Consider the following 119,269-nt stretch of genomic DNA (forward strand, 5'->3'; position numbering starts at 1 on the left):
TTAATTACTCTTTTGGGTACATGAGCATTTGATTATACAATATAGGTTTGATCGTAAAAAACTCTTAACAACCGGGCAGGCTCTCTGGGAACACGTCACAGGCAGCACAGTATCTCAGTATTCTGTGTAAAGTTTCAGTCAATTTCAACACATGCTAATTGTGAAGAAATACTCCTCCGTGTCAATTTTGAATTTCATTTTATTAACATAGATGACGGAACCCTGAGGCATAGGAAACACAGGTACAGTGGTACCTCTACGTACGAAGTTAATTCCTTCCAGGACCTTGTTTGTAAGTCGAAATAGTCGTATGTCGAGCAGGATTTTCCCATAAGAATACATTACAATTCCATTCATTCATTTCACTGCCCGAAAACCTTCCCTAATTTCTCAATAAATATTGATGTCACTATATAAAACATCAAAAACAACAACAAAACAAAACAAATACATTATGACTAAAAATCAGAATACTAATACAATAATAATACCTGTAATAATGTAAGAAACCAGGTTCTAATTTGGGCGAATGTTTTTGCGTGATGTACCTGAACGCATTGCGTGGCTGCCCGGATAGTGTGAGCCTTTTTAGTTTCACTTTCACTTGGTTAACTTGCTGCAGGCGGGGGACACTAGGCACAAGTTGATGGAATAAATGATTAGAAACCTGACTAAGCTGGCGATTTCTTTGGCAATGTTACCACAATAATAATTGCCACCTTAAAGGGCAGCTGAAGAGCTTTTCGGATATCGTTCTTGACTGTTTTACTCGGTTGAATTGTATAAAATGCATCATTTGCGGTCTCAGAACTCATATTAAAAAATAATAATAATAATAATTGATCGCGTAGTTTTGAGTTACGGCCATAGCAACACCTTAGCAACGAGGGACGCGCCTCGCTGCCGACCGCTACCTGATGACGTAACTTCCAGAAGGCCTTGCCAGCGCTCATAACATGGAAGTACAGCACCACGCTATCCTCGCCATGTATTGCAAACATTTTCTGGGTTTTAATCGCAAGATTCGTCATGCCATCTCGATGTGTAGCGATGAATTGCTCACAGGAATGCCCGAGACTCTATGAGTGGCCCAATAAAACTTCCCTGCAAAAATTTGGACCGTCTTTGTGAGCATGCATACAGCTCCCCGATCGGCTCTTTGTTTTCATCATTTCAGCGATGACAGCTTTGAAAACCTTGGTAAGACATTATACCCTTACTGGCTTTTTGTAATTCTAAAATGTGATGCACTTCTGTTGATAAACGAGGGGAATCCTACTGCCTGTTCGTTGAAGTGCGACATGCTTTTTTTTTTTTTTTTTTTTTTTTTTTTTTGCGGCTTTTTTTTTCTTTTTCTTTTGTTGTTGTTGCTGGCCTGTCATAAGTAGATAGGTTTGGTGACAGGTCGTCTATTAATGTGAATTTATTACTAGAACAATAAGTATTATGTAAATTTTAAATGTCCCCAGCACCAAATAGGTCCTTGGCTGGTCCTTGGCTAGTTATTTTTTTGGCCTGTCACAGGGTTAATATAAAGTCTACTAGCGTATGATGCCCTATATTCCTTTGTTATTAATTTCTACCTGGAGGCTAATTCAGTGCCAACAAGCCACCTACCAGGCCCTGATGTAACAAACACATCTCAATAAAACGATGGTGATTGTACTACAGCTTCAACACCAAGGTCTGCCTATTTGAAGATGGAACGATCGTGTCAAATAGATGCTGCTTTGTCCGGGGCATTATTATTTGATCACCAAGAAATTATTATTATCAAATCAAAATTAGGATTTCATCCTTTATTGTCATGCTACAGTGACATTTTTTTCCCAGGTTGTCAAACATTAAAAATAAAGCAGCGGAAACACTCCGGAAACACTCAACACGACGAAAACAGCTTTACAAGTCAGTCGCCACCCAGTTTCCCGAAATCAGGAGAATGGGTGGAGTCAGATGATGACAAGTGATGCGGAGTCCAGCGATGACAACGGAAGAGATCCTGAGGCCTCAGATGATGCATTTCTTCCGTCTCAGACATCAGCTTACGATGACTTGGAAGAAATAAATACAGCAAATTCGGATTAAATGAAATCATAAATTAGTCATATATACACATTTTTTAAAAAGAAAAATCTAGTTTCCTTCATACTTTAATAATTATGATTTATCTTTGTATAGAGAAGACAATTAGTGCAACAGAAAAAAAAATACATTTTTTCCACTCTAAACTGCTTCTCAGTCTTTTGCCATTATCATTTTTCAATGTTACGCTAGTCCGTTGCTATCCTAACTTTGTGTTGCTTACTAAATTTATGTTCTTTGTTTACTTGGTATAACTTAGCTTTCTATGTTGTGTCACAATCTGACATTGAAAACTGATGCTGATTCAACATTAATCTGTTATTATTGTGGCCTATTGAATACTGTTTCAGAATGTAATATTATTATAATATTTTACATACCAATAGAATTAACCACTTATCAAAATATGACAATGATGTTTACAATTTATGGTTTTATTTTTCTAATGTATTTCATGCCCCTGTCAGTACTTCAGCCTCCTCACGTCCGGGATCTCCTGACCACACAGGCATTCTCTTGGAAGGGTAATTACTTGACAGTTTACAGCTACACCTTGAAAAAAAAAAGTTTTTTGTCATTCATTTTGAAAATAAAATCAATACCATAAATCATTTAGTTAGACAGATTTGGGCTAGCTTTACCATATTTAGATAGGTAGGAGCTGTCCCAGAACCTATTATCCAGTTTCAGCAATGTGGAGAGCATGGAAAATATATACAACCATGTAATCGCATTCTCTCTAATTATAGTGAATGTATATTGAGTTTGATCAGTTGGCCATTTCTTACTTTGGTTGGTTATGATTTTAGGCTTTGGGTTGGCATAACTACAGTACTTGACTGTTTTTGCAGTTACAGCTAATTATATCACAGAATGACTGGTTATGGAGAGGTTCATAGAAAAATCAGATGCTGGACATAGACTGACCACTCTCCCGTTCGTGAAGTGTCGAGCTGTCAATCAGCGTCATCACAACGTCTGCTGTGTCAAGTAAATCGTCGTCATCTGACGCCTCAGGTTCAAACATTTATGGATTAATTGTAGATCACTTTTCCTGGAAGCCTTTGCCATTGTTAGCGTCATGAAAGAGCGATCCTGAATGGTTACTTTCGGTGGAAATATCACTGATATTGCTTCTGCTACTACACTCGCTGTGGATAGTCTTCTGTTGCCTACGTCACACTTCCGGGTTGGGGAAAGGACCATTAACGGAGTGCAAAAAAACTAAAAAAAAAACGCGAACTATCCTCGCTGTTACACGCTAATAAAGACATGGTTGTTTTGACGAACTCGTCCAAAGTTTATGTTTGTAAAATTTCACCAAAATCGGAGAAGCTCTTCAGCTGCCCTTTAACTTATAAAGACGAGAGAGCGGAGAAGGACCGTCATAGAGCGTCTACGACTGTATTGTTGAGCGAGCCATATCACGGATGCGCACCCCACGCTCATATTTTTCTATCATATCGATCTTCATGTCAATGGTAACGGTAAGCATCACCTTTTTTCACCACCTGCACTAACATTGTTGGAACCCATGTTGATTTCTCTCGCAAGAAAATCTACCATGCGTCCGTCTTGCGGGAAAACCAAGAAACTGTGGTGCTGTCATAGTTCGTCGTATTTCGAACATGTCGTCGGATGTAGTTACAAATGGCGAGTCAAATTTTACTTCAGATGTCGAAAAGATTGTGTGTCGAAGTGATCGTATGTCGAGGTACCACAGTACTTACAATATAATACTAACATTCAACCAAATACACAAACGCAGAAAAATTACAAAAAGACTAATACAATATACTGCATCTTTGTGTACACATATAACCCAATATACAACAGAAGACACATGGTCGACATTAATAGGAGATCAACTTACAGATCCAGTTCTTCCTTCGAGTGGATGGTGAAGTGTATAAAACATGGACACATTGGATGACTTTTCAGTGGAGACTTTTTATTAACAAAACAGAAACAGCGTGGGACACTGCCACTCAACTCGGCGCTCCCGCGCAACTTCAACACCTGCCTCTCTCTCTCTTTCGCTCAGCCCAATTTCTTCTGCTTTCTTTTTTCTTCTTCTTCCACGCTATATTTGTAATGCCAGTCATATTGAAAAAGGATAATGGCCCCTTGGGGATGGCGGTAGCATAAACGTCTCGTAGAACTATTCCTTCTCCCCCTGCTAGTAGGAGCCATGACAACGCAGGCAGGCTGCGGCCCTGTGAAAAGTCTTGAAAACCGGACATTTTCATGAATTTATAAAACTTGGCCGGACGATACGGACAGCGCGTAAAAAATGGACACGTCCGGGCAAAAGAGGACGTTTGGTCACCCTTCTAGGTTGTTCGTCTCCGAAGCAAGGTGAACCCCGCCTACTGCCAATAGTTAGCTGGGACAGGCTCCAGCACCCTTGTGAGGATAAGATGCTTGTCAAATTAATGGATTTATGTATTATCAGGTTGTGAAATAATCTTGGAGGACATGTAGTTTTTGTTGCATCTTTTTGTGTTATCTGTTGTAGAAATCCAACCTAACAAAGTCCATCACTCCTTTAGGACTTTTTGGCTTTGAAGTCAAACGTGGAAGAGTGTGTGTGTGCGTGTGCCGTTGTCAGTCAAGCATTGCGGCATGGCGCCGCCGCCTCTCCGCTTCCACAACATGAGGTGTCGCATTTCTGTTTGTTGTGGCCTCAGACAACACTAATAATGTGTCTGCGCGACAATGTGGATGCAAAAGCTGGTCAACATCACCCAAGATTTCACTCAACACTTCCCACCCCACTTCCTTCCTTGTGCCATTTTAACTCATTGCATTGACAGTGATGGACATCCAGTTCAATTTGACTGAGAGCAATACCCCAGTCAAAAGGATGAGACTTCTGTCGCCATAAATGGAATTAAAATGTTGTACTCCCCTGACCTGTCAGACCCTAGTCTTTCCTGTCCTCCCTTTTTATATCCTATAGCAAGTGGCAGATCCACCAGGGTGGCACGGGGTGAGGGGGCAACTGCCACCCTGGATAGGCTTGCCATTTCAGTTGCCATGAAAACTTAAAGTTGACATTTACTGCCATAAATTAAGTAGGAGTGTCAGTGAGGATCCTTTTAATAATAATAATAACTATTATTATTATAATATAAAAAAAAAGATTGTATGAAGTTTCTCTATATTAGTTTGCAAATGTCTGATTCAATATGTATACACATCTGCCATATGTTGACACTAGTGGTGTAACAATCAATCCATGTGGATACCTCCGTGAAGTTAGCCCCCCATCAGACGCAAATTTATATGAAAATTGTGTAAATCGTTTGTGCTATGTTTGTGCTGTAAAAAGTTTAGTTTGTGCTACTATCGTTTTTAAGAAATTGAGATATTAATTTTGACGGAGCGTTCGCAATAACAGAAGGGTGCTCCAGCAACTAGCGCAAACGTAGCACAAATAAATGGAACCCCTTCGGGTCCATTTTGCAGAAAATAGGGGGCTTCAGATATTAATTTCAAGTGATAACATGACACGCAGCCCCCCATTTACTGCAAAATGGACCTGAACTTTGTGCTACGTTTGCACTGATTGTTGGGACACCGCTCCGTTATTGAGAGAGATGGTACGCTCTTTCAGCCACAATGGAGGGGCTGCGATTGAGGTCATCTCTTTTTTTTAAAGCCTGTCCTGTTCAGCTGCTTGATGGGGAATGGGAATCTAAGTGTCCTATTGGTCTGAAAAGTTTTAATATATCACATGGGAGTATGATATACTCCCATTGTGATTATTCATTGTGTTTCGTTAATTTTATGAGGAGAAAGCCGCGAGCAGGAAGGCCTTGTGTGAGGACAGAAATGAAAATAGTAAAGGAGAGAAAGACAGAAAAGAAGAACAAACAACAATCACAAACGCATTCAACACCTACAATAACTATGAATATAGTGCTATCGTTAGCTAATTGTATTTCCGGTTGACACCGTGGGGGGGCCTGATAAAAAGAGGAGGACGTCAGAAAGGGGCAGTTTACATGGCGACTCTGCGACACAAAGATGCAATGACTGAGTTGCGGACTCGCCTCGCGTACATATGGTGCCGGCGAAGACAGAAGGCGAAAACGAAAAATTCTGAATCCTGCCTCCAAAGTGAAAGAATCCGATTGCGGGGGGAGAGGGGGGCTTCCTCGGCATGCATATCAAAGGCTCCTGCCACGCGAGACCGCGCTGTTAACGTCAGCACTCGTACACGTCACAATGGGCGTGCGCAGCGCTGCTACTAGACATTAAAAACAGCAAATATGGCAGAATGTCAGCTTTAATTTACTGTTTTAATAATATTTTTACATTAAATATGTTGAACGTTTCAATTTTTGTGCCTTTTTGAACAAAAGAAAAATGACATCGCTTTGAATGGGCGGGCATATTTTTTTCCGGGCTGAGGAAGCTTGGTGGTGGGGTCAAAGTGCATCATTCTCTGTCGCCCAGTAAATCTGCACTGCCCCCTAGGGCTTGGCATGAATACTACATCGTTTTCATGCGGAATTGCGACATTGTTCATATGGAAACGCAAATGCAAATTTGAAATTGTTCGTATTCTCAGAGAGTCACCATGTAAACGGCCCCAAAGAGATGCGATTAGGTGGGGTGGAGCATACACAAATCAGCAATGTAGGGTGTAGAACCCTGTCTTATGTGAATCACTTATAAGCGTGGATATGTTGATGTCCTATTCTATGCTGCCTGATCGCTAATCCTGGTAACGATAGTTTCTCTACTTGAGTGTGTCTAATTGCACCTAGTCATGCATGAATCCCATCAGACATGTGATAGTCCTGGAGACGAGTGTAAATGCCGGTGGGAGCCGTGCCTTCCCCAGACCATCAGGGGGTTGGGGGGTGGGCAAGCTAGCGCAGCCCATCCATTCCCCCGCAGCCCAACAAGGGGGCCGCCGTCCATCCAGGGTGGTCCCCCAGGCCACCCGCGTCCCCATCAACTGGCCGGGGACGGGATGAAGAGACGTGCCACCACCACCATCCAGCCCACGAGCCACCGCCACAGCCCCCCAACTGGCACGACACACCACTCGACCCCCAGCAGCCCACCAAGCCCAGGGAAGGATCCCCACTCGGAGGAGGCAATGCCCAGCCGACCCACCAACCCTCAGCCAGCGACCCGCGCCAGAGCGCAGGGAGGACACCAAGGTAGAGAAGAAGCCAGAAGATTTGTATAACAATTTTGTTGATGAAGCAATTTATAACCATAAAATGGAATACCGAAAATCAAATAATTTTGCATTTTGACTGAATTACCTTCAATTGTGTTTTACAAACTGATATAGAGGTCCACATGAGCTTCGTGAAATTGGGCCCCCATCAGACACAAATTTATATAAAAATGATGTCTATCGTTTGTGCTTTGTTTGTGCTGCCATCGTTTTTAAGTTATTTACAGTTCTTTTATAGGTCGTGTGGTAAAACTTGGTGTCAAGATTAGCGATCAGATAGCATAGAATAGGTTACCAGCATACCAGCATACTCACACTCACAAGGGATTCACACAAATACTGGGTTCTTCACCCCACACGGCTGACTTGTGTACACTCCATCCCTCCCAATAACTTATCTTGTGGGAGTCATTTTGTATTGAATCAATCAAAGGCCTTTGAATCGAATCGTCACAGAATATTGTATTAATGTCAAAATAATTGATAATACCGCAATTTCCCGAATATACCGCGCGCTTTTTTTCCCCAAAATCAATCTGTAAAATCACGGTGCGCATTATAAACAGGTACATGGATGGAGACAGAAATATATATATATATACATATATATATATATATATATATATATATATATATATATATATATATATATATATATATATATATATATATTACATATATATATATATATATTACATATATATATATATATTACATATATATATATATCTATATATATATATTTATATATATATATATATATATATATATATATATATATATATATATATATATATATATATATATATATATATATATATATATTTATATATATATATGTAAACCGATTTTTTTTTTTACTGACACGGCCACGTTGTGTTGAAGAAACGTATGCGGCGACCCGTTGCCGACCATTACCGTACGTGACGTCACCATTTTGTTTCGGTAATACTTCACTCTAATCGGCCGAATGATTTCGTCTGTGTTAAATTTTGCTTTTTTCACTCTTCATAAAGCACAGAATTTAGTTTCTTGAACTCATTTGAGTCAACGTTTATTGCAGCTCCGCAACTCGGACCATAACAAACGTAAGCACACAGACTTCCTGTGTCCGTCAACTATATCTGTCCCTCGGTAAACTCAAACCCAAATAACAATAGTTTCTATTGTTACTGTCGTGTTGACAGCGATGAGCTCTCACGGATTTCCAACTTACGTTCTCACTTTCATTTTACCGTATCAATCCATGGAAGAAACATTTATTCATCATGATGAAACAAGCAAGTTATACAGGGTCTGTTTTGTTTTCTCCTAGATTCTGGTAAGTTGGAGAAGTTGTCAAATCATATTATTACCGTAAATATTGTCAGTTTATGGTAATGTTTTGAACTACCAATGTGCCATGCTTGTGCTGTGTTTCACCAGTCAGTAAAATGACATTCCTGTATCTGTACACGAGCTCTGTTTTCTTGTATTCTTCTATTTATTGGTGCTAAAATCAGGGTGCGCATTATAAACGGGTACAATAATTTCCCCTAGATTTTACAAGTAAATTTGGGGTGTGCATTATACACAGGTGCGCCTTATATTTGGGAAATTACGGTATATTAAATATTTGCCACCCTCAAAAAGTTGCTGCCACCCTCTTGCCACGAGATAAATATTTTTCCATATCCGCCCTGGCCTTTTGTTTAGCTGATGTATTCCTGCCACCCAGAGTCTCCTCTCAGTAACTACTTTGTAATGCTACTTCTAGTCTTATAGCATATTCATATACATATTTCTGTATCCCTAGTCCCCCGCCTATCACAACCAACGGCAGCCAATGAGTTGATGGACACAACAACCGTACAAAAACTTTATTGTACATTATGTGTACTTTATAAAAGCAGCCACTCACATTTCCACCTACAAAAAACAGTCACAAGTTTGACTTGCTGATGTACAAATATTCCATAATAAAGATTTACCCAAGAGTGGGCATGTAGTGTCAATCTGTATAGCAGGCTCTGAAAGCCTCCAACGGAAAAATGAATGCTGTGTTCTTGTCAGCAGACACATTGTGGTTACTCCAACCACACACTCCGCTGTTCCCATATCCAATTACAGTGTTATAATTGCCAAAAGTTGTATTGTAAGCAGGCGAGAGGAAAGAAGTCGCTCCGCACAATCTCCCGTCGCGGACCAGTACGGGCACAGGCACCCTCTTGGGTAAAAGTTCTAGATTCCTGTCTTGACTTTGTCGCTTGCACTTATACCTGCGGTTCTGGAACCAGATTTTCACTTGGGTGGACGTCAGCTTGATGACGAAGGCCAGCTGCTCGCGCTCTGCCGCCGACAGGTAGCGCTGCTGGCGGAAGCGACGTTCCAGCTCGCTCACCTGAGCTCGGGAGAAGAGCACTCGTGGCCTCCTGCGAGAGCCTTTGGGGATTCCCTCGCTCTCAGTGCAAGTGTCTGGTGAAAAAAAGAAGTGCCATTACATTTCAGGCCAGGCAACACAACTTTTTCGTGCCATTGAAAATTATTTCACTTTAAAAAAAAAACAAAAAACACTCGGTGACAGTGTGACTATAGACCCTACTCACCTACGTCACAAAATGACGTGTCGCTGTATCCGGCCGCCATATTGTCTGTCATTTTTTAGCCCTATTCTCAATGGTTTCAATTAGTCGTGCAATTTATAGAGCAATTCATGGAAGCCCCGGTGTTATCTGACGCCGTAAACTCATTGGATGTGTTGCATAAAAGGCGTTATGTGGAAAAACTTCAGTTTATCCATTTGCCAGATCCATATTTGATGCCTAAATCGATGTTTTTCGACCCGCTGTCTTCGCCGTCTCTGCCTGACATCTGCTACCCTGATATTTACAACTATCTTGTCCACACAAAATCAGCCTATTCTCACGAAAGTTTGAAAAACTTTAAGAGCTTGGAGGCTTATAAATACTTCGTTGCTGGTTGGGTGAAACAGGTCCTCGTCCACGAAAATTCGGCAGGAATCTATCTTGTGCTCGGGAAGGTGAGTTACGAAATTTTCAATTCAAAATCTTTTGTTCTTGCTAACATCCACTGTCAAGTCTAATGTATTTCATGTTATTTGTCAATGGAGCTAGGGCTTTTAATGTTTATATGGTTTAGCGATAGCACTCTCACTACATACATATGTTATATGTAATAAATATGAAGTGCGATAGCACTACTCCAGATTGTCCCTAGTTGAATTTATTTTTTGGCTTTTGACCTCAAAAGTGAAATTGTAAATTAATTGTATGACAACTGTCTTATTATCCCCTTATAATTATATATTTTCAGGTAGTTCATTCACAACATCTGAGTGTATGTTGTCGGCGATTAGCCTAGCAATGATCTTAATTGTGGTTGTCAGCCCAAAACCCTCTAAATACATATTAAATGCATCTTACCAGATATAAAATGACTACTACATAATCTATGGTAATCGTTTGGAGCCCAGTTTTCTCATCGAATTGCAGCAGGCCATCTCGCCCTCCTCTCCGGGTCTCTCGGAATCCGGTAGAACTTCAAGTCTCTCCGTCTATCTTCTCTGTTATTGCAACCGACCGCCACACACGCCTTCACCATTTTGATTATTAATGTTAACGAGCAGAAAAACACGCCATAATAGGAGGAATTTACGTAGCGGTAATGCATCAATAGTGACGAGTTGACGGACAATATGGCGCGGGGGCGTGGTTGTGACGTATATAGGATGTATATAGGACATCTAATCAAAAGTTATCATTAGCTTAACTCATTCACTGACACCTCTGTCCACGGATTATGTGTTGCAGTAGTTAGTAAAAGGTATTGAAAACACATATTGACAGCAATAGATATCCAATCATGGATTGGATGTCTATTCAATGTCAGTGGCAGCCTGAGAAGTACAGTAAGCTATGTATGTATATATTTTTATTCTTTTTTATTTATTCTATAGTATTTAAATAATTGATTTTTTTTCATCCACAAAATGGATCCCTAAATTAATTCATATGATTAAAAATTCATTTAGGGGCTGAAAAAGCAGTTTCTGCTCTTGCACCCCTCTTTAAAATAAACTGCTGTATTTTAAGTAGGGCTGTCAAAATTATCGCGTTAACGGGCGTTAATTAATTTTTTGTAATTAATCACGTTAAAATATTTGACGCAATTAACCCACATGCCCCTCTCAAACAGATTAAAATGACAGCAGTGTAATGTCCGCTTGTTACTTGCTTTTTGGTGTTTGGTGCCCTCTGCTGGCGCTTGGGTCCAAATGATTTTATGGGTTTAAGCACAATGAGTGAGCATGGTGTAATTACTGTATTGACATCAACAATGGCGGGCTACTAGTTTATTTTTTGATTGAAAATTTTACAAATTTTAATAAAACGAAAACATTAAGAGGGGTTTTAATATAACATTTCTATAACTTGTACTAACATTTATCTTTTAAGAACTGCAAGTCTTTCTATCCATGGATCACTTTAAGAGAATGTTAATAATGTTAATGCCATCTTGTTGATTTATTGTTATGATAAACAAATACAGTACTTATGTAACGTATGTTGAATGTACATATCCGTCTTGTGTCTTATCTTTCCATTCCAACAATAATTTACAGAAAAATATGGCATATGTTATAGATGGTTTGAATTGCGATTAATTAATTCTTAAGCTGTAATTAACTCGATTAAAAATTTTAATCGTTTGACAGCCCTAATTTTAAGCCAAAAGAACTGTTGTGTTTGATGAAACAATATGTCTATATGCTTCCATAGCAGTTTCATGGCGCATTAAGCCCCCAAACTATTTTTGATTTGTCCATTTTACCCTGGAGACCCCCGTTTACAGACACCACACAACCGCTTTTACCGGTATTTAAACCCAGCCATAAATAGAAGGTAACTATATTTATTATTCGAAATATCTATCATTTTTAGCTTTGAATCATTAATTGATGTCTAAGTTTAGTTTAGAAAAAAAAAAGAATTTATAAAGTGATTCAAAGTGCATATTTTAAACTTTTAAACAAATTACATCGCAATGAAAAAAATACTGTCTGTAAACAGGTCACGGATATCTACCTCATAACTATCGCTTAATTGTATTTTTGTTGTTGTTACTATCGCATTTCCCTCGATACTTAAGCTGATAAATAATCGATCCAAACAGACTTTTTTGCATTTTTTTTCTTTTTTATTTATTTTTACCTTATTTAAATAATTGACTTTTCCCCCCACAAAATGGATCCCTCAACTAATTTTATTGAATATATATATATATATATATATATATATATATATATATATATATATATATATATATATATATATATATATATATATATATATATGTGTGTATTAGGGCTGTCAAAATTATCGTGTTAACGCGCGGTAATTAATTTTTTTAATTAAAAAACTTTAAAATATTTGACGCAATTAACGCACATGTCCCGCTCAGACAGTATTCTGCCTTTTGGTAAGTTTTACAGCAAGGCTTTTTGTGCTGTCTAACAGCGAACTCTTGTGGTCGCTTTGCGACATGGTTTATTGTTTTCTTGCCAGTTCATTATGGCTGCACGACATCTCGGGCTGAAGCCTACGTTGTAATGTTGTGCTTATATGATCCTTGGACAAGATTTGTCCGTAAGTATGGTTGTTGTAAAGAATGTACATATTATGTTAGTAAGCGAAATGTTATATTTTTTGTATGAGACGCTTTTTGTTTATGTTTAGTGAACCTGTGTAGCGTGCTAAGCTAACGTTGTTGCTAATGAAATGCTTGTGTACTTTTTATTTGTAGTTTTACGATGGTCTAAAGAGGACAATGGTTTGAGGCCATTTTATTAATAAATCAGATGAAAAAAGAAGAAGTCTGATTATTAAGGCGTCGTTCTCAAGCTGTCTAGCTTTGGAAAAAGTAGACGCTTCGGAGTGAGGACAGCATAGACAGATTTAAATGACAGTAGAGTGAAATGTCCACTACAGTCCTTATGTACCGTATGTTGAATGTATATATCCATCTTGTGTCTTATCTTTCCATTCCAACAATTTATTTTATAGAATATATATATAATTTACAGAAAAATATGACATATTTTATAGATGGTTTGAATTGCGATTAATTGCGATTAATTATGATTAATTAATTTTTAAACTGTAATGAACTCGATTAAAAATTGTAATCGTTTGACAGTCCTAATATATATGTATATGTATATATATATATATAATATACACACACATAAATATATATGTGTGTGTGTGTGTGTGTGTGTGTGTGTGTGTGTGTGTGTGTGTGTGTGTGTGTGTGTGTGTGTGTGTGTGTGTATATATATATATATATATATATATATATATATATATTTACATATATAACATATTTACATATATACTTTATTGCTCGCCACAAAATACATGCGGGTAACACTAATGCTACGATGTAATGTCAAATGGTGGCGCAAAATATTGTCATGTGGGCCACAATTTGCCCCTAGGTTGGAAGTTTGGAACCACTGTCCTACATGAATGTAATAAAAAGATAGAAGAAAAAATAAAAATCATAATTTGTGCAGAAAAGGGTTAAATTAACTACCCAAAATCAGTGATTTTTCTGATAGATGTTGCAAACCAAACCAATAAATCAAACGTCATCAATATTTGTGCATTTTCTGTTTTATCAATTTGAAATGCAACTCTGTTTTTCAATAAAGGGATAAAATGTTTTTCCCATAAATCAAATAAATAATTGACAGGTAATTTATATGTATATGAACATCTATGATATCTAACATCATATGAACAGCTAGTTCGTGCCTGGGTGAGGATTCATATTTGCATTGAAATTAACAATAGTTTATGTAATTAGGGTGGTGTTTGGTTAACTCCATTTTGAAGTCTCGAAGTCTTACTGATACTTCCGCTTTTATTAAAATTTGGATGTGATCTATGTATTTGCAGAAGTAAACATGTAATATAAATCAAATCAATGAAATGACTAAATGATATCTGAGTTGGGTTATTAATCATGCTCAATAGTTTCAATAGATATAATCAAACAAACTATTTTTTCGATGCAAGATGCATCACATTTGCTGTATAAAACCTTTCAATAAAAATACAAGTAAAAAAACAAATTCTGGTGAATCAAATTTAATCAATGACAATTGTGATCGTACTTTATACAACTGAAAGGTATTTTCGACATATTCATAACTTTTTTCATTGATGCACTCATTTACACACATTTATTTTGTCATTTTAGAATCATAGTCTAGGTTACAAGGACTGCAGCAGATTGTATTGGTGCAACATATGTACCATAAGCAATAGTTTAAGTGGTAGTTCTCTTACCATGTTCCTTCATCTCATCCTCCACCGCTACATCTTGCGTGAAAAACTTCATCGGTGTTTCGCGAATGATGTGAAGATTCACCGGAGAGACTTGGTCAGCGCGCAAGCCCTCCCTTCTAAATCCACTCTGGTGTTCCAGCCTCAAAATATCCTTGACTGAAAATGGTGTTGATGAGCTGGGATGCATCATCTCTCTTAATCTTCCAATATTTCTTCTTTTTCCACTGCACTGCTCGTGCCTGATGCTGCTTGACTCCTGACACTGAGTGAGTGGCAAGAGTGGTCCCAAGCAGTTTTAAAGTACTTCAATGGTCCAAAGAAGGAAAAGCTAAATCTGTCATCTATTCCCCCCCAAAAGAAGGTAACAGACATGTCAGATCTCCTGCCGAATGCTTCTCACCTTACACCTCAACACACCACCCTAGGAGGACACAAGTGGGTGGGGGTGGCAGGATACCCTAATTGGTAAGTAAATAGGTTAATGGTGCCTGACAAGCAGTGAGAGAATATTTAATGGTTCCTGATAACAAAAAATGAATCCTTAGGTACGCCTGTTCATCCAAAATGAACATTCAGTTAAAAACGTGACTATTACCACTGGGTGGTAGAGTAGCCAAAAATTTTACTTGAGGGTAGCATTACTTCAAAATAATATTACTAAAGTAAAAGTATTAGTCTAAAAAATTTACAAGCAAAGTGCTCGTTGAAAATATTACTCAGCTAATGAGAAACATTAAAAGTATCTGCTTACAATGTCTGATATTTTCTTTAAACATATATATATATATATGTATATATATATATATACATATATGTAAATGATTATTACTACGTGATCATATTAGCCCCAAAAAATACACAAAAATAATCAAATTCCAACTGGAAAAAAATCTACAGAAATGAAACATCACCCGTCCACTTACCATGAAATTAAAATGGTTAAATCTCTGGTTTTCCGTTGTCTATCGGTGCCAAATAAAAACTGGGAGAGAGGTTAAAATCCACACTTCCGAGTAATGTTTACAGCAGCATGTTTTTTTTTTTTTTTTTTTTTTTTTCCAACAGCGTTTTAAAGACGTCACGTGATTGGACAGTGTGGACATCCCCTTCTTTCAAGCGCAACAGAATGTTGCTATTCTATGGCTGCATGAACACAGAACATACAAAAGGAAAGATCAGATTTCCATCTTTCATCATTACTCCTTTTTGTTCTTTAGTTTTGAGCAGTTGAACATCATAAAAAACATTGCTATACTATAATATATATATATATATATTATTATAATTTGTCTTTGGTAGCAAATTAGCGAATGTCAAATTCATTTTTTAAGTTGAACTGCCGAAATACAACAACCTTTTAAGTATATTGTAATTCTCTGAGTAGTACCTGTATGTCAGACCTGGCCCCTCAATCAAATTTTAGAACCCAAGGTAACCCTTCCGAGTGACAACGTTTGCCTACCCCTGCTCTAGACATGATCGGTAGACAAGATCAGTTATATTTTTAGTGATTCCCCCATTGACCGACTGATCCGTGTACCGTTAGATTAAATATAACAACATATTAGACAAGTACATAATCAAAACAGTTGTTTTCTCTTTCTCCAAAAAAGAAGGAAGTGACATCCGACCTACAGCGAGCTGTTCTATCAAAGTGAGCTCATCATTGTCCCATTGACTAATTCACTGATAACAGCACAGCACCCGTCCCATCCTCCAGCTTTGCTTGGTAAACAAACCTGCAGACTGAGAGGCTCTTTAACTAGGAAACCCATTCCATTCAACTGTCACTCAATGATGGACACGACACTCAAAGTCATCATTTTCACTTCTTTGCAACTACGCACACATTGCGCGAGAGGGGTGGCAACCTCTGGGTTGCTCATGATAAAATTTGCGATACAAAATAACAATGATCTCACGATATGGCAATACAACAATTATAATTCTACAATATTCTATAAGGCAAGGCAAGGCAAATTTATTTGTAAAGCACAATTCAACACAAGGCTATTCAAAGTGCCGAAAAGTTTCATTGCATGTAATCGACTTATCTAGATATGATTTTAAAATTAGAAGTTTCCCGGTAAAATATTGTCTATAAAAGTTGTAAAGCAATAAAACAAACAACAAAAATAAATGAAATTAACACAAAAAGAAAATTTATAACGGGTCAAAATTATTTTTCGAACAGATCATGTGACTAGCACCTCATTTGCTTTGCTTAGCCAAAACCACCTGAGGACTGAAGAGGCAAGATGGATATACGCAATTTTTTCAAACCTAAGCTTTCAAAAGCGACAACAACTACTTGGCAAGAACAAAGGATTAAAAATGTGGACTATGAAATGCCAGAGAGCACCGCCAAAATTGTGAGCGGAGTTTAGTGTTGTACAATTAGCGTCTATAGTGACGAAAGACGCTAATTGTACAACAGAGCCACTACTGGTGTTCTGCCAAATTTTGCACCCTTATAATATTTTGCTCCCAAAGCTGTTGTGACAGTGAATAAGCCCTCTTTTATATTCAGTTGGATTCTCAATGTTATCCACAGGTGCTAAATAAACAAGTAACAACGTAAAAATACATGTTCAACACGTATATGGCATAAATTAATGCTTAACTACACGGCGACGGCGTAAACAGTGAGAGAGCAGCATGCAGTTGTTGGGTGCAGCTAACATGGCAGGATGTGTCTGAGGAGAATTTTTCTAAATGTCCGTCCATGATCAAACATAAGTAAATATTCCTTTATTTAAAGAAAGTTTGTAGTGTTTACTTTGTAATTGCTGTATTCGCGGCCATTTTTAACACATAGTTGCAATTTGTGATGGGGTGCAAAATTTGACAGAACACCCAGCGGCCGTACCATATTCAATGTATGATGACCTTGGCAAAACGCATAGCTGTCCTAAGCAGCCTGATTTAGAATTCCCCTAAAAAATGATGGAAAACATCCATCCATCCATCCATTATCTTCCGCTTGTTCCGGGGTCGGGTCGCGGGGGCAGCAGCTTTAACAGGGAAGCCCAGACTTCCCTCTCCCCAGCCACTTCAACCAGCTCCTCCGGCGGGATCCCAAGGCGTTCCCAGGCCAGCCGAGAGACATAGTCTCTCCAGCGTGTCCTGGGTCGTCCCCGGGGCCTCCCGCCGGCGGGACATGCCCGGAACACCTCTCCAGGGAGGCGTCCGGGAGGCATCCGAACCAGATGCCCGAGCCGCCTCAGGTGAGTCATCACCTTATCGTGGTGGAGGGGTTTGCGTGTCTCAATGATCCCAGGAGCTATGTTGTCTGGGGCTTTAAGCCCCTGGTAGGGTCACCCATGGCAAACAGATCCTAGGTGAGAGGCCAGACAAAGTATGGCTCAAAAAGACCCCTTATGATGAGCAACATTAATGAACCCCAGTTTCCCTTGCCCGGACGCGGGTTACCGGGGCCCCCCTCTGGAGCCAGGCCTGGAGGTGGGGCTCGAAGGCAAGCGTCTGGTGGCCGGGCCTGTCCCCATGGGGCCCGGCCGGGCTCAGCCCGAAAAGGCAACGTGGGTTCCCCTTCCCATGGGCTCACCACCTGTGGGAGGGGCCGAAGGGGTCGGGTGCGTAGGGAGTTGGGCGGCAGCCAAAGGCGGGGGCCTTGGCTGTCCGACCCCCAGCTGCTGAAGCTAACTCTTGGGACATGATGGGAAACAAAAAAACGCAAATTTTTAACTATTATTATAAACATTATTGTAAGTTAATTTTATTGCTTACACTACGTTTTGGGGTCATCAACATGTTATGTCCCCCCTGCCCCAAAAGTAAAACTCCGCCTATGGTTGGGAGCATATCGAGAACCTTTTGGGCTACAAAGTATCGTGATAGATCACCATTTTTATATATTGTCACTACCCTAAATTGACAGTAAATGAATTGACAGGATCAAGACTTCTCTCTCTTTTGAGGTGCCACAAGGTTCAATTTTAGGCCCTGTTATGTTTGCACTTTACTTGTTACCTTTAACGTACACACTATTTGAATGGAAGTTTTTGGTAGCAAACGGTTGGTTCTCTGTTTTTTTTTTTTTCTTTTTAAGTGAGACCTGTTTAAAACAATAGATCGAATTTTGGTGGGAGCATATCGGTAACCTTTTGGGCTACAAAGTATTGCGATATATCACCTTTTCGATATATTGTCACACCCCTATAGTGTGAATCCAAAAAGAAATAGTGGAACTTTAAGTTGACTTTAAACTTAACAGATGGTGTTTAGACCAAATGACTGAAACCAACCTGCTAGTGGAGAAAAACCCCTAAAGGGTAGATAAGGATGAACATGTAGACAGAGTGGATGGAGTCCAGAGACACTTGAAGGGATCAGATAGGCCTATTAGCCACCCACCTCTATCTCCTCGAGTGTGCGTGCATTTGTGTTTGTGTGTCACAGGAGAATGAAGAGATGCTTGAGTTGATTACAATGCACTGATTCCCATTTCATGAGGGTCATCCTGTAACCAGGATGACGTGAGTGTCTACATCACACAAAGAAGAAGCACCCGAGAGGTAAAAGCATATAACGTCATCCATGCTCAAACATGCTTTTTAATAATGTACATCTTTGAAATGCCTATAATACGCGACGGGTGACGAGACGCTTGAAATATGTGTGTGTGTGTGTGTGTGGGGGGGGGGGGGGGCGTTTCAACATGAAGTCACATGATATTTGAAAAAAAATAATCTATATTGCATTCGAGAATGTTGAGATGATTTTTAAAAATTTCATTTCAGTTCATTCATTTCATTTCAAAAAGTAGGGAAGGTTTCTTAACCCTTTTCAAACATAAATTATGAAAAAAAGTAATTAAAGAATAAAGATGTATTCTTCTTCTTTTCCTTTCAGCTTTTCTCATCAGGGGTCGCCACTGTGTGATTTGAGAGAAAAGTAACTATAATTTAAAAAAATGATAGTATCGTGAAAAAATGTGATATTTATCATGTAAAAACCTGATAACTATTATGTTAAAATGTGATACTATCGTGTAAAAATGTGATACTATCAAATAAAAACATGGTAATTATGATGTAAACACGTGATAACAATCATGTAAAAACGTGATAACTATAACAATCATGTAAAAATGTGGTAATTATCTTTAAAAATATATATCATATATTTATCATGTAAAAACCTGACAACTGTCATGTAAAAACGTGATACTATCATGTAAAAATGTGATACTATCAAATAAAACTGATAATTATCATGTAAAAACATGATAATTATAACAATCATGTAAAAATGTTGATAATTATCTCTCAAAAATGTGATATTATCATGTAAAAACATGATATACTTGTGTAAGAACGTGATAACTATCATGTAAAAACTTGATACTATCATGTAAAAACGTGATATTTATCATGTAAAAACCTGATAACTATCATGTAAAAACATGATATTTATCATGTAAAAATCTGATAACTATCATGTGAAAAAGGGGTTTCTATCATGTAAAAAGGTGATACTATCAAGTAAAAACATGATTTCTATCTTTTAAAAATGTGATACTATCATATAAAATTGTGATACTATGACGTAAAAACTTGATATTATATAATGTAAGAACGTGATAACTATCAGTAAAAATGTGATAACTATCATTTAAAAACGTGATATTTATCATGTAAAAACGTGATAACTTATTTAAAATCATTTTAGTATCAGGTAAAAACTAGATACTATCATGTAAAAATGTGATAATAGCATGTAAAAACATGATATTTATAATGCAAAAACGTGATAACTATCATGTAAAAACGAGCCAACTATCATGTAAAAATGTGATGCTGGACTTTTTTTTTTTTTTGGTGGCAGCAATATGCTTCTGTAGTTTACCATTTAAAAAATCATGAAATGCTTTATGACGATAAAGTGGTAAAATTAACCAAATAAAGGGACGTTATTCTAGGAAGCACAATTTACAACAACAACAACAACAAAAAAGAGAAAAAAAAGAAATGTGTCAGTCAATTATAAGCATTTTTTTTTTTATACTCTTAATATTGAAAGCTCTGATCACTTTGGTAAAATTATACCCCTGAAAAAATATGAATACAATTCCACTAAATTACACATCCCAATTACCTTCCGACTATCACTAGCTTCCAAATACACTTCAAATGCGTTATGTGATTACGTCAACCGGCGAAAAAAAAAGTGTGTGTCAGTGGTGTTGAGCAGGCCGACACATGCGCTGTGAACGCCGTGGCCTCAGACAAAGACGTTGGCAGGAAAACAACAGAAGATTAATGACGAAACAAGTCGGCGTGGCTCAGAGAAAACATTTTGCAGAAGATAAACAGCTTCTCAGTGAAAAAGGTCACCGGTTGAACTATTTCACTCCTCATGATCAGGGAAGTTAAAATCTAAAAACTTCTCGTCCACAAAGGAATCAGTGCCCGGGTGATTGCTATTAGCCCTCCCAGTTAAAACGGATTGGACATCTACAGCAACCAGACAGTTAACTAAATGCTCATCATTTAGTGTCATTGATGGCGAAAGGTGTCTAATTATTCATGTTCAAAGCATATAGTAAATGTGTAATGTAGCCAAAAATGAGAGATTAAAAACGGGTATCCATCCGATTCCCCAAACTTTCCCAGAAAAGACCTGAAGAAAGTCAAGGTTAAAGCTATCAAATCAGCAATCTTAATACCGTGTTTAGTAGAAAACAGCTCAAGCCTGAGAAGAGCCTCTTTACTAGTGCTAAACGGATGCTTTTAGAATCATTCACATGCTGCTTTACCGTCCCTGAACACAGGACAGGATGCAAAAGTGTGATTAGGATGTTTGCACAACAAACAATGGGAGCAATATTAGCTAATCCGTCGGGGAACACATGCTTTAATACGGTTATTGCTGACCTTGTGATGGGAAGGAAGCAAAACGGACATAAAAATACTTTTTGAACATCTTAACTGATTTTCAAAATGTGAGTGACCGTGCACATGACGTGGAAAGAATTGGCATGTAAATGTGAGATGGCCGTTACAGCACTACACATCTTCACATCTTGTGCTGAAAATTGTGAGTCTAACATAAATTTCTCACTATTGAGTACACCTGACTATAAGTCAGAGGTGACCACATTCAAATCTGTTTCAGCACCCGTTAAATAGTTCTTCCGTTGTGGCACCAAGCATCCCTAGTGTGTTGATGAAGTCCGACAAAGCGGTTGGCTAGCTTTGACGGCGCTGACAACTGAGGCAGGGTTCTTGCAAGTTTCAACAAGTGAATTTTAAGGCTTTTTAAAGTGCCTATGACAGCAAAAAGCGTGTTTATTTCATATTTCACACGGTACTTTATGCTCCTGAATGAAATGGATCGCTTGGATGTGTGTGGAATCCTGCGCCATGAAAATGAGTGACTTCCGAGTCTGGATTGAGGAAGAAGGCGAATGTGACGGACTAATCAGCTTCACAATACAGCCATTAGTATATTATGCAGAAGGACTGCGGATTCAGCTGATTTTGCGGATTAATTTATTTTTCGTATGACACCAGCCCTATGTGCTGCAGGCTTTTGTTGCTGCACCAGAGAGAGGCATGTGAACCTTTTTGGGTTTCAAAAGATCCTGTTCACCGCAAAGAATGGGCAAAACAAGTCAGATAACTGTGGGACCATTGGACGGACAAGGAAGTGAGTAAGCTACGTGTTTTATATTATGTCAAATACTGGGATCATGGCACACGTTTTAATAAGGAGGTCGCTTGCATTTTGTGGATGACAATGCTCCCTGTCCACCGAAAAGGCGGGAGTGGATGCCACCCGCGGCTGACGACCGGCGGCTTGTCATACCATGGTCGCCGGCCGATGAGTGTCCGTGCTCAGGCAACCATGCGCTCTCGCCTGTGGTTCTCGATTGTGTAGAGACTTCCACCCCTCTCGGCCCTCTTTGTGTGCCAACCGAGAGAGCACTATCCTCGGCTTGGGCTAGGGCAGCCACGCGCGCCGACGTCGATCGATTTATCCACTGAGAATGTGCAATTTTTGGCGTTCAGTGACGAGCCGAAACTTGCTCACCGCCGGGGGCTGGCCGATCGGTGAACATTATCACCCCCGCCGCTGTGCGTGACATGACTCGGGGTAGTTTTGTGTGATTTTTCGTTTTCAAAAGGAAAGAAAGAGACTTGGAAGAGCCGCTCAGTATGGGTTAGCATGTAGCATAGCTCTTACACTCTTTTGTTTACACTCTTTCCTTGTCTCCGAGTCCGTGCAGGGAAATGACAAGAGGCGACTAACTCCGGTGGCATAAAATACCATTCGGGAGGTTTAAGAAGAGGGCAATTTTCACCATTATGCAGTAATTTAGCCTTGTCATACTGAATAAAAGTATTTTTAATATTTCATATTCAATTTAGTAGCACAAGACTGTTATTTGTCATGACCATACAATTTATTTAGCAATTGGGGAAAAATACTTAAAAACAATATCCTGTAAAAATATTGGAGTAGAAAGATAAAAAAAATGATGACATTTTGCTGCTTTTTCTCATTCTGAATCTTCCTCCTCCATTGGGCTGAATTCTAAATCAGCTAAAATCATTAATCGGTCGATGTCATCACCCAGATGGCAGCGCCAGAGTGCTAAAATGACTGGAGTAGCTATACGGCAGACTGAAAGACTCATTTCTCGTCATCTGTGCCAAATTTTTGTATATAGTCGAATCGTCTCAAAATATGATTTTTAATTCACATAATAATGCTAATTAAGATTTTTTTTGGGGTGTCACAGGCACTTTAAGATTACTTAGAACAGCATTTAAAGCGAGAAATATGGAAACTTCACCAGAGGTGACAGTGGGCCAGAACGGTCAGGAATGCAGTTCCGGTATAAGATTCACGGCCGGAACGCTGTTCCGGTATACAGTGCTTTGATTCCGACAACATGACGACAACTGTTAAAACGCTATGTAAAACAAAAAAAAAAATACAAAGCTGCCACACATGCATTTCATCTTCAAGAATAAAAAAATCTACCAACATTAGATTTACATACACAAGTGTTAACAACAAGCATAATAAGGGCTTGTGTAGCGTAATCCGTTTCCACCGATATTTATTATTTATTTTTTTCCACGGACGGCATGGAGGATTCCCCAGCTGCTGCAGTTATCTGAGTCTGATGATGACGAGTCACGTCACTGTGCTAATGCAGGCAGCAAAGCAAAACGCCTGGACTCATTTATCCATTCAATTGGCTGACATGCTGACAGAGATAGTTAGCTCAGATTGGTTCAAATGTGCATGTTTTCTGAAACAGCAAAAAAGAAAAAAGTTTGTTGAATTGATGCGACAAAAAAAGGCAATGCAACAGAAAATGGATCAAATCTTTAAGAGCACGGCAAGAGTTAGGAGGCCTATTTATCATATTTAGTTTTATTTGCTCTGATGGGGAAGTTCAGAACATCTGTGCATGATGTGCACTTTGGACTTATATTTGTTCATTTATGTTAGGCTTCTTATTCATTTCCTTTTGATTTAAAAAAGTCGATGTTTGCGCGATCTTCAAAATATATTCCATTTCACGCTGCATAATATGCGTCATTTGTACTTATTTTTCTGAATGTATGTTACTTATATCTTTATTATTAAGAAACACAGCAAAAAGTAAATGTTTGCATTAACTTCAATTCTAATACACATCCTATGTTCTTAAGTAGTTAAGATTTGGCATTTAGTATGTGAGGAACATATTGTAAACTGTAAACTAATTTTGCACTGTTAATAACAAATATTTATTACTAATGCTGTCACACGTCACTTTACCACTGCGGCGGTCTACAAATGGATGCATACTGTAAACTGAAATCTGTTTTTTTGCACTATTAATAAACGTTAATTACCGAATGCTGCTATCAAATTTCACCTTACTTATACCACAAGAGTATCACTATTAGAAGTCTTTGACTCCCCACTGGTGCATTTAATATTGTTTTATCTTGTGTTGTGTAAATATACTGTATATATATATATATATATATATATATATATATATATATATATATATATATATATATATATATTTTTTTTTTTTTTTTTTTTCATTTTGCATATTGGAGATTGTACATATTTTTCAGTCTATTCTATTCTATTCTATTCTATTCTATTCTATTCTACGGTGTTCTATTATTTAGCAAATCACTGAAAAAATACAATTTTGAATCAAAATCAGTTTTTGTATGTGTTATAGAAATAACTGGCCAAAACAGTTTTCTTTGATTTTTTTCTTGCATTTCATTAGTTAGACACCCCCCACCCCCCCCCCCACCCCCAAAATAAATAAATAAAAAATAAATAAATAAAAAGAAATAAAAACCTTCACATCGGGGAGTTCTGGCAAGAAGTTCTAACCACTTTCACCCCTGAACTTCACAACCTTTCCAAAAAGATGTGTAACTTGTAGCACGTGGCAGGGCAGGATGAGTGCAAAAAAGGTAAAAAAGGGAGCAGACGTCCACTAATGCACTTTTAATAGACAAAACTATATAAATTCAGCTTAACCACTCGTCACTCAGGAGTATAATGGACCACGCACACGGTGATCGTCTCCAGTCTGCCTGGTCGTTCCAGTGCCTCTCGTCAGGACTTGACTTGAGACTCGGCGTCCTCCTGGCCCTGAGCTCTCGTGGCCCTGAGCTCTCGTGGCCCTGAGCTCTCCTGGCCCTGAGCTCTCCTGGCCCTGAGCCGTCGTGGCCCTGTGCTCTCGTGGCTCTCGTGGCCCTGTGCTCTCGTGGCTCTGTCTCCCCTGTGTCCACGTCACCTCGCCTTTTATTGACCAGTGGCACTGCTTTTGTCCCGCCCCGTCAGCCTCCAATTGGCTTAGTCCTCCATTTTGTTATCTTGACCAGAGTGTTACAGGTGTCCTGCGTAAGTCTTCTGATTGGTGTCAATTAGGTTGGAAGTTAAAACTACAAACAATGAATCTAAAAGCAACCCACAGCACACAATATTAAAACAAATCAAAATATTAAAACACTTCCACCTTGTGACAAAGGTCTCATATGTGTGCTGTTGGGAGACCACCTGCCCGGCCTGATAACAGACACACAGCCTTTTCAGTGATGTGTCCGGCGCCCGCCGAACAAAGAAAATGGGCCGTGGTTCAGTTTATGTAACGTGACTCAGCCCCACGGTTTTCACAGCTGGTCTGTGATTGGCCAAGAGTGGCTTTAGTTAAAAACATCCTATATCATTGGTTCAATAAAAGGCTTCACGTGTTACTATCTGACGACATCCTTTCCTCGCTGCGTTTTTACAACAGTGCTAGCAAACATGCCAAAACAGTCTTTTAAGATTGAATGGATGAAAGAGCACGATTTCCTCACTAAAAGCAGTCGAGACTCGTTCAACGGTTTCTGCACGCTTTGCCAGTGTGACGTGGATGTGAGCAGCTGGAGCAAAACAGCTGTTACACAGAGAGTGCGAAAAATAAAAGAATGAGGCGAGCAGTTCGGGCGTCGACATTAGAAACATTTTTCAGAGAACACCTCTGGATAACAAAATAACTGCAGCTGAACTTTGTAAAGTTGCTCCTCTTATAAAGTGTTCACTTCTTTTGAGCAGTTCAATGCTTACATTGTTTTTACACAAAAAAATCTTATTCTTAAGAATTTTGTTTGTTACAAATGTTCCTTGTTAATACCGTTGCTCTGCAAAATATCCTACACTGGCGAAACGTCCACCAATGGCGAATGTTTTAACCTTTTGTAGTGTCATTATTCATGATTAGTTTATAGACTTTTTTTGTTGTTTTTGAGTAATTGTAGACTTTTTTAACGAAATAAAAATACTACGATTGATTTTTTTAAAAACGCTAAATCATAATTGTTTTTGAAAAGTATTGTCTTTCCTTTTCAAAACCCTTTTAATCTCATTAATGTCCGTTGTTTTTAACTTAATTGGTACAGTATATTGTTTTGATTTAAAGTTTCTCTCATTTTCTATTCAATTTTTTACTACATGCTACTTATATCTAACTAATTTGTGTATCATTTTGATTTTATTTAATGTATTTTTAAAGAAGAGTATTGTTCGCATTTTCGAACATTAGTAGGGGTGGGAAACTCTGGCTACCTCACAGTAAGATACGATTTGCAATACAAGACTCACGATAACGATCTCACGAGTGTGGCGATATCACAATTATCGATACATTGGTCTGGAAATCATTCTACGATATCATACAAAACAACTAAAAAACAGGAAAAACAAGCTCTTTTCATCAATCTGATGTGAATTGGAAAGCGTTTATCACTAGTTGACGTCAAATCAATTTGAAGTGGGAGGATCAACCCTCCCACTTCAAATGGATTGGACATTTATGGCTGTCACTGGCAGCCAATGCCAGGCAATGAGTTCATTTTGGGGCTTTTCACATCATTTCCTGTTGAATTTCAGTCACTTCCGTTTTCCTTTCACGGCATTTACAGGTCACTTCCTGTTGATTTTGGCTGACTCAAGAATGTACACATATGAATAGGAAGTGACTCAAAGTTAAAGATAGACCGATTATCGGCTGGGCGCTGATATTTGGAAATTTGACTTATATCAGTTTTTTTAAGGGCTCTGATTGGTTAAATGGTAATGGTAAATGGAGTTACTCTTGCATTGCACCTTTCCACCTTTTTAAGGCCCTTAAAGCGCTTCACACTATATCCTCATCTCCCAACTGGTGATGCAGCACCAGGAGCAACATTGGGTTTAGGATCTTGCTCAAGGACACTTAGGTCCTCAGGGCTTTCTTTTCTGTGGAAAAATTTCAGAGCGCTTTTTATTTAACATTTTATTCAATTTTATGAGATGTTTCTGAGTCTGGATTCAATCACTTCTTGAGCTATTATTTTCTATTTGTGTGATTCAATAAACATGCTTTAGGCATTTAAATGCAGTGTTTGCATTATTCACATTTTTTACACCAATTTTTACACTTTGACGGCAATTGAATATCGGCTCCAAAAATCAGTTATTGGCCCCTCTAACCACTCATAATCGGTATAAACTCTGAAAAACCCATATCGGTCGATCTCTACTCTAAATTAACAGAAAGTAACCTGTAAATGCCCTAAAATGGACAAGAAGTGACCTGTAAATGTCCACAAGACTGGCTGTGAATGCTCTGGTTTCAGTGCAATTGACAGCGCTAGACGTCCAATCCAGTTAAAATGAATAGGATGTCTTGCGTCATCAATGGAAGCCAGTGAGCTAACGTACACACAATTCTAATGGAGGATTGTGGTAGCAACCGGTTGGTTCCTTTTTTCAAACAGTGACACCTTTTCAAACGATACATCGATTCTTGGTGGGAGCAGATCGATAACAAATGGGCTACAAAGTATCTCTATATATCACCTTTTCTATACATTGTTCTTTGTTATCGGGACGGATCTAGAAAAAATTTAATGGGGTTGCGAGAAATATTTTATGATATAATACATCACCAATTATTTAGACAGTGGTACGATATTATGCGACGATTCGATTCAAGGGTCTTCGATCGATTCAACGCAAAGACATTTAACACCATCAGCTCCAAGTTACCAAAAGCAATAAAAAAATAGAAATCAGTTTTGATGTGTAAGAAAATTTTCTTGATGAAACATCAGATTCTTTAATGAAAAATAATTAAACAAAACTGAATATCGAAATTATAATTATCATGCATTTTGATCGGATTACATTAAATTGCGCTTAACAAAAATGACACAAGTGACATTTACATCCTGATATAAAGAAACTTCATTCTTTTTCATTTTTATTATTATTATAAAGATCCTCACTGACACCACTACTTAATTAATGGCATTAATGTCAAATAGATTTTTTTTCCCCCATTGAATATCTATCTCTTTTCATATTTTTAAACGATAAATTTGCATATCACTTAATTTAATATACTACAGATGATAAAATGTGTTCTGTGTATTTTAATTCTATCTTTACGCATGAACAAATGTTCCTTCATGGTCAGCCCTAGCAGTTCAAATGGATTGGACATCTACTTGTGACAAAATAAATGAAATTTACAACAGCAGGATAAAAATTGTCACATAATTGGCTGTCTATCAACTTCAATCGAACTGCAAGATTTAAGGATTATGTATTTGTGATCATTTTGTATTTGTTTTTAAATATTTTGCCAACCAGATGAAGTAAAAGTTACTGTTACCAGAGCGTGTAGCGCACACCTCCTTCCAAAACCCGCCCCCGCACCCGTATAAAAAGCTACTGTGTACGCACACGTGCGAAGAGAAGCCAGCACCGCGGTACTCTCTGACACCGAGAGGCTTCTCCCACTTGTGGACCAGGTGGACGGTAACATGTCTGATCCGGTCAAACGTCAGACATCCTTCCTCATCGAGGACATCCTCTCCATGAAAGACAAAGTGGGTTCTGTTGAGAAATGCTGCACCCATGCAAAGGAAGAATGGGAAGAAGACGGCAAAAAGTTGGCAGAGTCATCTTTTGTGGACCACACAGGTGAGCTCAACAACAATTCATTGCTTAACTATTTGGCTCAGGTTGTGTTTACTTACGTCTTATTGACGAAATCATCATCAAAGACTGTTTCTGTCTTCCACTTCACAGCATCACTGGACACATCCTGTCCCAGCACGTCCGAGTCATTTGTGGAAAAACCCAAACGCACCAGAGCGGCATTCACGCATCTCCAAGTGCTGGAGCTGGAGAAGAAGTTCAACCACCAGAAGTACCTGTCGCCCCCCGAGAGAGCCCACCTGGCCAATGCGTTAAGACTGACCGAGACCCAGGTGAAAATCTGGTTTCAGAACCGCAGGTACAAAACCAAGAGAAAGCAGCAGACGTCGGACTTCATCAAGGACACTTACAAAGCGGAAGGACTGGACCCGTCCATGTTCTTAAACTCTTTTTGCAGAGCGTATCAGTACAGACCCTTCTTGTGGCACTACGGTGGTCCCTGGAGGCCGGTTTTGTGGTGAAATTTTTTTTTTTTTTTTTTTAAACCTCAAAAAGTTCGTAGACTGTGCAAACATGCCATTTCATTGCTGTTACTATAATTCTCTCTATTTGTACATTTTTAAGACAACTGAATGAAATGTTCCATGAGCCAAGAAGAATGAGATTATTAAATTTAATTAACAATCATACATTTTACTCTTATTTGAACATTTGAAATAATGATGATCACATACATTTATAGCTTTATTGTACAAATGAGTGTCATTTATAAAAATGTCTTATAGCTCTGGCAATTTTGAAGAAATGCATTTTTATTATAATAAAATATTGCATATTGATATTCATTTGTTTCCTACCTTGATAAATAATTCTTGACATTATTCATTGGCTGCCATTGACGGCGATAGGTGTCCACGTGGCGATCATTCACTGCCAGCCCTTCCAAACAAAATGGACTGGACACGTATCTCTGTTAATGCAAGCCAATGAATTAATATGTGAAGTCTTAGCTCTCACGTTTGTTGACCGCTTATATAGAGCGTTCTTAACCATACTGTTTGTCTGTAGGAGCAATTATATTCCTAACAAGAGCAGACCAACGCCAAGGCAGCCAAATTCAAAGCATGGCCATATTTGGAAGAGTGACCTCTCCCTTTCAGTATGAACATTTTTCTTGTTGTCATATCACCAACTCTGAAAATTTGAGTAAAAAAGACAAGACTATTATCAAGTTATCACGAAATTTCTTTTTTGGCCTCTGTGACCTTTGGCCTTTCACCTCACTAGCCCAAAATGTAACCACCTTTTCCGGTTCATATTATATTGAACACAAATATATAGACAGAGAGACAAGACACTCAGAATCAAATACATAACCTCAGTTTATATAGGCTTTGCCTGTTTTAAAGCATGAGGTACAATATTTCGCTACTTTTTTGTGTGATTTCCTGCAAAATTATATCAGGCAAAAATACACTTTGGAACAAACAAAATGCTATTTGGCAGTAGTACAGATATTAATACAATGATTTGGACCAATGTATCAATTCGTTTCATATCGAATGAAACATCGATCAGAATCGTCATCACGCAGATATGGTTTTGTTCGAAAGAATGCTTTTCATTCAAATTTTTCAACAACAATATTCTCAAAAACCTCAAGAATTTATGTAATTGTGTTGAAGGTCTACATGTTGAATCAAATCTGTGTTTATCCACCACTGTGCCGCGTTATAGTACTTTGCCGTGGCGTAGGGTATGGTGTCCCGTGGAAAAGCATTTACTTTCACTTAGTTGATGTAAAAATGAATCCACAAATGTGCAAAATCTGGTGTCTGTGCTGTCCAATGGTCAGTAATCATACAATACTCTTCCATATCAGTAGGTGTCAATAGGTAGCTAATTACTTTGTTTAGTGACGTGCAAGAGGTTAGAGTGGCGTTGGGGCTAGCGGCTTGCTAGGGAAACTATAACAGTGACAGGTATTAGAAAGGAAATATGCTAACTCAGAACTGGACAAAATTCATTGAATGGCAGTCAAAAGGAAGCAAAGACCGTCTCCTTTCAGAGCATCTCTGGTGTAATACAATAAGCAGCAGCTATCTTTCATTGGGATATACGGTAGAATGTATAGAAGAACTGAATATAGCGTGATTAACTTTCAATGGGGATGCAGTGATAACTACTCAAATACAGAACCCCAGGTGTCACACTGAATGCGTAAAAATACGATTATAAAAAATATGTTTTTCCATGTGGTTGTTTGATTCTTGTTCAATACACAACTTTATATTTTTATTATAGTCTTCAGGAATTCATTATAAACATTTTCTGATAGTGGCGTGCCTTGGGATTTTTTTTTTTAAATGAAAAAAGTGTGGTGTGGCTCAAAAAAGGTTGAAAAGAACTGTATTAAATTGATTGTAGGTCTGTAATGTCAGAAAATATTGTACCTTATCTTGAATTGTCTGATATTATCAGGTAGCCGTTTATATCGGACGATAAAAGCATCATAAAATGATATCGGATAATATCGACATCAATTTTTCGTTATCAGTTTTGTGCCAATATGCATGTTGCCTTCAAAGTGAATGTCGTAGCCTTCTGCCTTTGTACATGAGCTGGTCACAGCTTAGCACAGCAGTTATGCTTATTGACCATTAGATGTCACCAAACTAAAATGCTTGGGATTCTTTATGTGAGCATTATCGTTATTAAAGCACCTAGTGGGGCATCACAATACAATTAGCCACAATATGTTAAGTCCACGACCGCATGTATCGGTTTGATATCGGTATCCGATTTTTGGAGATGTACGGTATCAGTTATCGGTTAAAAAGTAATTATCGGGCAACTCTAATCGTATCGTCATGAAATTGGTCATTTACACCTCTATTATACAGTAAGTGCTATAAGTAAGATCAAACAAAAACAAGGAAAAAAATAACACCTGAGTGCAAATCAACAAACAAGATAGCAAATTCCATCTATCAAAACATGTTCAAGTGGACTTCTTGTAATGAATCCATCGCCATGTTCAAGTAGTGATATGGCTGACTGAGAAACAGTGCACAGAAATCACAAAAGATTCCTGTAACAGAAAGCATTAGCGCGATGACTAGAGATAAAGCCGCCAGTTCGGCGTCACAAGGTACGATTGCGTCACGATTGGCCGCAACGGTCGGAGGAGTTCAAACCGAGTAGCGAGTTCACACGGGTACCTGTGGCCAACTCGATAGGAGAAAAAGTGCCACACACAAGAAGAAGCCATGTCAACAAGCCAACTGAGACAAACATCTTAAAGAGCCTCTTCTTATCTCTGCGCGTGAGCATCGCAAGATGCCAACGCGGCATGAAGCAGAGAACCTGCCGAGTGGCTCCTCTAATCGACCCCATCGTTTCAAGTGGACAAACCGGTCGCTGAGCGGCAGGGTCAGTTGGGTGAAGAAACAAATAGAACATTACGGCTTTCTAGAAATTCATACACCGACTTCTTATCAACGGGACCTCAGCGTATAAACAGGTAATTAGACATAAAGAGGGCTGATAGCGTCTGTTTTGGCGGCCGTGAGAATGCGACACTAATCTGACGGTGTCTTTCAGCAGGCGGGCCGCATGCGGACATGTTGACTGCAGGGAGATAGGAATTTGTACACTAAACATGATCAGAAGCACTTCTAACCTGAATTCAAATTTAGAATTCCTGAAATTAAACATAAACAAGGCAGCAACATGTGTGCTCAAATAACATGAAAATACTGTAGTATATATTCTTTATCCTCTTCATGACATTTTTATAACGTTACATACCGGTAAGTGTAAATTACTTATAGTAGCCTAGAAAGCATCATTCCCATTTGTCTGCATGATTAACTTTAAAATATTCAGGCAATAAGTAATAAGAATGCATTTAAATTTGTAACTATTAGTATTTAATATTTAGATTTCTTTGCACTATCTACTGCAGGGATGGCCAATCCTGGTCCTCGAGAGCCGCAATCCAGCTTGCTTTCCATGTCTCCCTCCTCCAACACGCCTGAATCAAATTATCAGGATTGTTATCAGGCAACTGCAGAGCTTGCTGATGTTAAAGTGTGTTAAAGGAGGGAGACATGGAAAACAAACTGGATTGCGGCTCTCGAAGACCAGGGTTGGCTACCCCTGATCCACTGTATATTGATTGCAAATTATGGATAGTACAGTATATTATTTGGAATAGGGAAAGAAAGAAAAGACTTGTGAACATATATATTTTTTTAAAACAAATCGTTTAGCTTTTTATGCTAATTAAAACTATAATAGGTATTCTGATTCCAAAATGACAGTTTTTTTCCTAACGTGTGAATTTGAACATATTTTTTAAAAAAACAAATCTTTTAGCTTTTTATGCTAATTAAAACTATAATAGGTATTCTGATTCCAAAATGACAGGTTTTTTCCTCATGTGTGAATTTTTTTTCTCCTTACATACTCACTATGTTGTTGCTTCTTGAAAACAATTCTAATTACAATAGTCATCCCCTTTGTAAAAACATAAGTGATAAATATACTGGAAATATACTGTATTAAGCATAGTACCAGTCATATATACATATATATATATATATATATATATATATATATATATATATATATATATATATATATATATATATATATATATATATATATATATATATATATATATTAGGTGTGTCAAACGGTTAAAATTTTTAATCGAGTTAATTACAGCTTAAAAATGAATTAATCGTAATTAATCGCAATTAATCGCAATTCAAACCATCTATAAAATATGCCATATTTTTCTGTAAATTAATGTTGGAATGGAAAGATAAGACACAAGATGGATATATACATTCAACATACGGTACATAAGTATTGTATTTGTTTATTATAACAATAAATCAACAAGATGGCATTACCATTATTAACATTCTGTTAAAGTGATCCATAGATAAAAAGACTTGTAGTTCTTAAAAGGTAAATGCTAGTACTAGTTATGGAAATTTTATATTAAAACCCCTCCTAATGTTTTCGTTTTAATAAAATTTGTAAAATTTTCAATCAAAAAATACACTAGTAGCCCGCCATTGCTGATGTCAATAATTACTTACACAATGCTCATGGGTGCTGAAGCCTATAAAATCAGTCGCACCCAAGCGCCAGCAGAGGGCGACAAAACTCCGTAAAACACAACAAGTACACATTTCACTGTCCTGTCATTTTAATCTGTTTGAGAGGGGCATTTGTGCGTTAATTGCGTGAAATATTTTAACGTGATTAATTAAAAATTATGAACAGCTTTCAGACTTAACTCATTACAAATTTTGTTCCCCAATGTTATGATTAGTTTTATCAGTTTTAGTATCATAACATTGGCATTGTTTTCATACGTAAGCATTTCCATTTCGGAAAATTCAAAGAAGCAGGACCCTTTTTCCATTCTTATTAATCTTGCAATTGTAACCCCCATGCTGTCTTGTGATGCAGTTACCCCATTATCTCATTTTGGACATTTAAGAATCTCTTCCTGCAGCGCCTGGATTAAGTGGATTAGGAGGTAATTGATGAAAAGCACAGAAGCATTAGTATGTGTGTTTTTAAATTATGGATTTCCCATTAGAGTGACTTTTGGGCTTTTTAAGACTTTAAAGCACGGTTAATAGACTTCTAATCCACTTAAAAAGTGACCCAATGCAAATTCAATTTTTTCCCCCTCCACGGTCCACCCCCTAAAATGGGTAAAATTAAACGTGTGACCTGGTTTAGATAACATTTGTCATTTAAGTTGTGATTTCATAGCTGTCACTTTTGTAAATCTAACCGCTCTGCAAATGAGCAGATTTAAAATCTGTGACAGTTTAACATAAAATACAATGAGCATCCCACCTTGTGCTTCCAATATGCCCACTAGCCAATGGCTACAAGCAGTGGCGGAACAAATGTGAACAGGGTCTGAGTTCGATGCAAATAAACGGGCCCCCCGAGGTGAACGTCCAGCGGGTGGGGGTCCTAGTGGATAATTATTCGCGGGCCCCTTCACACTTTTGCAGGTTCTTCAAGACATTCGTCCGATGTGTGGGGCGGGGGCGTTGCTAGTGGAAAATTTTCTGTAGGCCCCTCTAGACCAGGGGTACCCAACCGCCAGGCTGAGTACCAGTACCGGTCCGTGGCGCATTTGCTACCGGGCCGCACAGAAATAATAATTTATTAATGACTGCATTCTGCCCGAATTAACTTTGGCCTGTGCCCATTAACACACCAATATCCCTGTCTACCCTAGATATAATACTACAGGATAGAATGTCGTCATAGAAATGCATTGATTGGACTGCTAGCAGTACATCTTGTTTTGTATTTCTATGTGCGCCTGTCCTCGATAATAATGTATGACGTAGGGCGGGCGCATCACATTTGTTCCTGTAAATAATTAGCCCCAACACTAGAATAACTGAAAAAAAGACGTCTTCAGACAGATTTTTTTACAGGGAAAAGGGCACCTGACGAGCCAGAAGATGAGCCTACAACCTCGAAGAAAACTAAATCTACGCTACTTCCCAATCACTAAAGACCCATGAACTGCGAAGGAGTGGATTTGAGACCCGTTTGTGAATAAACCAAGTGATTCGAGCATATCTGTGCAACAGGAGGATCAGCTTGTAGAGATTGCAAATGACTGCGACGTTAAATGTACTGTACATTTGAGACAACAACTCCACCGAGGTTCTGGATTAAAGTCATTCTGGAATATCCTGACATTGCTACGAGAGCACTGAAAACTGTGCTAAAATTTCAACATCGTATCTTTGTGAAGTGGGCTTCTCTCACCCTCCCATCACACCTAGATGGGACCATCTCGTCTCAACGAAACAAGCTCAGGCCTCGCACTGATACAGCGGGTGAGTTATATTTTCCCTGCACTTAACACGACGGGGCTAAAAACAAATGTTATATTTATATTTTTTTGCCGGTGTTATGACAATTTTTGCATGCGCGTAACGTTAAAAATGGCCGCGAATGCAGCTATTCCAAAGTAAACACTACAAACTTTCTTTAAGGAAAGGAATATTAACTTACGTTTGATCATGGACGGACATGTAGAAGAGAGTCCAACTGAAAATAAAACAGGGCTTTTTCACCACCACAAAATCTTTAGGAACAAAATTTTATAAGGGTGCAAAATTTGACAGAACACCAGTCAGTGAAAAAGAGACCCAAATCACAACGGTCCGTGGTGCAAAAAAGGTTGGGGACCCCTGCTCTAGACAACCAGCCAAGCAGCAACACAATACGGCTACTGTCCGCCATAGTCGATGCCAACGTCAACCGGAAAAGAGAAAGTAAAAACGAACGCACCTCTCTCACTCTCTCATCAGTCTGTTCAGGAACAGCATGCAAAATACAACCGCCACATTAGAACCAGATTCGTTATTCGACCTGATCATTTTATATTATCCTAAACATCTGTCACATCCATCATCAAAATACTTTCCAGTGGTCATGTGTAGCACACGATGGCATAAGTACCATAATTAGATGAGCCATTGAAGCAGATAAAATAGGGGGGGGGGGTCGGATCTCTCAAGTGCCGAAAAGCGTGAAATAGTTTATTTCTTTGGACAAGGTGTTGAAAGCTTAGATACATACAGTATATCACGGAAATTTAAGAATGATAATCGTATTATTGTACAGTGGTATGAAAAACTATCTGAACCTTTTGGAATTTCACACATTTCTGCATAAAATCACCATCAAATGTGATCTGTTCTTTGTGGAAATCACACAGATGAAAAAACAGTCTTCTTTACCTAAAACCACCCAAACATTTATAGGTTTTCATATTTTAATGAGGAAAGCATACAAACAATGACAGAAGGGGAGAAAATAAGTAAGTTTGCTCTGCCTAAGGAGACTTAAAGAGCAATTGAAACCAATTTTTACCAAACATTTTAAGTCAGGTGTGTGCTTTAAAGCCGCCCTGCCCACTATAAAACACACACCTGGTAAGAAATGTCTTGATGAGAAGCATTGTCTGAGGTGCACCATGGCTTGGTCAAAAGAGCTGTCTGAAGACCTGCAATCAAGGAATGCTGATTTCTTCTTGGCTACAGTAAAGTGTTGCTTTCAGTTGGGAATTTATTCAAAGTCTGTTGAGAGAAATGTTGGGAGAAATGTTTGGTATTCATAAATGTGTCATCAGTTGATGTTGAAAATAATGTGCCTATTGCTTGTTATTATTGACATAATATCTTTCCGCCACAAGATGGAAATATGGAACTTAATTGTCTAAAGTGCTACTTTTATTACGTCTTTTTGTTTGACTTTGATGACTTTGATTTGTGGGATTGTCTGTGAAGACAGCAATGTGAGAGGATGTATCTGCATATCGGTGGAAATTAAACCCGAGTCATTTAGAACAGGGGTCCCCAACTTTTTTTGCACCACTGACCGGTGTTATTTGGGTCTTTTTTTTTTTTCACGGACCGGTGTTCTGAGAAAGTTTGTAACCCATCAAAAGTTGCAACGATGCGGTTCTGCACATGCGCGTAACGTTAAACATAGCAGCAAAATGTGCAAATGCAGCATTTCCAAAGTAAACACTACAAACTTTCTTGAAAGAAAGGAATATTAATTTACGTTTGATCATGGAAGGACTTGTAGAAAAGTTCTCCACAGATATATCCTGCCATGTTAGCTGCACACAACAACTGCACACCGCTCTCACCATTAACCTCTTCACTTTGTCGTTAGGCATTAATTAAGAAGCCCGCTTCACAAAGATACGATGTTGGAAATTGTAGCAAGGTTTTCAATGCTCTCGTAGCGATGTCAGGATATTCCGGAAAGACTTTAATCCAGAACCTCGGTAGAGTTTTCTCAAATGTACATTTAATAAGGTCGCCGTCATTTGCGATCTCTACAAGTTGATCCTCCTGTTGCACAAACATGCTCGAATCACTCGGTTTATTCACAAACGGGTCACTCCTTCGCAGTTCGTGGGTCTTCGAGGTTGTAGGCTCGTCAGGTGCCCTTTTCGCCGTAAAAATATCTGTTTTCCAGTCATCTTCGCTTGTGTGGGGGTTAATTATTTCCGGGAACAAATGTGCTGCGCCCGCGGCCTAGTACTACGTTATTATCAAGGACAAGCGCATATAGATATATTATATACACAAACAAGAGGTACTGCTAGCAGTCCAATCAATGGATTTCTATGATGACATTCTAATCTATCCCGTAGTATTATATGTAGAGTAGACAGGGATATTGGTGTGTTAAGCAGGGGCAGAGGGTTAATTCGGCCAGAACGCGGTCGTTATTAAATTATTATTTCTGTGCGGCCCGGTAGCAAATGCGCCACGGTCCAGTACCGGTCCGCGGCCCGGCAAATGGGACCCCTGATTTAGAAGACTTCATAACTGAAGACAGAGATAGTGATGGAGTTCATACCACTGTAGACTACTGCTACAGAATGGTAATTGGTATACCTCAAACATATGAGGAGGCCATGAGTTCAAATAATGGTTTCAACCATACAAGAATTCCTATATTTAGAACAACTACTAGGTAGCATTGATCATTATCAGTACACTCCAACAACTGTACACGATGACAACCAGGGACAATAGCTCTTGCCAAAAATCCTGTAAACAGAGATGCAAGCACGTAGACATAAAATATCATTTTATTAGATCTACTGTGAATCAGGGAAGAGTAACATTGACGTATTGCACAACGGATGACATGATAGCTGATATCATGACGAAACCTGTTACAAAGTTAAAATTGAAGAGGTTTCACAGTGTTATTTTTGGAATTTAAAACGTAAAAGTTCATTTGTCTGTTAAAAAGGGCATCAACATGAGAACAAGTGGGGGTGTTGAGAGAAATGTTGGGAGAAATGTTTTGTATTCATAAATGTGTCCTCAGTTGGTGTTGAAATAATGTTCCTATTGCTTGTTATTATTGACATATTATCTTTCCGCCACAAGATGGCAGGATGGGACTTAATTGTCTAAAATGCTACTTTTATTACGTCATTTTTGTTTGACTTTGATTACTTTGATTTGTGGGATTGCCTGTGAAGACAGCAATGAGAGAGGATGTAGCCGCATGTCGGTGGAAATTAAACACGCCGAGTTTTGGCTGAAAGAAAACCTATTCTCTGTCAATTATTCCTACGAACGCAACGTTGAGCTGCAAACACCTCAACAAAGTCACTCATCGTCTTCTATGTCATACTTAAATACATTTTTCCACGAGTGTGGGCCCAGCAACCCCCTTACACCTTTCTGCAGTGAACTCATTTATAATAACCTTGGTAAGAGCCAGTTGAGCACTTGAAGAACGAGAGAGGCTGAACGGCAAACATGGCGGAGACCGTACGGTCGTCCCACGAGTACCACGAGGCACACACATATGACAGGGAAAGGGACAGCGCCAAAGCGGCCGCACCGCTGCGAGGGTGAGTGGAACGTTAAGCCGTCAACAGTAGAACCAGAACAAAGGGGCATCATTTTCACTCACCAATGACAGAGAGACCCGATGTGGGTGTGTAACGTGGGAGAGTGTCCCCTTCGTGACAAGTTGTAAACATGCTGTGGTCACTCGAGCAATGTGAGAAAGTCGCGTTTTTTTAATGGCGCATTTCTTTTCCACAACTAACATTGAACGAATCACACGCTTAACTTGAAACACAAACAGCTCTACCAGTACACGTTACAGGTGCTTTTCACTTGAGACTTTTGCCAGTTATAAACCAGACTACGAGGTGTTTTAATGTCAATTGTAAATAAACATAATAAAAGTCAATGTTGTAAAGGTAAGAAGTTCCAGCAATGTTTGCTATAGACCCTACTCACCAACGTCACACAATGACGTGTCGCTGTATCCGGCCACCATATTGTCCGTCATTGTTTATCCGTATTCCTAATGGTTTTAATTTGTCGTGCAATTTATAGTGCAATTCATGGAAGCCCCGGTGCTTTCAGACGCTGTAAACTCATTGGATGCGTTGCATAAAAGGCGTTATGTGGAAAAGCTTCAGTTTATCCATTCGCCAGATCCATATTTGATGCCTAAATCGATATTTCTTGACCCGCTGTCTTCGCCGTCTCTGCCTTACATCTGCTACCCTGATATCTACAACTATCTTGTCCACGGAAACTCCGCCTATTCTCACGAAACTTTGAAAAACTTTAAGAGCAGCACTCTAAGCATGTGACCCTTTACTTTCAATTTTCTAAAATGGCGACAATCAATAAAAAAAAAAAGTTGACTGCGATGGCCGCCACTTCAAGGATAGGTGGATATTGGACTATTTCTTCAATACAATACGCAACAACTGTGTCTGCCTCATTTGCAAAGAGACAGTTGCTGTTTTCAAAGACACACTGACATGTACGACAACATTACAAGGAAGATACGCAGCGAGAAATTATAGCAACTTGAAGCTAGTTTAATTTCACAGCAGCAGTATTTCGCAAGCCCGAGTGTCGAAAGAGAACGCCACAAAGGCGAGATTGTTGAAATTATGAATTAAAAAAAATAACAATAAAGCAAATGTGACACACAGAAGGGCTTGCTAAAAATTGTTTAAATATATTGTTCTACGTAAATCAGCCAAGGTAGCCCCCCACATTTTTACCACACCAAATCTGGCCCCCTTTGCAAAAAGTTTGAAAATCCCTGTTTAACTAATGATCCGTAGACGAGGCCAGCTTCTTTCACTTGGTACCAGCTAAATATTATTCAAAAAATAATGATGGCGGAAGTAATAAACATATTGAATTTGAAACTGTATGTTGTCAGCGATTAGCCTCGCAATGATCTTAATTGTGGTTGTCAGCCCAAAACCCTCTAAATATATATTAAATGCATCTTACCAGCCCAAAACCCTCTAAATATATACTAAATGCATTTTACCAGGTATAAAATGACTATTACATAGTCTGTGGTGATCGTTTGGTGCCCAGTTTTCTCGTCGAATTGCAGCAGTCCATCTCACTCTCCTCTACGGGTCTCTCGGAATACGGTAGAACTTTAAGTCTCTCCGTCTATCTTCTCTGTTACTGCAACCAACCGCCACACACGCCTTCACCATTTTGATTATTAATGTTAACGAGCAGAAAAACACGCCATAATAGGAGGAATTTACGTAGCGGTAATGCGTAAACACGACGAGCTGACGGACAATATGGCGCGGAGGCGTGGTTGTGACGTCATGTGAGTGGGGTCTATTACTGCAAATGTGTTTGTGTACGTATGTGCGTGTGATTGGTGGGGGGGCATGACACACATAAAGGTGGGAGGGACAACGCGTAAGAGAAAGGAGCACCACAGTGTGTGTGTGATCATCCCTGTGTTATGGGGTCATCAATCTGTTTAAACATCACATCTTATGGGGCCCTCATATGCCTTTTGGGGTCCAGGAGTAAGTTTCCATGACATGATGATGATAAAGGTGAAGATTTGTTAAGAGTTGGCAAGGTCAAAGGTCAAGTCAATAGTGGCTGTGCTTGCCAAGAAACAAATACATGTCAATGTGATGTTCTCTTGAGTCAGGGGTAGGCAACCCATAATGTTGAAAGAGCCATATTGGACCCAAAAAACAAATGTCTGGAGCCGCAAAAAAATTAAAAGCCTTAAATAAGCCTAATAATGAAGGCAACATATGCTGTATGTATCTGTATTAGCTATATTAGCCTACTATCAAAACGACTATGTCTGCTAAAAATACATAATGAGCCTTCATGATTTAATGTTTATTTTCTCTGCAGTGCATCCAATGCACCACGTGACTACTCTGTTGTATGAGCATATGACACGAGAAAAAAGTCTTAAATGGCATTATTATGTGAATTAGAATCATATTTTGAGACGATTCGACTATATACAACAATTTAGCAAAGCACAGATGACGAGAAATTAGTCTTTTAATCTGCCGGTTAGCCACGCCTACCATTGTAGGGCTTTAGCGTCCCCAACAGGTTGATGACGTCAGCGGTAGACTGGGCTCATCGGTTTTACGATTCAGCCCATTGAGGGGGAATTATTCAGAACGAGGAAAACGCGACGAAGAGAGCGGCAATATGTCATTGTTTCAGTCTCTCTACTCCAATATTTTTACAGGATATTCTTTTTATCCAAGTATTTTTCCCCAATAGCTATATAAATGGCTTGAGAAGGACCAGTCAGCCCGTCGAGGGGGAACTATTCACAACGAGGAAAACGTGACGAAGAGAGCTGCAAAATGCCATTGTTTCTGTCTCTTTACTTCAATATTTTTACAGGATATTCTTTTTATCCAAGTATTTTCCCCAATTGCTAAATAAATGGCATGGTCATGACAAATAACAGTCTTGTGCTGAATGGAATATGAAATAATAAAAATGCATTTATTCAGGACGACATGGCAAAATTACTCCATAATGGTCAAAACTGTCGACTTCACCGTTACTGTCGCACCTCCCGAACGATATTTTATGACACCTAAATCGGACATATGTCATTTTCCTTCCCCGGCTTCGGAGAATGTAAACAAACCAGAAGGCGTGACAGCTAGCCGACATGCTAACCCGAACCGAGTGATGTTTCAAAGTCTTCGAAGCGGAAAATCACACATAACTATCCTGGATTATTTGACATGACGACCCGGTTGTCGATTGTGTTTGCGGATCGGCAAACCGCCCGGCGGAGAGCAATTTACTGTTCGTTCCCGGAGGAGGGTGGCTGGAGTTGTTGTGGAGCTAACGTGCTGCTGCTAATGAGCATTAGGAGAGCTTTTTACATGCCTATCAATGATCAAACGTAAGTAGTCCTTCATTTAAAGGAAGTTTGTAGTGTTTACTTTGTAATCGCTGTATTCGTATTTGACATAATACAAAACAAGATGTTAACTCACTTCCTCGTAAGTCCAATGGTCCCACAGTAAATATCCACGGTGAATGGGAACCTTTTGAAACTCCAAAAAGACGCATACGCCTCTCCTTCATATAGAATGATTATTCTGCAGCCGTTTGGCTGGCGTGATGCGAAAAATAAACGTATTAATCCGCAAAATCAGCTGAATCCTTCGTCCTCATACACAACAGTACACTGTAGCGTGAAGAGGACGTCTTCTACCGTACACGTCACAGCGCCCTCCTCCTCAATGCAAGACCGAAGCCGGAAGTCACTCATTTTCATGCCGCGGGATTCAAAAAACTAAATAAAAATAGCGATCGCTTCCACACACATCCAAGCGGCCCATATCATTCAGGGGCATAAAATACTGCGTGTATTATGAAATAAACATGCTTTTTCGTGTCACAGGCACTTTAAGTTTCATTACATTATTAATGAATTGTTTCATTGCTTTTATGAAATTATAGAAATGTAATAAAGAAATTTGATTTATGATGTCGTTTTTATTTGGAGGTTTCATAAAACATAATGGTGCGTGCATAACATGCCCCTTATCCGGGCGCGACAGGGCCTTTGTAGCTGCTGCTCCCCATCTGTGGAACGCCCTACCAGACCACCTCAGAGCTCCACAGACGGTGGATGCATTTAAAAAAGGACTAAAAACTCACCTTTTTATAAAAGCTTATTCTCGCTAATTTTATTTGACTGTCTTACTTTTATCTGATTGGTATCTGATTTTATCTGTGCTTGTGTCTGTTTTGCTTTTACTCTTTTATTCTTAGTCTTTTATTTATTTTATTTATTATTATTTTTCTTTTTTGGCAATGTGCACTTTGAGATTTGTTTTTCAAATGTAAAGCGCATTATAAATAAAATGCATTATTATTATTATTATCTCAGTTTTGTTTTTGAAGTCTGCAAATACTGTAGGTGTTCTGATATGTTGATGAATGTCTCCTTCATGTACTCACCATCTGTGAACGGTTTTGCATGCTTTATTATCTCCTGGGTTGCAACAAAACATTTAGCAGTTTGCGCTCCTCTAAGTTCTTCAGAAATAAAGGAATTGCACTTTTTCTGTCAATCCCAAATGGATATTCGGCTGCCGGTTTATTTACAATGGCCACCTGAATGGCGTCCCGCCCTGCTGATAGAAACATTTGTCGTAAGCTATGATGCAAATCTTCGTTGATAGAAATGTTGAAATTTATATTTATTTTAAAGATTTTTCAGCATTGGAAAACGTTAAGAATGTTTGTGTCATTTTTGTCCTCCTACAGAAATAATATCAAAACCAAAATATACTTCCCTCAACAATCTTTTTCCATTTTCAATCATTTTTGAAAATGCTCCAGGGAGCCACTAGGGCAGTGCTAAAGAGCAGCATGAGGCTCTCAAAACACGGGCTGCTGACCCCCGTCTTAAGTAATGGAAATGCATGTGTGTGTGTGCGTGCATATATTTTACCCCTGAAACAGCATATTACAGCTCCGCGTATCATCTTACCTTTGTACCTAGGGTGTCAGACGACAACCATTTGCTCGGCAAGACAGATGGTGGTGATGACGCCGATTGGCGGCTCGACACTTCATGAAAGGAAAACTGGTAAGCCTATGTCTTGCATTGTGATTTCTCTCCTAACCTTTTTTTCCCTGTCATTCTGTGATATACAGTGGGGAGAACAAGTATTTGATACACTGCCAATCATTGGCAGTGTATCAAATACTTGTTCTCCCCACTGTAATTATCCGTAATTGCAAAAAACAGACGGGAAGTTATATAGATCTAGTGAGAAATGTATTAAATTCACATGAATAGACGACCTGTCACCTGTCCAATCTACTTATGACAGGCCAGCAACAACAACAAAAACAGGTCAGGCTTCAACAAACAGGTACTAGGATTTGCCCTCCTATATCAACAGAATTGCATAAATTTTAAAATGAGAAAAGCCAGTAAGGGTCTACTTACATTTTTGAAAAACCAAGGTTTTATTCTCCTAGGCTTTCAAAACTATCGTCACTGAAATGCCGGGGAGAATTTCTTCCGCTTGACTCTTTTTTTTGGGCCACTGATAGTCTCGAGCCTTCGTGTGAGCAATTAATCGCTACGCATCGAGATGGTCTGATGAATCTCACAAGTAAAATCCAGAAAATCTTTGCAATATATGGAGAGGATAGCGTAGTACTATACTTCTGTATTGGAGTGTTGGCCAGGTTTTCTGTAAATTACATCATCAGGTAGCGGCCGGCAGCGAGGCGCATCCCTCATTGCTAAGGTGTTGCTATGGCAGTGAACTCAAAAACTGTGCGGTTAATACAATTTTTTTAATTTTGAAACAGCGAATTGAACCTTCATCTGCCCTTTAATCCATACACCTGTTCGAGTCAAAAAATGTTTGTCTGTGGGTAAAACTCAAATCATTAAATGGCTACACTCGTCATTTTTTGGGGTTTAAACATTTATTTCCTCCATAATCAAAGGTTTAAGAAATTGTCAATTTGCATACTTAAATACAATCGTCTTTCATATGCCGATCTTTATATTTAGTGTTTTTTCCCCCTTTAATTCATCAAATCTCTTTCCATGCATGAGTGCCCAATGAGGGGTTAAACAAGTCTTTGAAGGCTCGGCAGATCTTCATCAAGGAATAAGAAGAAAACCAAATCTGACCACAAAGGAAGCCTTTGTCAGTGCTGCAATGTGCCGTGACTGTCTGACAAATTTGGTGGACCTGATAAGCAGTTTTGAACCAGCCCTCATCATCCATCCACTATCATAAACTTCCTTGGATAATGTAACTGGATCCCCCATGTTTCCACGCAGAGAGAGCCAGTGGACATACTTTTGCATCCAGTGCATCCAATAGCTATCGTCGCGTGGATGTTTGTGTGTTAAGACCAGCATGCGTTGAGAGAAGAGGTTGTTGTCATTTTCCAGTTCTTATCTTGGGTATAAAGACATAAAGTAGCCAAGCAAATGGACTGCAGATGAAGCCGACAAGGACACGAGACATGAGCGTCCATTGTGAGTCTCTGATAAACAACATGATCACGGACACATCAGGGACAAATTTTCTGCACCACCTGTGTACGTGTGCTGGGACATGCTGGTTCAGAATAAAGCTCGCTACTGTCTGTATTCTGATAAGAACATCAGATCGGGCTTGTTTTTCCATAGTGGCAAAATTGCAAGGATCCACCTCCTTGTAAACAGTCCAATAAGTGACAGCCAGTACAAGAGGAACCACTAACAGAATAATTATGAGGATAGTGAGGTCATTTAAGGGGCATGTGGTCCAAGTTTCAAGGAAGACTGAGGTTTTGTGTGAAGTATAGCACATGTTTCTGGTTGATCCCGAATCTTAAGTCCATGTCTCAAGCAGTGAGATGCAGTCCCAGGTCATTTTTTATCCGTAATCAAGGCATGAGGCTGAATTTTGATGCTGGTTCACGTTCATGTGATCCAAGTATCAAGCGAGTCAAACCAGTTTTAAGCTGGTTCGAAGTCTCGTCATGTGACAGTTTGAAATGTGCTCCTTCGTTTGGTTCAGTACTTGAAGAAATCTCAGGTTATGTGAATCAGGTATTTTACACATTTTGGTAATAGAAAAGACTTCTACTAAAAAGACGCCAAGTGTGCTTGCTTCAAACTATAGATATAGATATAGATATACTGAAAGCCAGATTGAAAGTGACCAGAGTAAAGGAAGCGCTACCTAGCGTGTCTCTGGCTCTGCATCGATCATTTATCTAAAATCCACCCGTCTTGGCTTAAAGTGCATGTGACACGAAAAAGCATGTTTATTTCATAATACACGCGGTATTTTATGCTCCTGAATGATATGGACCGCTTGGATGTGTGTGGAAGCGATCGCTATATTTATTTAGTTTTTTTTTAATCTCGCGCCATGAAAATGAGTGACTTCCGGCTTCGGTCTTGCATTGAGGAGGAGGGCGCTGTGACGTGTACGGGTGAAGGCGTCCTCTTCACTAAACAGCCGTACTGTTGTGTATGAGGACTAAGGATTCAGCTGATTTTGCGAATTAATACGTTTATTTTTCGCATCACGCCAGCCAGACGGCTGCAGAAAAATCTTGCTTTATGAGGGAGAGGCGTGTGCGCCTTTTTGGAGTTTCAAAAGGTTCCCATTCACCGTGGATATTAGCCAAAACAAGCCCGACTACTGTGGGACCATTGGACTTACGAGGAAGTGAGTAAACATCTTGTTTTTGTATTATGTCAAATACGAATACAGCGATTACAAAGTAAACACTACAAACTTTCTTTAAATAAAGGACTACTTATGTTTGATCATTGATAGGCATGTAAAAAGCTCTCCACATGCACATTAGCTGCAGGTTAGCTGCACAACAACTGCAGCCGCCCTCCTCCGGGAACGAACTGTAAATTGCTCTCCGCCAGGCGGTTTGCCGATCCGCAAAGACAATCGACAACCCAGTCGTCATCTCAAATAATCCGGGCTAGTTATGTATGATTTTCCGCTTCGAAGACTTTGAAACCTCACTTGGTTTGGGTTAGCATGTCGGCTAGCTGTCACGCCTCTTGGTTTGTTTACATTCTCCGAAGCAGAGGAAGGGAATGACATATGTCCAATTTAGGTAGGGTTGCCCCCTTTCAGAAATGGAAATACGGGATGCCCCCCTCGTGCCCAATGCTGTACAGCCGGGAAGAAAAAGGGACATCCCCAAAACTCCTACAATGCATAGAAACGTATCTATTCATATATATATTCCGTGTTGGTTCAATACAGAACGCAAATTTTAATTCCCAAAAACGGATCGTGCCTTAATTCAAGGGACAAGCCTAGATTTAAGTGACATAAAATATCGTTCGGGAGGTGTGACAGTAAAGGTGAAGTCGACAGTTTTGACCATTATTATTTTGCCATGTCGTCCTGAATAAGTGCATTTTTATCATTTCATATCCCATTTAGCACAAGGCTGTTATTTGTCATGACCATGCCATTTATTTAGCAATTGGGGAAAATACAAAGAAAAAAAAAAGAAAATCCTGTAAAAATATTGAAGTAAAGAGACAGAAACAATGACATTTTGCTGCTCTCTTTGTCGCGTTTTCCTCGTTGTGAATAGTTGCCCCTCGAGGGGCTGACTGGTCCTTCTCAAGCCATTTATTTAGCTTTTGGGGAAAAATACTTGGATAAAAAGGATATCCTGTAAAAATATTGGAGTAGAGAGACTGAAACAATGACATTTTGCGGCTCTCTTCGTCGCGTTTTCCTTGTTCTGAATAATTCCCCCTTAATGGGCTGAATAGAAAAACCGATGAGCCCAGTCACCCGCTGACGCCATCCACCTGTTGGGGATGCTAGAGCCCTATAATGGTAGGCGTGGCTAACCGGCAGATTAAAAGACTAATTTCTCGTCATCTGCGCTTTGCTAAATTGTTGTATATAGTCGAATCGTCTCAAAATATGATTCTAATTCACATAATAATGCTATTTAAGATTTTTTTTCTCCTGTCGTATGCTCTTTAATGTGCTGGGTATCCAATCAGGGGTTAGTCCCGCCCACTGGCTTTGATGGGTGAGTTGGGCAGATGAAAGAAATTGATTAAGTGCTGCAACACATGTCCATAATAATAATAGTGAAATGGTTTTTTTTTTTTTTTAACATTTTATTAAACATTAAATGGACTAGTATTTTAAATAATGACACATTTAATGACACGTTTATTTAACTCCCATTTTAATTATTGCAGAGCTTCTCAATTACTTTCTGTCACACCAGGAAGACTTAAAAATTTTGCCCCAACTCTCAGCCGTCACTGTAAATAGTACAATTTGTCTATAAAATTAATTACACCTCAGCATAACATTGTGTCCATTTTAATATTAAAGAAAAAAATTAAATCTACTTAAAATAAAGAATAACTTAACATTGTTTTATTTGTAACAGAAAAAGACTTGAAAGTACACCAATTTGCCTGAATTGAAAAAAACAAAACAAAACCTAACTGTAACAAACTGTAAAAATAAACTCAAAGTACATTTTTTGACCATTTGATACTGAAAAATAAAACTTAATAAAATCAATAAATAATAATAAATTCTAATTGATTAGCAACATTAACTCATGAGGACAATATACCAAACAATTTGACCGAAAGAACAATAAATAGAACAAAAACGACAGTTTCATTGGACAGAGGGACAGTTTTTACTTTAGCTGTAGGCAGTATCAGTTCCTCTGGTATGGTGTGGGGTTATTTTGTACTGAGCAACTTGCTAGGCCACTTTATATGATGCTAACAGTACTCCCTGGTTTACTGAAGTAACACTGATAAGGGGACGATTGTTGGCAATATTCGGCACGTTTTTGCTGAAAAAAATCATCTTATCCAATGTGATTGGGGTGTAATGTCTTTAAAGGGATCTACTATTCAAGAAGTACTGAATTAATAGTGGTGGATGAAGTACTCTTTTTTTTTTTAACAACCTATGTAAAAATACTGATACAGGTGCATAAAAAAATACTTAAGTGAAAATACAAATGAGAAAAAAATTACTCAAGTACAAAAGAACTTGCTTTAAAATGGACTTTACTTGTAAAAAGTAAGAGTATTTTCTCCTGATGCAAAAATTTATAATGTATACTGTACATACCACTATAAGATGCACACTGCCACCTACTGTACAATAGTGTGCAGCACGCATCTGAAGGCGCACTGCTCTCACCGTTGGTTTTTATTGGTCAATATCTTGTTCAGCTACCTAATCTTGCTTGTACTCGTATTGTACTCGCTCCGGAGGCATGAAAACTAAATTGTGAATTCACACTGAGAAAAAAGAAAACAAACAAAAGCAATCTGAAAAGCACTGGAGTAAAAAGTACAGATACGTGCTGTAAAATGTAGTGAAGTAAATCGTACCACTTCATATTTGTACTCAAGTAAAGTACAGACACACAAAAATGTACTTCAGCACAGTAACTAAGTATTTTTCCTTCGTTACATTTCACCACTGTGAATTAATGACACATTTAAGAATTTATTTAAAGATGTATTTATATAATTCATTCTGTGCCGTTTGGTCCTCCATTCTGACGGCCATAGACATCCAATCCGTTTGAAGAGGGAGGGAGATTGGACTCGTGATACTTATTCCAATTCAAAGAATAAAAATAGTTTTTTTTGGTTATGAGTTGTTTTGTAGAATATCCTAGAATGATTTCCTAACCCATGTATTGATAATTGTTGTACTGTATTGCAATATCGTGAGATCATCAAATGGTAACTTATCAAGAGGTACACACCCCTAGTGTGTCCGTATACGATATAATACTTTTTAAAAATTTTTGCAATTTCAATATTGACATATTTCATACAGGTGTTGTATTTTAGTAAAATGGTTGTGCTCGTGACAAAGCTATGGTCATGTCAATCCCTAAAAAAGTGGTCTAAAGATAGTATGTAGTAAAGATCTAAGAGAAGTGGATACATTTTAAACGCAGTTAAAAGAGGGGAAAATATAGTTAAGATTCATTCAGGTGTTGTTTATGTTTGAAGTCATGTTAGTGTATGACGTTAGTCACGGTCTATTATGAACCAGATCAGGTCAAGCGACATACATTTTAAATTAGACCCAGGTCAATCCAAGTGGTTTTCGTTTCAGTTTATAAACACAACCCAGATTACAATTTAGTTCAATACTGCCCCCTGCTGGCACTATACGGACTAACATAGATTAGACAATTTAGGGAATTGTGGATTTTTGTTTACATTTTTGAAAATCTTGGCTGAGGTTCTGATTAAGGAAAACAAACAGTTGATACAATTCTCACCATTTCTCATGTTTATTTCAACTCCAGTGTTACATGCTGTAGCAGCATTGTCAAATTTATTAAATGTAGGCATGGTTATTCCACTGCCGTTATTTGTGCGTAAAGAGCAAAACATATTTACAAGTAAAAATATAGATATATGCACACAAGCACACGCCAGCCACTATTTGGTGCTGTGACGTGTATTGAAGGTTTCGAGTGACCTAGACCTTTGGCAAGCATATTTCTTCAATTGGGTTAAACACACATGACTACCTCATAAAACATGGATGACGCAAATGCATATAAAAAGCTCAAAGTAAAAGTTCCTGTCAGCTCAAGGGAAACTTGCAAGCACAACTATGACAAAGTCCGTATAAAATGATTTTAAAAAATAAAATCCATTATTGAACACATCCATCGAAAACCTACAAAACCAAATGGTTCCTCTTCAACTGCCACTGACTGTGTGGGCAGATTATAAACCAAAAAAAAAAAAGACGCCATCCAGATTTGAAACAATGTTTAGCCAGGAACTGATATGAGGTTGTCACCACAGTGTGGTTGTAAACATACAAAAAAATAAACCTCAGGAGGAATAATGGCATGGATGAGGGTTCCGTTTTAAAAGCAGATGTATAGAAAAATAGCAGTTGTACAATACAACGTCTTTGGTGGCTTGAATACATTGAGCGTAAACACTTCAATGTGGCTTTTTCCATCTAAAGATGGAGGAATCTTTAAAGCAGAGGAGTGAAAGGCGATGAGTAAAATGTTAACTTTATATTTGATATCGAATCTGATTTATGTACAAGGACAAGAAAGACCAACAGCCATGTTCAGGCCTCCAATAGCTGCCTTGCATCTTGTGCACTACAGACTGGGTACATTTAGACAACCATTCACGTGAATGAACAATTAAGCTGAATTTCATATTTTTGGAATACAGTGACAGGAAGCCAGAATTCGTACCCTAAACCTCAGAACTTTAGGATAGGCTAACCACTAGCCTTGTAACAACGGAGGCAAAATGGAGCTCTGTACTCGATTTCTACCAGCAGAGGTGCCGTTGAAGCAAGTTGGCTGCCATTAACGGTGATATCCAGTCCACTTGTACTGGAAGGGCTGTCAGTGAACATTCGGTTACCAGTTCAAATGGATTGGACGCAGGGTTAGGCGATTATGCCGAAAAGACGAAAAAAAATTACACTACCGTTCAAAAGTTTGGGTAACAAGTGACCCCAAACTTTTGAACCGTAGTGTATCATATGGGATTTTTCATTATGTACACTACGGTTCAAAAGTTGGGGGTCGCTTAGACCACCAACTTATGAACGGTAGTGTATATCGTCCAATCTTGACACCATGATTTTTTAAAATTGGTTTTAATGTTATTGGTTTTCTTTCAACTGGTAATTTTTATACAATGGCTTCGACCATAGTACATTAGGATTAAGCTAACGGCCCTCCAGAGACTGACACATTTTTTTGTAATTTAATGCACAATACGAGTAATTTTCTTTTCTAAGTGTCTAGCTTTACATTTGATCTCACCTGGAGTGTAATAATCAAGTGTTTTTCCCCAACAACTGTGTGGCGTAGTGTCCGGTGTGCCATAGAAAATCATGCACTTTCACCCAATTGATGTAAACAATTTTTTGAAAAGGAATCTACAAAAGTGCCGTTGCCGAGTTTCTGCTGTCAAATGGTCTGTATTCATATCATGTTATATCGGAAGTAATTACTTTGATTAGTAATGCGTAAGAGGTAAGGGGCCAGCCACTATCTAGTAAAACTATAACGGTGACAGCGATGGCAAAGATTTTTAAAAGATGCGAACTAAGAACTGGTCAAAATTTAACAAATGGTGGTAAAAAGGAAGTAAAGACAGTTTCCTCTCAGAGGATCTCTGGTGTGAAACAATAAGCAAAGCTATCTTTCATTAAGAAATACACTAGAATATAGAGAAGAACTGGACATAGTGGGATTAATTTGAATCGGGAATGTAATGATACCTACTTCTATACAAGATGCCCAGGTTTCACACTGAGTAAATAAAAGTAAATAAAAGCTTTTCGGTTCAGAAAAAAAATATGGAGCAAGATTTGCTATGCAAAAGAGGCACTTGGAAGTTTGAGTGGAATTTTCCTATTAGTGTTGGAAAAAAAGCTGAGTTTCTGCTAGCTTCTCATAAATACACACATACTGTAGGTCAAACAAATAAATGTTGCTTCCTTCTGAAAGTACAAGCCACACAAATAAATAAATATTAAAAACATTTGAAATATGTGGCCGGGTGTGTAAGGAAGAATGTTGAAAGTTGACTGTGTGAATTTGTCCTTAATTCTTTTGCCCTTGAGCGTCGACGTCATTGGCAAACAAACATCTGCGCAGACGTCAGCGTACCAACAACGAGCCGTGTATGAGCTCGGCTACTTCCTCGAACATCAGAGTGGCCGCATTCATTTTGGGTTCCAGGAAGTGCGTCTCGCCTCCTGCTGAGTCAGGAAGTACTTGAAGAACTCGTACACGGACCAGGCGATGGCGGTGGAAGGCATCTGGTAAATCACTCGAGCCTGTACTCCTTTGAAGAAAGCCGGCAACCCGCCGAGCTTGTACACTGTCCTAAAAGTGTTAGCCATCCCTGACAAATGTCCGCTGATGTTCACGGAGCTGAGCGCCACGTTCTCCTGCGTGTTGAGCAGAGTTTTGCACACGTCGAGCGGCGTGGTGACAGCGGCCGAGATGGCGCCGGCCGCCGCCCCGGACACGATGTGCGTGCCGGGGTGGTAGTGTCTGTGGGGATTGAGCCACTCTTGCATGGTCTCGTAGGTGATGAAGTGAACGGCCTGGAAGGGGATGTTCATGGTCAGCTGCGTGCTGTAGCTGCGGTAGAAGGCGCCTGCGCCCTCCGTGCGCGTCACCATGCGAACGCAGTCCCAAAGTCCACGATAGGGAGAATTGTACATTTGCATCCTCTGCTTCACCACTGAGACATAATGACAGAAAAACATTTTGGAAGCTTAGATCAAGATTGAGTTTTGTGACCGAGCTCATCTCCTGTTAATCAATTTATATGGCTAAATGAAATAAACTTAAAAATTAAATTATATGTTCGAAACCCCCCCCCCCCCCCCCCCCCCGATATTGGATGCACCTTCATGAGTGTCACATACTAAATAATTGAGTGTGTCGTTGCTTATAGTGCTGCAACGATTAATCGATTAACTCGAGTAATTTGATTAAAGCCTCTGATCAAATTTTGCTGCTTCGAGGATTCGCCTTATTATAGTGGCGTGGTAATGGTTGTTTTGAATGTGTTTGCATTTAGTTTGAAATATTTGGGTGAAATACTGCCCTCTAGTGGCAACAAATATGACATAACTCATCTAACATGGCTGAATCCAGCTGCTCCCTGTTAAGGTTTTGTTTTAGCTAAGATGCTTGTTTATGTATTCGTTATTTAGTTTAGATGTATATTTAGCAGTTTTTGTGGGAATATGTGCTTGAACAATTTGTTAAGAGCTTTGTCTTAAAAAAAAAAAAAAAAAAAATATATATATATATATATATATATATTCTTTTTTTTTTTTACATTTTATTGTAGCATTTAAGCTAGCGGACTTTTGCTATGCAAGTTAGCCAATTGTTCTTTTGTTGTAACGTATTGGCCCGAATATAAGACAGCGTTTTTTGCATTGAAATAAGCCTGAAAAAAGAGGGGGTCGTCTTATATTCGCGGTCTAGACAGTATACCAATTCACGACGCTAGATGGCACCAGGCATCATTGAAGCGATGTTCTGTCATGACAAATCTCAGCTACTCTCCCCATTCATGACGCTAGATGGCGCCAGATATCATTGAAGCGATGTTCTGTCATGATAGATCTCAGCTACTCTCATTTTATTGCAATGTTTTTCCTTATTCAGATGTTTCCAAGATAGTTAACCCTTTAAGGTATGGGCCTATTTTGTCTGATTTTGCATGCCTTTGAAGTTGCCTTTATATTTCAAAGAAAGAACTGTTTACGATGGCCTGGTTTGGTCCCTTTTTTTGTGACACCTTGAACTTCATGTCTGAACTGTTGTTTCCTTCACTGACCAATTATAAATCATCATTTTGGGCCCAAAAAGACCAAAAATGCCAAAATCGTTTTGTGAAAATTTTTAATATTGATGTCCAATTGACAACCAAACATGCGTAACGAACCGTTTTGAAACTTTATAATATTTATTCAACATGTTAGGATGAACATTCAACCAAAAAAATTTAGAATAAATAGTCTTATATTTGACAATTCAACATAAACAACAGGTATAGCCATAGGCGTTTTTTGCTTTTATACATGCTCTAGTCAAAACAGGTTATATACAGCAGACCAAACAGTGAAGAACAGTGAAAAAATATATACCATCTAACACAAAAAGTGTTTAGAAGCCATCTCTTTATGAGTTTAGGTATTGCGGCCCATCACCTGATGAAAACTATGTACACACAATGAAGCTTCTTGAACACACATTTATATACACAAATTGAGAAGACTGATTGTGGGGGGAAAAAAAAAATATAGCATTGGAAAAAAAAGTATTTTCAAAAATATTTACAATAAACAAGTTAAATTTTTTTCAGGCATGCCACTCCGAAAAGCTGTTTCGTCCTGGAATTCCTTGCCTTCCAATAATCTTGCACAGTTGGAAGTGAAACCAAAGACATGTACAAGAGGAGTCCAATAAATTTTTCAAGCTCCTCCGCTGTAGTGTCTGTCCACACAAACTTTTTCCCAATCTCTTTTCGGACTCTGCCATACTGGTTTGTGTGTTTGCACATATTCATCATTGTCGATGAGGTGAAGAACAGGTCAAAAAGTTCTTTTGGGGTGTATGCATGTTCACGATTCACCTGAGGTCCTGGTGGTCTCCGGGGTGTGAACCGGCTGCACTGTGGGGCAGTGTCTGTGTCTTGCTCTGTGCTCCATGGCACAGGTGCAGGCTGAGCCAGTGGTGATCGGCTTCTGCCGCGCTGACTTCTCCAGCCTCTCCTCCGCTGACATCTCATCGCTCTTCCATGATGACCCCTTCTCCCTCGTCCTCTTTCCATTCGGGCAGTGAATGTAGATTTTTCATTGTCACTATAAATGTACATGAAAAAAAAGTCAGTATTTATGAAAATAATAAAGTATAAAATAAAAATATATACAGCAATAAATAATAATGGAAATCTATATGTATGACAATAGAAAGAATACCATAGCAATACCATAACTGATGAATATGTGCTACATCCCTAATCTTCATATAGAAAGAAGAACACAAATTATAAATTCCTGCCTGGGATACACACAGTGCACGTACGACTTTGATCTGATATGCACATTTTATTATTATATACACAAACACACACTTATATTGCATCAAAATTAACTTTGTCTTGCAATATCAAAAGAAACTTTCAAAAGAAACTTTTTCAGCATTACAAAAAAAAAAAAAATGTGAGTTTGCTTACCTCTGCTCGTCGATGGCGTCACCCACGTGTTCAATCCGTCACTATCTTCACTCAAGGACTCTTCCGAAGAAGACGATGATGACGAATTTAGACCATCCTCTTCCTCAAGTTGATCAAAAAGCACAATTGCTTGCGCTAAATTTAGTTTTCCGTTCATTCTCAAAGTCACACAAAGTCGCTGCTTGATCCAAACGGCCGTCGGTCGCCACCTCGCTGCTTCAGAACACTCCTCCCTCTCGTTCGGTGGAACCTCGCACGGCAGTTTTATTTATAAAAAAAAAAAAAAAAACGCATTTTGTGTTTCCACTGTGACTTCGAAAGGGTTCGTGTGATTTGTGTTTTTTTCATGGAGCTTCCGTTTTGAAAAAGGACAAGAAATGATCGAAATATAGACATAAACAAATGATCCATGCAGCGTTTTAATGTTTTTTTGAGATGACAATAAAACTATCAAACTTAAATGACAATATCTCACGTTTTAGTTGGTCGATTGAAACTTCCGCACTTTAAAACGAGACCAACCAACGGCATGTGGGTGACGTAATTAAAACGTGAGGGCGCTTCAAAGACGACGTGCGCTGAGGACGCGCCGGCGCGTCCTTCGACTCTCAAGGGTTAATGCAGTTATTGCAATTTTGTTGTTTTATCACAATAAACTGGTTTATTTGCATTTCAGAAACCAGAAGCCATTCTTTTTTTAATGTGATTGCACTTTAGTTTACATATTTTAATGTTCAGATAATAAGATTAGAATGAGGCAAAATAACATGATTTTTCTCTCAAATATAGTTATTAGTGATGCACGACAATGCATTTTTCAACCGATACCGATAACCAATAATCACCTCCTCCTTCCAGCCGATAACCGATAATGTCAAGTCGATAACTATTGAAAAGATATACATATATACAAATTATAAAAAAGAGGAAATGTTACTGTGCAAAAATACAATTTATCGCTACTTTTTCCACATCAAATGTGAGCAAGTAGTAAATTCCAACGTCGAATCATTGTATATTAATTAATATTCATAATTTCATAATGCTTACAAATTAATTACTTAATTGCACAAAAAATACCTTTCGGAGGAGTTGGGTTGCCGGCCCAGAATTCGACAAAACTGTGTCGGTTGCACACATTTGAAGGCAAAATAAAGTATAGAATTATCAAATTGCATTATCGGTTGAATTTTTTAAAATCTCTATTATTGGTGTGACGTCATAATTGCCATTATCGGCCGATAATTATCAGTAACCGGTATTATCGTGCATCTTTAATTGTTAGAATCATTTGTTTCGGATGTACTGTAATTATTTTCTGTATATAAATTCATTTGGTGTTCAAAGTCTTTTTTCAAACTTCAGTCTTCAAAAAGAGGGGTCGCCTTCTAATCAAGGCCGTCTTATATTCGGGCCAATGCGGTACTTATATCAGCATTTAGTCATTTTTTATAACGTTTGAGGCAAAGCTCGGGTATTTTATTTTTAAATGCATTTCTTGCTCTTGTAAAATGAAAGTGCTATTCTACATCATTTGAAGTAACACTCAGGTATTTTATTTTGTATTCGCATTTAACGCTCTTTCGAAAGTGCAATCTTGGCAGGTCAAAATAAATGTTATTGCAATCCTAAACACTTTTTCTTTGTTTTACAGCTCCTATAAGGTATTCTGCAATGCATTAAATGCTTGTAATCCGATTACTTGATTATTCAAACCAACCAATCGATAGATTAATCGATTATCTAAATAATCGACAGCTACAGCCCTAGCAGCCTTATCGAGAAAAATTCCTTAAAAGAAGTAGATATGCTCAATCCAAGCCGCTTATTGAATCTCACAAAGAACACCCACAAAATAGAGCAAACGGCATGTTGCATGTTGAACAAACACATTAGGCAATAGGCCACTAATGCTAACACATTACACAATATGCTAGCGATGGGCTAAACGAATAACTTCCATCTCAAACAAAGATATGACAATGATCATATCAGAGGCCTATATTCTTTCTACGAAAAACAAGTTGATCATTCCGACTTTACTGCAACACTTTTTCCTTTTCGTCAAATATATGTGTTATCTGCAAGTGTGCACAACACAGCCTCTTTGGAGGCCATTGAGTGCAAAAAAAGATAGCGCCTTTGAATATAAGAAGTTTGATATTTGAGTGAAAATTACCTCATGTCTATAAAGAAAACTCAAAAACAATACTTAAAATTCGAAACATTCATCAAAATCACAAGATCTAATGGCATTATCAGGTTTATTATCAATTTTAATGAAATTGAAAATGAATGAATGTTGGTATTAATTTTATTTCTGCTAAGACTGAGATTGATATTTTTTATGCTTTTGTAAAACAAGTACTGGTAATGCTTGAAAGTGGCTCAGGATGTATGCAATGTCTGACCCCGTTTGGAAAAAAAGTGCTATCATAGCCTTCATACTTTGAAATGAAAAAACACATTAATTTATTGCATAAAAACAATACAATAGGTGCTGCCCTCTAGGCTAGCGGCACAACAGAGTAAACAATCAAACTCCTGGTGGATCCTAATTACACAGTACATCTGTTCAATGGTTTGACTCATCCAACACTATGGGCTGTGCACCCAAGAATTGAACTTGCACCAGATTGCCATCTATACCACTTGCGGGAATAACACTCACCGACTAAATTATTATTATTATTTTTTTTAAACTTCACTCAAATGAGGATTTAGTTCTGTTCAATGTTTATTTAATATCCAAGGCCAACAAAAAAAGTCCTGAACAAAGATATAAAATGTTATAATGATTTAAATAAAAGCAACTAAAATTTTGGATCAGTTTTGTATCAAGATATTTTAAAAATTGACAGGGATTTATAATTCTATCAGAACTGAGTTTTGTATCATGTTTTGTTGAGCTTACCTTCAGCAGGGTTCATGACAGCATCGTGGAGTACAGTGGCCACACTGCCTGCAACACCTTAAAAAAAGTCTTTTTTAATCAACAATTTTATGGAAATTGAATTTTATACACTGCCAAGAAAGATGAAGGGAACAATAAAGTAACACATTGTTGATATGAATGAATGAAATATTTTTATTAAATACTTTGTTCTTTCCATATTTGAATGTGCTGACAACAAAATCACACAAAAATTATCCACGAAAATCAAATGTATCAACCCATGGAGGTCTAGATTTTGGGTTATACTCAAAATAAAAGTGGAAAAACACTACAGGCTGATCCACCTTTGATTTAATGTCATTTAAACAAGTCAAAATGAGGCTCAGTAGTAGTGCAAATTTTGGTGGTCTATGGCAAATGTCAATCGAGCTCTACAGTGCTGGGCAGTGAGCACATGGCTCACTACAAGACGGCGGGCCATCAGGCCATCTTCACGGAGCCTGTTTCTAATTGTTTGGTAAGACACATTCACACCAGTGGCCTGCTGGAGGTCATTTTATAGGGCTCTGGCAGAGCTCATTCTATTCCTCCTTGAACAAAGGAGCAGATACTGATCCTGCTGAGGGTTTAAGGACCTTCTACGTCCCTGTTCAGCTTTCCAGGGAATTTCCTACAAGCCGCTAGGTTGCTCCTCAGACTGTCCAGGAGCTCAGTGATTCCCTGGCCCAGATCTGGGAAAAGATCCCTCAGTAGAACATCAGACACCTCATCAGGAGTATGCCAAAGCTTTGTAGGGAGGTCATACAGGCCAACAGAGGCACAGTTGGATCAGTGTTTTTACACTTTAATTTTGAGTATAACTCCAAATTAAGACCTCTATGGGTTGATACATTTGGTTTTCATGGATAATTTTTGTGTGACTTTTTTGTCAGCACATTCAAGTATGGAAAAAACAAAGTTTTCAATAAAATATTTCATCATTCAGGTCTACAACGTGTTATACTAGTATTCCTTTTATTTTCTGAGCAGCAGAGTAATAATAATATTTCTCTTTGGTTCTTTTACTGATGAAGACGTTAAATGTAACTCGAATGATGTTATCGACCAAACATATAGGTGAATACAAACGGATTGTTGAAAGTGAACAAATTTAATTGTTTTGTACCGTTAGCCAGGTGGCTGTTTCCTCCGCTTTTAATGACGTCGCTGAGTGAGTGCTTGACCCGTTCATAGCAGGCGAAGTAGAGTGCATGGGCGGGACCGGCGCCCATTATGGTAATGTTGAGGCCCCTTAGCGGTCGGAAGAAACCCTCTGTACGGATGATCCTTCTCAGGGCTTCGTACACACCTCTATATCGGGCATTGGGGTCCGGCTGCAGGCTCTGCATTCTCGTCTGGGAACATAAAAAGGCATGATGACAGACATCTAATCTTGTGGCTGTTTTCATCCTTCTAATTTAAATTTTTAGTTTGTCATCATTAATGCCGCTTTTTGCACTCGCAGCTGCCACCTCCCGCCGAAAGCGTAACTGCAGCCTGTGTTAAGCTCGTGCATGGCACGCACGCTTGTACGAGCACGAACATAAAGCAATGAGCGTTTGGCCCATCAAGTCAGCAAAATAAATGTAAAAACACCAAAAATGATTGTTTAACCCCTTCAGACCCGCATTTTTTATGCCGGGCAAAAAAACAAATCAAAACTTTTGCTCAACTCAAATACCAGAACAAAGTGCCATTTTTTTGGTCGGGAATATTTCATGCTTTTATTGGTTATTTTTTTTTGTTAATGTTAATGTGTTTTTAATGAGGAATAAGAACTTACGTTTGCCTTTTTGAAGTTGCATTTTGTCTCAGCAATTTTCAAAGAGCCAACAATAGCAAAGCAGGCGTGCTAAACCTGATGATTTGATTGTGATGGGTTTCCTCAAACCATCTCCCACAGGTGGCAATAGCAACTAAATTCGGTGTATTTATTGGTGTAGTGATGCGAACGTGTCATGTCCTTCAGCAGCATGCTCACGTCTGAAGTGGTTATTGTTAGTAGCACCTTTTGAGTGGATTAGACAATTGGTTTTTGCCAAGCGGAGATGAAGCGGCGGCTGGGTGAAACAACTCTGCTGCCGCAGGAACGCCCGTTGGATGTTCATAGGCGCGTGATTGACGTGACGACTCACTATTAAAGGGAAGAAAAAGAGCTTTTGGGGCAGTCTTAGGTAAAATTCTAGTACAAGTACTCTTGTGTAGTCCTCAGGGACTACACAAGAACATGAAGAGCATGAATTGAGTAGAAAAGTAACTTAAAACAACAAAAAAATTAGTATGGTATAGCTTTGATGAAAACAAATGAAATGATGAAAACTAAACTGAAAAAAACATGTTCCTCAACTAAAATATGTTAAAACTATCAACACAAAACAATAAGTGAAATGGCATTGTGTTGACAAAAGTAATTTAAATGTATTAAAATTGGAGACACTAAACCTTCGCTTTCGTCAATTCCGGATTGATATAAAATTAATGTTGCGCGAGAAAGGAAATTTAATGTGAGACGGTAAGGATTTTTTTATTACGTAAGAAAGACCCCCCCGTTAAAAAAGCAACACCTCGGCAGGAGGAAAAGACAACAAAAATGGGCCTATTTTCCCCTGTGACGAGGTACATACCAAACCGTGACCTGTATGTACTGTTACACCCCTACTTTCAGTATGTATTGTTGCCAAAAAAGCACTCGCATGGTTGTGACAACTGAGTGCTCTTTAGTTGGAGGGACGATTGTCTGTTGGACAAGGCCGAAGCGACGTTTTGTTTTAGTCCAGCGTGCCAAGTTGTCTGCACAGCACAAAGCCTGTTTTTATTTGTGGGGAGATGGAGCGGCGCTGGCTGGGAAGATAGGCCCGGTCTATCTTCCTCGGCATGTTCTAATGCGTTTCCTTCCTTTTCATGTTCACAATAAAGTCGAAATGTACAATTGCGCTTCCGTTTAATACAGTTGAAGCAACACAAATCTTGGCTTTTGTTGACGCGTGTCAATTTGCGCCGCACAAATCACATTGTTCGTCACTATTTCCCAAAGCTAGTGATTGGTCATTAGAATACTCTGAATGTACACTCACCCAAAGCTAGTGATTGGTCATTAGAATACTCTGAATGTACACTCAATGCAGAATATAAACTACGTGAAAGTTGTAGTAGTAGCAGCCCGTGTCTGGGTACTTTCCTAATCAATACTACACATTAAAAGGGCGATGTCGTGCTCACACCCTTCGCTGTGCAAGGTCGATTTCAAGAGTGTGTAGCATAGATAAGCGCACAAAGTAAGGTGCGCCCCATCTGATATCTTGGGAGGTCTCCAAATAAACACACCTAACATTTACTGACAGCAGAAATGAGCTAAAATGTTGCAGCGTTTGAGAGAAAAGTCCAAATATGCTCAAGAGGAAATGACAAAAGTAGTTTGAGTAATAGAGGACAGTTTGCCAAGACAAAAAAAAGGTGCTATTGTTCTTGTAGCCTATTGCTAAATGGAGTTTGCAAATCTACATTTAGCACAATTATTGCAAATAAAATTGTCTTCACGATAAATTTCAATTATAAAATATAGGTAAGTTGCTCCTTGTCAAAGAAAAAAACTAACATTTTGTCATACTTGTTGAAAGTGTAAGTATGACATGATAGTTCAAAACATACCTGTATCTTAAATTTAACAAATTAGCGTCACAGTGGCTAGCACCCTTGACCCAATCATGGAAATGATTGTTAGACTTTCGGGTTTATACTATAACTAACTTGATAACAGAAACAGGAAACTTGCTACTAATTTCACTGTTTGAACAAGCTTATTTAGTATCAGCGGAAATTATGAGAGTGGTTCAAATACCAAAACTTATTACAGTGATCCCTCATTTTTCGCTGTTAATGAGGGCCAGAACCTACTACGATAAGTGGAAAAATATTTGCGTGTTCAATATATTTATTCATATTTATCTTTGGAAAGAGATACATATTACATGTTTTTTCACTATTTTTAACTCAAAATATAATATATATATATATATATATATATATACACACACACTAATAAATTGTTTTTAAGCACTTCAAATGTAATAATCATGATGTTTTAAACATGTGACTGTCCCACCGAATTATATTTGAACAAGAAAAAATATAGATGCCAAATCGATTAAAAACGTTTTAAAATCCTTGTCTTTATGAAATGCTTCATTGTGCGAGTCCACTCAAGCTGCTCACCTACACACAATGACTTGCCACAGCAACTGTTTAACATTTTAAACAATTTTGACGCATGCGGCGCTTTAAAGACCAAATGTGAAGATATTTCATAAAATGCCAAATCGGTTCAAAATTAAAGTAATTAAACATTGTTCAACAAATAAAGCATGAAAAATAATTTATATGTTGTATATTTGACAAAACAATCGCGTTTCCGAAGGTCGAGCCTGAAAGGGGACGAACCCGGAAGTGATACGTCACACAGAGCACAGCAATGGCAGCGCTCCATACGGCCGCCATACAAAGCCCTTCAAACAATGATTTAAACAGCGATAAAAGGGATAGATCGAGCACAAGTGAGAAAATCCAAGTTTTTGAAGAGTTGGAGGAAGAGGAGGAGGTTGGAAGTTTATGTTGGACCTTACATGTGTTAGCCAGACGCTAATCAGGATGCAAACAATGTGCCCACATGACCTGACATGGACTGGGACAAGACCCATCGAGATTACAAGATTGGTAAAATATAAGCTGTTATTATTTTCATGATTTGAAGATGCAGGCCTTTGCACATAATTTTATTTTTTACATTCTTACTCATCGCTGATATGAATAGCATCGATTGGGGTTTGTCTCGAGATAAAAGCTAACGTCGCTAGCTTCTACTGTTCATTCCACAACATGATCGGGGATTCGTCAAAACTTTTCTTTTATCCCAGGCAATATTAGGTTGTTTATTTACCTGACATGTTTCGGCGAACGCTTCCGCCTTCGGACCCTCTGACAAACGCGGAAGCGTTCGCCGAAACATGTCATGTAAATAAACCACCTACTATTGCCTGGGATAAAAGAAAAGTTTTGACGAAAAGTTTTGACGAATCTCCGATCATGCTGCGGAATGAACAGTAGAAGCTAGCGACGTTAGCTTTTATTTACCTGACATGTTTCGGCGAACACTTCCGCCTTCTGACCCTCTGACGAATGCAGAAGTGTTCGCCGAAACATGTCAGGTAAATAATCCACCTACTATTGCTATTAAACGTTTTGACCAACTTATAAGTGGAGGCAAAATAAACTCAGTACAACTATGATCGGGGATTGCCACGAGTTAGCTTTGGGCTAACATCGCTAGCTTCTACTGTTCATTTCACAACACGATCGGGGTTTTGCCTCGAGTTACTTTTCGGCTAGTGTCGCAACCTTCTACTGTTCATTCCACAACAGTTGACAGCTCTGCTTTGAATAAGTCATCAGTCATCTATCCAAAAATCACACTTACTTTTTGGCAAATCCTTGATCATAAGCAGACCGGTTGAGGAACCAGGCATCTTCAAAGTGTTTCCACCAGAGAACACTACTCAATGATGGCGTGAAATTCATTCGCTTCGTGCGAACGAAAGATGTCCATTTACGTGCCCTGCTATCCTTTGGCCACTCATACAAGTTTTCTTTAGATTCAAAACAATACATCGCCACACACCGCCGTGGCATCTTACCGAGAAGCAATGCAACAATACTGTTCTATAGCAGACTTCCCACACAGTTCTCTGTGTGACGTAATTTCCGAAGATTTCCGAAGATTGTCGAAGAAAAGCATTTTAGTTGTCAAGGGCATTGCTATGGGTTAAACAAAGAATCTGGAAGGGTTGCGTTAAAAAAAAATTACGAAAATCCATTGATATTATTCAAAAACATGGTTGGCCAACCTTACTTCACATTTGGTCTTTAAAGTCTTAGCTTACCAGCGCCTCTGGCAAGATCAAAGCGTAACTGTCTGTCAATCATCATTACCTTTAATAAGCAAATCCAGTAGACTGCCTGACCATCAAAGACTAGGGAGGGAGGAAGGAAGGGAGAGTGAGACTACCCAATCGGCTCAGGACAGCTCATCTATATTTATTTTTTAACTGGAAAAAAATCCGTGATGGACTGAGGGCGCGAAGTAGCAAGGGATAACTGTAATCTCATTGCCATTTGTATTTCCTTAAAGGAGAAAATTGACCAAAATCAGAAACTTTGCCTTGACTTGAGCGCAAAAAAAAATACGCTAAATTGAACTTCAATTTAAGTTGGTTTAGAATCCATTTTTGGTTATTCTGTGACTTAAAATATGCCTTCTTACATCTCTTACACGTCACACCTTCTACCAAACAGAAAAAAGTTTGAAGTTTCCTGTCACATATAAATGAGATGTCATGATACAGCAGGCATGACTTCACGCTTATTTGCTGACAAATTTTGAAAATAAGCAGCTGTTCTTTAGTTCCGATGACGATGACAGATGCCTAATCATCTCTTTTCGTCCTTCTGCTGTGAATTTAAATTAGTCACTAGTAGACGTTCAATCCAATTGAACATGGAATGAATGAGCATTCTTTCATTTGCCGTCACGCCCAAAGTTCAAAGGGGTTGGACATTTATAACCATCATTGGCAGTGAAAGAGTTAAAATCAACGGCCCACCTTCCTGTCTTACAAAATGAAGTCCCGGAAGTGTTTGAAAAGGCCTGCGATACCGGACACTGGCCACTGGATCTAGGCATTTTTGGTTTCAAAATAGAGCAGTTTGCAATAACGTTTTATCATTTTTACCATCAAAATAAACCTAGTTAAAACCAAGTTCAAACTTTTAATTAACCGATTGTTGCCAGCCCCCCAGTCAAATTGGATTGGACATCTATTGCCGTCATCAATGCCAGCTCATTCAGTTTAAATAGATTTAATGTCTATCGCTGGCAATGACAGTGAAAGTTCATTAACGACATAAAGAAATGTTTAGGCTGGATCAATCACTGGACAAGTCAATTTGAGATACAAGTGATTTGAGTTAAGAGTAGTCACTGAACAAATCAGCCTCGTAAGGAAGAAGGCATTGTTTTTGTAAGTTTTTGAGTTTTTGAGTTTAACAACAACAACAAAAAGCTAAAAATAAATTGTTCGATAGTTGGCTGCCATTGACGGCGTTAGACGTCTAATCAATTTTGATTGGGAGGGCTACCAATGATTGTTCACTGCAAGATGGGAATTCACAGCCAGTCCTCCCAGTTAAAGTGAATTGGACGTACATCGTTGTCAATGGCAGGCAATGACAATGAGTTTTGCTCCTATGTTTCACCTTAAGCTTGTCAAAAACTTTGTTGCCTTCCTGAATGAGGCTAAATTGTCAAATGAGCAAAGTGATTTGGTGAAATGAATTTAGAAATTGAGGTTTGCTAATGCCATCAACATCAACGCGGTCTCCCTCAGCTCGACTTCTAAAATAAGCTCAACATCACAAGCTAAGTGTGGTAAAGCAGGTTGAACAATTTATAGCTAACAATGTTAGCTAAGTACTGTACTGTGGTAGCCGACCAAACCAAGCAGCCGTCAGCGGGGCTTTTGAGTTGAATTAATAGTTTAGTTGTTAGAGTGGAGTGGTGTGCCTCGGAGGTGTGGTAATTGTGCGTCCGTTACCTTGACGGAGTCCACGGGGTACATGACCGTGTGCTCCAGGACGCCAGCCACTGCGCCCGCTGTCATGTGCGTCGTCACCGAGACATGAGGCGGTAAACTCTCGTAGTCGCCGTCGCCGGGAGTGGCCTCGCCGCCCTGGCTTGCCGTCTGCGACATCTCCAGCGGGGCCAGCACAGGCTCCGAGCTCAACTCCATGCGTAGCGAGCCTGCCCCCTCCCAGGACGCTGAGGAAGGACCGCTTCTCAGGTACTTCTCAACAGCGTGGACAGCCGCAGCCACAACATCGTGAGTCGTCACCACTCACTGGAGCAGAGACTAGGGAAGACGTAGTGACGTTTCGACGAAAAGGTGTGGCTCCCGCTGAGAAGTAGCCAATCGTATTACGGATGCTCGCAGATAGGGCGGGCTCTTGGAGTGAGGTGGCCAATGAGAAGTTTCCTTTTGACACTCATGGAATAAAATTATGAAAAAAAAAAATCATTACGTTAATGCAACTTTCCTTAATATCTAGGAGTTTTTGACATATGCAGAGTATTACCAAAAAGGTTGTATAAAAATACAAATGCATTTTCATTAAAAAAAAAAAAAAAAATATATATATATATATATATATATATATATATATATATATATATATATATATATATATATATACAGTGGGCTTTGGCAGTGTATCTAATACTTGTTCTCCCCACTGTACATATATATATATATATATATGAATCATCAATCTATTATTAATACCTTTTATCCAGTTTCGGAGAGGATTTTAAGAAATCAATTGTCACATTATCAGTGAATAGAAACTGAACTCACACTACAGGATCCTGAATAAGAGTCAGGAAAGTACAGCATCAACTTAAAATGATACTAAGAAAAACTTAAATTTCTAATGAATACAAATATCTTGCCACAACGCCTGAATATTTCACACTGACACACAGAAAGGTGGTCCAGGAAAATTAAGTTAAAACGATAGATTAAGGAGAACTTTCTTAGAAGTTTCAACTAAACACTATTAGTCTTTTGAATTGAGTTTCACGACGCTATCTCACGCACCATGGTGCTAGGACAGATAAGTGGGCTTGGTCACTTAAGGAGGCAGCCTGGGTCCCCACCCCAAAAAAACAAAACAAAACAAAACAAGAGGTGGAAACCTCTGCGTACCTCACGATTCGCTGTACAAGATAACGATGATATCATGATATGCCGATACAACAATTATAGATACACGGGTCAAGAAATTCTAGGATATTCAACAAAACAACTAATAAACAGAAAAACATGCTATTTAGGAGTTGCTACCAATGAGTAAATTTAGGGGCATTTCATATCATTTCCTGTTGATTTTCGGTTACTTCCTGTTGATTTGGGGACAATTAAAAGTCACTTCCTGTTGATTTTGGGTTACTGAAAAGGAAGTGACTCGAGAATGTCCCCAAGTTAATAGGATGTGATTCAAAATCAACAGGAAGTAACCTGTATATGCCCTAAAATGAATAGCAAGTGACCTGTAAATAAATGCCCACAAGACTGGCTGTGAATGCTTTGGTTTCAGTGCCATTGACGGCACGAGACATCCAATCCAGTTAAAATGCAGTGCCTGCGTCTAGCGCCGTCAATGGCAGCCAGTGAGCTAACATAGATACTATTCTAATGGAACATTTTGGTAACAACCTGTTGGTTCTTTTTTTTAAATGTATTTTTTTATTTTATTTTTTTAAACCTGTCCTGTTCAGCTGTTTGACACGGAGAATAGAAGTCTAAGTGCCCGGATAGTCTGAACAGTTTTAATGTTTCACATTGATAGTCTGACATACTCCCATTGTGATCACTCAACATACCTCATTTATTATGACAAAGCAGCGAACAGGAAGGGGTTATGCGGGAACAAAAGAAAAACACAAAAGAAGAAAGAAAAACACAAACTACAACAAGAAATACATTGAACATCTAGACCAATAACTAATATGTTGCTGCTATCGTCAGCTAGATGTATTTCCAGTTGACACCATGTGGGGGGCCTGTTGACCAGGGAAAGAGGGGGATGGGGGAGTCTATAAGCTAAATGATTGAAAGGGGAAGAGTGTACACAAATCAGCTCTGTGAACTAGAACCCAGTAATCGTGTGAATCCCTTGTGAGTGTCAGCCCGTTGGCGACCAACCCTACGCTGCCCCATCGCCAATCCTGGCACCGGGACCCCCCACCCGAGTGCGCCCTATCACATCCAGCCGCACGTGAGCCCCACCAGGCGCGCAACAGCCAGCCAGATGAGCAGAGACGCCTTGCGGGCGCCAACCAAGGGCTACGGCCCCCACCCAGCCAGCCCGGGGAGGGAGGGAGGGCGGGGGCCGGGGGTCAAGCACAGCCCATCCCTCCTCCCGCAGCCCAGCAAAGGAGCCATCGCCCCCCCCCCCCCCCCCTCGGGATCCAGGGTGGTCCCCTGGGCCACCCGCGCACCCATCAACCGGCCTTCAGGGACGGCAAGAAGGCAGCTGACCAAATGTCGGTTTATATTCGGGCCAGTGCCGATTTTGGGTATCCGATTCCACTGTGGCTGCCAGGTTCCCGGCTGGCAGCCATCACCCAGCACCGTGATGGGATTGTGAGGGGAGGGTAGTGCAATGTATGCATTAAAATAGGAGAGCTTAGCTTGGGGCAGTGGGACAGCAGCATGGAATTTCTACCCAGCCGCCCGTCCCACCGCCCTTTGCCGGAGCTCTCCTGTGGAGTATGGTGTGTGTGTGGTGCGTTAAAAAAGGTGCAGGGATGGCGGGGCCTGTTTTGAGGAGGTAACCGTGAGCCCCCCCCCAACAGGTCCCAACCATCCCACAACCTTGGCGTTTGATGCATTAAAAAAGGGGGAGCAGGGCCGGGACTGTAAAGCCCCGTCCCAACTCTCCCAGGAGAGATGTATGATTATGTAAGTGCCAGAGTAGAAGATATTTACAGTGCCGAAGTGAAAAGTGCGTGAGTTAAGAGGCAGGCTCCCGCGGGCGTGGCCCCGTCCACCGGAACCACCGGCCGCAGGGCGGGAGAAGCGCCCGGGCCCCAATCAATCCTCGCCCCAGACCACCTACGGACGGGGCGGGTGGACGGGTTTGATGGTTAGAGATAGTCACTGTATTCAGATCACCAAGCAGACAAAGAGTTGGAGACAATGGAATCCTGCAGTTCAATAGGAAAAAGAGTTTCTTGGTTACCTTGCTGTGACAAAACTCTTGCACTGATTTACATTGCCAAAGAGCATGAAGGTATGTGTCTGAAGTATCCTCATTTCAGCTAATGCATTTATCTGACTCGGAGCACCCCATTTTGTACATTTTAGATTGAGTAATATGCCATCTGTGCAGTATTTTGAACTGTATAAGTTGAAGGTTCTTATTCTTTGTCATTATAAATGTATTTTTACAGATGTTGGACCAATAGTTATTATCTAATGTTACCGAAAGTTCGTTATTCCATTTTTCAATTGGTAGGCAAGTAGAGTTGCTACATGAGAAGGCTTTATATACTTTCGAAAGTTTTTTTTTTTTGTTGAGGATGGATGTTTATTATTTTATTTACGAAAGGTGGTGGGTCTAACGTACCAGTTACTGATGGGAATTTGCTTCTGATGGCTGCCCTGATTTTATTGTACTGGAGGAAATTGACCCCTTCGATCTGGAAATCTTTTATTTTTTCATATGATATGAATGTATTATCTTTAAACAAATGCTTTAACTGGTTTATTCCCGTATCATCCCATGTGCTGAAATAAATAGGAATTTTTATTAACTCCAAAGTCTGGGTTGTGCCAGATTGGTGAAAATTTACACGGGGCTAGTTGTGATTGCGTAATTTCCATACCTCTCCACCAGGCTTTCAAGGTACATGCTATCATTGGGTTTTTGAAGCAGCTATGGTGTTTTATAATAGAACTAATAAAGGGGAGGTTTGCCAATTGTATTTGGTTGCAGCCTGTTTGCTCTAATTCTAGCCATGACTGTTGTTCCATGTTAAGATGTAACCACCTAATAAGATATTGTATTTGATTTGCTATATAATAGTGTTGGAAATTGGGGGCCTCTAGACCCCCCTCTGGTTTATTTCTTTTCAATTTGGCAAGGCTAAGGCTAAGTCTAGGTCTTGAAACCATTTTTTTTTTTTTTTTTATAATTCTTTTTATTGTTTTCCAGTCACAAGTTAAATTGACATACATTCTTCAGCAATGGAATCCAATGTACACACTATGTGACCTTGACGTCTAAGCATACATGCAGAACCAAAAACAAAAACCACACACACACACACAAACACACAGCACCTCGTCATTTATAAAATACTGTATAATAGGGCAATGTCTCTGCAGTTCAACAGCTCCTGATAGCCCCCCACAGCGCTCGCCAAAAATCAATACATAACCATGCATATATGAACTTTAGGTCCGGTGGGAGGGGCGGCCCTATACCATATCACTAACGGGAAAGAAAACAAACAAACAAACAAACACGGAAGTATCATTAACCCGGAATCTGAGGCAAATTCAAGGCCCTAGCATACTTCAGGAAAGGGGTCCACCGCTCGAAAAATTTGTTTCTGCAGCCCCCCAGCGTACACCGGATCTTCTCCAAGTGGACACAATTTAAGATGGACTTTATCCATAGCGTATGGGACGGTGAGATGGGAGATTTCCACGCAAGCAGTATTAGTCGCCTTGCCAAAAGTGTAACAAAGGCAATTCTATCCTGATCCATCTTTGATAACTCTAACACAGATGAGGATGTTCCAAACAGCGCTATGGTGGGGTCTGGACTTATTTGTCTGCTACATATCTCTGAAACAGTCTTAAATACATCCAACCAAAAGTTACATAAAGATGGGCAAGACCAAAACATGTGGGCATGATTAGCTGGTGAACTGTTACATCGTGGCACAGGTAGAGGCAACATCCTTATAAATTTTGGATAACCTATCCTTTGTCCAGTGTGCTCTATGAATAATTTTGCATTGAATAAGGCCATGCCGTGCGCAAATTGATGAGGAATGAACTTTTTTCAGTGCAGCCCCCCATACTTCTTCCGAAATCATCACCCCAAGTTCCTGTTCCCACAGTGCTTTAATTGGTGTCAGAGAGACATTTTGTAAACTACAAATTTGGCCGTAAATAATTGATAAACTGCCCTTAAGTGAAGGCAAAGGTGTCAGAAATGTATCCAAAGCCGTCTCCTCCGGTAAAGTGGGGAAGCAGGTGTTTAAGCTGCTAACAAAACTGCGTACTTGCAAAAACATAAAGAAATTATTCCGAGGAATACCAAATTTGGTCATAACTTGTTCAAATGTTGCAAATGTGTTATCAATGTAAAGGTCCCTGAGCCTGCAGATACCTCTATTGGCCCAGGAAGTAAAGGTATTGTGGTACATAGACGGTTGAAAAGCCGGGTTAGCAGCTATTGGGGTACAGAATGAAACCGCTTGAAGCCCAAAATGGCGTCTGAACTGGTTCCAAATCTTTAATGTCACTCGAACACATGTATTCCGTGTAAATGATGCAAAAGGATTTGTAATAGTAGAGTGAACCAAGGAAGACAGTGTCGTGGGCTTGGATGACTTTGCCTCCATTTCCAACCATACTGGAACTGAAGTCTCTTCTGGACCTTTAAGCCAGTACTTAATGGTTTTAAGATTTGCCGCCCAGTAGTAAAACCTAAAATTTGGTAGTGCAAGACCGCCATCTATCCTGGCTCTCTGTAACAATTGCCTCTGTATTCTAGGGGGTTTCCCATCCCAAAGAAAAGACAATAGTGAACTATCTACTTTCTTTAAAAAAATCTGAGAAAGGAAGATAGGAAGGCATTGAAAAAGGTAAAGAAATTTAGGAAGGGTGTTCATTTTAATTGCATTAACTCTAGCACTCAGCGACATCCGGAGTAGGGACCAGCGTTCCAAATCTTTTTTAGTGCGAGCCAGGAGGGGCACAAAATTTGCTTGATATAGTACTTTAAATGTGTTTGTGATGCATATTCCAAGATACATAAATTGTTTATCGGCTATTTTGAAGGGCAGAGTATCCAAAGGAAAAGACTTGGCAGCAGTATTAAGAGGCATCAGTTCGCTTTTATTCAAATCAAGCTTATAGCCTGACAGGCAACGAAACGTTGAAAGTGTTGTTAAAATGGCAGGCATGGATATTGGGAGCTCAGAGACATATAGCAGCAGGTCATCAGCGTACAATGACACTTTGTGTTCAATTCCATATCTAACTATTCTCTTTATGGTGGGTTGTAAGCGTAGAGATATTGCCAGAGGTTCTACGGCGAGGGTGAACAACAAGGGACTGAGGGGGCAACCCTGACGTGTTGACCGTTGTAGACCGTTGATTTGCTATATAATAGTGTTGGAAATTGGGGGCCTCTAGACCCCCCTCTGGTTTATTTCTTTTCAATTTGGCAAGGCTAAGGCTAAGTCTAGGTCTTGAAACCATTTTTGAGTGGGTTTAGAGGGGATCATTGAAAACAAATAATTTGTGGTAATATTTCATTTTGACTGTCGCTATCCGGCCCAAAAGTGAGATAGGTAGATTATTCCAGTGTGTCAAATCTTCGCATATTTTTGCTAAGAGGGGTGTATGATTTAGTTAATTCTGAAAGTTTTGGTGAAATGTTGATTCCAAGATATTTTATATTCCCTATTGGAATATTGTAATTTAGATTTTGATCTGCAGGATTCCATGAGTTTGTTGCAAAGAGCATTATAATTGATTTTGACCAATTTATAGCATAATCTGATATTTGTGAAAATTTCTTTATTAGTTCAAAAATCTCATGAAGGGAGGATTCTGTTTTTTCTAGATATAATAGTTGTCATTTGCGTATAAGTTAATTTTGTGTTCTGATGTTTACGAGCGGATCCCTTTGATATTAGCATTTTGTCTTATTGCAATTGCTAATGGTTCAATAAATATAGCGAATAATAGGGGTGAGAGTGGACAGCCTTGTCGAGTTCCCCTTGAAGACAAACTTTGTGAAATGACCCCGTTTGTGTTGACAGTGGCTTCTGGGGCGTTGTAGAATGTTTTTATCCAACGGATAAATGGCTCACTTTTTTTTTTTTTTAAACAGCGACCTTTTTAAAACGATATATCGATTCTTGGTGGGAGCATATCGATATATCACCTTTAATAGAAGTCAGCCTGATGCTCCAAACATTATTACTCCAGACACTGAAGTACACCATTAGTGGAAATACAATACACCAGGAATATAGAATAAAATGAATAACATCTGCCTCATATTTAAGAACCCAGAGCTTGTTTTGTGGCGTGTGTGTTCTCCTCAGGCTTATTTAAGCTTCCTGTCCATAAAAATGTATGCTACATTCATCACTTTAACACAAATGTCACTGTAACAATGAGGACAAGCACCTTGCAAAATGGATGAAACTCAACAGAATGACTTTTAAATGGAAGTGAAAGTAGTATTGCTGTAGGAGTGCCAGCAAAGCATTGTGATGTGTCACCTCTTTAAGCTAAAATAATCTGTTGCAAGACCGGTTATAGAAACACTGTGCTGACCCGGAGTTAAGAGTGCATGACAAAACTTCAATTATAATTTGTCCGTCTCAGGCAAGAGACTCTCATATTCTGAAACCACAAACCTTTATTAGTGCATTTCAATGTGACAAACATTTCACTACACTAATTGTGCATACATTACATATTGCATGCGGTTTTTACCGATCGTCACATCTTATATGGCTGCTTCTGAAAATGAAGCATGGACTCAATAGCCGCACCAGATGCCCAATGCTCAATATTAAAGTATATGAGACAAAAGAAAAACAGGCCTATTACATAGGAGTATTTTGAATAGGTCAGAGCAGTGACAAGACATGTATTGCACAAGTATAGCATCAACATTTTTGAAAACACAAACAGTATAAGCACTAGCAGTATTAAAAATTTTCACCTGCGTTCCAGTGCACCAGACACTTAAAGATGGATTATGTGAAGTGCTTAAAGTATTAAATAATAATAATTTAAAAAAAAAAAAAAAAAAAAAAAAAAAAACATTCCTTAGAGGCAGAGCGATATGAATGCCCACATAAAAAAAGAAAAAAAAAAATCATAGTTTTGTCTTTTCTATTGGGTGATAAAAAAAGACCATATAATCTGGCAGATTTGTACAGTTGTGTGGCTCAGTGAGACTTTGCAGGAAAACTTCCTCTCCAAGATGCCTTCTACTCAATATGGCGAAGCTCTTGAACGAGACATTAGAGGTTTATCGGGAGTGTTGGTGAGCCCAAACCTTCCTCCAGCCAAGGCACAGAAGAAGGGGAGCATCGCTGGGCTGCGCGGCGGTGGATTCGTCGAAGTCGCAACACGTATAAAATTATAGACAGGACGACGATGAAGAAACACACTAGCAATAAGTAGTGATTGTTGACAAATGAGAAGCTGTGTCTCCAGTGAGCGTGCACTCCTTTGAGACTTTCTTGCTGTATGTCCCTGGAAAAACAAGGCCAAAAACAATCTTATGACATCAGATAACTAAAATCTTGGCAAGCAGACTTGACTGAATGATTCCTCTGAGGCTCACGCGGCACAAACTTTACCATGGGTAAACATGGAAAAACGACGCCAGCTTTCATAAGTACATAAAACTTTGAATAAAACCACAGTGAGAGCAAATAAACAGTTCTTGCTGAAGATGATCTTACCTCAAAGGTAGAAAGCGTGTTCGGAAGAGTATTGCTCCCAGGGTCCACTGGACTTCCTTATCGTATACCAAAAATGCAGTTTTCAGGTTTTTGTAGTCAGAGGGAAAAGAGAAGCCAGTGTGTAAGACTTCATACATCCATGCAGATTTAAAGCACTGATACCTGTAGACAAAGAAAACATTTACTGCGAGCAGATATACGCGTGTATGTATAGCATTCCCAGAATATATGCTGAGGTGGTTAGTATAAAATGGCCTCTAGAGAGTTAATACATTAGTGCTGCAACAATTAACTCAGAGTAATTCGATTAAAGGGTATTATAATACTAAGGGGCTGTGAGATATCAATAGAACCGTTATGTGGCAATATTAATAAAGTTAAAAAAAATAAATCACATTCATTAGCAATTATCGAAAATAGATCGAAAATTACGAACATTTCCGAAAGTATTCCGAAAACAGCCGAATGGGGCGGAGACGTCACAACAAGGAAACAAAAGGTCGAGGCAGGTGCCATCGTTGTTTATCGGCGAGAGAGTTGCGTTCGTGTTTTATCAAAAAAAAATCGCTAAAATGGTTCAAACCTGTCATGCTATGAGGTGTACAAATACCCATTTGACGCAATGTTGTACCCATGAGTTCCCGAACGCGACAAAAAAAGCTGGACTACGCAGACAATGAGTAAAGTTCGTCCGTGCTAAGAGGGCTAATTTTGCAGACCCAGCCTCCGGCACGGTTTTGTGTGTTGCACATTTTACACCTGAAAGCTATTCCAACTATGGACAAATGAAATCAGGTTTTGCTAAGAAATTGCTGCTGAAAGCAGATGCGGTGTCCACCATACACGCGCAGCCACCTAAATGTCCCGAGATATCAAGAAAGAGGACAATGACTGGCTCTGATGAGACCACCACACCACCCCAGGCTAACCAAAGGAGCGGAGCAGCCAAGCTCGAAATGGCCAGAGGGAGTACTCTTTTATAATAAAAAACATCACGCATTGGATATAGGACTGGACACATGTATAAGTTATCGCTCATAAAATATATAGAACAAATCCTCTAATCCCATTCATATTAGGGATGTCCCGATCCAGGATTTTGCACTTCCGATCCGATACCGATATTGTTTTGCACTTCCGATCCGATACCGATACTGGCCGATACCGACCTATCTGAGCATGTGCTAAAATTTAAAGTTATTTAGCCTCCTTACTTAGTTGTCAGACTCATGTTGAAAAAGGTTTTAGTACTCTTGATAACAACTAGTCAGCTGAATTAGGCGAGTTTGAATAATACAACGGTTGGTAACAAGAAACTGACCTATTTATTCAGTGACAAACACAAAACATTATAAATAACAAACAGAAATGGCATAGTCAGTCAGTAAAACGTGCAAATAATATTGTAAACGGTCTTAAAAAAGCAAAACACACCAACAACCTCAGTGGAAAATCCCCCAAATCCCCCAAGCTATTAGATGCTTTTAAGGTTTCGTGCATTAGTTAAAAAAATTGTATAAAAAGCCTCTCAGGTTTAAATAAACGACTATTTCAGTATCAAGTTAACCTTTTAAAACAGTAAATAAAATACTCGAGTCCCCATTCTGTATCAGCAGCTTTAAACTACATTCAATTCATTTAATTTTGCGAATCAACTGTTAAAGTTGTTAAAATTGCTCCCGTTATTCCATAATTTCCCTTCTGTCTACTTTCAACATTTGAAAGTTTTAAAACCGTTTTGAAGATAGATTCAAGTCAAGATTTTGCCGATTTAGGAGTATTTTAGATAAAAAATTAATTAGGTTCGCTTGGAAGGTTCACAACAGCCTACTAGGGAAGTCTTCTGCTTTAAGATGGCGGCTGTTTACTAACGCATCTGGTTTTCAATACTTCAATGTTGCTAACGCAGTCGAGTCTGTTGTGTAGCATCTGGTTCTATATACATATGATATCTATTATCTCCAGTAAAAGGACGTTGACGTAGTTTGTAGCAGCTGTCAGCAGCAGTCAGGTATTCTTGAGTTTTTTATCCAGCGGCATGAGTTGAGCTAAAGCCGTGAGTTGAGCGTTGGCATTACCCGGGTCTAAGACAAGTTATGTTTTCTTTCGGGACGCAATGCGGTCAGTTTCTCATTGACCGCGCTGTGTATTAGTTCCGCTTTACTTGACATATTTCAATAATCGGAATTTGGATGTCTGTGAATCGTTCTCGAATCTTCCACGGCCGAATCGCGTGTTGGATGGTGTGTCTTTACTCACGTGAGGTAATGGCTCGTCATCCAGAACGAATTCTTCGGCAATGACTCTTGTTATTCCCTGGGCTTTGGGACTGTCGAGTGCCAGTTTGTCACGCATAGCAAAAGTTTCTGCCAGTGTTAGTTGCGTAGGACCTTTCTTTTTGTCTTCGGTTTTCTTAACATACTCTCCATAGTGTTTGTGGTGGTAATTGGCTAAATGCTTGATTAGGTTGGTTGTGATAAAACTTCTTACAGCTTTACCAATACGCTTGACTTTATTGTGGCATATGTTGCTCTCTGCCTCTTCGTCTTTGTCGTCCTTTAAGGTGAAATGATCCCACACAGCTGACATTTTTACCGATAAAGTCTCTCGGTAACTTGGGAGACGGTAATGTAAATATAGCGTGTTGAAGGTGTGCCGTAAAATGCGGATCAGATTTTAGGGAATCCGAAGCAAAAACTGGAATGGATTATGTAAATCGGTGCACTGGAAAACCCGGACCAGAGTTGAAAATGCAACTGGATCGGAAATCTGGATTAGAATTTTTCCCGTGTTCTGATCCGATACCGATGCACATTTTTTGCCCATATCGGCGTCCGATCCGATCCAAATATCGGATCGGGACATCTCTAATTCATATTTGTGTCTATTGGCAGAGCGAAAACCTATAGCACAATAAATGATAATTATTCTATACATTACTTATTTTGCGGTCACGGTGTATCAGCTTCACAAAAAGAAATGCAAAACAAACCATTCGGTGTTTCCCACATGATCTGTTGCCGGTGTTTCATCAGTGTGATTGCTCCCCTCAATGATCCTTTCATTAGGCTGCAGTGGCTTTCGTTTCATTAGGCTGCATTGGCTTTCGTTTGGGCTCAAATTGATAACCCAAAATACCAAAGAAAGGTTCATAACTCTCCTCGTCACCATTAGAAGAACGTTCGTTACGTCGGATTCGTCGCTGCAACTAGAAACAAAATTGTCTGCCATCATCGCCGCCATTCAGTACTAAGCACTGAGCCGGTTGTTTCCTTGTTGTGATGTCACGCACACAATATGCTAGTTTTCCGGGATCTCGGGCGCCGGTCGTTTTAGCTTGACAATCGGTCCAAATTTCTATCATTTTCTTGGTGTTGCAATGTGTGTAATTACACGAAGTGGCATGATATGAATCCAAAAGGCATGCATTTATGGATAAATGATGGAATATTAGCATTTCCCCAGGTGTTGTAATACCCTTTAAAAAAAAATAAAAAGCTTTTTAAAAAAAAAAAAATGTTTTGTTTGTGACAGAAAAAGTGCATTACTTTGCCTGAATTATAAAAAAAGGGGAAAAAAATCTGAATTGTAAAAATACAGTTGAGGTATATTTTTGCCGATTTAATTCTGAGAAGTAAAATTTAATCAAATCAATAAATAATAATACATTCAAATTGATTACCAACATAACTCATGAGAACAATATGCCAAACCATTTGACCGGAAAAATTAAAATTAATAGAACAAAAGCATGTCATTGGGCAGAGGGACAGTTTTTGTTGCTTATTTTGCACTGAGAAACTTGGTATGCCACCTTATATGATGCTACCAGTGCTCGCTGGTTTACTGATGTAATACTGACAAAACGGGACGATTGTTGGCAATATTCGGCACGTCTTTGCTAAAAAAAAAAAAGCGGCTTATTAATGTGATTGGAGTGTAATGTTTTTAAGTGTCGTTTTAATTGGTTTGGTTTCCTGTTGTCGATTGCAAATATTTCTAGACACAGACTGGTCTTTCTTCATCTCCCACTGTATTAAAAGTCAAAGCCAAAAGCTACGTCATATTTCCCCGTCTTACCTCTTCATATCTCCAGTGCTCTTTTCTGTGCACTCTTGTTTGGTTAAAAAATACCGCGCACACTTTGAAAATGAGAGCGCCACTGCCACCCAGTGTGGATGTGCAATTACACTTTATTCTAATACGGCAAAAAAGTATGTTCCCCAAGTTCACATGCACCACCCTAGCATTGCTGGAGGGGGGCGGGGGGGCACATCCGGGGGGGGGGGGCACACCCCACTATTTGAGAAGTACTGGTTTAGAGTGACGTAATGGCTTGTTTAATAGTTCTAATAATTGTAATACTTGTATTGATTTGGGTGGATACACTGCCCTCTAGTGGCAACTATAATATGCCATATCTAACATAGGGCTGAATCCAGCTGCTCCCTGTTAAGACCAACATAAGGTATGTTTTTGTTTGAGCTAATATGTTCATGTATTTGTTATTTAATTTAGAAGAATACTGTGCAGTTTATATGGGAATGTGTGTTTGAACGATTTGTTAAGAGCATTGTAAAAAAAAAAAGTTAGCATTTTATAGCATTTAAGCTTACGGACTTTTGCTATGCAAGCTAGCCAATTGTTCTTTTGTTGCACCTATATCCTCATTTATTATTTTTTTAGTATCGTTGTTAATTTTTTTTAATATCATTTGAGGCTAAGCTCCGGTATTTCAATTTGTTTTTAAATACAAATATTGCCCTCGTGAAATAAAAGTGCAATTCTGCATAGTTTGAATAAACACTCAGGAATTTTATTTTGTATTCGTATTTAATGCTCTTTTGAAAGTAATTTTAGCAAGTGAATTAAATATTATTGCAAGGATAATCACATTTGTTTTACATATCCTAAAATATATTCTGGAACGCATTAAATGTTCGATATCCGATTATTCAATTATTTGAACTAACTGACAGATTGATCGATTACCTAAATAATCCATATCTGCAGTCCTATAATACAAACTTCAATTGCTCATCATTATGGGCGCACAATGAGACCTTTGGGTGAAGAACTTACTGGAGTCTGTGGAGATCAGCATGGGACGCGTACAAACCCGAATCAAAGCGTTCCCTCAAAGTCTTCCACTGGGTGGCACAGTAACCCTGAAAATGTTCAGATATATTATCAGTAATTCATCACTAGAAGGAAGCTTGCTGAACCGAGTGTGTATCCTTCTACCGTGACAACACTCTTATTAGGGATGGGAACCTCCGGGTACCTCATGAAACGACACGATTTGTGATACAAGGCTCACGATATCAATTATCTCATAACATGGCGATACGACATTTATTGATACATGGATCAGGAAATCATTCTACAATATACAATGTATTGATTTTTGGTCACTTCCTGTTGATTTTGGGGCATTTACAGATAACTGATAGATTTTGGGTTACTAAACAGCAGTGGTGGAATGTTCCAGAGTAAAGGTACTTCGTTATGGTACTTAAGAAAATTTTTTGTGTGTCTGTACTTTACTCGAGTACATCCATAAAGTGGTACTTTTTAGTTTTACTTCACTACATTTTACAGCACTAATCTGTACTTTTTACCCAACTACTTTTCAAACTGTCACTTGCTTTGCACGTTAAAATAGTGAATTTATAATTTTGTTTTCATGTCAACGGCGCAATCGATACGCCCCATGTAACCATCCCGTAATTGAGAGCACTACAGGCAGCAACACGAGTTCACGCAAGATTAGGCAGGGGAACAAGATAATGACCAATAAAAACCATCAGTGAGAGCAGCACGCCTTCAGATGGGTGATAAACACTTTCGTACAGTAAGTGGGTGTATGCACCCGATAGTTGCTTGCAATCTGCCATTAAGCTAAACAATGGAGTTTTTTTTTTTAGCTAGTCAAGCTTCTGTTTAAAATGCAGTCAATTTTATCGCCTGTTTTTTCCATTCTGCACAGTTTAAAAACAAGATTGCGCAGTCAATGAATTGTCTGGTTCTTTGTTCTTTGAATATTAGCTCAGATCTCTGTATACTGTAATGTCACAATTTTGCATTAGGAGAAAATACTTAATTCTTAGAAACTTGTACTTTTACTTCAATACTTTTTGCCTCTGTATCTGTACTTTCCCTTACGTTAAAAAAAAAAAAGTGAGTACTTCATCCACCACTGAACAGGAAGTGACCCGGGAATGTTCCCAAATGAACAGGAAGTGACTAAATCAACAACAAGCGACTCAAAATCAACTAGAAGTGCCCTGTGAATGCCCTAAAATTAACATGAAGTGACCTATAAATAGGGTTGGGCATCGTTTGAATTTGAACGGTGCTGTTTCCAAAAGATTCTTGATTCCGATTCTTTTAATAGGCAGGGTAAAAAAAAATGTGCAGTTTGTATTAATTTCTTCTCGATTATTTTTCACATACGAACTTTCAATTAACTATGAAATTTTGCTTGGGCTATTTTTAACTTGTATATAGGGCTGTAACGGTAGACAAAAATCTCGGTTCGGTACGTACCTCGGTTTTGAGGTCACAGTTAGGTTCATTTCCAGTACAGTAAGAAAACAAAATATAAATGTGCTAGTTTTTTATTACACATGTTTTCGCTTTCAACAATAGGAACATTAGCCTATACAAAGCTAGAATTCTGCTCAAAAAGTAGTGGGTATTTAAAGATGATAATCCACCAACAATTTGCCTTCCAGACCCCGCGTATTGGTCAGCTTTGTTTCTGAAAGAAAGACGAAAAAAAGTCCTGTGCTAAAGAGAAAAGCAATCCCAATGAAAAAGACTTTAACATGTATTTTACATATGAAATGCCTCAATGAATCATTTTCTTATGAAAGGTTTTCAAAAGCTTTATTGGTGGATTTTCTCAAGTTTAAAGCGCCACACAGAAATTAATAAATTTAATTGTGCAAGCAGGATCTGTGTAGTATTATGTAATTACAGGTGTTTTAGCTCATTTCAATTTATTTCATTTAAATGGGCTATTATTTATTTGATTATATGTTTATATTTTACAAATGTGATGTAGTATTCATTTATATTGTATATTTTATGTTGTATAACTTTAGTTCCTATGTGAATATTAGTTCCTACTTGTTTTGTTGTGGTAGGAGGGTTTTGTATTGAACACGGGGCCGTGTTGTTTATTATTATAGCAGAGAGGACAGCAGTAATTCAACAAAGACAAGTCAACTGTGCCCCGATCTACCACTCAAGAGATCTGATGGCCTCAAAAAGTGAGTTACGATTGCATATTAGTTTGGTGTTGGTTATTAATATAGCAGAGAAGACAGCAGTAAATCAACAAAGACAAGTCATCTGTGCCCCGATCTACCACTCAAGATATCTATTGGACTCAAAAAGTGAGTTACGATTGCATATTAGTTTGAAAATTGACCGGATCCACCGTATTTTTACACGAGTGACTTCCGGTCTGCCCGATCCTAGCTAGTAGTATTGACACAGGAGGGTCGCGTCTCGCATCAAATAATAAACTGGGACGCGTCTAACACGCGGCCGCACTGCGACTGGTGTGCATTGGCTGATTGACTTTAACGCCCGCGTTTCACTGCGTTCTCGCAGCGGCCATGTTGTCGCGCCGTTGACGTTTCTGGGTTATACTGTCCTACTTTGTTGGTCCTCATTATAGTAGAGAAGACGGAGTGAATATAATCTACACAAAGAAACTGTAACCCGATCGACTCACAGCCTCGAAAAGTAAGGGTTATGTTACATCAGAAACTCATTCGGTACGCCTCCAGTCCAAACCGAGCACCCCAAACCGAAACGGTTCAATACAAATACATGTACCGTTACACCCTTACTTGTATATGGTCATTTTCCTTTGTGAAGTTGAGCCAAACTTTTGAGCGCTGCTGCGCCGTGTCCATGGTTGAAATCAAGTTGCAATGCACAAACACACGCGTCTTCTGGCTGCTTCTTCGTGGTGTTCAGCAGCTACTTTTCTTCCGATCGGCGGTCAAGGGCTCAGGGCACCCAAACATGTAATCGAAATTTAAAAGTTCGAACGGTTCCGGAAGCATCGGAGTATTAGTCCATGATCCCATCGATGCTCGAAGCCCAACTCTACCTATAAATGCCCCTAAAAACCCGGAAGACTGGCTGTGAATGCGGTTTCTGTGGCATTGACGGCGCTAGACGTCCAATCTATCTTTGACACTCACTGTCAAAATGGGTTGGACGTCTAGCGCCGTCAAAAGCAATTCATTAGTTGCGTTAACTTATGAGTTGCTATTAGGGTTGGGCATCGAGCATCGATGGGATCCGGTTTTAAGACTCCGATACTCCCGGAATCGTTCGAATTTTTAAATTTCGATTCCTTGTTTCGATGCCCTGACCGCCGAGAGGAAAAAAATTGTTCGAGTTCAAAGACTGATATTTATATACAAATTAAAATAAGCTTTCTAAGAAGTTCATTTAATCTAAAAAATCGTCGAGAAGACTTTAATATAAACTATGCAATTTTTTTTTACCCTGCATTTTTTTGACGCTGCCTCTTGAAAGAATCGGAATCGAGAATCGTTTGGAACCGGAATCGAAACGTGGAGTCTGAATCGGAGCCGGAATCGCTAAATTTCAAACGATGCCCAACCCTAGTTGCTATTCCAGAGGAAGATTTTTGTAGCAACCTGTTGATCCCCCTTCCACCTTTTTTTTTCTAAAACAGTGAAGCCTTTTTAAAATGATATATCAATTCTTGGCACGAGCATATCGATAACCTTTTGGTACACAGACGTATCGCGATACATCACCATTTCGATATATTGTCACACTCCAATTACGCTAATGCATTGGGGAGAGGGAAGTTGTATGTAATATTTGTTTACACAATGAATTAGTGCAATGAGTTCTTAATTTGACACAATAACCTGAAAAATGGTCATGTTCTGCTCTGTTGAAGAAACAGCGTAAATCTGTTCCAATTTAATGATAACATTATACTGTGTTCTTGATATCGCTTGCCTTTGAAGACAATAGAAATCCAATTGTGTGGTTCTATTTATCCTTCTACTGTGAATTTCAATGAGTTCATCAGTAGTAGACGTCCACTCCATTTGAACTGGGAGGCCTGACAGCAGCCCTCTCATTTCAAATGGATTGGATATCTATTTCCGTCAATAGCAGCCAATGAGTTTTCATGGAAAAAACAAAACATATGTTCTCCCCTTACTTAGCCAATTGCAAATGGCTGATAAGATCAAAATGTTTCAACACGAGAACCTCTTTAAATTTTTGACATCTAGTGTTACTTATTATTTTCATGAGGAATGTCGCTTTTTACCTTGGCGGCCTGAGCATATTTGGAAGCGTTATAGTCTCCGCCCATGCGCAGAACGTCCTCTGTGCAGTAGTAGAACTCCGAAAAGCCATAAAACTGGCTGTTGTTATAATCGATGGCCGGCTGGAAGATGCCGCTCAGAGAGGTTTGAGTCTCATTGGTGCGGTTGAGGAAAGGTTGAAGCACACGTCGACACTGATCGAAGTCACCTGTGCCGAGCACATGGAGCTTCTGTTCGGGGGCACCGATCTGATCCAGCAGATCTTTGGGGAGACAAGGGTCCAGGAGGGGTGACTCTGCCATTTCGCCAATATGCTGACCAAACAACCTGGCAAAATGGGATGTTTATGATTTTGAAATGAGTCCGGCTGTTAAGACTCAACCCGTGGCGCTCACTTATTTCGAGTAGCAGTGAGTTTGATGATGCTTTCCTCATAACTTTGGCGTGCTGCATTTCCTCCATAACCCAGGAAGGTGGCGACATACACACGGTACACATGATCTGTGCGATGGGCATCACATCCCAGATTAAATTCTGCAAGTAAATTCTTTGCCACTTCCTCCTTTGGGGAGAGAAAAAAAAAAGAAAAAAATAGACTATTAAATGGCATCATAGAGTGGGTTAATTTTTCACAATGCATTTAAAATAACGGGGATTCTGGCATAATCGTTTATAACATATAAATATTAGTCAAATGTTTTTACTACATAGATTAAATAGAACATGATGCTATGAATACATGCATCTTACAGTAAGTGATGGAGAGCAGATGATTTCCACAAGACAAGAATACTGCACACGGTGTTTTCACAACAAAAAGCAGAAATAAGGACGAGCGACAGCAACCAAAGAGCACAGAAAAACAGAATTGGTCGTGGATAATAACCTGTTGTGGAGATGTAAAGCTTACAGTTTTGGGCACTTCAAATGCTATCTGTGTGGAAACTCCGCCCATGTCCAAAACACCAGCTGTCCTTTTTCTCACCAGCGCCTCCTGTTGATCACCACCCGGTACGTTGACCTCAACAACAGCTTCTCCATCTTGACAACAAAAGTAGAAGTGCAGCCAGTAATAACTGTGACTGAAAATCCTGAACAACTAAATTAACAAATCCACATTATTGTATGTAAAAATAGACAAAGCATTTAACCCTGGTGTACTTACCATTGTGAGCATGATTAAATTTTCCAAGAACAAAGTTGATTCCGATCCACGCGTAGACCCCTGACCAATGAGAATGCATTCGAAAATTAATACGTAGTCCCCGGGTTGCAACGTACCCGACTTAGGCGGTTTCGACTTTGCGACGCCGGAATCTCCAGTCATTTTTTCTTTTTGAAATAATGTTGATTTTTGTTTTGTAATACACGCTTTTATTTTGGTGCAGGAAGTGTAGAGCAGGTAGTACTTCCGCACGCGAGTATGAGGGCATGTACACACAAAGAAGAACGTATTTGCACGCAGAACCACACAAACGAGGAAGAGCCATTTGCTCCCACTAAGAAAGAGGGGAAGAGCTGCAAGCCTGTGTGCACATTTGTTGCCTGTGAAGCATCCAGAGGTAACACCCGTGTAAAACACATTTTGTTGTATTTATTGTGCATTTTTGATTGTAGTCGAATACTTGGGGCGAGTTGATGTAATTGTTTTTGATAATGTGCGAACGCTGATACATGCTAATCGTTTCTGTGGATTGTTATTTTTGTATTAGCTAGTTATAAAGGCAAATTTGAATTGCTGTTTTTGAAGATGAAACTGATTTCATTTTTATTTTAGTTTCAATCTACAAGTGTTGATGCAATGAGCAGCTGAATAAAGTCAGCAAACCAAATGGACATCTGACATGGTCATTTCAGAGCTTAGCTCACTGTCTAGCTAAGATTTAGCTCCAACATCTTGGCGAGGACAGTACAATGACGTCTAATACACGTTTCTGGATAGTTATTTTTTTTTAGATTTAGGGTTATTTTGGGGTACTTAACGGGTTAATTCTGACTAATTCCGGCAAACGTTCTGGCTAAAAAAAGCGTCTCAAAGAATTTATTTCAGCCAAATGGGGTAACACTAGCTATTAGGTGGTAGAGTGTTCTTTTTCCTCAGTTAGAATATGCATTTTTGTTTAAATATTCGGTTTAATGAGTAAAAAATTGTCAATTTTTGTTGCTTACCTGCAATTAAATCACTTTTCCAGAGATAAAGAAAAACCAGATCAGACATTAATATGGGAACATTTCTTAATAAAGAACTGAATATTTCATGGAGTGTCCTTATTTTTTCACATGACTGTATATGGCTATCTGTCACTTACTTCCACTGGATTGACAATAACGTTTGAAAAATCCACACTTGAACCAGAATTGCTGAAAAACGCTACCTCCTTCATTGGGCTCAATGCCAAATCTGCTGAAACCGCTCATTCTCTGATGTCATCACCTAGATGGAGGCGCCAGAGCGCTATTATGGCAGGAGGAGCTAAAGGGCAGATTTAAAAACGCATTTCTCATCATCTGCGCTCTGCCAAATAGTTGTATATAGTTGAAATGTCTCAAAATATGATTTTAATTCCAATTATAATTTTATTTAAGATTGTGTTTGTCATGGCATATACACTTTAAAAAGGGAAGTGAAAAAGAATTCACGTTTTTTCCCCCCATTTTTATTTAAAGTCGGTAGAATTTTTTTTTTTTTTTTAAAGGTAAATTTACTGTTATTCTTCGTTTTTTTTTTAATGATCAAATTTTGAAAAATGTAATAAAACAAATATATATGAGAGTTTTACTATAGTAGTTTGGTTAGATTCAAAACTACCAGAAATGGCTTTGTATCATTTTTACCTTCTTGCTTTCCAGAAATGACTTCGACGTGGGAATCTGAGAACAGGAAGTTGAAGTGCACAGGGATGTCAGTTCGCAGATCTTCTAAAATCGCCTCTTGTTGACTGATTTGTAAACAACAGAGCAGTATAAATTGCAACAAACCCACATTACCCATCAAGTCAAAGAACCACAGTAATTCCTAACTAGGGGTGACAACCTATGAGTACCTCACGATATGATTTGCAATATAAGCCCCACAATAACGATAATCTCACATAAGGCGATACAACAATTATCGATACACGGGTTAGGAAGTCATTCTAGGATATTCGACAAAACAAGCTCTTTTCACCCTTTTGCTGTCAATTTTTGAATATCAATGTCCTCAAATGAAAAGGAAGTGACTCAAAATGCACGGGAAGTAACCTGTAAATGCCCACAACAGACTGGTTGTGAATGCTCTGGTTTCACTACCATTGATGGTGCTAGATGCCCAATTCAGTCAAAATTAATTGGACGTCTTTCGCCGTTAATGGCAGCCACTGAGTTAATGTAGACACTAGTCAGATGGAAGATTTTGGTAGCAATCTACTGTTTTTTTCTTTAAAATAGTGACACCCTTTTAAAATGATACATCGATTCTTGGGCTAGAAAGTTTTGTGATATATCACCTTTTTGGTTAATTGTCACAACTAGAGGCATGCGAAATTTCCGATTCTTAAATTATTCGCGATTCGGCCGTGGAAGATTCGAGAACGATTCACAAATATCCAAATTCCGATTATTAAATTATACCAGGTAAAGCGGAAATAAAACACAGTCAGCGCGGTCTTTGGGATGCAATGAGGAACGGACCGAGAGTAAATATCATGTTTAACTCATGCCGCTAGATAAAAAAACAATCATACCTCACTGCGGCTGACAGCCGCTACAAACAACGTCCAGTTGCTAGTTGATACAAACATACGGCTACAGTAGATATCATATATATATGTAGAACTAGATGCAATATGACAGACAACGTCAGTGTCAGACCATGTATTATTGAACAGAGATGCGATACGACAGACTTTCTGGCATAAGTAAACAGCCGCCATCTTAAAGCAGTAGACCTCTCTAGAAGGCTCTGTTGTAGCGAACCTAATTAACTTTTTATCTAAAATACTCCTAAATCGGCAGAATCTTGTCTTGAATCTATCTTTAAATGATGAAATAGTTTTAAAACTTTGACAAAAGTAGACAGAAGGGAAATTATGGAATAACGGGAGCAATTTTAACAACTGTAACAGTTGATTCACAACATTAAATTAATTGAATGTAGTTTAAAGCTGCTGATACAGAATGGGGACTGGAGATTTTTATTTACTATTATTTTTGTATATTTGTGTACTGTTATATGTTAACTTGATACTGAAATAGTAGTTTGGTTCAGCCTGAGAGGATTTTTGAACAATTTTGGAACTAATGTACAAAACATAAAAAAAACAAATAAATAAATAAATAAAAAGGGGGGGGGGGCATCAACAATCGTTTTATAATCAAATCGGAGCCTCTGAATCGTAATCGAATCGTTAGGTGCCCAAAGATTCCCAGCTCTAGTCACAACTCTAGTGCAGATAGATTAATTTGTACCTTTGAGGCAGAATTCTCATTCCAGCTGTGCACAGGATATAAAGAGGTGTCTCAATGTGTTTGTTTTTGGGAATGTGTTCAGCTGCAAAGCTCAGCAGTGGATAGATGTAGTCGCTGGCTTTCTCTGGTGTTTGAGCCAACTTGGAAATTCCTAAAAGCAACACAATGGGATGTCTTAGCCTAACAACATTGCACACGCCAAGCACTACCAAATTTACCTGGCTTAATTTTCATGACCACAGACTTCCGATTTTGATCCCTCATTTGGCGAATGTTCAGGAGCTCATGGGGATCGCCGTTGTGCCTTGGCCAGCAATACACGTATACCCTAGAACCGCTGCTGCCACAATCCACCACCAGTCCATAGTTCAGGTCTGGATTGGTGGCGTCTGTCGAATCCACGTCAGTAACCCGAGCCAAGTGCCTATGAAAAGCAGAATATCGTTAAAATTCATCAATAAGCCAAGCCATTTTGGTGATAAAATAATTCACAAGACAAAGATAAACCATGGAAATATTTTGAATTAAATTAAGTGAACATGTTTTTGTGCCATTGACGGTAATAGATGTCTAATGATTCGACTTCTATCGCCATCAATTGCAGCCAATGATTTAAACCCAAATCTGCATGACTGAAAATGAGTAAACCTATGGAAGTGGTTTTCCTTTTTTATCCAGCTGGTAGGCAACTTTCCAACCACAAGAACCAGGTAAAATGCTCCCAGTAGAAGGAAGAGCAGCCCAATGAAGATCAGCTGCCTAAATGATGGTAGCAAGAGGCGTTGAAGTATCTGGGATGTCATGCTGAAATGCCAAGATGCTGGGAAGAGGCAAGAAAAACTGAACCTAAGAGATAAAGGAAGGGACATTAAGTGCACAGAAGGTAAACCAGCTTTCAAACAAGTTATTCAAATTTTTGGGGACATAAGCGAAGACAAACCTGCCCATCATGAAGATCGTTCTCTTTGTCTTTGTTTCATTCGAGTGAACTGATTAGTCTGTAGAATGGATGAATTGGCTCCAGCTTTCGAGGCACTCCATCCCGCTTCATTCACGAGTCCCCACGACCTGAAAGAAAATTCGGACGTTTGTAATAAATTTAATTTCTCTGGGATTTTTGAAAGATGTTGCTGTAATAGTTAGCCCCTACAGCGGCTTCACCGTCTGTACTTGCTTCGATGCGGAAATTAAGCGTAGATGAACAGAATACTAACGAGTGTCAATAATAAACCAGCAGCAGCTTGTTAGCGTGGCAACATTTTTGACGTTGTTTGCGCGTGTAAATCAGCTTAACTCACGTTTAACAGTCGTCGGCGTCAGTAGAATAACTGTGCCCAGGCTATGTCCTAATTATCTCAAAGTTATATTTATAAATTCCAAAGTCCTTCATATTTGACATCAGACGCTAACCGGCTGACGCGAACGAGTGCTTGACAAGCATACTGTCGCAACACCCCGCCCGGCGTCGAATCTACCGGAAATACTGAGAAGAAGAAACGAAGAAGAAGAAGAAAATCGAAGAAGAAGAAGAAGAAAAACGAAGAAGAATTTGATATAGATACCGTACGCGGTTCAGTTTTTTCATCTTTCCGTGGTCGTTCAGCTTTCTACAACATCACCATGTTAAAGGAGTTGATAAGGGATCGACTCATTGCGGCCGCCGACGAAATCTTCGGCCTCTTGGAAAGAACCGTAACGTCGTACGAGGAGCAACTTTGTCGAGCGAGAGAGGAGAGCGAACGACACCGACGACAACTCCAAGCGATTACCAAGACTCAAGTTGTCGTACGCCTCGAAGGTTCGATGATACTACACCTCATGTTTGATAATTGTTCATTGATTTGAGCAGCATAAGCAGATTTAGATTTCAGCTGCCTAACGGTGACACCTTGATGAATATAAGCGTGCCATTTTTTATAGGGTGCCATTTGTGTCACCAGTATAAATTAAGCTTTATTTTCACCAAAGTTGGATAAATAGACTACGCGGCGAAACGAGCAACACTATGCTCAGTGCGCTTGCGCAAGCATCTGCACGCATGCGCACATGGGTTAGAAGCGGCGGCTATTGTTTTAATTTAGTCTTTAAGAACCTTCTCATTGCCTCAAAAATACTTTTTGCATGTGTTACCCTCTCATACGTTTAACCATAGTGTTTTTTTTTTTTTTTGTGTGTGTTAAGCTTTGAAGCAGTTGACCACATTAGTCACGTAGCGTATTAGGCTCGAGCGTATGACCTGGCACTCGCGAGGTTTCCGCCGCTATCGCCATTGTGGAAGATAAACTGAGGCATTTCAACACAAGTCGCTCTTTAAAAATGGTTGGAAATTATTGTGCGGTAAAGAATTGCAACAACCGATCGAATAGAAAGGAGAATGTACAGCTCGACGGAACACCATTGAGTTTCTTCCGGATCCCTACATGGAGAAAAGGCGAGGAAAAGCTCATATCTGAACTTACCAAACGTCGAAGAATGGCATGGGTGGCCTCGATCAGAAGGAAGGGCATAACGTTTGATTCTCCAGTTACACACTGAGTTTGCTCTATGCACTTCCACTCCGGTAAGTTCATTTCGTTTGTTTACGCAAATTTCAGTAACTTTACGCCCTAAGTCGGCCTGTTGTTAGCTATTGCTACAGCTAAACAACTAGCATGCATACATGTGCATTGTCTTCATAAGACATAATTCATGTCGTTGCTAAATGAAAAAGCTGTAATATTTTGACGTGAGAGAGTGGCAAAGAATTTGTACAAAGGCTACATTTTATGCAGCAAAAGATTTGTACATCCGTGGTCACAGACTAATGTAAATACACATTGCCTACCTTTGCTAGAAAGATGGTGTTGCCGTTTGCTATGGTCATAAAGTGAAGATCCCGCACCCATCCGCAGCAAAACTGTTCGTAGCTTTGTAGCGATTTGTAGTTTCGGAATTGCTGATGAGTGTAGTAACATATACCAAACACTAAATACAGCATGATGTCCATTTCGCGTAGTGGTGGAAGCTTGTCGACATCTTTATTCCATTTGTGTTCGGCTTGCTCGTGAGGGTCAACATTGTTCACATCCTTAAAATTGCTCACATATCTGTCCTTCGCCGTGGTAACAAGTTTGTCTCTGTATCGAACTGGCAAGTATTCCTTACTTTTTTCCATCTTTGGTTGCCGCTAAGTTTAAATGTCCCGTGATGCTTCCGCAATGGTTGCGTTGTCGCAAATCTCGCATGATCCCGTGCTGCTGTGACGTAAACGCTCGAGCCTAATTTAAACCGTCCTTATTTCATATAACTACATTTAAGTATTTTCTCAAGGCATTTTTAGTACGTCCTGCCTGTATGCATCTAAAAAAAAAAAAACAAGTTTAGAGCGCACGGTAGTACTTTGGGTGTCAAAATCGACTAATGTAGAACGTTTCGCCGATGTAGGAGATAATGGAGTTTTGGCAGAACTCCGTCTATTCTAACTTTACAGACTAGAGATGGCCCGATCCGATATTTGGATCGGATCGGACGCCGATATGGGCAAAAAAATGTGCATCGGTATCGGATGGGCCGACACGGAAAAATTCCGATCCAGACTTCTGATCCAGTTTTTTGAAAATCCGGTCCGGGTTTTCCAGCGCACCGATATACATAATCCATTCCAGTTTTTGCTTCGGTTTCCCTAAAATCCGGTCCGCATTTTACGGCACTCCTTCAGCACACCACATTACCGTCTCCCAATTTACCGAGAGACTTTATGGATGAAAATGTAAAATGTCAGCTGTGTGGGATCATTTCACCTTAAAGGACGACAAAGACGAAGAGGCAGAGTGCAACATATGCCACAATAAAGTCAACCATGGTGGTAAAGCTGTAAGAAGTGTTAATACAACCAACCTAATCAAGCATTTAGCGACATACCACCACAAACAATATAAGGAGTATGTTAAGAAAACTGAAGACAAAAAGAAGGGTCCTACGCAACGAACACTGGCAGAAACTTTTGCTATGCGTGACAAACCGACACTCGACAGTCCCAAAGCCCAGGGAATAACAAGAGTCATTGCCGAAGAATTCATTCTGGATGACGAGCCATTATGTCTCGTGAGTAAAGACGCACCATCCAACACTTAGAACCACGGTACAACATGCCCAGCCGTCATTACATCCTTGAGCGATTCGGCCATGGAAGATTCGAGAACGATTCACAAACATCCAAATTCCGATTATTGAAATATGTCAACTAAAGTGGAACTAATACACAGCGCGGTCTTCGGGACGCAATGAGAAACTGACCGCATTGCAATATAAAAACATAGCACAACAAAGATAATTCACTGTATGAGAAAAAATACATGGCGTCTCAAATAAACTTGATTTACTTCATTATTGTGTTATCATTCAATACGTTTTCTTGAGCGCCATTTTGTCCAGTGACGTCAGATTGAAACAACTTGGAAGTCGGGGTAGTTATTTTTTCTCCGACTTCGCGACTGGGACCTCCCAGTTCGAGTGGCGTTCCATTTATATTTTCCTAGTCGGAGGTCGGAAAAGTCCGACATCCCACTTTTCTGGAACGCAGCATTAGAACCACGGTACAACATGCCCAGACATCATTACATCCTTCAGCGATTCGGCCGTGGAAGATTAGAGAATTCACAAACATCCAAATTCCGATTATTGAAATATGTCAAGTAAAGCGGAACTAATACACAGCGCGGTCTTCGGGACGTAATGAGAAACGGACAGCATTGCGTCCCGGGAGTAAACATCATGCTTGTCTAATAGATATCATATGTATATAGAAGTAGATGCAAAATGACAGACTTGACGCCGTTAGCAATAGAGCTGGGAATCTTTGGGCACCTAACGATTCGATTACGATTCAGATGGTCCGATTCGATTCTAAAACGATTATTGATGCACCCCCCCCCCCCCCTTTTTTTTTTTTTTTTTTTTTTTTTTTTTTTTTTTTAAATATTTTGTACATTTGTTCCAAAATTGTTCAAAAATACTCTCAGGCTAAACCAAACTACTATTTCAGTATCAAGTTAACATATAGCAGTAAACAAATATACAAAAATAACAGTAAATAAAAAACTCCAGTCCCCATTCTGTATCAGCAGCTTTAAACTACATTCAATTAATTTAATTTTATGAATCAACCGTTAAAGTTGTTAAAATTGCTCCCGTTAATCCATAATTTCCCTTTTGTCAACTTTCGACATGTGAAAGTTTTAAAACTATTTAAAAGATAGATTCAAGTCAATATTTTACCGATTTAGGAGTATTTTAGATAAAAAGTTAATTAGGTTTGCTTGAAAGGTTCGCTACAACAGCCTTGCAGAGAAGTGTACTGCTTTAAGATGGCGGCCGTTTACTACGTCTGCATCTAGCTTTTTGTAGATGTGCTGCAAACGCTACCGCTACCGTAGTGCATCGAGTCTTATATAAATGATATCTACCGTAACATTATGTGGATGACGTACTTTTGTGCCCCAATTGCCACAGCACGACAGCAAATGGCTCGCAGCAGGAATGCAAACTGCCACAACACGATCCCCAATTCCTAAACCGCGATTGCAAATTGGCAAAAGCACGAATCCCAACTGCCACAACACGACAGCAAATAGCTCGTAGCACAACAGCAAACGGCTCACAGCACAGCAGCAAAATCACACAACACAACGGCGAGTGGCTGACCCGGAAGTTTAAAAAAAAAAAAAGAAATAAAAACAAATAAATAATGGAGCGTACCAACTCTCTCAATAACAGAGGGGTGTCCTAATAACTAGCACGAGCATAACACAAATTCGGGTCCACTTTGCAGTAAATTGGGGGCTTAGAGGGACGTCATCATCTAAATCAATATCTCAAACCCCATTAGCCGCGGGAGCTAAACTGAGGAAAAGCTACGAGTGACGTCACCGCTCGAAATTAATATCTCCATAAAAGCATAATACTGTATCAACAAAACTGTTGCAGCACAAACGATTGACATAATTTTTATTTTATTTTTTAAACTTCCGGGTCATCCACTCGCCGTTGTGTTGCGTGATTTTGCTGCTGTGCTGTGAGCCATTTGCTGTTGTGCTACGAGCTATTTGCTGTCGTGTTGTGGCAGTTGGGATTCGTGCTTTTGCCAATTTGCAATCGCGGTTTAGGAATTGGGGATCGTGTTGTGGCAGTTTGCATTCCTGCTGCGAGCCATTTGCTGTCGTGCTGTGGCAATTGGGGTTCGTGCGTTTGCCAATTTGCAATCGTGCTTTAGGAATTGGGGATCGTGTTGTGGCAGTTTGCATTCGTGCTTTTTTCTTTTGCAAAGCGTTTACAATTGGGGTTCGTGCTTTTTTCTATTTGCAAAGTGTTTGGACTTTGCATTTCGCGTGACACCTCTCGGCAACCTTATTAGTCTTACCTGAGGTGGGGAAAAAAAGCTACACTGCTCAAGTAGGTCGAAATCCAGCGTAGGGCTACTGCTCCTTAAAACATTGTTTTATTTTCTCCTTGAGATAACTTGTTGTGATTTGATTTGATTTGACTTAGAACACATCCATAACTGAACAATATGGATATGCAGGTAAAGGTAACCAATAGTGGTATGGAGGACCAGGAGTGCAAAAATTCAATAAATAAATACACAATTAAATAAATAATTAAAAGTGTCATTAAAATGCTTTTATTTCAATATTTATTTATTTATTTCAATTTTTATTTATTTATTTCAATTTTTATTTATTTCAATCCATATTTATTTATTTCAATTTATATTTATTTATTTCGATTTATATTTATTTATTTTGATTTTTATGTATTTATTTCAATGTACATTTATTTATTTCGAATTTTATTTATTTATTTCAATTTTTATTCATTTATTTAAACTTTAATTTATTTATTTCGGTTTTTATTTATTTCATCATTTATTTATTTATTTATTTCAACTTTTATTCATTTCACTTTTTATTTATTTCATTCTTGCACTCTTGTTCCTCTGGAGGTGCAACCATGAAATAATTTTATCTGTCACGTTTGCTCGTCAAAGTTTCTAACGTCTGATTGGTTGCCCAGCAAAGCAAGTCTTAACTAGTCGATCTCAGATAATAGATTGACGCCTGAGGCGTTGGCTAATTTTTATGTACACCCGATACATAAAGTGGCAGTGTAGATCCGTATAATCTGAAAAATAATTGCTCCCTCAAAATCACAAAGACGACGAAGATTAGTAGCGTGGTCAGTGTAGCGGTAGTAGGCTTTGACGCATTTCGCGTGTTGTCCAAGCAAAACATACATATGTCCAAAATGTGCCCAGAGCTGCTCAGAGAAGCAGCAAATTTAATCGAGGACACTCTGAGAACTCCACCAGCAGCCCATGGTGGAGTCCAGTCTGTGGCTTCTACATCGCGCGGGCCAGCGCCTTTAAACGGGCTGATGTCTGCATACGGGAAACTCTAGTATAACTCAGAAGTGGAACGGTCCTTGGATATTTACCAGATTTTATTTGATTTTTTATCAAGTTTTGAAATAAGGCTTAATGACAGAAATAACTAGCAGTTTTCTAAGTAGTTTTACTCTGAACTCCGACATCATTTTTACATGATAATGATTTAATTTGGGTCTAGGGGTGCTCCAGTGTCTCTCTAAAGTGGACCCGTTATCGAACAGGTCACCGTTTTTTTCCCCATATATTTAATAAAGGGACTTGCGCTCTGAAGCCACGTCATTGCATTCTGAAGCCAGCGCATTGCATTACCGTAATGCACATAATGCAAACAATAATCCAAATGAGGGGCGGCTGGTTTGACTTCGTTTTTAAGAGTGGAGGCTGGCTTGACCGCAGTTCTAAACTATCGATATCTGACAGAGCCGAGATGATGCCAATAACGTTAATTAATTGCTCTGTTTTGTTGGACACGTACTCAGGGTCCAAATGTCCTGCTTCAATTTGTTCTGAGAACTCTAACATGTCCCAAGAGAGCTCATGCAAAATCTCAGATAATGCCGCCATGTTGGGAAGAAATGGGACATGTTGGGACGACGCAATCGCTTCTTACTCCATCAACTCAAACCCCGCCTAGTTCACGCCCGCCCACCGAGTTTGATGAGCCAATGACAGATAAAATTATTTCATGCGGCCACACGGGGAACAAGAGTGCAAGAATGAAATAAATAAAAAGTGAAATAAATAAATGTTGAAATAAATAAATAAATGATGAAATAAATAAATAAAAATTTAAATACATTTTGAAATAAATAAATATAAAATGAAATAAATAAATAAAAGTTGAAATAAATAAATAAAAGTTGAAATAAAAAAAAAATCAAAATAAATTTTGAAATAAATAAATATAAATTGAAATAAATAAAAATTGAAATAAATAAATATAAATATAAATAAAAATTGAAATAAATAAATAAAAATCGAAATAAATAAATAGAAATTGAAATAAATAAATAGAAATTGAAATAAATAAATAAATATTGAAATAAAAACATTTTAATGACACTTTTAATTATTTATTTAATTGTGTATTTATTTATTGAATTTTTGCACTCCTGGTCCTCCATATTGTGGTTCTTCAGTTTTATTATTATAGTTATTCTTTGTTCCGCAGCCCCTTTGAGCTCAATTTGACCCCCTTAGAATGCTTTAAAATGCACCAAAATCGGCAGGCAGGTCAAGACAGGTGAAATCTTGGATACCGTGTAAAGACAAATTCCAAATACACTATGTAGCGCCAAGCGCCCCCTAGCAGTCATTCGTTGCCTCGCCGACGCTTTGAACCCTACTTTGACCCCCTCAGAATGCTTCAAAACTCACCAAACTCAACAGCCAGGTGAACAATGGTGCAATCCTTGATGAAATATAAAAAAAAAAAAATAAATAAAAAAATATGCGTAAATGTGTGTAGCGCCCCCTAGGAACAAACCCAACATTTCATTTTTTTTTTAAGGTGAAAAAGGCGGTAACAAAGCAAAGGTTAAAACTTTGAAAACATTACTACTATATGAATGGAATACCATATGCGGTGCCCAGACTGAGTACTACATTCAGTTTTCTTTGGGTGAGCAGAGCGTGTCCGTGGGTTCCACAAATGTAAACAGCAAGATGGCTGATCGCAACAAGTTGGTTTTTATTTTGGCCATCTAAAGACTTTTTGACATCCAGCAAACCTGCCTTCATGTAAGCAATCAACTAATGGAGGAAAAACGACAGCTAAGGTAAATAGCACACATTGTAAACTGCCTTCTTTAATTTTACTATTGACGGTCTGCTTTTCGACAAGCAGCGTCATTTTGTTGAGTTACGTCGGATTGAAGCAACTTGGGAAGTCGGGATACGTTTTTTTCTCGACTTCGCGACTAGGGCTTCCCAGTTCGGGTGGCGTTCCAATGACATTTTTCCTGGTCGGAAGTCGGAAAACTCGACAGATTTCCCACCTTCATCGAATGCAGCATCAGTCTACTGAGTCTTGACTGAACAACGGCAAAATGGTGAAATGTGCATTTAGAGGCTGTGGAAACAAGAAATGGGAAAATGAAAATTTACACAAATTCCGTATGACAAAAAGGAATAATATAAACTGTAGTTACTTGCTGCTAGCTACAACATAAACACACCGGTGGAAAAATATCACTCCGCTCCTCAGCCTGTTCCCTGCAGAGCTGCTAGATTACAAATGTTGCTCTCAATACTGCGGTTATTGACGTGCAGTGGTGAGTTTTAATAACTTCATCCTGAAAACATAGCCAACACTATTAATTGCATGGGTCATTGGTGATTTTCGTGCGTGCATATATTGGTTTTATTAGCATTCTAAGACTGAATCATTGACTCGTGCTAGCTTAGCCACTCCGGAGCCCTGAAACTAACAAATAACTAACAAACTGCACGGAATTCGTTAGTATTAAACCCCCACTAACTCGAAGATTAAGCTTAATCTAAAAAAAATTTAACTTCCCGTTTAATGACATCACTCTTCTGCGATAACATCACACCAAGTGGCGGGAAAATCAACTGTGCGGAGCAATTTTATTTTTGACCTCTTTTAAAAATCAGGTTTTGCAGTTTTATGAAATACGTTCAGTGTGGTTGATCATGTGTCCACTCTGGTAAAGCTATGGACCAAAGAAATTAATTGACTCATTTCAAAATGTAAAATTCTAGATTCCTCATCAAGCTATTATGTTAGCGAAGCTAGGCTGAGAACAAACTTTTGCACAAAATGTCCCCTCTATCAATCCAAATGGCACTGTGTTTTTTTCTGCAAGCAACACTGTTAACTGACAGGCTAATTCAGTGACCTTTGAAATAATTAGCCCATTTTATTATTTATATCTGATTGTATGGTGGGTATTTTTTTGTTTAAAGTCAATAAAGAAGTTCAAATCAAGTAAAGGTGTTGTAATGTGATGTTGCTTAAGTATTTGCAGTAGAGAAAGAGTTGGATTTTAATTTTCCATCTCAAATTTTTATTCCGGGAGGATGGATTTGGTTGGTGCAGCAAAAAAAACATCTCTAAACAATAAACATGTTTTTTTCTTTTTTTTTACCCCCTTGTGTCCTGCAGATGCACAGCAGCTAATTGATGGCCAGGAGCAGCATTCTCCCCAGTTGCTAGAGATGGGAAATCCATCGTCCATCAATGTTCAAAAAGAAGAGTTGAATCCTGCGCCTCCATATGTTAAAGAGGAAGAGGAGAATCTGGAGTTCCCTCACATTAAAGAGGAAGAGGAAGTCAGCAAGTTGTCACTGCCTGGTGTCTCTATGGAAAGTGAAGCCACTGAGTGGCCACAGCTTCAGCCTCATAGTTCTAAAGGAGACCACCATGAAGGACCACAATCAGACAACCAATTCGCTGCAATGCCAGACAGGCGCAACATGGAAGAATTTGATACATCCGTTAAGAAAGAATGGAAAGACTTTATGGAACTTAACGACTCGCCAAACATTTCACCGTCTTTGCTTTGGGAAACAGGGAAATGCGTAATTCGAGGCAAGATCATCTCATATTCATCAGGTTAAAAAAAAAAATAGAACAGAAGTTGGAAAACGAATTAGAAATAAAAATCAAACAACTGACTGAGGAATACGCCAAGAATCCGACAGACACTACCAAAAAAGAACTCTTCAGTACCAAAGAACGGCTCGATAGCATTTTGTCTTAAAAAAAAACTCAGTTTCTGCTACAACTATAGTACGATATACCATCTTTGAGCATCCTAACAAATCCGGGAAATGTTTAGGAAACCAACTTGAACGTAACAAAGAAAAAACATTAATTACAACAGTACAAGATTCAGCCGGCATAGCACAATAACCAGAGAAAATTAACGAGACCTTTTATAACTACTACAAAAATTTATACTCGGTGACGAATTAACATAGCAGAGACATTGACTTATTTGTTAGCAATCTTGACATCCTTCAAATAACTTTAGAAAGTAAACAATTGCTAGATACCCACTAACCCTCGCCAAATTATGAAATGCCTTAAAGGACATGCCAACAGGTTGCGCACCGGGGCCCGATGGGTTCTCGACATCATATCTTAAACATCTTTGGAATATGCTGGCACCACTTTTGTATAGAATGGTACAAGAAATCAGTGCCAATGGTCACAATATGAACACCGCAGTAATCAAATGACTGCCTAAAGCGGGGAAAGACCTAACCCAACCAGCAAACTATAGACCAATATCCTTAATGAATACAGACATGAAATAAAATGATTGCAAAGGATTTAGTTGCTAGATTAGAACAAATTCTCCCCACTATAATTCATAATGACCAGACCGGCTTTATTAAAGGACGTAACTCTACGAACAATATAAGACGACTGTTAAATCTCATTAATAGAGTACAGAATAATGAAGAGAAAGCAATTATTCTCTCAATGGACGCAGAAAAAGCATTTGACAAAGTCAAAAATACTGAATACTGAAAAAAATTGGCTTTGATGGGCCATTTATCCGCTGGATAAGAGCATTCTACAACATCCCAAAAGCCACTGTCAACACAAACGGGGTCATTTCACAAAGTTCTCTCTTCAAAGGGGAACTTGACAAGGCTGCCCCCTTTCATCCTTATTATTCACTCTTATGTATTGAACCATTAGCAATTGCAATAAGACAAAACGCTAAGATTAAAGGGATCCGCTCGCAAACATCATAAACAGAACATAAAATTAACTTATACGAAGGTGATATATTATATCTAGAAAAACCAGAATCTTCCCTTCATGAGGTTTTTGAACTTGTAAAGAAATTTTCACAAATATGAGATTATGCTATAAATCGGTCAAAATCAGTGATAATGCCCTTACCAACAAACTCATGGAATCCTGCAGATCAAAATCTAAATTACAGTATTCCAATAGGGAACATAAAGTATCTTGGAATCAACATTTCACCAAAATTTACAGAATTAACTAAGCTAAACATACACCGCTCTTAGCAAAAATATGTGACGATTTGATACACTGGAATAATCTACCCATCTCATTTTTGGGCCGGATAGCGACAGTCAAGATGAAAATATTACCACAAATAAATTACTTGTTTTCAATGATCCCCTCTAAACCCACTCAAAAATGGTTTCAAGACCTAGACTCAGCTGTCACAAAATTCTACTTTAAGAACAAGAAAAACAGAATTAGCCTTGCTAACTTGCAAATAAATAAACCAGAGGGGGGCTTAGAGGCTCCCAATTTTCAACACTATTATATGGCAAATCAAATACAATACCTTAATAAGTGGTTACATCTTAAACCTGAACAACAGTCATGGCTAGAATTAGAGCAAACAGACTGCAATCAAGCACAACTGGCAAACCTCCCCTTTATTAGTTCTAATATCAAGCAACAACGCTGCTTCAAGAATCCAATGATAGCATGTAACTTGAAAGCCTGGTGGAAAGGATTGGAAATTACGCATTCACAATTAACGCAGTGTAAATTTCACCAATCTGGCACAACCCAGACTTTGGAGTTAATAAAATTCCTATTTGTTTTAGCACATCGGATAAAACGGAAATAAATCAGTTACAGCATTTGTTTAAAGATAATACATGTCATATGAAAAAATACCATCCATCCATCCATTATCTTCCGCTTAGTCCGTGGTTGGGTCTTGGGGGCAGCAGCTTTAGCAGGGAAGCCCAGACCTCCCTCTCCCCAGCCACTTCAGCCAGCTCCTCCGGCGGGATTCCAAGGCGTTCCCAGGCCAGCTGAGCGACATAGTCTCTCCAGCATATCCTGGGTCGACCCCGGGGCCTTCCGCCGGTGGGACATGCCCGGAACACCTGTCCAGGGAGGCGTCCAGGAGGCATCCGAACCAGATGCCCGAGCCACCTCAACTGGCTCCTCTCAACGCGGAGGAGTAGCGGCTCGACACCAAGCCCCTCCCGGATGACCGAGCTTCTCACCGTATCTCTAAGGGAGAGCCTGGACACCCTGCGGAGGAAACTAATTTCGGCCGCTTGTATCTGGGATCTTGTTCTTTCAGTCACGACCCACAGCTCGTGACCATAGGTGAGGGTAGGAACGTAGATCGACTGGTAAATCGAGAGCTTCGCCTTTTGGCTCAGCTCCTTCTTCACCACAACGGACCGGTGCAGAGACCGCATCACTGCAGACGCTGCACCGATCCGCCTGTCAATCTCCCGCTCCCTCCCACCCTCACTCGTGAACAAGACCCCAAGATACTTGAACTCCTCCACTTGGGGCAGGATCTCATCCCCGACCCGGAGAGGGCATGCCACCCTTTTCTGGCTGAGGACCATGGTCTCGGATTTGGAGGTGCTGATCTTCATCCCAACGGCTTCACACTCGGCTGCGAACCGCCCCAGTGAGAGTTGGAGGTCACGGCTTGATGAAGCCAACAGCACCACATCATCTGCAAAAAGCAGAGATGCAATGCTGAGGCAGCCTTGGCGGAGTCCAATCCTCACTGGGAACGAATTCGACTTACTGCCGGCAATGCGGACCAGACTCTGACACTGGTCGTACAGGGACTGAACAGCCCTCACCAAGGGGCTCGGCACCCCGTACTCCCGGAGCACCCTCCACAGGACTCCCCTAGGCACACGGTCGAACGCCTTCTCCAAATCCACAAAACACATGTAGACTGGTTGGGCGAACTCCCACGCACCCTCGAGGACCCTGCCGAGGGGGTAAAACTGGTCCACTGTTCCACGGCCGGGACGAAAACCACACTGCTCCTCCCGAATCCGAGATTCGACTTCCCGACGGACCCTCCTCTCCAGCACCCCTGAATAGAGTTTACCGGGGAGGCTGAGGAGTGTGATCCCTCTATAATTGGAACACACCCTCCGGTCCCCCTCTTTAAAAAGGGGGACCACCACCCCGGTCTGCCAATCCAGAGGCACTGTCCCCGGTGTCCACGCGATGTTGTAGAGGCGTGTCAGCCACGACAGCCCTACAACATCCAGAGCCTTTAGGAACTCCGGGCGGATCTCATCTACCCCCAGGGCCTTGCCACCGAGGAGCTTACCAACCGCCTCAGTGACTTCAACCCCAGAGATCAAAGAGCCCACCTCAGAGTCCCCAGACTCTGCTTCCTCAAAAGAAGGCATGTCGGTGGAATTGAGGAGGGCTTCGAAGTATTCTCCCCACCGACTCACGACGTCCCGAGTCGAGGCCAGCAGCACACCATCCTCACCACAGTGTCAATGGTGCACTGCCCTCCTTCCCCCAAACGCCAAATGGCGGACCAGAATTTCCTCGAAGCCGTCCGGAAGTCGTTTTCCATGGCCTCGCCGAACTCCTCCCGTGTCCGAGTTTTTGCCTCGGCGACCGCCGAAGCCGCAGTCCGCTTGGCCAGCCGGTACCTGTCAGCTGCCTCCGGAGTCCCACAGGCCAAAAAGGCCCGATAGGCCTCCTTCTTCAGCTTGACCTTACAGCTGGTGTCCACCAGCGGGTTCGGGGATTGCCGCCACGACAGGCACCAACCACCTTACGGCCACAGCTCCGATCAGCCGCCTCAACAATGGAGGTGCGGAACATGGCCCACTCAGACTCAATGTCCCCCAACTCCCCCGGGACAAGGGAGAAGTTCTGCCGGAGGTGGGTGTTGAAACTCTTTCTGACAGGGGATTCCGCCAGACGTTCCCAGCAGATAATTGGGCCTGCCAGGTCTGGCCAGCAACATCCCCCGCCATCGGAGCCAACACACCACCAGGTGGTGATCAGTTGACAGCTCCGCCCCTCTCTGCACCCGAGTGCCCAAAACATGTGGCCGCAAGTCCGATGACACGATTACAAAGTCGATCATTGAACTGCGGCCTAGGGTGTCCTGGTGCCAAGTGCACATATGGTCACCCCTATGTTTGAATATGATGTTTGTTATGGACAAACCGTGATGAGCACAGAAGTCCAATAGCAGAACACCACTCGGGTTCTGATCGGGGGGGCCGTTCCTCCCAATCACGCCCCTCCAGATCTCACTGTCATTGCCCACGTGAGCGTCGAAGTCCCCCAGTAGAACGAGGGAGTCCCCAGAGGGGGCGCTCTCCAGCACACCCTCCAAGGACTCCAAAAAGGGTGGGTATTCTGAGCTGCTGTTCGGTGCATAAGCGCAAACAACAGTCAGAACCCGTCCCCCCACCCGAAGGCGGAGGGAGGCTACCCTCTCGTCTACCGGGGTGAACCCCAACGTACAGGCACCAAGCCGGGGGGCAGTAAGTATGCCCACACCTGCTCGGCGCCTCTCACCGTGGGCAACTCCAGAGTGGAAAAGAGTCCAACCCCTCTCAAGAGGATTGGTACCAGAACCCAAGCTGTGTGTGGAGGAGAGTCCGACAATATATCTAGTCGGAACTTCTCTGCCTCACACATCAGCTCAGGCTCCTTCCCTGCCAGAGAGGTGACATTCCATGTCCCAAGAGTTAGCTTCTGCAGCTGGGGGTTGGACCGCCAAGACCTCCGCCTTTGGCTGCCGCCCAACTCTCTGCGCAGCCGACCCCTTTGGCCCCTCCCACCGGTGGTGAGCCCATGGAAAGGGGAACCCATGTTGCCTTTTCGGGCTGTGCCCGGCCGGGTTAGGGTTGGCCCGGCCACCAGACGCTTGCCTTCGAGCCCGACCTCCAGGCCTGGCTCCAGAGGGGGGCCCCGGTAACCCGCGTCCGGGCAAGGGAAACTGGAGTTGATTTATTTTTCTCATCATAAGGGGTCATTTTGAGCCATGCTTAGTCTGGCCCCTCACCTAGGACCTGTTTGCCATGGGTGACCCTGCCAGGGGCTTAAAGCCCCAGACAACATAGCTCCTAGGATCATTGGGAGACGCAAACCCCTCCACCACGATAGGGTGATGACTCACGGAGGAGATGAAAAAATACAAGATTTCCAAATCAGAGGGGTCAATTTCCTTCAATACAATAAAATCAGGGCGGCCGTCAAAAGCAAATTCCCATCACTAACGGGTACGTTAGATCCACCACCAAAATGGTAAACATCCATCCTCAACAAAAAAAAACTTTCAAAAGTAAATAAAGCCTTCTCATGTAACAACTGTTAATTGTCTATCAATTGAAAAATTGAGTAACGCTCTTTCGGTAACATTAGATTACAACGATTGGTCCCACATTTGTAAAAATACATTTACAATGACAAAGAATAAGAACCTTCAACTTGTACAGTTCAAAATACTGCACGGTTGGCATATTACTCAATCTCAAAGATACTTCAGAATACTTTCATGCTCTTTGGCAACGTAAACCAGTGGTATAAAAAATTCATTCATCAAATAAAAAAAATTCCTATCCTCCCCTTTAATTACATTACATTACATTACATTACATTACATTACGACATCTTCTACGATAACATCACACCAGTGGCGGGAAAATCAACTTTGCTTAACAAATTTATTTTGGACCTCTTTTAAAGGTCAGATTTTGCAGTTTTATGAAGTACGTTCAGTGTGGTTGATCATGTATCCACTCTGTTATCAAAGAAATTGACTCCTTTCAAAATGTTTGTAAAATTCTAGATTCCTCATCAAGCTATTATGCTAGCAAAGCTAGATTGAGGACTAACTTTTGCACAAAATGTAGAGAAAGAGTTGCATTTTAATTTTCCATCTCAAAGTTTTATTCAGGAAGGATCGATTTGGTTGGTGCAGCGAAAAAACACCTCTAAACATGTTTTTTTCTTGTTTTTCCCCCTCGTGTCCTGCAGATGTACAGCAGCTAATTGATAGCCAGGAGCAGCATTCTCCCCAGCTGCTAGAGCTGGGAAATCCATCGCCCATCAATGTTAAAAAAGAAGAGGTGAATCCTGAGCCCCCATATGTTAAAGAGGAAGAGGCGAATCTGGAGTTCCCTCACATTAAAGAGGAAGAGGAAGTCAGCAAGTTGTTACTGCCTGGTGTCTCTATGGAAAGTGAAGCTACTGAGTGGCCACAGCTTCAGCCTCGCAGTTCAAAAGGAGACCACCATGAAAGACCACAATCACACAACCAATCAGCTGCAATGCCAGACAGGCACAACATGGAAGAAGCTTCGGGGAGCCACATAGTCGGCCAATGTGATGACAAAAAGTCCAAGACGGAGAGAGAAAAAGAGACTCTCGCCAGAAAGGATACTTCAAAAGGCTGTAAAAAATGTTTTACTTGCTCATATTGTGGTAAATCATTCATTCAAAAATCAGATTTGGTCTTGCACACTAGAATACACACAAGAGAAAAAAACTTTAGTTGCACAGTTTGTGGTAAATCATTCCCTCAAAAAAATGGTTTGGTCATGCACACGAGAACACACACAGGAGAAAAACCCTTTAGTTGCTCAGTTTGTGGTAAATCATTCACTCAAAAAACAGGTTTGGTCAGCCACACAAGAACACACACAGGAGAAAAACCCTTTAGTTGCTCAGTTTGTGGTAAATCATTCTCTCAAAAAATAGGTTTGGTCTTACACCTGAGAAATCATACAGGAGAAAAACCCTTTAGTTGCTCAGTTTGTTATAGTTTATTCGCTAAAAAAACACATTTGATAGTACATGCGAGAACACACGGCAGGAAAGTCATTTAGTTGCTCATTTTGTGCTCACCTGCCTCTAGTAGCGAATAGAGATGGGAATTGATAGGATTTTTACGATTCCGATTCCATTATTGATATTGCTTAACGATTCGATTCTTGATCGATTCTCTTATCGATTCTAATTTGGGGGAAAAGAACAAACGTTTTGATTGGCATCGAGTTTGTTTAATCAGAAGTCACAACCTTACAAACTTACGAGGTCAAAAGAGGCCAAAGCCTCAATGTTAACTGTGGCAATAAGTGGCAAATACACAAGAATGTGTAACATTTTACTGAAACAATTTTCTAAGAGAAAAAGTATTGGGATATATTGGCATATACAGTGAGGCAAATAAGTATTTATTCAACCACCAATTGTGCAAGTTTTCCTACTTGAAAAGATTAGAGAGGCCTGTAATTGTCAACATGGGTAAACATCAACCATGAGAGACAATATGGAAAAACAGAAAATCACATTGTTTGATTTTTAAGGAATTTATTTGCAAATCATGGTGGAAAATAAGTATTTGGTCAATACCAAAAGTTCATCTCAATACTTTGTTATGTACCCTTTGTTGACAATAACGGAGGCCAAACGTTATCTGTAACTCTTCACTCTTTGCTTGGTGTAAAGAAATCAACTGTGGGAGCAATTATTAGAAAATGGAAGACATACAAGACTAATGATAATCTCCCTCGATCTGGGGCTCCATGCAAGATCTCACCCCGTGGTGTCAAAATGATAACAAGAATGGTGAGTAAAAATCCGAGAACCACACGGGGGGACCTAGTGAATGACCTACAGAGAGCTGGGACCACAGTAACAAAGGCTACTATCAGTAACACAATGCGTCGCCAGGGACTCAAATCCTGCACTGCCAGACGTGTCCCCCTGCTGAAGCCAGTACACGTCCAGGCCCGTCTGCAGTTTGCTAGAGAGCATTTGGATGATCCAGAAGAGGACTGGGAGAATGTGTTATGGTTAGATGAAACCAAAATAGAATTTTTTTGGTAGAAACACAGGTTCTCTTGTTTGGAGGAGAAGGAATACTGAATTGCATCCCAGGAACACCATACCCACTGTGAAGCATGGGGTGGAAACATGCTTTGGGGCTGTTTTTGTGCAAAGGGGCTTGGACGACTGATCTGTGTAAAGGAAAGATTGTATGGGGCCACGTATTGAGAGATTTTGAGTGAAAATCTCTTTCCATCAGCAAGGGCATTGAAGATGAGATGTGGCTGGGTCTTTCGGCATGACACTGATCCCAAACACACAGCGAAGGCAACAAAGGAATGGCTTCGTAAGAAGAATTTCAAGGTCCTGGAGTGGGCTAGCCAATCTCCAGATCTCAACCCCATAGAAAATTTGTGGAGGGAGTTGAAAGTCCGTGTTGCCCAACGGCATCCCCAAAACATCACAGCTCTAAAGGAGATCTGCATGGAGGAATGGGCCAAAATACCAGCAACAGTGTGTGAAAAGCTTGTGAAGAGTTACAGAAAACGTTTGGCCTCTGTTATTGCCAACAAAGGGTACATAACAAAGTATTGAGATGAACTTTTGGTATTGACCAAATACTTATTTTCCACCATGATTTGCAAATAGATTCTTTAAAAATCAAACAATGTGATTTTCTGTTTTTTTTTTTCCACATTGTCTCTCATGGTTGAGGTTTACCCATGTTGACAATTACAGGCCTCTCTAATATTTTTAAGTGGGAGAACTTGCTCAATTAGTGGTTGACTAAATACTTATTTGCCCCACTGGAGGTCGTTGTTCTGCCTTTGGCAATTTGTGTTAAAGTGTATTATTTTATCATTATATTGATTAGATTGATAATGTATGCCTTTTTGTTTGTATGCTTTCATGCTCAAGTGGGGTGCCCTTGCGCTTCCTCACGCGAAGAAGAGCGCGCTCACGCGAAGAAGTGCAGCTACAGAGCATCCAAGCGAGTGAGCGAGTAAGTGAGAGGGAAACACTGCTAAGAGCCTACGTGTTTTGTTAATGTTTGTAAAATATCTAGAGGCAACGCTCGAATGTATCATCTTTTGTGTTGTTGTGTGTTTCCACTCGCGATCGGACATTTAAATCCAGTTGCTTAGTGGTTTGAACGATGTGCTAATGCTAGCGAACGCATGCTAACATTTTGTGTTATTACTGTATTAGCAGCAAATCATTGCTGATTTACGTTGATGCGAACTTGTTTGTTATTAGGGACGAAATTGGTTTGTTTCATTTCTATTTTTAGTTTCACTCTTCAAGTGATGGTTGAATAAAGTCAGCAAATTATACCAACGTCTTCTGCGTCGTCATTTGGGAGTTTAGCTAGCTATATAGCCAGGACTGAGCCCTAGCGTCTCGGTCAGGACAGTCAGTCTATTCCCTCCCGATGCAGTTATGTCCACCTTGCAATAACTGCAAGTCGCTTTGTTGTAATTTTTCCTCGTGAAGTGAAGACACACTTTCGAGCGTTTGAACTTACGAGCTGTCATTGTTATGTTTACGGCTGCAATGCTCGTGCTAAACCATCGTAACCTTTCATTTTCACCCTCTTTCCTGGTGAAGTGTAGCCAAACCATGGAGCAAGTGCCAAGTGGTTCTTGGCGCCATGCTTGTTTGATGCGTCTGGACAACAAGACACGTCACGAAGCAATGCGCGTCTTTAGGAATCGTTAAAGGGATCGTTTAAGACCAAATGTAAAGTAATAGGGAATGGGACATACTACGTCACTGTTTGGACACGCCTCCATGCTGGTAATATCCTTTACTTCAGATCCGGCAGACTCAACGGGGATTGTAATTTGTAACGTGTGGTAGTGCTAAAGTAATTCCTTCGGTGTATTAGAAAGAAATTATGGGTGTGTATTGTTGTGTTACCGGGTGCAACAGCGTCTCCCACCCACGACAAAAAAGGGCAAGGAAAACTCGACTCACCTTTCTCCGTTTTCCTGCATGGAGGACCAAATATCAGATCACGAAGGCACGACGGAGGGCTTGGGTCGCAGCGGTTCGTCGGAAAAGCATTTCTTTTGATCATATTTCTGCTGAAATGAGAGTGTGTTTCCGTCATCTCTACTCTTGTAAGTTGAACGATTTATCCACTGTTTTGGTTTCACTGTTTTTTTTTTTTTTTTTTTTTTTAACCGTTGTGTTAATCTGCCTCGGTAGCAATGCTCACTAATACTCCCCTACAGGGCCGACCCAGCCTATACGCAGACTATGCAGCTACTTAGGGCTCCTGACCACTAGGGGGCCCAGATAGGGGGCAATCTGGCAATTGTTTAACTTATATTCTATTTTGTTTACTACAGTTTGCTTTATTTGACTTTTGTGAGTTTTGATACTTGATTACAAGCTTTAAAAAATAAAAGTTCTTCCTTCTTTCTTTTTTACAAAAAGATTTGGCGTTATCTACTGTAAGTACTGACAGTCATTTGGGGTGAGAAGTTTGAAGAATGCAGTGCAACAAAATCTGATAAATATACAAAATATGGACATATAGGTTGGATTGCATGTATGGGTTTCACTGTACACTATGACAAAATGGTGGGCCAAAAATATGGGCCCCTTGGCATTTATTTTGCTTCGGGCCCCCAAATGGCCTGGGCCGGCCCTGCTCCCCTACATGTTGTGTTCCTCGGTAAACCTGCATATGAAATGCTGACAACACATCCCGATTGGTCACAGTCTCTCTTCTTGGATTATTTGACAAAGAAATTTGTTCCATTTGTCTTGTGTCGGACTCCAACAAGCTCCTGCAGCAGACGCCATCTGGGTCTGCCCTTATTGTCAATGGACTGCGGGCTTTTAACTTGTGAAAATGCTAGAACTTTAATGCACATATTGAATTATAATATTTGCTGCCCCCTGTCAGAGTGTGGGCCATTTTGCACTAAAATGATTTTGAACTGTCAGTTCAGATATTGTGTTGGAGAACTTGCAATACTTAAAATGGAAATGCAAGAACTTTAAAGCACACATATATTTTGTCTGGCAATTTACCCAAGGCCAGTAAATAGTTTTTTTTTTAAACTGCTTTGACAAAGACACGTTTATTGTAATCTTGTATTTGTATATTACTTATAATTTATTATATAATATTTGCTGCCCCCGTCATTGGGTGGGCCTTGTTTGCACTAATTTAAAGATTTTAAACTGTCACTTCAAATATTAGATTGGAGAAATTGCATTACTTGAAATAAATCTATTGCAACTTATCAGTCCCAGTTCTTGTCTACAACACTGTCCAAACATTGTCAATGCAATGCATATTCCATATAGAATAACAAAATTAAATCACCTGACTTTGTAATTATTAAACCTGTTTATTATGAAGAGCTGAAGTAAACAACAAGCAGTTAACAGTTTGTCAAGAACTTGTTCAAGTCATGTTTTTTTATTTACATTTTATTGACTTTTCACAACACTTGGGCTCATGTTTGTAAGAGCACAGGAAACAGTCTTCGCCTTTCCAACCTCTCATAACGCTCTGATGTGGTGCACTTGACCTCAGAATAACCACAGAAGAGAGACGATGACCAATCGGGATGTGTTGTCAGCATTTCATATGCAGGTTTACCTAGGAACACAACAGGTAGGGGAGTAGTAGTGAACATTGCTACCGGGGCAGATTTACACAACGGTAAAAAAAAAAAACGTATTGAAACCAAAACTGTAGATAAATCGTTCAACTTACAAGAGTAGAGATGACTGGAACACACATTCCAGCAGAAATATGATCAAAAGAAATGCTTTCCCCACGAACCGCTGCGACCCAAGCCCTCCGTCGTGCCTTCGTGATCTGATATTTGGTCCTCCATGCAGGAAAACGGTGAAAAGTGAGTCCAGTTTTCCTTGCCCTTTTTTGTCGTGGGTGGGAGACGCTGTTGCATCCGGTAACACAACAATACACAACCATAATTTCTTTCTAATACACCGAAGGAATTAGCTTACCACTACCACACGTTACAATCCCCGTTGAGTCTGCCGGACCGGAAGTAAAGGATATTACCAGCATGGAGGCGTATCCAAACAATGACGTAGTATGTCCCATTCCCTGTAGACCAGACATGTCCAAAGTCCGGCCCAGGGGCCAAATGCGGCCCGCGGTCAAATTTCATCTGGCTCTCAGCCTCTGTCATAAAATCAATAACGTCTGGCCTGCACACAGACCTAATAAATCGGTCAGCAGTACTGCTACCAGCATATGAAGTTGCTTCCACACTAAATGCTGCTCCTCATTTACCCAGTAAAAGGCAGCAGTACTCTAAGCAACATTACCCCGTGTGACCATTTACTCCCAATTTTCTAAAATGGCAACAATCAACAAAAAAAAGAAAGTTGACTGCGACAACCGACGCTTCAAGGATAGGTGGAAATTGGAATATTTCTTGACTAAAATACGCAATAACTGTTTCTGCCTCATTTGCAGAGACAGTCGCTGGATATTACCAAACAAGACACGCTGACATGTACGACAAGATTACAGGGAAGATACGTAGCGAGAAATTGAAGCAACTTGAAGTTAGTTTAATTTTACAGCAGCAGTATTTCGCAAGAGCCCGAGAGATGAAAGAGAACTCCACAAAGGCTAGTTGCGAGATTGTTGACATTATAAATTTTAAAAAATAATAAAGCAAATGTGACACACAGAATGGCTTGCTAAAATTTGCTTAAATATATTGTTTTATGTAAAGGACGTCAGTCAAGGTCGGCCCCCCACATTTTTACCACACCAAATGTGACCCCCTTTGCAAAAAGTTTGGACACCCCTGCTATAGACCCTACTCACGTGACGTCACAGCCACGCCCCCGTGCCATGTTGTCCGCATACTAGTCATGTTAATGCATTAGCGCTTCGTAAATTCCTCCTATTATGGCGTGTTTTTCTGCTCGTTAACATTAAACAATCAAAATGGTGAAGTCGTGTGTGGCGGTCGGTTGCAAAAACAGAGAAGATAGACAGAGAGACTTGAATTTTTACCGTATTCCGAGAGAGCCGAAGAGGAGACCGCGATTGACTGCTGCAATTCGACGAGAAAACTGGGCTCCAAACGACTACCACAGATTATGTAGTAGTCATTTTATATCTGATAAGATGCATTTAATATATATTTAGAGGGTTTTGGGCTGACAACCACAATTAAGATCATTGCTAGGCTAATCGCCGACAACATACACGTATGTATGTAGTTAGAGTGCTATCGCTAAACCATATAAACATTAAAAGCCCTAGCTCCATTGACAAATGACATGAAATACATTAGACTTGACAGTGGATGTTAGCAAGAACAAAAGATTTTGAATTGAAAATTTCGTAACTCACCTTTCGAGCACAAGATTCCTGCCGAATTTTCGTGTACGAGGACCTGTTTCACCCAACCAGCAACGTAGCATTTATAAGCCTCCAAGCTCTTAAAGTTTTTCAAACTTTCGTGAGAATAGGCTGATTTTGTGTGGACAAGATAGATGTCAGGCGAAGCCAGCGGGTCGAAAAACATCGATTTAGGCATCAAATACGGATCTGGCGAATGGATAAACTGAAGCTTTTCCACGTAACGCCTTTTATGCAACGGATCCAATGAGTTTACAGCGTCAGATAACACCGGGGCTTCCATGAATTGCTCTATAACTTGCTCGACTAATTGAAAACAATGAGAATAGGTCTGAAAAAGAGGTACAGTATGGCGGCCGGAAACAGCGAACTCACCAACGTCACAGAATGACGTGTCGCTGTATCCGGCCGCCATATTGTCCGTCAGTGTTTATCCGTATTCTCAATGGTTTCAATTTGTCGTGCAATTTATAGTGCAATTCATGGTGCTTTCAGACGCTGTAAACTCATTGGATGCGTTGCATAAAAAGCGTTATGTGGAAAAGCTTCAGTCTATCCATTAGCCAAATCCATATTTGAAGCCTAAATCGATATTTTTCGACCCGCTGTCTTCGCCTTCTCTACCTGACATCTGCTACCCTGATATATACAACTATCTTGTCCACACAAAATCAGCCCATTCTCATGAAAGTTTGAAAAACTTTAAGAGCAGCACTCTAAGCAACATTACCCCGTGTGACCCTTTACTTCCAATTTTGTAAAATGGCGACAATCAATAAAAAAAAAAAGTTGACTGCGATGGCCAACGCTTCAAGGATAGGTGGATATTGGACTATTTCTTCAATAAAACACGCAACAACTGTGTCTGCCTCATTTGCAAAGAGACAGTCGCTGTTTTCAAAGAGTTCGATGTGACGCAATATTACCAAACAAGACACGCTGACATGTACGACAACATTACAGGGAAGATACGCAGTGAGAAATTATAGCAACTTGAAGCTAGTTTAATTTCACAGCAGCAGTATTTCGCAAGAGCCCGAGTGTCGAAAGAGAACGCCACAAAGACGAGATTGTTGAAATTATGAATGAAAAAAATTATAAAGCAAATGTGACACACAGAAGGGCTTGCTAAAATTTGTTTAAATATATTTTTCTATGTAAATCAGCCAAGGTAGCCCCCCGCATTTTTACCACACCAAATCTGGCCCCCTTTGCAAAAGGTTTGGACACACCTGTTTAACTTCTTTCACTTGGTACCAGCTAAATTCTATTAAAAAAATAATGATGGTGGAAGAAATAAGCATCTTGAATTTGAAACTGTACGTTGTCGGCGATTAGCCTCGCAATGATTTTAATTGTGGTTGTCAGCCCAAAACCCTCTAAATATACATTAAATGCATCTTACCAGATATAAAATGACTACTACATAATCTGTAGTGATCGTTTGGTGCCCAGTTTTCTCGTCAAATTGCAGCAGTCCATCTCGCTCTCCTCTCCGGGTCTCTCGGAATACGGTAGAACTTCAAGTCTCTCCGTCTATCTTCTCTGTTATTGCAACCAACCGCCACACACGCCTTCACCATTTTGATTATTAATGTTAACGAGCAGAAAAACACACCATAATAGGAGGAATTTACGTAGCGGTAATGCTTAAACCCGACGAGCTGACGGACAATATGGCGCGGAGGCGTGGTTGTGACGTCATGTGAGTAGGGTCTATTTCATAAAATGCCAAATAGGTTCAAAATTAAAGTAATTAAACATTGTTCAACAAATAAAGCATGAAAAAAATCATTTATATGTTGTATATTTGACAAAATAATCGCGTTTCTGAAGTTCAAGCCTGAAAGGGGACGAACCCAGAAATGATACGTCACACCGAGAACAGCGATGGCAGCGCTCCATACGGCCGCCATACAAAGCCCTTCAAACAATGATTCAAAGAGCGATATAAGGGATAGATCGAGCGCAAGTGAGGAGATCCAAGTTTTTGAAGAGTTGGAGGAAGAGGAGGAGGTTGGAATTTTATGTTGGACCTGACATGTATTAGCCAGACGCTAATCAGGATGCAAACAATGTGCCCACACGACCTGACATGGAATGGGACAAGACCCATCGAGATTACAAGATTGGTAAGATATAGGCTGTTATTATTTTTATGATTTTAAGATGCAGGCATTTGCACATAATTTTATTTTTTACATTATTACTCATCGCGATATGAATAGCATCGATTGGGGTTTGCTCCGAGACGAAAGCTAACGTCGCTAGCTTCTACTGTTCATTCCACGACATGATCGGGGATTCGTCAAAAATTTTCTTTTATCCCAGGCAATAGTAAGTGGTTTATTTACCTGACATGTTTCGGCGAACACTTCAGCCTTCGGACCCTCTGACGAACGAGGAAGTATTCGCCGAAACATGTCAGGTAAATAAACCACTTACTATTGCCTGGGATATAAGAAAAGTTTTGATGAAAAGTTTTGACGAATCCCCGATCATGTTGTGGAATGAACAGTAGAAGCTAGCGACGTTAGCTTTTATTTACCTGACATGTTTCGGCGAACACTTCCGCCTTCAGACCCTCTGACGAATGCGGAAGTGTTCGCCGAAACATGTCAGGTAAATAAACCACTTACTATTGCCTGGGATAAAAGAAAAGTTTTGACGAAAAGTTTTGACCAACTTATAGGCAAAATTAACGCAATACAACTATGATCGGGGATTGCCACGAGTTAGCTTTCGGCTAACGTCACTACCTTGTTCATTCCACAACAGTTGGCTGCTCTGCTTTGACAAAGTCATCAGTCATCTATCCAAAAATCACACTTTCTTTTTGGCAAATCCTTGATCATAAGCAGACCGGTTGAGGAACCAGGCATCTTCAAAGTGTTTGCAGCAGAGAACACTACTTGATGATGGCATGAAATTCATTCGCTTCGTGCGAACGATAGATGTCCATTTACGTGCCCTGCTATCCTTTGGCCACTCATACAAGTTTTCTTTAGATTGAGAACAATACATCGCCACACACCGCCGTTGCATCTTACCGAGAGGCAATGCAACAATACTGTTCTATGGCGGGCTTCCCTCGCAGTTCTCTGTGTGACGTAATTTCCGAAGATTGTCGAAGAAAAGCATTTTCATTGTCAAGTGCATTGCTATGGGTTAAACAAAGAATCTGGAAGGGTTGCGTTAAAAAAATTACGAAAATTGTTTAGCCAATATTATTCAAAAACATGGTTGGCCAACCTTACTTCACATTTGGTCTTTAAGGCTTTTCATTGTGATGTCGAAGCCTCAAAACACTAGGAACCAGTTCGGAATTGGAAGCGGATTTCGATTCCCATCCCTAGTAACGAATGAAATTTTACCTTGGATGAGTATCTGTAACTGCAAATGATAAACCAGATGTCAAAAAGGTTGGGACGTTTTACAAATTGTGAATAAAATCTGAATGCAATGATGTGGATGTGACAAATTTATATATTCAGAATAAACTGAAAAGTGGAAAAATATGCAAGTTTTAATAGCATAGTGTCAACAAAAGTCTGGCAAGTTGATCCATTCTTCACATTTTTCCCTCCAAGGTTTTGGGAATCGTTTCTACAAGTTCCATAGCAGTGGTGTTTACTCGGCATGTTCTTGTTTGAAAGATTACCCGAGAAAACAAGCAGAAATAACATGGATTGTATGTGAGGGCGTATCTATAATGACCCAATTCCGCATTATGATAGCGATGTCACGGGCTAAAAATAGCATTCGTGTGGTACGCTATTCATTTTGCCTGGATTGGACGTTAGTGCCGTAAATAGCACTGAAACGAGCATTCACAGCCAGTCTTGTGAACATTTACAGGTCACTTAGGCTACTGTTCATTTTGGGGCATCAGCTTTTTTCATGTTGATTTTGAGTCACTTCAAGTTCCTATTCATTTGGGGACATTACTGAGTCACTTCCTTAAAAGTAACCCAACTTCCACAGGAAGTGACCTGTAAATGCCCCAAATTTGACAGGAAGTGACACGTAATTGCCCTAAAAGTAAGGGAAGGAAGCGACCAAAATAAACAGGAAATGATGTGAAATGCTTCACAATTAACTCTTTGACAGTCTTAACAGTCAGTTTGTTCAACATAATCGTGTCAAAGGCGGCCAACATCGCTGTTGCAGTTTTAAAAAAAAAAATGACTGGCTTGCTGTCGCGGCAAGTAATAATGAGCAACAAATCATAGGAGCACATAACACATGCCACGCTATGCGGCACGCTTAGAAATTCTGACACCCCCAGACATCATTATTTTTCATATGCAGCGTGCGACAGAGGCATGACGCCATGCGTGTTTATATTTCTTTAAGATTCCGCTGAAGAAATTGTTACATTTACTGTAACGACTGAAACCCAATCATTTATAAAAGACCAGACGGGACAACGACACGTCTTCAATCACGTTTATAAAATATACAGCCCCTAGCAAAAAGTACGGAATCACCAGTCTCCGACGAGCACTCACTCAGACATTTTATCATGTAGAACAAACAAAAGTTCCAGCATCATCACTTTGTCCAATGCAGATTCTTGACTCTTGACAAGGTGATGATGCTGGAACTTTGGTTTGGTGCTGTTCCAGTGAGATTTAAAAAGATGACTGCCCGAAGAAAACATCAAAATTCCCTCCGTCCTTGATGATATGGTGCTGCATGTCAGGCAAAGGCACTGGGGAGATGGCTGTGGTTAAATCTTCAATAAAAGCAGAAGTTTACATTGAAATTTTAGACGGCTTTCTTATCCCTTCAATTGAAAATATGTCATTTTCCAAGATGACAATGCATCATACCTCAGAGCTAAAACTATTAAAGCATCCAGGGAATGTCATGGCCTGCAAATAGCCCAGATCTCAACCCCACTGATAACCTGTGGTGGAAATTGAAAATAATGGTCCACATCAAGGCTCCGACCTGCAAGGATTATCTGGCAACTGCAATCAAAAAGAGTTGGCACCAAATTGATGACGAATACTCATCAAGTCCATGCCTCAGAGACTTCAAGCTGTCATAAAAGCCAGAGGTGGTGCCACTAAATACTAGAGATGTGTTGTGATTAGAGCTGTCCCGACTAGTCGACGTAGTCGACGTCATCGATGACGTAAATCCGTCGACGAGCACAACATGCCGTCGACGGTAAATGAAGGGTTAAAAAAATATATGCGTGGAAAGTTAGAATGTCGGATGCTCTGTTTGCAAGCAGGGAAAGCGGCACAAAGCCAAAAAAAGCGCACCAGAGTGTCCAAAACATTGACTTATTTCAAAGAAACAAAGGCGAGTACACTCTTCTGTCCTGTCTCTTCAGTGCAAAGCTTAGCTGCACGTCGGCCGTGAATAAACACCTCAAGCGCCTTCACGCAGTTTGTAAGGTTTTTTTTTTTTTTCATTTTTTGTACACCAGAGGGTGCTGTCGCCTTACTAAATAATAATGTTTCATTGACAATGGGCCTATAAGTGCTATTAGTATTGTTTTTAATGCTAATTGAAAGGTTTATTTCA

General features: G+C 39.7%; 5 protein-coding genes and 1 long non-coding RNA gene across 9 annotated transcripts; 3 read left to right on the forward strand and 3 right to left on the reverse strand.

Moving 5' to 3' along the window:
- Positions 1 to 9,096: 9,096 nt before the first annotated feature.
- On the reverse strand, positions 9,097 to 40,213 carry nkx2.7 (NK2 transcription factor related 7). Its single transcript, XM_057832521.1, has 2 exons — positions 39,966 to 40,213; positions 9,097 to 9,739 (listed from the first exon to the last, which is right to left on the reverse strand). The coding sequence occupies exons 1-2, from the start codon at positions 40,015 to 40,017 to the stop codon at positions 9,276 to 9,278; spliced, it is 516 nt and encodes a 171-aa protein (XP_057688504.1). The 5' UTR covers positions 40,018 to 40,213; the 3' UTR covers positions 9,097 to 9,275.
- nkx3-1 (NK3 homeobox 1) lies at positions 28,931 to 29,936 on the forward strand. The gene is made up of 2 exons (XM_057832519.1): positions 28,931 to 29,148; positions 29,257 to 29,936. Exons 1-2 carry the CDS (start codon positions 28,989 to 28,991, stop codon positions 29,625 to 29,627), a joined length of 531 nt encoding a protein of 176 aa, XP_057688502.1. The 5' UTR covers positions 28,931 to 28,988; the 3' UTR covers positions 29,628 to 29,936.
- Positions 39,209 to 56,044, forward strand: LOC130913709 (uncharacterized). Its single transcript, XR_009062805.1, has 3 exons — positions 39,209 to 39,568; positions 44,527 to 44,613; positions 55,441 to 56,044. It is a non-coding gene; the product is annotated as an uncharacterized LOC130913709 (long non-coding RNA).
- slc25a37 (solute carrier family 25 member 37) lies at positions 49,608 to 67,205 on the reverse strand. Of its 2 annotated transcripts, none has more exons than XM_057832518.1 (4): positions 64,719 to 66,872; positions 60,375 to 60,603; positions 59,228 to 59,284; positions 49,608 to 53,799 (listed from the first exon to the last, which is right to left on the reverse strand). In XM_057832518.1, exons 2-4 carry the CDS (start codon positions 60,595 to 60,597, stop codon positions 53,273 to 53,275), a joined length of 807 nt encoding a protein of 268 aa, XP_057688501.1. In that variant the 5' UTR covers positions 60,598 to 60,603; positions 64,719 to 66,872; the 3' UTR covers positions 49,608 to 53,272. The 2 variants fall into 2 exon arrangements, with proteins under 2 accessions (XP_057688501.1, XP_057688500.1); XM_057832517.1 differs by lacking the exon at positions 64,719 to 66,872 and adding an exon at positions 66,892 to 67,205 and having other exon boundaries at positions 49,609 to 53,799.
- Positions 67,206 to 74,603: 7,398 nt separating this feature from the next.
- Positions 74,604 to 91,367, reverse strand: entpd4 (ectonucleoside triphosphate diphosphohydrolase 4). 3 transcript variants are annotated; one of them, XM_057832159.1, is made up of 13 exons: positions 90,948 to 91,367; positions 90,321 to 90,448; positions 90,029 to 90,226; positions 89,599 to 89,804; positions 89,381 to 89,531; positions 87,767 to 87,870; positions 86,097 to 86,156; positions 85,818 to 85,972; positions 85,327 to 85,493; positions 84,934 to 85,258; positions 80,673 to 80,758; positions 75,591 to 75,752; positions 74,604 to 75,378 (listed from the first exon to the last, which is right to left on the reverse strand). In XM_057832159.1, exons 2-13 carry the CDS (start codon positions 90,329 to 90,331, stop codon positions 75,144 to 75,146), a joined length of 1,860 nt encoding a protein of 619 aa, XP_057688142.1. In that variant the 5' UTR covers positions 90,332 to 90,448; positions 90,948 to 91,367; the 3' UTR covers positions 74,604 to 75,143. The 3 variants fall into 3 exon arrangements, with proteins under 3 accessions (XP_057688142.1, XP_057688143.1, XP_057688141.1); XM_057832160.1 differs by having other exon boundaries at positions 85,842 to 85,972; positions 90,679 to 91,367; XM_057832158.1 differs by having other exon boundaries at positions 90,679 to 91,367.
- On the forward strand, positions 90,891 to 110,103 carry LOC130913496 (uncharacterized). The gene is made up of 4 exons (XM_057832161.1): positions 90,891 to 91,178; positions 99,931 to 100,380; positions 106,558 to 106,974; positions 109,270 to 110,103. Exons 1-4 carry the CDS (start codon positions 91,001 to 91,003, stop codon positions 109,356 to 109,358), a joined length of 1,134 nt encoding a protein of 377 aa, XP_057688144.1. The 5' UTR covers positions 90,891 to 91,000; the 3' UTR covers positions 109,359 to 110,103.
- The last annotated feature ends 9,166 nt before the right edge of the window (positions 110,104 to 119,269 follow it).

The sequence above is a fragment of the Corythoichthys intestinalis genome, chromosome 3 (assembly GCF_030265065.1).
Source record: "Corythoichthys intestinalis isolate RoL2023-P3 chromosome 3, ASM3026506v1, whole genome shotgun sequence".
Classification (NCBI taxonomy): Eukaryota; Metazoa; Chordata; class Actinopteri; order Syngnathiformes; family Syngnathidae; genus Corythoichthys; species Corythoichthys intestinalis.

Coding starts and splice junctions, on each gene's coding strand:
- nkx3-1 (XM_057832519.1), top strand. CDS start 28,989: ATGTCTGATCCGGTCAAACGTCAGACATCCTTCCTCATCGAGGACATC. Junction 29,149..29,256: donor ATCTTTTGTGGACCACACAG/GTGAGCTCAACA, acceptor TCCACTTCACAG/CATCACTGGACACATCCTGT.
- nkx2.7 (XM_057832521.1), bottom strand. CDS start 40,017: ATGACGGACAATATGGTGGCCGGATACAGCGACACGTCATTGTGTGAC. Junction 9,740..39,965: donor CACGTCATTGTGTGACGTTG/GTGAGTAGGGTC, acceptor TTTTTTCACCAG/ACACTTGCACTGAGAGCGAG.
- slc25a37 (XM_057832517.1), bottom strand. CDS start 67,086: ATGGAGTTGAGCTCGGAGCCTGTGCTGGCCCCGCTGGAGATGTCGCAG. Junction 60,604..66,891: donor ACCCCGTGGACTCCGTCAAG/GTAACGGACGCA, acceptor TTATGTTCCCAG/ACGAGAATGCAGAGCCTGCA. Junction 53,800..59,227: donor TGTCATGAACCCTGCTGAAG/GTAAGCTCAACA, acceptor ATTATGTCTCAG/TGGTGAAGCAGAGGATGCAA.
- entpd4 (XM_057832159.1), bottom strand. Junction 89,805..90,028: donor AAGGAAAACCACTTCCATAG/GTTTACTCATTT, acceptor TGCTTTTCATAG/GCACTTGGCTCGGGTTACTG. Junction 86,157..87,766: donor CATTTCTGGAAAGCAAGAAG/GTAAAAATGATA, acceptor CTCATTGGTCAG/GGGTCTACGCGTGGATCGGA.
- LOC130913496 (XM_057832161.1), top strand. CDS start 91,001: ATGTTAAAGGAGTTGATAAGGGATCGACTCATTGCGGCCGCCGACGAA. Junction 100,381..106,557: donor GATCATCTCATATTCATCAG/GTTAAAAAAAAA, acceptor CGTGTCCTGCAG/ATGTACAGCAGCTAATTGAT. Junction 106,975..109,269: donor AAAGGATACTTCAAAAGGCT/GTAAAAAATGTT, acceptor TTCATGCTCAAG/TGGGGTGCCCTTGCGCTTCC.